Source organism: Neolamprologus multifasciatus, chromosome 8, assembly GCF_963576455.1.
Source record: "Neolamprologus multifasciatus chromosome 8, fNeoMul1.2, whole genome shotgun sequence".
Lineage (NCBI taxonomy): Eukaryota > Metazoa > Chordata > Actinopteri > Cichliformes > Cichlidae > Neolamprologus > Neolamprologus multifasciatus.
This window is the reverse complement of record NC_140446.1, coordinates 22,033,937-22,177,021: the sequence shown is the minus strand read 5'-3', so window position 1 is coordinate 22,177,021 and position 143,085 is coordinate 22,033,937. Positions and strand designations below refer to the sequence as shown.

At 40.1% G+C, this 143,085-nt stretch overlaps 5 protein-coding genes across 9 annotated transcripts; 3 read left to right on the top strand and 2 right to left on the bottom strand.

Annotated features, from left to right (window-relative positions):
• Positions 1-23,169: 23,169 nt before the first annotated feature.
• Positions 23,170-38,804, top strand: LOC146513111 (urotensin-2 receptor). Its single transcript, XM_085170087.1, has 2 exons — positions 23,170-24,847; positions 38,691-38,804. Exon 1 carries the CDS (start codon positions 23,739-23,741, stop codon positions 24,813-24,815), a length of 1,077 nt encoding a protein of 358 aa, XP_085026213.1. The 5' UTR covers positions 23,170-23,738; the 3' UTR covers positions 24,816-24,847; positions 38,691-38,804.
• ogfod3 (2-oxoglutarate and iron dependent oxygenase domain containing 3) lies at positions 37,727-73,764 on the bottom strand. Its single transcript, XM_085170088.1, has 9 exons — positions 73,575-73,764; positions 71,750-71,976; positions 69,923-69,998; positions 69,743-69,785; positions 67,696-67,760; positions 66,835-66,891; positions 63,464-63,617; positions 54,279-54,402; positions 37,727-38,877 (listed from the first exon to the last, which is right to left on the bottom strand). Exons 1-9 carry the CDS (start codon positions 73,640-73,642, stop codon positions 38,741-38,743), a joined length of 951 nt encoding a protein of 316 aa, XP_085026214.1. The 5' UTR covers positions 73,643-73,764; the 3' UTR covers positions 37,727-38,740.
• Positions 73,765-73,841: 77 nt separating this feature from the next.
• hexd (hexosaminidase d) lies at positions 73,842-78,693 on the top strand. Its single transcript, XM_085170082.1, has 11 exons — positions 73,842-74,139; positions 74,228-74,343; positions 74,537-74,624; positions 74,703-74,867; positions 74,946-75,129; positions 75,328-75,399; positions 75,768-75,966; positions 76,045-76,206; positions 76,300-76,407; positions 77,061-77,150; positions 78,202-78,693. The coding sequence occupies exons 1-11, from the start codon at positions 74,053-74,055 to the stop codon at positions 78,371-78,373; spliced, it is 1,443 nt and encodes a 480-aa protein (XP_085026208.1). The 5' UTR covers positions 73,842-74,052; the 3' UTR covers positions 78,374-78,693.
• On the bottom strand, positions 78,548-82,548 carry cybc1 (cytochrome b-245 chaperone 1). Of its 2 annotated transcripts, none has more exons than XM_085170091.1 (6): positions 82,372-82,548; positions 81,092-81,179; positions 80,928-80,969; positions 80,663-80,833; positions 80,415-80,559; positions 78,548-79,457 (listed from the first exon to the last, which is right to left on the bottom strand). In XM_085170091.1, exons 2-6 carry the CDS (start codon positions 81,177-81,179, stop codon positions 79,301-79,303), a joined length of 603 nt encoding a protein of 200 aa, XP_085026217.1. In that variant the 5' UTR covers positions 82,372-82,548; the 3' UTR covers positions 78,548-79,300. The 2 variants fall into 2 exon arrangements, with proteins under 2 accessions (XP_085026217.1, XP_085026218.1); XM_085170092.1 differs by lacking the exon at positions 82,372-82,548 and adding an exon at positions 82,124-82,351.
• A 292-nt stretch (positions 82,549-82,840) lies between these two features.
• narf (nuclear prelamin A recognition factor) lies at positions 82,841-93,521 on the top strand. Of its 4 annotated transcripts, none has more exons than XM_085170085.1 (12): positions 82,841-82,957; positions 83,851-83,925; positions 84,033-84,098; positions 84,380-84,508; positions 84,591-84,723; positions 85,011-85,145; positions 85,746-85,864; positions 88,702-88,834; positions 90,402-90,474; positions 90,674-90,811; positions 91,315-91,472; positions 91,565-93,521. In XM_085170085.1, the coding sequence occupies exons 2-12, from the start codon at positions 83,869-83,871 to the stop codon at positions 91,813-91,815; spliced, it is 1,392 nt and encodes a 463-aa protein (XP_085026211.1). In that variant the 5' UTR covers positions 82,841-82,957; positions 83,851-83,868; the 3' UTR covers positions 91,816-93,521. The 4 variants fall into 4 exon arrangements, with proteins under 4 accessions (XP_085026211.1, XP_085026210.1, XP_085026209.1 ...); XM_085170084.1 differs by having other exon boundaries at positions 82,871-83,087; XM_085170083.1 differs by having other exon boundaries at positions 82,871-83,170.
• The last annotated feature ends 49,564 nt before the right edge of the window (positions 93,522-143,085 follow it).

The window sequence follows — 143,085 nt, the reverse complement described above, 5'->3', positions numbered from 1 at the left end:
GCTTACGTGGTTGCAGTGCTACCGGGATTTAAAAACAGTTAGACAAAATGGAGCGTGCCCGCTCTGACCGGCTTTAAAGGGTTAATATCCAGAAGTTAGCTTTCTCACTTATAGCACAGGTAAATTTTGAGAAACGTTCTCTGCTGCAGTGCATGTAATTTACACTAATGCCATAATGTTCTCTCTTAGATGCATGTACAGCCAACCCAAGTTCACAGCCTGATATGCGTCTGTTGGTGGAGTCAGATGGGACTCAGTCATGAGGATATTGCACAGTTCATATACATCACATGTTTTTTTTTTCAGTCGAAAAACACACTCAGTTTTACACATTTCAACATGTTCTTCTTCAGTGGGGCAAAGGAAGTCTCTTGTCCCATAGAGCTCAGGTAATGTATACATTACATTAAGTCGACCACTGGGGATATTGATGTTTGTCGATGGCCTGATGGAGTATGGATTCCAAACCTGTGCAGTGTCATCCAGCTCATCCTGTTAAAAAGGATACAGAAATTTAAGAAATGCGATATATATAAAACACCCAGCTCGCCCCTGCAGGTGGTTTTATCCTTCAAGCTCAGGTCCTCTACCAGTGGTTTGGGAGCTTGAGGGTCCTGCGCAGTATCTTAGCTGTTCCCAGGACTGCGCTCTTCTGGACAGAGATCTCCGATGTTGTTCCCGGGATCTGCTGGAGCCACTCACCTAGCTTGGGAGTCACCGCACCTAGTGCTCCGATTACCACGGGGACCACCGTTACCTTCACCCTCCACATCCTCTCGAGCTCTTCTCTGAGCCCTTGGTATTTCTCCAGCTTCTCGTGTTCCTTCTTTCTGATATTGCTGTCATTCGGAACTGCTACATCGATCACTATGGCCGTTTTCCTCTGCTTGTCTACCACCACTATGTCCGGTTGGTTAGCCACCACCATTTTGTCCGTCTCTATCTGGAAGTCCCACAGGATCTTAGCTCAGTCATTCTCCACCACCCTTGGGGGAATCTCCCATTTTGACCTCGGAACTTCCAGGCCATATTCGGCACAGATGTTTCTGTATACTATGCCGGCCACTTGGTTATGGCGTTCCATGTATGCCTTGCCGGTGGTACATACCGTGCAGGGGCCTGTCCTTCCATGATGGTTCCTCGTCTCCCTCCTCTTTCTTGGGTTTCTGCTGCCTGAGGTATTCACTGAGCACTCGGTCAGTTGGGGCCATCTTCGTGATGTATTCCTTGATGTCTCATCCTGGACTGTGGTGCTGAAACTCACCAGTCCCCGGCCCCCTTCCTTCCGCTTAGGCTAAGGAGCTTTCTTGTCTTGATGTCAGTGGCTTCTATCTCCTCCTTTGGCCAGCCTATTACCCCAGCAGGGTACCTGATCACGGGGAGGGCGTACGTGTTGATGGCCCGGATCTTGTTCTTACCGTTCAGCTGACTCCTCAGGACTTGCCTGACCCTCTGCAGGTACTTGGTGGTTGCAGCTTTCCTAGCGGCCTCTTCATGGTTCCCATTCGCCTGCGGGATCCCAAGGTACTTGTAACTGTCCTCTATGTCGGCAATGTTGCCTTCTGGTAGTTCAATCCCCTCAGTTCTGACTACCTTCCCTCTCTTTGTTACCATCCGACTACACTTCTCCAGCCCGAACGACATTCCAATGTCATTGCTGTATAGCCTGGTAGTGTGGATCAGTGAATCGATGTCTCGTTCACTCTTGGCATACAGCTTGATGTCATCCATGTACAGGAGGTGGCTGACAACTGCTCCGTTCCGTAGTCGGTATCCGTAGTCGGTATCTGTAGCCAGTCTTGTCAATTATCTCACTGAGGGGGTTCAGGCCTATGCAGAACAGCAGTGGGACAGAGCATCTCCTTGGTAGATCCCACACTTGATGGTGACTTGTGCTATGGGCTTGAGGTTGGCCTCCAGTGTTGTCCGCCACATCCCCATTGAGTTCCTGATGAAGGCTCTCAGGGTCCTGTTGATCTTATATAGTTCTAGGCATTCCAGGATCCAGGTGTGGGGCATTGAGTCATATGCCTTCTTGTAATCAATATAGTAATAGTTAGTTATAGTAATAATAGTTACAGCGCTTTCAGAAAGACACCTACTGTGATAAAGTCTACTCTCCACTGCTGTGTAATCAATTATTGTAAATTTAAATGTTATCAGGAAATGATCAGACAGGAGAAGGTTTTCAGGAAACACTGTTAAATGTTCAGTTTCTATGCCATATGTTAAAACAAGATCTAGAGTGTGATTAAAGTGGTGGGTGGGTTCTTTTACATTTTGAGAGAAGACAATTGAGTCTAATAACAGATTAAATGCCATGTTGAGGCTGTCGTTTTTAGCAATGGCTGCACTGCTAAACTCTTTTGGAGTTGTTTTTAATAATCCTGAAGAAACTCGTAAAGGTACTGGTTTCCTTCCTGCTACACCTGTTCATTATCAATTAACCATCAAGCTGCACTACTCAAGGTGGGGTTCTCCTTCCCAAGCTCCTCCATTTTCCTCTGTCAGTCACTGCAGTAGAAATGCTCGGGGTCTGTCTAGCTTACCAGTTGTGCTTCTGAGCTCCTAATTTTGTATTTCCCTGTACTGTATCATGCACCACACAGCTTAGCTCCTCTCTGCCTCAGCTCATTGCTCACCTGACTCCGCAGCCTTACCTCATCTCTTGGATCACCTCTTCACATTCCAAGTCTTGCTAATAAACTTTTAAACTGATCCCCGTGTTATACTCTGCGTTAGAATTTGCCAGTTCTTGTTTCAAACACAATGCTTTCTAAATCCATAAATCCAGGCCTGTCTGCCGAGTCTCTGACCTTTCAGTTCAACCAGACTGATTACAGTATCTCTGCATCGTTATAGCCAAATCCTTCAAACGAGGTAAAAATTCCAATGTGTTCTGCACACTGCTTTCTTTTCTCTGAGAAATAAAATGAAAACCTTTTCTGGAATATTTGCAGGGTTTTGAAATGATGATGCACCCTGAATGTGTTTCAGCCTTTTGAGTTGTGCTGGCGAAAACAACTCTAAGGATCCAGACCTTTGATCTAAGTAGAATATTTCTACATTTTATTTCAGGAACCGTTGGATGGACATAAAATTTGATTCAGATGTTTGTGATCTACAGAAGAATTATGACATAAAAAAGAAGGGCATTAAACATGACTGAAAACACAAGGTTTTTATTACATAATGGGACACCAAGACAGATTTATAAGTATGCATACTAACAGAGTAGTAATGTTTATGCAGCTGTAGTTTTATGTTCTGGGTTGTCATCTTGCTAAAAGACAAATCATGTATCAAGTGGCAGTAGCAGATAGCAGCGAGGGACATTTATGCTCCCCTTGTACATTCATGAGCCTTTCAGATCGTTCTGCAGATGAATATCCCCAGAGCACCACCTGTCTTCCTGCTGGAGATGATGTACAACAACGAGTTACCTTTGGTTATAACTTTACTTTGTTTAAAAGAGCTCCCTGGGCCTTCTGGCACTTGTCTAGATGTCTCTTGGATTATTTGTTTACATTTAAAATAGAATTGGGGTGACAGTTTTCTGCTTTTGGATTGACAGTTGTGGATCATGCTTAGTTGCTGGGAAAAAAGGATTTCTTTGTGTGTGTTTAGGAGGCTTTAAAAGAGCATAATGTTAATAAAAATTACAATTTAAAGGATCCAGAGAGCATGTTTAAGATTCCTGGAGACAACTGATATGTTCTGGTATGTATTACATGGTCTAGAGGTGTTCTGAGGCAGATAGATAGATAGATAGATAGATAGATAGATAGATATACATACATACATACATACATACATACATACTATATGCTCCTGGCTGACACAGTGATTAGCAGCAAGGAAGTTTGGGGTTTGAATCGGTATACTCTGCATGTTCTCACTGTGCCTGACTCTGCACTCTCAGGATACTCCAGCTTCCTCCTACAGGCCAAAGACGGGCTTGTTAATTGGTCCCAAAACGGCCTTAAATGGGGAGTGTGTATTTTAGTGGCTGTCTGTCTCTCTAGGTTAGCCCTGCAAAAGACTGGCAACTGTGTGGTTCAGGCTCCAGCAACCCTGAACAGGATAAGCAGTTGAGCCAGATATCTGGTGGCTACACTGGAAGCCCTGAAACACTGACCACTGCCATCAGAGGCTAATGCCAGTATTGTAGTTTGTAGTGAATTTCATCATCAGAGGGTGAATGTAGATATAGATATAGTTATATATCTAATTTTCCGTGACCACAGTGTATTACAAAACCCATCCCCAAAAAGTTTGGACGCTGTGTAAAATGTAAATAAAAGTGAAATGTAACATTTTTCTTAATCCAATCATTTATTTGCAATAGAAAAAAACATATCAGATGTTTAGACTGAGAAAATGTAGCTTTAAAGAAAAGTATTTGCTCATTTTGAATTTTATGAAAAGAACATGACTCAAAAAGGCGGGGGCAGGGCCGTGTTTACCGCTGTGTGGCATCACATTTGCTTTTAAACTGTAATCAGCTGTGAAGTAAAAAGACCAGCTGTTGGACATTTGGGAGAAGAGTGGTGTCCTGTTGTGGTCTGATATGGGATTGTAGCTGGTCGGCAGTGTTGGGTCTTTTTTATTGTATTTCTTGTTTCGTGATCCACCCAAATGTTTTCAGTTAGTGAAAAGCCTGGACTTTAGTTCTGTTTAGCACACAGACTCTTCTACGAGGGTCCCGTGCTGTGGTAATAACTGCAATATGCCAAAATGTTCTCGCTCCCAAACAGAGATGGGCAGTAACGCTTTACAAGTAACGCATTACTGTAATGCGATTACTTTTTTCAAGTAACAAGTAAAGTAAGGGATTACTATTGCAAAAAAGGGTAATTAGATTACTGTTACTTTCTCGTAAGCATGCTGCGTTACTGCGTTACTAAAGCTGTGATTTTTTTTTGCTAGAGTGCCTCATGACAGTGACGTAAGCGAGTGCAACGTTCGTGGCAACAGCTGTGTGCAGATCGACAATGGATAATATATCGAGTGCGGGAGAGAGTATGAGCGTGCAGCATTTAAAGCGTGGAAGTACTGACCTTACTTTGAATTTGATTCTGTAAAAAGTGACAAAAACATTAGTGTCCACTGCTCACTGCGTGGGAAGAAAACTTCTTTTTACAGCGAAAGAAACCCCTAAACTTCCGAGCAAGCACTGACAGTACGCTGCCACGGAATGGGTAATTCACAGAGAAACTCCCGGATTCTTCCACTGACCGCTGTGGCTCACCTGCACCAGGGTAAACCTCCACCTGCCCCACTCCTGCTATACAGGTGAAAATAGAGCAACAGGACAGCTGAGTCTTTGATTTTATTTATTTTCTGCTGTGTTTTACTTGCATTTATTTGAAAGAGTGAGTGTAAACACAAAAGCCTATGGGGTGGCAGAGCAGGTCAGCCACTAATCAGAAGGTCGGTGGTTCGATCCCAGGCTGCCTCCTGGCTGCATGCCAAATATCCTTGGGCAAGATACTAACCCCATGTTTGCCTACTGGTGGTGGTCAGAGGGCCTGGTGGCGCCAGTGTCCGGCAGCCTCGCCTCTGTCAGTGCGCCCCAGGGCAGCTGTGGCTACAATGTAGCTTACCATTGTGAATGTGTGAATGACTAAATGTAGTGTGAAGCGCTTTGGGGTCCTTAGGGACTGAGTAAAGCGCTATACAAGCCATTTTACCAAAAACCTATTTTATTTTCTGTGCTGGAATGTGCAGAAAATAGGTTTAAATGTTAAACAAATTTGAGAAATTTGAGAATGTTGCATATAATGTTTGCTTGATGCATAAAGTTAAAATATTAAAACTAATAAAACAAATTTTAAAAAGAGACTTTTTTTTTTTACATTTATATGATAGATTATGCAGAAAAAGTAGAATTGGGCTGAAAGAGCTATCGCTTTATTACCTATTCAGGTAGTTTTTTTTTTTTTAAAGTAACTAAGTAACTAATTACTTGAAAATATGTAATCAGTAAAGTAACGGGATTACTTTTTGGGGGAAGTAATCAGTAATCAGTTACTGATTACTTTTTTCAAGTAACTTGACCAACACTGCTCCGTAAGCGTAACATTTTACGGTAGGTGACAAATCATTGGTATATTACGCTTCCAGGCACCCAACATGTATATTACAAGAAAACATGAGAACCGTTTGGAATGAATCTACACACTAACTAACGTCATTAAAGTGCTGGTTAAGGTTAGAAATAAGGTTAGGGATAAGGCTGGAATATATGGCTGGAACGTCTATTACCGCAGGACCGTCGTTCTACTAGATTTCATCTACAACCCGGGGCGTAGCATAGGAACGTGAAAGGTTGCCTTTTGCATTCCCATGAAATGCCTCAGGATGTGGCAAATTGTTGGTATATTAGGCCTCAGGAGTGAGAACGGTCTGAGTTTGCAGTTTAGAATTGTCTTGCTGAAATATGCAAGAGTTTCCCTGAAAAGGTCATTGTCTGGTTGGGGGCATTTCTTTCTCCAAAACCTGTATAGACATTTCAGCATTGAAGGTGACTTTCCAGATGTGCAAGTTCCAATTCCATAAGCGCTGGTGATGATTTCTGGAAATCTGTTTCTGCGAAAGTGTTTCTGAGCCCATGCAGTGATTATTTATTTATTACCATGTTTGGTTTGAGGGCCCGAGGATCACGGGCACCAGTAACGATTGCACACAGAGATTTCTCCAGATCATTTGATCTGCTGATTATATTATGTAGTGAAAATGATGAGACATTCAAAGTGGTTACAATTTTACACCGAGGAACAATATTGTGAAACTGCTCCACACTTTCAGAGACAGTCTTTTGACGATTGATGAAACTCTCCCCATCTTTGCGTGTGAGAAGCCCGTAAGAAGAGATCCTGTTACTGACCCGTTCTCAGTTAACCACATTAAAACGTTCCTCCAGCTCTTTCTTTTTAGTACCACTTACTTTTCCACCCTTTTGCTGTCTCTATCCCAATTTTTTTGAGATTTGCTACAAATAAAAACTGAGCTAATGTTGTTCTGATTGTTCTTAAATCTGAGTTTATTGGATTTGCAAATCATTGCATTATTTTTTCCATTTACATTTTACACATCATCCCAACTTATTTTGAATTGGAGTTGTATATGTCCAAATATAGTATAATAAGAACAACTAGTCGTCCACGGTGTGCACTGGTGTCCATGTGTGTGTTTGCCGTTGAGGCCAGAACTTAATTTGTGCCATCTGCTGCAAGTTTCAGGGTTGATAACATCACAGGAATAACAGCAATAATTCTTCTTTACATGCTCGCTTTGACAGCTCGTAATGAAAAAATGGCACTATTCAGATATTTAAAAGTAAATGCTGGTAAGTTTATCTGCTGGCAAATTGTATAAAAAGTTTTTAGCTTTAAATATTAATTAATTCTGAATAACATGGAGGAGATAAATATGTTAATTTTCTACAGGTTACTTTAGGTTTCCTGTAGCATTTTATAGTAGAGATGGTGCACGTGGTCTAATATTAAAAGTCCATTCTCCAATGCCTGAAGACATAGTAACATTTTTATGATATACAGAATGAGGTCCATGAAGCCTCAGGGAGGCAAACAGTGATGGTACTTCACACAGCCAAGAAAACACATTTATTCTCTTCTGTTGAGTTTGCATTAATTCAGCACAGCAGCATTTTTTGGAGTTTCTGAAAAAATAGGCTGAAGTTAGTTATAGAGAACAAGTTTTCCCTTTACACTGACCAGCAGGACTTTAGATTCAGGGAATATCATCTGGCTTTTAATAATCTGATAAAACGAACTGATGAACCAAATCTGACCGTTTGTCATTCACACAGTTGGACCAGTGATCATATCATCCCACTCTAACCCAGTAAAGATTCTGATTCTGCTCCTGAGTGGAAAGCTTCTGGTGCCATAAAGGGAGTTCTGTCACGGTCTGGCTGGCAGACCGTGGGGGGTGTAGGGAAGGAGGACCCAGACGCGGTGCTCTATGTACAAACAGTGCGTTTATTTACAGTGATGGACAGACATGACAATAAATCCTGTGCTCTCCCGACTCCCGTGACGTGTCCTCTTCCCAGTGCTAGTGCTCCTGTCTCCGCTTCTCCGTGATGAGCACCCCTGTGCTCGCTGTCCTCTCGTCTCCCCGTAACTCCTGGGGACATAAGAGAGAGGAAGCCGTCAGACACACAATAATGCAGCAGACACAAACTAGGAACTGGTTGAGAGACTGACGTGAAGCCACGCAATGATCCAGCGTCGGAGAGAGCTCCACCACACTCTCATGTAGCTCCTCCGACAGGCCTGATCAGCTGCAGGTGTGTCAAGGTCTTCAGGTGTGGCCAATCACCCGCCAGGGCCACACCCACACACCTACATGCACATATGTCTACAAGCAGGGAGAACGAGGGACAGCAATACAAAATACATACATTATAATATTAGTCCATAACTGCTCAGGGTCCCTGGGTCGCTCAGACCCAGGACCCTGACAAGTTCGACCTGTCCTGAAGCCTTAAAGTAACAACTATCATTTTATTAGCAGTATACTAGCATTTTATAGACAAAATAGGCTTTCTTTAGTATAAGAAAAGACAGAGAAATCCCCAAAATCAGATGACCCCTATGAGCAAGCACCTAGCAATAGTGGGAAGGAAAAATGCTCTTTTAACAGGAAGATGCCTCCAGCAGAACCAGGCTCAGGGAGGGTCAGCCATGAGCTGTGGGGGTGGGTGACAGGAAAAAAGGCACTGTGGAAGAGAGCCAGTGCTTAATAATGACTTATAATTAAATGCAGAGTGGTGTATGAATACATAGAGAATGAAAAGAGGTGAGTGATGAAACATCATCAGTTCCATCCACTCAGTATTCACTTAAGGCAAATCACTGAACAGCAGCCACTTTCTACTGTGGATTTTAATATGCAGTGGAATGGATGTCCTAAAAAACGACACTCGAGTTGGCTGTTTAGTTTCTCTAGTAAGTACAATGTTTAAAATTTGCATATCGTTTACTATGACGATAAATGATGGATCCATCTTCCTAAACAAGCCACAGTAGTCCACGAGCCAGTGGATGAGATTACCAATGCCACATCTGTCATTTGTATGAGTGGAGTCTATGGTTGAAACCTTTCTTGGATACACAATAAACAGTGAAATTCAGGGTGAAATTAGAAGTCCATTTGTATTCATATGCACATGGTTATCAGGAAGTACCTGCTCTACAAAAGCAAAAAGTACATCAATGAAGTAAGGGATCCTTATGTCAGCAGCTGCACATCGATTTGAGCCTTTGTTAATCAGATTAAGTCCCACAGCGGGAAAAAGAAGCATTGAATTTGTGTTCTAAGAGGGTGGTCTATCAAGAAGCTGACAAGGGAGAACGAAGGCAAAGAGTTAGAGGGGAAACTAAAACTGGAATGAACCACTCAAAAGGCCATCGTGATAGACAGGAGCAAGATTGAGTGCATAGAAAGCAATAGATAAAGGTGCAAGATTATGATAATGAAGTTCAGCGAACACGTTTCTTTCTGCGAGCCGACATCAGGAATTTAAAATGTAACAGAACAAAGGCTGTGAGTTCTAGAAGACTTTTTTAATGCTAGGATAAGAGCAGAGGGGGCTTTACGAAATACCAGCATATTGGGAAATGTACTTGCTTGCTTTTTTGCCGCAGGTAAGATAAAAATGATTGAAGGGGGTTCAACTCTGTGTACGAAATATTGACCTAGGTCTAACAGGTGATTAGCTTTCGCTGAGCATGAAAACTGAAGGAAATAGATTAGATCTACATCAGATACTGACAACTTTTTCAAATCCAGTATTATCTCACAAACACACACAACATTTCTTTTTGCAATTATTGCCTGACACATCAGGCTAAGTCAAAATTATATCCAATGGGCTTACATTCTGACGCATTGGCAAAGTGTCATTTTTCAAAATGTAGGTTTAATGTTGTACAGCATTATATTTTAACTCGCCCAAGTCTAACCGTCTGTTTTTTCAGTGCATGAAGAAGTTGTTAGTGTGTAAATTTCGTGTAAATTTCAAGTAAAAGCAGAATTAAGCTTCTATTATGGATTTTTTTTTATTCCTTCAACACTAATACTACCATTGGTAATGGCACCAGGCACCAACACAGAAGAACTAAAAGCATTTTCTATGTACAGCATATGGGTGCTTATAGGCTTAATGAATAAACAAAATAATTATCTTTATTTACATGTTAGTTTTGCAGGTTCTCTAAGTATTGCAAACACAATTAAATGCATCATGTTCTCAAAGTAACAGTCCTATGTCAAATGACTCATGCAGTAATTTTACGGATCAAAATGTCCTGGAAAGGTTTTGTATTTATTGACACTAATTGTGCAAGTTAGTGCCAGATATATACACGAGCTTCCTGCAGTACTCCATCGGTTTTGTACTTTTTGTTATTAAGCAATTTCCTTCTATTTCAAGTCACAAAAACAAGCCAATTGTACTCTGACATAGTGATAACATCTATGAATGCCCAGATGATTACAGAGAATGGTCAGAGAATATAAAAACATCCACTGAGAGGCAATTCTTTGTGCAAAAATCCTCTGTTAAGGCCCAAGGACAGATGAGAGGAGATGTTAACATTTACTCAAGTAACCATTAGTTACAACCAAGCATTTCTGAAACTAGCACACATCAAACCTTGAAGCAGATGCAGAATACCCCACCATGGGCCACTCATATCAGCTAATAACAGGAAGCTGTGGCTACAATTCACAAAGACTCACAAAAAAAACAAGAGAAGATTGGAAAAACATGATCTCATTCGTTGTATCAACAGCTCAAGCTGATGGTGGTGTGATGGTGTGGGGAATATTTTCTTCACTTTGGGCTCTTAGAGATAATTCAACATAATTAATCAAAGTGACATATTCTGTTTTATGTGACACAAAGAAAGTCACAAAAGTCCCACCTGCTTGTTGTTGATAGGTAAAATGATGCAAAATAATGCAAAATAATGCACCAACCATCATTGGGACATGCATTGATGAACAATACTAGAAAAGGTAAAGTGGAACAGATGGCTTTAATCAACAGCTAATTACACACTGTGCTGAATAAAAACTTAATTCTCCTTTACAATAATTCCCTACATGTTTATAGTCTGGTAGATAAACTCATTAATTTTCAATTCAATTTTATTTATATAGCGCCAAATCACAGCAAAAGGCGCCTCAAGGCGCTTCATAGATACAGAGAAAAACCCAACAATCATATGACCCCCTATGAGCAAGCACTTTGGCGACAGTGGGAAGGAAAAACTCCCTTTTAACAGGAAGAAACCTCCGGCAGAACCAGGCTCAGGGAGGGGCGGGGCCATCTGCTGCGACCGGTTGGGGTGAGAGAAGGAAAATAGGATAAAAGACATGCTGTGGAAGAGAGACAGAGGTTAATAACAGATATGATTCAATGCAGAGAGGTCTGTTAACACATAGTGAGTGAGAAAGGTGACTGGAAAGGAAAAACTCAATGCATCATGGGAATCCCCCGGCAGCCTACGTCTATTGCAGCATAACTAAGGGAGGATTCAGAGTCACCTGGTCCAGCCCTAACTATATGCTTTAGCAAAAAGGAAAGTTTTAAGCCTAATCTTAAAAGTAGAGATAGTGTCTGTCTCCTGAATCCAAACTGGAAGCTGGTTCCACAGAAGAGGGGCCTGAAAACTGAAGGCTCTGCCTCCCATTCTACTTTTAAATACTCTGGGAACAACAAGTAGGCCTGCAGAGCGGGAGCGAAGTGCTCTAATAGGGTGATATGGTACTACAAGGTCATTAAGATAAGATGGGGCCTGATTATTTAAGACCTTGTATGTGAGGAGCAGGATTTTGAATTCAATTCTGGATTTAACAGGAAGCCAATGAAGGGAAGCCAAAGCAGGAGAAATCTGCTCTCTCTTTCTAGTCCCTGTCAGGACTCTTGCTGCAGCATTTTGGATTAACTGAAGGCTTTTCAGTGAGTTTTTTGGACATCCTGATAATAATGAATTGCAGTAGTCCAGCCTGGAAGTAATAAATGCATGAACTAGTTTTTCAGCATCACTCTGAGACAGGATATTTCTAACTTTAGAGATGTTGCACAAATGGAAGAAAGCAGTCTTACATATTTGTTTAATATGTGCGTTGAAGGACATGTCCTGGTCAAAAATGACTCCAAGGTTCCTCACAGCGTTACTGGAGGTCAAGGTAATGCCATCCAGAGTAAGAATCTGCTTAGATACCATATTTCTAAGATTTTCAGGGCCGAGTAAAATGACTCAGTTTTATCTGAATTAAGAAGCAGAAAGTTAATTAATATAAAAAACAATTAAGATCAGCGTCTGATGGAACAGTTGCATTAGAATCTGCAATCAAATGTGGCCTCTTATGAGTAAAGCTTTCATTGGGGTTAGCTGTTTTCAGACTAATCTCGTGTAAAATTAATACGTTATGTGTTTTCCCTTCCTTTAAATCACTTATTAGCTGCACTACAAAATGTAACCCTATGGGGCATTCAAAAAGTTATTTGTGCATTTACTAACTTGCAAGTCAATTTGAAATCAGGTCGAGAAGCCAAATTACTAATAATCCTGGAGATGAGAGCACTGATTTGTGTCTGAGTGCAATCAGCAAAAATAAACCTCCGCCACCTCTTCCATACATCATGTCACATACACACCACATTTCCTTTATCTGTCCCCATAAGCTGTTTACACACATCCCCGAAGATCACTATGGAAACTAAGCATGCACATTCAGTGTGAACTGAAGATGAACAGGCAAAGACGACACGTGCAGTTTCTCTGAAATAACGTAATTCTGAGGTTATGTAACACAAGAATCCTGGCACAAAGTTAAGTCTGAGAGTTTGTATTATCCACAAATACACAGTAAAAATCCCCTTCTCAGGACAAGGACGATGCACAGCGCAAGATTTAGAGCAACAAAATGAGCAACTCTGACCTTCCCAGATTTGTACACTTGTGTGTTCCAGTAATTTGGATTTCAAGGACCTCGTAAATAACATATCAAACACCTCATCTCATTTCCATCTGTGGCAGGTGCTGGTAAACATAAACAGTTGATGTTGTTTCTCTTTCTAGCCAAAGCGTAATGTCATTTAATGTTCGCCCACAGTTTCTGCAGCATCTGCCAGTCAGCTGGTGATGCTAGCGTGTTCTTCCTGCACAGTGAACCTCTTTTTTTCATGTTTATTCCCCCTCCCTTCATGTATAACTTGCAGAATGTTTTGCTTATGTGGGATTTTTTTTAGCTTATAATGTCTGAAAATAGACCCTGGCCTTTGCTGTGCAAACCAATCTGTGTACCAACTGTAAACAGAAAGTCTTATTTTTCTCCCGCTTCTCATTCACAAAGATAGAGATGACATTTCTACTTCTTTCTCACCACAAAAATTAAAAAGTAAAAATCCAATTTCTTCCTATTTGCCTGATGCTCTCTATCCGTTTTTCTTTCCTCTGTATGTTCCCTTAAACAGGATGCCTCATTCCATTGAAACTGAACTTAAAATGCATTCAGTTGTCTGTTTATAAAGTCTCTAAATGGGGAAAAAAATAAATATATATGATCTCTGTGCTCTACTATACGGACATAAAAGGCCTGTTTTTGAAAAGTTACTAAATCTACGTTTTTTTCTGACTCTTCCTGCTTTTTCTAGGTCTAAAAGTTGTTTTTATCAACACAATCCTCAGCAGTGGGATGAAATATTCTGAAATAGGTATGCCAAGTAAAAAGGAAAGTTAACTAAGCTATAAAAATCATATTCACAATAATAATAATCTTTATTCATGTGGCAAAAACAGCTTTATTTGTAACTTTTTAAAACACACAGTTACAAAGTACTTCAAAGTTTGAATAAAACCACTATTAAACTTAAGTAGACATGTTATAGCATGCAGACGTGCAGTCAAACATACAATCTTACAAATATTCCAATGTACAATGTTAAATGTGAACTATAACTAAAACAATGGAAGAAAGATTAAAGAATTGATCATCTATAAAAATGTGTTTTCAGAAGTCGTTTACAACAAACCACAGATCAGCCGACATGATGAGCTGCAGAAGGCTGTTCCAAAGTTTGGGTGCTTCAAACTCAAACACATGGCTGCATTTATAGTCAGAGACTGCAACAGTTGGCTGAGGCTGAGTGGTTGTGGCAAGGACCCCACGCACACACACAGTTGACAGTTTGTTCAGGTATCTTTTATTGTCTGTGGGCACCAGATACTGTTGCTTCAGTGCTCTGCACGGTGGAAGCAGTCACTGCAAGGCTGCTGCCACACACACGTCCTCCTGCTTTGCCACCGCTCCTCTGCAGCAGGCCAGACACCACACCTCCACCACAGTGGTGTTATAATGTCTTAGTAGCTCTGATATGGTAAATGGACTGGTTCTTATATCGCGCTTTTCTCTCTCTCCTGGAGTTCTATACAACACTCCGCATTCACCCATACACACCCATTCACACAAGCACTCTATGCTTTGTCAGTGCTTTTTAACTAACATACACTCATACACATTCCTACTCCGATAGATGCATCAGAGAGAAAGACTGGAGGAGAGTTACACTGGGGGAGTCAGGAATCGAACTTTCCCATCAGCAGATGACCTGCTCTACCTGCTCTACCTCCTGAGCTACAGCCACCCCCTGTATGCAGGAGCCTGGCCACATAGAGCTCCATATGTTATTAAAAAGTTTTCAAATGAATTCTGAATTTCGCTGGAAGCCAATGAAGGCCAGCACGAACAGAGGTGATGTACGAGCTCTTTCGTTGTTGTAAGTAGCCTAGCTACAGAAAGGCTAAGGGCCAAGAGTTGCATGTGAAAGGTGAGTTACAATAGTCACAATGGGAGAAAATTTAAGTTTGTACTAAAAGTTCCAAATTATTAGATAACAGTAGAGGTTTGATTGCTTCAGTATTTCTTAGATGAAAGAAACCAGATTGGATGAGCTTTGAAAGATGAGAATCAAATTTTAGATGCTGTCAAATAATACCAAGGTTCTTTACAGACTTGATACTGCTCATTAGGCAGGAAACATTGTTGACGTTGATGGGCTTAACAGAAAAATACAGCTGTGTATTGTCAGCAAAGCAATGAAAATGCCTTTCACGCTGTGACACAGATGGACCAGAGGTAACATATATAATGAAAATAGAATTGGTCCAAGGATTGAGCCCTGGGGGATTCCACTTATAAGGGGTGGAGATGCGGACATACAGTTGTCAATATAAATTCAGAAGTGTCTTTCAGTGCTGTTAAAGAATTAAGTCTAATAGTACTAAAGTGGGAAATTCACCCTTATCTGAGCACATAAGAATATCATTAGTAAATTTCCATAATGCTGTTCTAGTGTCTGTAATCAGATTGGAATTTATCAAACATATTGTTTTCCTAAAGCAGCTAAAAGAGTGATGTGTGACAGCTCTAAGTACTTTTGAAATCAATGGCAGTTTGGAAAGGAGCCTATAATTATCTAAAACAGCAGGCTCTAAGGAGGGTTGTTGTTTTTTTCAATTAGAGGGAAGAAGATGCCTATTTTAAAGTACCTTCAAAAACAAAGGTAACAAAGTGCTTTGACAGAACAGAAAACTCTGAGAGTAAATTCAAGCCAAATGTGACAAATAATTAAGCTAAAGTTGGCATAGAGTTAAAGCAGCCGTAAGATTAAAAAAACTGAGAGGTGCAGAAAACGATGACTAATAAATGCCAAAGAAACAGTAAAAGCAAGGGAACTTGGAAAATTAAATAAGGCAATAATTAGACAGTTTTAAAAAAAACTTCACATGTTATGGATTCACATAAAAGCAAGTCTATAAAAATGTGTGCTAAAAATTGATTTAAAGGAGATGAGTGATTCTCCAAGCCTTACATTATTAGGCAGATAATTCCAAAGTCAAGAAACCCTGAGAGCAAAAGCATGTTTAAGTCTCACCTACTTAAGGAAAAATCTGTCAACTGGCTTATATTGGCCAGTATTTGTACTTGTGTAGGATGAGACAAGACCCAGATGAGGTTTGGAGATTTTCTTATGACTATATATGAAAAAGCTTTACTGCTAACATTTGCATTTTTAAATGTATCGATCAAATCATGCTGAAACATTTTGAACTGCGTTCGATTATTTTTGCCCCTATTTATACTTGAAAATTAACCCTAACTTAAGTAGACATGTTACTTCTCTGAGCATTGTTCCAACTAAATTAAAACCTCTATAACCTCTCACATACATAGTTGCATAGTAGGAAATGCCTATCACCCAGGGGAGGAGTCGCAAACTCCAGTTTGATCCAGTTTTCATTATTTTTGCGAACAGCAATTTTTTTTCAGTCACCATTTTCTGGCACTCGTTACAGAGCTCTAAGTGGTTGTGGATGATTGTGTGACGTGTGTGTGATGATGTATGATTCTGAGGCTGAACAGGCTAGTTTAGACCAGTTGTTTGGCTACACTGGGATATTGTCAGAAGCTGCTCCACACATCATTTCTTTCCACATGCATACAGGTCCTGCCAAAAATGTAATGCAAACCTATGTGACAGTAGACTGTGCTAATGTTTCAAGAGGATGAAGAAAACGACTGCTACTGCCATGTGGTTTCTGTTATTTTTTCCTCTTCCTTTGTATTTGTGCCTCATTTCTATCTGTCTTCATCTGTGTGAGTGTTTTTCTTGGTCTCTATGTCAGGTTACTTTTTGTTTTATTTTGAAGATAGGTAGCTTTGGGTGTTTTTACCTCCTTTGTTCTTTTCTCCTGTCTCTTTATTGTCTGGGTGTCTATTCACTCAGTCTTTGACAGGTCATAAATGATAACTCCCTAAAGTACCTGAGTACCTTAATTTCTCATGGAATCAACATACATGATCTTCCTTCCAGTTTTAAAACAAGGAGCATTCTGTTTTTTCAGACACCTTTCTTATACTTAAATGATACATAAATACATAAATATTACTTTGTTTAAAGCTGCATCGGTGAAGCCTTGTCTGTTAGCATTTACAAATGACTCAGATTGAATTAGCAGAAACTCATTCGGAGTCATATTTTTTGGTCTTCACCAAACCATCAATGCTAAAATACACTCTGGACATGTTATAAGGTGCACCTGTTCAACAACAACAAATCTCTAATCAGCCAATCATCTGGCAGCAACTGAATTTAGACATGTAGACTTGATCAAGACCACCTGATGCAATGGTCAGCCTGCCTCGAGCTGATAGGACTCCAACAGTAACTCTGCCATTCATTAAAACCAAGAGCATCACTGGTCAGAATTTGGCATAAACAACATGAACGCACAGATCCATCCAGCCTCGTATCAACAGTCCTGGTTGTCGGTGGTGCAACAGTGATGTGTGGGGACATTTTCTTGGCACACTCTGAGCCCTTTAGTATACCATCGTATAAATGCTTCAGCCTATTACTAAAGTCCATCGATTTACCCACGGTGTACCCATCTTGGTTCCAGCAGGAAAAGCATCATGTCACAAGGCTCAGATCATTTCAAGCTGTTTTCCTGAAAACAACGATGAGTTCATTGTGCTTAAATAGCCTCCGCAGTCACCAGATCTCAATCTTTGTGGAACAGTAAATACACGTGAAAGATGTGCACCTGAGAAATCACAGGAACTGCACAATGCTATCTGGTCAAAATCTCTGTATTTTTCCAGCACCTTGCGAAGAATTAGGGCAGGTTCTGGAAGCAAACGTGGGTCCAACTTGAGACTAACATGATGTACATAATAAAGTGTCCAGTAAGTGTACTGCTTCTTTGGCTCTCGGAGGAGGCGGACGCACTTTTTCTCCTCTCCCTTATCTTCCCTGCTTATGTCCTTGTCTAGTCTTGTGTTTGTTTGTTTTTGTATTTTCCCTGGAACATTCTCTCACAGTCTGTTCTCTAAAACCTAAAAGAGGAATTATGGATTGGATCAACTGGTCCCTAAATGCAATTGACACCCCTTTCTCAACGAGAAGTTTGGGCTTGGGTGAGCCTGAGTGCTGAAGATATCTACCTATTCGGAACCATGGTAACAGGGTTCTGGCTGATCGGAGCTGGCTTGGCCCTGACTTATCGAAGAATTAAGAAAGCGGAACCGGCTGTTCAAACCCCCACAAGGCTGCCCGCTGGGATTGGAACGATGGGAGAGGCGTGAGTTTCTCAAAATGGGCTCATTGAGTCAGCACGGATAAGATCTTGGAGAGGCTACGGCTGCTGTGAATACTCAGAATAAGATCTCTGACTGCAGACTGGATACATCTCGGAAGGGCTAGCCCGGAATAACATCTCTGGACGCAAAATTGGATGACATCTTGGGGAGGCACACTGCCGTGAGTTCTCAGAAATCGGCTCCTTGAGCACAAGAAATGACAACATCACAGAACGCAAGTATGGCGAAGCTCGCGGCTCTCCAACGGGAGAGACCAGTGTTGGACTTTAGAACTGCTTTGAAATTCATATGAGCTGTTCGCACTAAAGTAAAAAAATAACATCACTTATGCGGAGACCCTCTCGGCGCCAGCTACAAGGCCGGAGATGAACAAAAATTCCCTGATAACAACTGTGTTTAGTCTGTTCCTTCCCATTCCATGCAAGGCCACCTGGGTTGGCTGGAAGACTGTTTACTTAGCCTGGCAGGGCGAAGGACACTGTCTCAGCTGAACTATGGACACGCACACACATACATATACTGATACTGATAAGCACTCACCGACGCATCACCCTCCCTACCCCGGATCCAACGCCACCTCCAACGCTTACCTCCCCTCTGATGTGGACATCGGGTCAGCTGGAGGCGCAGTCGAAGATTGCAGCGGTCCCAGATCAGATGTACACACTGGAACACTTTCCCATGTTGCTTGTCTGTGTTTATTGTGCTATGGTGTGTTGATATCTGTGCATTCCTGTATTATCCTTCTGTGTTACACATTTCGATGTTTTTTTACTCGCTACCTAGCCTGACCTGTCTCCCCAATGTGATGTTTGTGTATTGTATGTACGGTCGGCAAGGTCTGTCATCTCGGTTGTGTGCAAAAGACCTGCAACTGACAAATAAAGGCTATCTCATCTCATCATCATCATGCTTGTTCCCCTGTTTTAATGGTGGCCTTGAGAAGAGTATGTTTCTGAATCTATTTCAGTTTTTTTCTTTTTCAGTTTGATGACCCTGAGTCAAAACAGTAAGGTCCATTCACCAAAATGCTGACTGATATATGCTATTTTAAATGAACGACAGTGTTTCTGTGGTGTTTCTGCTGTAACCAGGGCGAAGAATTAAAAAATGGCTGTGACTGAGTTAACTGCCACCACCTCTTTGCCATTTCAGCTGCACTTGGAGCCCCGCGTTACCCAGCTAATGACTGTAATATCTCTGGCTCAGGGCTGCTCTTTTTTGGCTTTGAGGATGGATGGTACAGTATCAGAGTTGGCCACAGAGCTCTATCACTTGTGGATGAATGAGTGTGAGGACACCTACGCTGTCTGGGGAAGATTATTGGCTCATGATTGCTGGCTCAGGACACACTCATCGATCTGGAAAGACAAGGGCTGCAAGAGAGAAAAGCCCAATAGCAAAGTGACGACAATAAAAGGACAGCTTCATGAATAATAACGAGCATTGTACCGAGGGATGCTATTTAACATGTTACTTACAAGGCTCTACTGAATGCAGTGATGCTTAAAATCCCACACAAATTCATCTCTGCAATAAACAGTTCATCTGTGGGTGCTCCATGAAAATAAAAGACGAGTGGGAATTGCGAGAAGAGAAAGGCTTCAAAAAGCAGTTAATCCACAAATGTTTTTTTGTTTGTTTGTTTTTTCACCGGTGTGTAGTGCGGTTTAATACATTTAGTTTTGGAGACATCCTCTGTAGTGAGTCTGTTTTTCTTGTCTTGAATACAATGGGACTAGATGAAACGCGTCTTCTGGTGCTTAAAAATACAATTGAAAAAATAAACAGCGATACCTCTTTCAAGAAATCCTGACCCAGTTGCAAAGCAAGTTTTACAAAACTAAAAAATACAAAACTTGTTTCAGGTAGGAACTTTGTTTGCACAGGGGCCTGATTTATTACAGATTTTTTTGTTCTTTTATTGATTAAATATTAATTATGTAGGTGGTTATTTGCCTAAAATTATTAGAACTCCACTGACTTATCTCATTTGTAAAATCTCTGTCATGATGATCTCACGCTGCTTCAGTAATGTTGAGGTCCAGGCTCCGGGGAGGCTAATCTATGAGTGTTTTTTTTTTTTCTATCCTAATATGCGTTTCATATGTCGTGTTTAGAGTCTTAACAAACATAAAACATTCATCTGACAATAGTCAAGTGCAAAAGCTGAATGAAAATGAATTAAAATCAGCCACTGACCAACGGAAACCTTTGAAAGACCTTTACAAATCCTAAAGAACTATTCTCAAGATCACTTTAGAAATTAAGAAAGTCTGTGTACTTGGAAGGAAAAATGTGAAGTAGTGAGAGTGGTTTGAGACTTTTGCACAGTGATGTATAATACTTGATGTTCATTTTATTGATACATTGATCCATTCAGGGTAAAACTACGGTGGCCCTGAAAGGCCAAAAAGACTGCAACTTAAGAAAACACCAGCAATACGAAAAACGCTGGAAAAGCAAACAAAACACAAAAGAAATATGAAAAACAACAACGGAAATAGGAAAAAACAAGGGAAGTGTTTCTGGGGAGACAATAACCCAATGATCAGTTGCAGGAACCTAAAACATGGTAGGTGTGTTTTTATCATAATTCATATAATACTAATGATGGATTTTTAGGCTAATAGTTAGGCTAACACACTTACCTCTCATCTTTTCTTTCCTGACAAAACCAATACATCCTCCACTTCTTTTAAGTGTCTCCCAGCGCAATTCTTAGCATATTTTGGTTCCTGCAACTGGTCCGTCGGGTTATTGTCTCCCCAGAAACACTTCCCTTGTGCTTTTGGAAATCTGTTTTTTCTGTTTTCTTATTTCTGTTTTGTCCTATTTCCTTTGTCGTTTTTCCCATTTCCGTTGTGCTTTGTGTGCTTTTGCAACGTTTTTCTTAAGTTGCAGTCCGTTTAGCCTCTCAAGGCCACCGTATAAAACAGACAATAAAACAGAGCACGCTTTAGGATGTGGGTACCAGAGATGGGTAATCCGATAACTCTTTTCAAGTAACGAGTAAAGTTAGGGATTACTATTGCAAAAAGTAATTAGATTACTGTTACTTTCTCATAAGCACGCTGCATTACTAAACTTTGATTTTGTTTGTGAGAGTGTCTCATGACAATGATGTATGAGCGTGCGACGTCCGTGGCAGTAACAGACGTGTGTAGATCAAAAATAGATAATATGGAGTGCGGGAGAGAGTACGACCATGCAGTGTTTAAAGCTTGTGTAACCCATATCAACTACTCCCTGTCACATGACCCACGTCAGCTGATTTGAGGTCACTCTCCTGATTGGCTCCTTCCACGTCGCGGCAACTCTGAAAACCGGCTGTGGAGGGATACTTTCGGGGTTCGACTCCTGCTGTGGCTGTAAGCTTATGGCGTTTAGAACGGCGTTGGAAAACAAGGCGTTTTCTCCCCTCAATTCATCTATATTTCACTTACACTTGGAAGTACTGACATTACTTTGAGTTGGATTCCATACACTCTACATGGGAAGAAAACTTCTTTCTACAGCGAAAAATTTAACTTCAAATTTGGCAAGCACCTAGCAATCCACCATGGGACTGTGAAACTCACAGAGAAACCCCGAATCCCCCCACTGACATGACTGCTGTAGCACCTGGCAAACCTCCACCGGCCCCACTCCTGCTAAACATGTGAAAATAGTTTTAAGAGCGACAGGACTTAGTGCCGCTGAATCTTTGATTTTATTTATTTTTTGTTGTGTTTTACTTCCAGCTATTTGAAAGAGTGTAAACACAAAAAAATATTTTATTTTATATGCTGGAATACACAGAAAATACGTTTAAATGTTAAACAAATTTCTTCAAGTCAAAGACTGTTGCATATAATTTAAGTTTCACTTGATGCAATGTGCATAAAGTTAAAACATTAAAATTCATAAAACAATTTTTAAAAAGAGACATTTGATTCAATTTTATATGAGGGATTATGCAGAAAAATTGAATTGGTCTTTATTACGTATTCAGGTTGTGTGTCATGTTTTTTAAAAAGTACTCTAAGTAATAAATTAACTAATTACTTTTGAAAACAGGTAATTAGTAAAGTAACAGGATTACTTTCTTGGAGAAGTAATTAGTAATTAGTAACCAGTGTTTGTCAAGTTTCTTGAAAATAGAAATTGGTTACTAATTACTGATTACTTCTAAAGTAATCCCATTACTTTACTCATTATTTGAAAAAAGTAATCAGATTACAGTAACGTGTTAAACGGTACTGCCCATCTCTGTTAGTAACTAATTACTATTTTCAAGTAACTTGACCAACACTGGTGGCTACCTTTTCACACGTTGCTAACATATGAGCATTCAGTGTTTGTCACTTTGTAAATTCTAGCAACAAAAAAACAACATAACAAGATGACAACAGCCCAAAATGCCAGAGACCACAAACCAATGCGTCCATGTTTGTTTCGCCTATTTCACCTTGTCAGATCTGCCCAAAATATAAGCTGCTTTGTTGTCCTTCTGGTCACTAATTGGGGCTGTGATGAACAGAATAAACCAAATAAATAAGACCTGAAAATAGCAGCTGGGATAATAAACTCATCAGGAAAGTGTTTAATTAGGACAGAGTTCATGAGAGCTGGTTTTCCACACATTTCTTTACAACAAGATTTCATCTTTTGCAGACAAAGACACCCCCCCCCCCCACACACACACACACACACACACACACACACACACACACACACAATACTGGCACATCATCTTTGTTCACAGCCTGTGGGAAAAAATAAAAATAACTTCCAACATAAGAGAGAAAAATAGATGACTGTGATTGTAGATAAGAGCAATAAAACCTATTTATTTAATCTTGAGATGATAATAAGTTTTATTTATTATAACAATTGGAGATGTATTTATTTTTTCCGTGACCTATAATAAACTATTTGCATAACTCTACACAAACACCGAGCTGCACAAAGGAAATGCTGGCACAAAACAAGCGCGTCAGGGGCTCCGACTGCGCCGCGGTCAGTGAAAGAGAAAGTTCGCTTTCTGCTCTCGTGAGTCTCAAGAAAATGGCACACTGAAATTAACTGCAGGGGATTTATTCTTTTTATTTCTTTTTTGGGGGGTGGGTGGTTGTTTCCTCTAGCAAGTATCTATGCGTGACATTACCTGTGTCCTAGCTTTTCATATGACATTTTAGCAGGCTCGGTCCTGCTTTTGGCATCAGGTGCGCGCTCAGTGCTGACTAAACTTTTAATAATACATTCCCGTCTCACATCGTTGCGCCGAGAAATCCACCCGCTCTTCAAGAAAGAAAAAAGAAGCCGACGCTTTCCTCTTCGTCCATCTGAGCATTGTTTACCGGTGAGACAGCTGACTGTCAGATGTATCTGGAAGTAACGTTGGTGACGTCAGGAGCAAAGAGCAGCAGGCGGAGAGCGGAGAGGGAGGAGGGAGGGGGGAGGGAGCGAGACACAACCTGTGCCAGTGCGCATCTTTTCCAAAACTTGTCCGGAGCTGTCAAAGAGCAGGGAACGGATCCGAACGCGCCATGAGTAACAAGTCTTTAAACCTGAACACCAGCCCGCCTCGGGCTGGCGGCACCGCCGACCACGAACTCGTCATCACTTCCACTTTCGGGACTCTCCTCTCCGTTGTGTACATCATCGGGGTCTCGGGGAACGTGTACACGCTGGTGGTGATGTGCCACTCGATCCGGTTCGCCACCTCCATGTACATCTCCATCATCAACCTGGCTCTCGCGGACCTGCTCTACCTTTCCACCATCCCTTTCGTGGTGTCCACCTACTTCCTGAAGGACTGGTACTTCGGAGACGTGGGCTGCCGCATCCTGCTCAGCTTGGACCTTCTCACCATGCACGCCAGCATCTTCACCCTGACCGTAATGTGCACGGAGCGCTATCTGGCCGTCACCAAGCCGCTGGACACGGTCAGGCGCTCTAAGAGTTACCGCAAAGCTCTGGCGTGGGGCGTGTGGCTGCTGTCGCTGGTGCTCACCGTGCCCATGATGGTAATGGTCGCTCAGACAACTAAAAGCACGCCGGACGGGGGTGTGAAGAGGATGTGCGCGCCCACATGGGCTCCACTGGCTTATAAAGTTTACGTAACGGTCCTGTTTGGCACCAGCATCATGGCCCCGGGGCTCATCATCGGGTACCTGTACGTCAAGTTAGCCCGCACTTATTTAGAGTCCCAGCGCAACTCTGTGATCAGCAAAGGCGGCAAAAGGTCACCGAAGCAGAAAGTGCTGATCATGATTTTCACCATCGTGCTGGTGTTCTGGGCGTGCTTCCTGCCTTTCTGGATCTGGCAGCTGCTGCCTCTGTACCACACCAAGCCGCTGAGCCTGGCCTCGCAGACGCACACGTGCATCAACTACCTGGTCGCGAGCCTCACATACAGCAACAGCTGCATCAACCCTTTCCTCTATACGCTGCTCACCAAGAACTACAGGGAGTACCTGAAGAACAGGCACAGGAGCTTCTACAAGTACACGTCGTCGTTTAAGAAGCGGCCGCCCAGCCTCTACTCGTGGGGCAAGTCGGCGTCCTCCAGCAATCAGTTCGAGTTCAACTCCGAGACGCTGGTCATGGGGTCACTGAAGTGAGGAGAAAACGTCTGGAGCCGGAGCAGCGACAGGTAGGCGGTGATGTCTCCGTTACGCACGGGCTGGAGTCAGAGCAGCTCCGCATAAAGCAGGAAGCAGCCAAAGTTTGTTTTCTGTCATTTTAAAGTTCTTTAGTCACACGTATGTTGTTTGTTATTTTATTCTGTCCATGATGGACAGCCCACGGAGCCACTCTCTCTCCCCCTCTGCTGCGCTCCTGCAGCTCAGCCTCAGTGGAAGAACTCTTCCTGCGGTGTTGTGTTGCAGTACAAGGCCGCGGCGGTAATTAGAGAAGCTGAAGCACCTCTTAAACGCAGAAGTGACTTTAAGAAGCACATTTGAATGTTTAATTTAAGGGTGTTTTAATCTGACATTACATTATTTGTATTCGAGCAGTTAAATAAAGGGGGCAGTCAGAATTTATGCTATTGCTGGATTAACCTCCTACTGACACGCCTACACTACAAACCAGGGACGTGCCCGAGTTTACAGGTCTGTGCGTTGGGATTATTTTAGGATCATTTGATTTGGTAATCTGAACCTCTGTAAACCACAAAATAAAACAGCCCCTACCAAGGACCCATTTTACAAACGGAATAAGTCAGCGGAGTTCTGATGCCTTAAAGTAACCTCATAGTCCCGAAATACATTCACATGTAGTCAAATTCCCACACAGTAAATTAAAAAAACAAAATAACAAATAACAACAAAAATAATCTGATTAGGGCATAGATTTTTTTGTCCCACCTTCTGCAAAGGTTATGTTTGACTGAGGAAAGCATGTAGTGCACCTGTAGGTAGATGGAATTCCAAAGCCCTCTTTCGCTCCATATTACTGATACATACACATGTCTCAATAATATGCACCACTGTAGCAGAATATTAACTTTTAGAAGGACCAGAGGTTTACAAGCTCTATAGTTTATGCTGAGCACATGTAAAGTTGGTTGTCATATTTCTTCAAGCTTTTATTGTTTGAAGTAACTGATCTAGATGTTACTGTGTTATTCCTTCATAGAGGTACTGGACTGCTTTAAGTATATACTCTCACCACTACTACATCTGACATCCAATATTATATTTGCATATACACAGAGAGAATGGAAAAACAGATTTTTGTTGTTGTTGTTTATTTCTTTTGTTTTTAGTTTATAGCATTGCATCTCACAAACTGGTCAAGGACTTAAACTCGTTGCTGCTCAGCTATGATGCTGCTCTGCTGCATGCGCTGCAGATAGTGAAAAAAGGATCATAAACAGCTGAGTTAAAGCCATCCTTAATTACCCTCCATTTAAGGATAATAAATGTTTCACATTTGCAGTTATCTGATCTTACAACCCGGCTGAAAAGCCGCAACATAAAAAAGGAGACGAATACCAGAGTATGGGTGAGAAGAGGTTTTATCTTAAAATGGAAAACCAGGTTGGCTAAAATGGCTGATGTCACCAAGGCAAAGACAAGTGAGCTCTCCAGGAAGCTTGCCTCAGGTATGCTTTTATCCACACCTGACTAGGTGTGGCCAATTAGCACCAGCTGAAAACATTGAGGAGATTAGGGGCTGCAGAGGGACGTAACACCTCCTCCCTCAAAAGGGTTCCTCTAGGACCCCTACATTTATTAAAAGCCCCTCTGAAGCCTTCATCCCTCAAAAATAAGCTTGAGCACTTTATTACCCGCTCTCCTTAGTACTAAATACTCACATTTCGTTAGTTGGCATCTTTAAGCATGGATGCCCCTACATGAGGATCTGAAGTTGCCACACTGAACACACACCAAAAAGTAACATGTGACCAACACAAAGGTGCACAGTCACAAACCCAAAATGATTACCTGATCTGCTACAACACAAAACCAAAAGTAGCAACAAATAATCACAACTAAGTGATCTGTTGTCTCCACCACACAAACAGTCACATACAAGTGGCCCTATACCACAACAAGGTCTAGGCGCTTTGGTCTAGGGGTAAAAAATAAATAAAAAACAAATTTATAGACATACAATATGTCAGGTCACTATGAGCTGATCTGATCCTTAGCAGGTCTTAAAACCAGGTAAATACAACCTCAGATGAAAAACGAAACATGAATTATTACACTGCATCATATTTTTTTAACCCAAAATGCAGAAACAGTGTGTGGAAAAACAAAGTACACCCTCACTGCTGTCATAGGAATAAAGAGGGTCAGTACTGCAGCAGGCAGGTGCTGCTAATTAAATACACTTGACTTACTGGTCATCAGCAAATGTGAGTGCCTCTATAAAAGCAGAATTTGGGGCAGTTTGGTGATCTGGAACATTGAGGTGTGTTAACACAATATCAAGCAGAAAACAAAACACACCAGCAACAATCTTAAAGAAGCAACTGTTGCCCATCTATCTGTGGAAAGTCGAAAACACTCAAGACAGCTGCAAATCTTCAGAGTGGTGGTCCCAGGAAATCCAAAGAACAAAGAGCTACATCTCCAACTCTAAAAGCCTCAGTTAGCATGTTAAATGTTAAAGTTAAAGACAGCACAATATTAAAAAAAAAAAGACTCAATAATTACGGCTTATGTGGAAGGATTGTCAGGATAAAGTCTCTTCTTTCTAAAAAGAACATTGCAGCACAGTCCAGGTTTACAAAGTTGTATCTGAACAAACAGCAAGACTTCTAGAACAACGTCCTTTGGACAGATGAGACCAGAGTGGTGACGTTTGACCATGATTTCCAGAACCATGTTTGATGAAAACCAAATACGGCATATCAGCACAAACATCTCACCAAGCATGTTGGTGGAGGGGTGATGAGCCTACATCTAAACAGGTGAATTGACCTCGATGCGTTGTGTGACAGCCATAATAAGAGCTGGTCAAATTCTCTGAAAACAAAGAAAGGTGCTTTAGTAGTTCCTTTCTTACCTCCTTTAGTAGAAGACACTGGAACATCCCTTATGAGAGGAAAGGAGATAACTTCTTCTTCAAAGTAAGACAGCATCCGACTGTCACTAAAACAACAGATCAACATAACTGATAAGCGACATGTTTCACATTGTAAAATGCTGCTTTTTTCCAGTTTTAACCCACAGGTGAACGAGGAGTATTGCACTACTCTACTAAAACCTGCTTGATTTGAATTTGTTCCCTTGTGTGAAGCACTTTGTAAAGCGGATTTTTAAAAAGTGTTCTACAAATGAATATAATTACCCACATTAAAACAATCAAGCTGAAGTGGACCTAATTTGTGTTAATTGTGTCCTCATTCTGAGTTGCTGTATTATCAGCTTTTAGAACTCATTAATTGATTTTACTTCAGAGATGCTAAAAACCTTAAAGGAAAAGTGAAAATAAGGGGATCATCTCTTTAGTGGGGAAAAAAAAACATCTGATTGGATAGCAGCACGAGTATCTGTTAAAACAGCTATTTAATTTGAGTGTTACTATCATTACTTGTACACAATTATGCAAGCCTACATGAAGAAACACTCTAAGAACACAAATGGAGTGTGTATCTAATGCTAGTTTAAACCATAGACTGTATAAAAAGATGGCCACAATGACATCACTCAATTGAGCTAAGCATTTTCATCATCCTTTTTGACTCTAAGGCTACGTCCACACGTACACGGGTATTTTTGAAAACGGAGATTTTCCGTTTTCGTTTTAAATCATAATCCCGTCCACACGTAAATGCAGAAATGAAGGAAAACGCTGCTAGGAACACGCCAAAGCAACAGGTGGGATATATTCCTAACCGTGCAGAAATGTCGGCCAATCAGAAGTCTAGAAGCCTCGGTGGGAAAAAGTAAACAAAGATGGGGCATAGAAGCAGAACCAAGTCGTATGTGTGGAGGGACAGTAACTGTGTGTGTAAATGTAAGCATTTAAACACTGAAGAGAGTACAATTAACAGTAACAGTATTGTAGAAATTCATTTCACCGAAACAATAGCGTGGCGCACAGTGTGACGTCAAAAAATGTGCACACCTTTGACGCTGCGTTTTCTCCGTTTTTCTCGTCCACACGTAAATGCACAAACGGAGTTTTTAAAAATATCCACCCTGGCCGGAGTTTTTAAAAATCTCACTTTTCAGTGACCAAAAACGCTGTTTACGTGTGGACGAAAGGCGCAAACGCATAGAAAAATCTGCGTTTTCAAAAATACCCAGGTACGTGTGGACATAGCCTAAGAGTGCTCTAATTTACTAACGCACTGCCCCAGCATAAACTGGGTTTTGGTGTAAATTTTAAAAGTACTGTTGGTATTTACAAAGAGTGACAATCATCCATAGAGCTAATCATGCCCTCACACGCTACTTTGTCCCGTTTTAGTAAATCTGGCCCAAAGTAGAACTGAAAATTAGAAGATTGTTGCATGATCATGTTGTAAGAGGACTTAAAACTACAGATAATATAAGCTAATAGGCAAAGAGTTTACTGAAGTCACTCATCAACACAGTTGGGGGTAGGTTTGAGTGATATATGAGTCTGGAGCTATTTGTCAATATATTAGTCTCAGAGAGTAACTTTAAAAAATTTTTAAAGAAAATTTAAAAGAACAGATGGAAGAAACACCCTTCAGTGATTATGTAATAAGTGTTGATGTTGTATAGTTTGTTCACCAGGGCCAGCACACCCGTTTAAAATGCCTCAAACATGATAATCAGTTAATGTGAGCAGAATTATTCAGAGTGTAAATAAGCAAGGTACAATTTGTTGTTCCAATAAAACCAGTTTATGTTTAAGATACATAGTCATATTTTCCTAGAAGGGAGTCATGAATAACTATACGTAACAAATGTTAGGAAGATGTGTTTGTTTTGTGTCTGAAAGAAACAAAATCTAAAACTAAATATCAACATCAAAAATCTTATATTTTCTGACTTCTTCTTATCCCAATCAGAAATGCACCTCCTGCTGGTCATTAGAAAGAATGCAGGTTCAGTGAATTTCAAATGCCAGGAACCTTGGTTCATCTTTTATATACAGTTTACTAATTTTAACTGCAGAGCCATCACATTATTAAGCAAACAAGTCTGAGCTGAACCCTCTGAGCACTATAATTATCTTTTCCTAAGTCCTTATAAATTCTCCCTTACGTCTTACTTTAAGACGTTCCCCATCACCATCAAGGAAAAGTGATTAGCAACAGAGATAATTTTCTGAATATTTAATTGGAATCCTGAATTTTGGCAGGAAATGAAAAAAGAAGAGAAAAGGAAACACACACATTGAATTTGCATGCATCCACCCGCAGAGACAAACACACTTCTGCTGCTGTGGTAAAACCTGAGCCAAAACTCCTACTCCTCAGCGTGCTCGCATCCAGACTTTGTGCGCTCTGTTTACTAGGCTGAACTGGGGCCCACTTACCTGAATGGACAGACAGGACTTCCTTTCATGCTGTAGTGTTTGTGAGGTAATAACACAGTTAATAGCATAGCACCTGCACCCATTAAAAATTACTGCAAACGTTTAGAGGTTGGAAGGCCTCGGTGGCAAGCATGCTAACAACAGATGCATAAAGTGCCTGTGTTTTATGAAGAGTTCACAGTCTTTAATTAAGGCAGCTCTTCACTCTAATCTGGCATGTTGTTTCCAGCTCATGCAGCCTTCAGCTGTAAAGCCACTGTCTTCTTAGATTCATAAGAAGCATGGAAAAAAAGACTGTTACAGACCAAGAGTGGTGGAAATATTACGCACGTCTAGGCAGTAAAAGTAAAATGTCATTAGTGACAGATTTTCTGTCATTCTAAAACATATCTGAATATCTAGAAGTGTGACATTTTGAAAATCATGTCCCAGGTGGGACTGGGCACTTTGGTACACTGACCTTTTTGTGTTTGCACGTCGAATTGTCCAAACTCATGCATAAATTCATTACAGCTACATCGTGCCACATCACAGTTATGGAAATCCACCACCCTTTCTTTCTTTTTCTTTCTCCACATATTGACTGACAAAACTTTGCGGAAGTTTGAAAATTCTGGATAAGACCAGGTCTGTGTGGGATTTAGCTGCTTAAATCTGCATACATTCGAGCTGAGAAGTTCAGCCTGGATTTGTAGATTTCTTCTAAGCGTTAGCTTGAGAGCCACTTTTGGGTTTCCTGCAATGTAATACGTTAATCCCAAAAGAGAAATTAGAACAATGGACGTTAAAGGTCTTGAAGAAATTTGTGCCATTTGATTCTGTTTAGTTTCAGCAGAGGTGCAAGCACACTTTTTTGGTGTGTAATCATTTTTTTTAATCTTTTTTTTTTTTTTTTTTTTGCCTGTCCCATTTGGTTCTTTAGCCGTCAGAATTGTTGTCTGAAGACCAACAAGGATACCCAATGGATTTATTTTGCCAAATGGATCATCATGGCATTGCTGTATTGGTCCATTTGATCAACCTTTGTTTTTATTATTTATTTTATTTTATTTTCAGTTGTTACAGACGGGACAGACATGAGTGAAGGATAGGAAAGGGAGAAAGAAAGAGGAAGGAAAAGAAAAACAGAAGGGGAGAGGGACAGTGAGAAAGGGGGAAAAAATATCTCCTGGATCACCTGTTGAGAGAAAAAGAATAGAAAACAAGCAAAAAAAAACCAAAGCAACATACTACACCATCGCATTAATCTAGCTAAGTGTAAACAGCAGTAAATACTAAATATTGAATGTTGTTGTGCAGCACGCAGGACAGACAGCGCACAATGTGCTTTGAAGTAGCAGCCAAGAAAGGTGTGATTTAAGTCTATGAACAGTGAACACCTGTGTGGATCGGCGCGCTTGTATTCAAATGGTTTCCCCATGTAATGGTCTGCTAGAGGATGTAGAGAGCCATAGCCCTGTCCCCCAGGGCATGAAGCAGGCATGGAGGAGATCCAGGCCCCAGACATCCAGAGGCCCCAGAGTCCAAGAGCCCAAGGAGGACCACCGGAGGGGCATCCGTGCCACCCTCATGGGAAGGGCTGAGGATCCCCAGACGAGGGGTCACCCAGTAGCCACCGAGCAGAAGCTAGGGGGGGCTGCACCGGCGTGCCCGCCGGCTCTGCCGGCAGCCAGCTGTGCCAGAGTGAACCGACCCGCAGGCCCAGAGGCCCGAGGGCCCCCCGCGCCCCGGAAGAGGCCTGACCGAGCAACAGGCGCCAGGCCCCGCCAAGTAGCCACCGGGAGTGAGCTGGTACATACCTGAGCGCCCAGCCCAAGACCAAGAACCACCAATGCACCGACCCCTGAGGGCATCAGTCACGGGCAGGGAGTGTGGTGAGGGGAGATAGGCCTCCACACTTGGAGGGCCTGGGAGTTCCCAGAGAGGTGGAGTCTAAGACCCGACATGACATATAGACACAGACAAACAGGCACACACAGACATGCATTCCCACCCTCATGCACACATATACAAACACTCAGCACTCACCCAACGTAGGAATAAACGTAAATGGACATGTACACACAATCACACTCCCCAAACATACTCTATACCCCGGGTCCAGGTACCCTCGCCCCCAGAGTGGGAAACAGCACCCAGACCCAAGAGATATTACCCTTCCCTCCGGGGTGGAGGCAAGCAGACCGTCCCAGGCTCCGCAGCAGCAGGGAGGCCAATCGGACAGCCAACATCTCCTCCCAGCCCCAGGGGTGTGTGAAGACCCCATACCTCCCTCCTCCTGCTCAATCGTAGTGTTGCTGCGTGTTGCTCTAAAGTGCATTTAAAACAAGGGAGAGCATGGTGCTGCTGCCAGCAGGTGTTAGCACGGCCCCTCCCGAGAACCCTCAATGTCTACATGGATTTAAAATTGAGAGGTGGGCACCGGCACCAGAGGTAGGTTTGAATACACAGACCGTCTACTGGACACCGTTAACGTGCCCACCCTCAAGGCCCTATATATATGTGTGTGTTATGAGAGTGTAAGTAATGTGGATGTCTAAGTTGTGAGATAAAATTGAGGCACAGGTGGCCAGAAGGGGACAGAGGGAGGGGGGAGGGGGGGAATGTCTCCCCTGCACCCTGGTGACACACCCGCACCCCAAGGCCCTACCTGTGTGGGTGGGTGTGGTGGAGCGGGAAGAGGGAGGTAGCTGGGGATGGGGAGGAAAAGAAGGGAGGGGAGGATGCCCCTCCCTAGGGCCAGCTCCCCCGCTGACCCCAGTAGGCACCCCCGTCCTCTGGTACCCACCAAGGCAAGGGAGCCCAGGCCCATCCAGACCGGGGCCTACGGCAGCAGCACCGCCAAGCCCCACAGGACCCGGGGCAGCCCACCCTACCCCACCGCAGAGGAAACTGTACCCACCCCAACATTCAATCATCTCCCAGACTACACAAGACAACAGACACCCAGGTTAAGTTTATTCTCCACCTCTCCTATGTCTCTCCCCCACCTGCAGAGTGGACTCCTGCAAGGATGGAACAACCTCCCTGCCAGTTGAAGGGCCCCCCAGTTAGGCCGATGCACAAGAGGCCCCCTGCGCCAGGGCTGAGCCCCCGTGCACCCACCCGCCTGCGACACACAGACGAGGACCGAAGCCCCCAAGGCCCGGCCAGAGCCCCAGCACGGAGGCGAAGCACCCCCGAACCCCAAACCCCCACGCCTGCCCCGGATCGGATCCACTCAGGGGCAGCCAGGCCACCAGGCCAGTAACCTACGTCCGCCAGCACAGACCCTCCTCCAGCCCGCAGCCACAAAGAGAACAACCTCTAAGAGCGACCAGAGCCACTAACCAGGTTATGAACACAACCCCGGGTTATTTTTTCATCTTACATCTTAGCAGACAAGCATCAGCAGTAAGGTATCCAAAATTCCTATAAATAAAGCCGTAATTCAGTGTCTAACCTCCATGTAAAGCTCAGCAGGTTTTTGAGCTTGTGGATGAAAGAAAAAAGGGAGAAAATCCCTCCTAAAGCACACAGTGCTAGATTCTTTCTTTACTGTAACGTGGTACAGATAATACTGCTGTCTGTGTCTGCAGAATATTACATTACATTAAACATTACATTAACTTCCAGCGGTTTACAGCTCTGTGTGAACTGTTTATATTGGCGGCTGTTTCCCTGCATTTCATTAAAGTGGAATTTAGACAGCTCACTAGAGTCTGCGTCCTGTTTAAGCCTTGCAGAGACTATCTAATGGCGCCAGTTGGCACAAGCCAATGATAACACCTGTAATAATCAGTCACATCTAGACTATTAATTACACAACCCATATCATGATAAAACACTGCTGAGGGCAATATGTTCTACAGAGAGTCTGTTCTTTGTTTAAATTACCTTAAATAGGCCTCAACTGATCCTGCATCAATGCCTACAGCTGGCAAAGCCTTAAAAATAATACTTGGCACAGTCTGCACCATACATTTATTTGCAGTCCAAATCAATTACACCCACTCCTGCAGAAATTTATCCTGACATGCATGATAATAGTTATTGGTAAGTAGAAGTATTTACTGTGTTATTGTGGGGCAAGGACAGACGGGTCATTTACAATCAACTATTGGCTCAATTCCATTCCCACACAGTATCAGCAACTAAAATAAATCACACTTAGAAGCAGTGTCCTTGATATTTAAAGAGATCAGAAGGCAGTGTTTGTTTTTCCAGTCTGTTCAAACCAACAAGAAAGAAATAAGGAAATGAAAAAACTGTGTGTGTCTGCTTTAATATAGGCTAGTACAGACCTTCCCAAAGTGTGGGGCCCGCCCCCTAGTTGGGGCGCAGAGCCATTGCGGGGGGGGGCATGGTATGAAAAGTGAAAAAAAACCCTCAAAAAAAACCCAAGGCTTGGACACTGCTAGCACGGGGCTCCCACACATACGCAAAGCGGGAGATGAAGCATCGCTGAATATGTTTCCAAACCAACTTCATTCTAAGCCAAAGACTAGAAAATATGGTGAAGCATATCTTCCCTTTGGTTTCACCTGCACAAGTGCCGAGGTTTTCCCTTCATCTGGAACACGTGCTGGGCTCTTCAAATCACGGACAAACAGTATCCCACATTCTTGATTTTTAGTTCAAACACTTGTTGTAATAAATAACTACTCCTGACATTTTGGAGATGTTAGCTCTTTATACAGTAAAGTTACAGCAGGATACAAATAATATCAGGCTGATCCTGCCACGATTTGTTCCCCCTGTCTAAATCACAGACAAACAGTATCTCACAGTTGTTTATGTTTTTTAACCCATTTTGCACAGAGAGGCATTTGTTGAAAAATGTATTGATAGCAATGTTGAATATTATTACACAGGAAAAAAACAACTACATGTAAAATAATCACACTGTGACTCCTCTGCCTTTGTAAATGGAGGGACAGTAACTACGTGTGCATATGTAAGCGTGTAAAACCTGCAGATAGCCAGATTAACAGTATTTTGTCTCTATCTGCCATTCTGCAATTCATCTCATGTAAACAATAACGTGGTGCACAGCGTGACGTGAAAAAAGGCACATACCTTTGACGTTGTGTGACGAACTCAGTATTCCTCGTCCACACTTAAATGCAAAAAAGGAGTTTTAAAAAATTGCCGTTTTCGGTGATCTGAAACGCCGTTTAAGTGTGAACGAAACAGTTGTGTTTTCAAAAATACCCGTGTAGGTGCGGACGCAGCGTAAAAGAGTTAGTAGTTTATTTTCTTACTACCTGTAATTTATTGCAGATTACTCGTATTTGCTTAATTGTTTACTAAATGTTTGAGGTGTGAAATAAACCGCAATGGAGCAAAATATGGGCAAAATATGGGTGTGCGTGGTTGGAGGATGTGTTTGTGCGTGTGTGTGTGCGCGTGTGCACGCGGCAGAAAGGGGGGGGGGCGAACATTTTTCTTGTAAAACAAAGGGTGCCCCGGCAAAAAAAGTTTGGGAACCACTGGGCTAGTACAACCTTAACGTAATCAGCTAGCAAGTGATCACAGTATGTCACTTTAGAGGGAAAAAAGCTGACATCAATTCAGTTCAGTTTTATTCATAATCAATCATGAATAATCAATTCATAATTGTCTGATCAAATTTACATTCCAACCACAGCAAAGCCTCCCAACCTGCAGTACAAGAACAACGCAATTTCTTATCTGTTTTTTTGTTTTGTTTTTAAATAAAGCTTTGGCATCTTTCAGCATCATTAGCCAGAAAAGTACGAGTTGGAAGATTCTTTTGCAAAACTTTGTCTTAGAAGTTTGTAAAGGGTGCTGAATTAGTTTGCTAGCTAAAGCTGATTACACGGAAGCAGCTACAATATATATATTTGACCATTTCATTTAATGGTCAAATATATATATATATTTGAATATATATATTCTGTTAAAAATATTTATTAACAGTTCCATGTGGAAATGTCACCACAACAGTAATAGATGAAGAGTACAGTGACTGGAACCATTATTTATAAGGTTAGAGGTGATTAATGGCTTCTTTATTAGTATATTCATACGTGGACATCTTTATCAGATCAGTTATAAACTAGGTGCTGCCATTTACAGCTGTGTGATCTTGTCACATCAGAGCATAAATATATATAAATATGCAATGTATATATATGTGCTATTGCACAGTGACCCAACACCATGCTCATTTCAAATAAACTCCCACACAGCCCTGCGCAGCATAGAAAGACTTACCTCTGTTCTTTATATCACCAGGGAATGTGCTAACAGCCGTGCAGCAAGGTGAGAAAAGTGTGAGAAAAAATGTTTCAGTCACAGCTTTTGAATATGTGAGCTCACTAATGATACATTATAAATGTATACTTACATTTTTGAGAACCAGTGTGCAACTGGCATGTCTTTCTGTAGCACGAAAGTTGCAATTCTTAGCAACAAACTAACAGGGAAGCATCACCTCACTTCAGTTTTTCATGACCTTTACGAGCATTCTTCATTTACCCTTCATCTATTCATTTATTCTGCTTTATCGTGCAGGTATTTTTAATTTAAAATAAAAATCTGTGATAGTCCAATGTGCAACGTACACACCAACAACACCCAGACAAAATTAGTTTGGGGTTTTTCAGAATTTATCTACACAGCTTGATATTTTCAGTAGGAGTTGGAACAGAAACAAAAAGAGCTAAAAAAGAGCAAATATTGGACATGCATCAGACTGTTGCACACAAAGAGAAGTGCACAGAAGCAGCAGTTTACTAGCATATTTATGTTAATGAGTCAACTATATACAAGTGAACCTAGTGCCAAAAAATGAATGGATCTGTTAGTGCAGGCAATTTATAAAACTTTTACTTTCAAATGCCAAAAAGTGCAGAATTGCACAGCTGATTTTAAATATACGCTAAAAGATTGTCCTAGTGTGTTGACATTAACAGAAGTAAACATCTGTTTGCATTTACTAAGTGTAAAAAACCTGCTGTTATTTTAAATGACATGAAGAGCCGTTTTTTTTGTTTTGCTTTTTTTTTAATGGAAAAATGGCACCACGTAATAATATTTTGACTTTCTCTTTCTTTCTTTCTTTGATGACTGGCTGACATTTTGTTTCTGATTCTACCTTTAAAAGAAAAAAAAAGAAAAAGCCCCACACACCACTGTTAAATGTTGACAAAGAGAGTAGCATTAACATTTAAAATCACATCAGAGCATAAAAACTGAAATGGGTGTTGCCATATAAAATAAACACAAAATTATGGATCCTAAAATCAAAAAACTCCAGAATTGATAAAGAAAAAATGAGAATGGAAACGGTGGGTGGTTCGGTGCAGCTGTGTGAAAAATAAGAAAGGCGAGGATGATGATTTCCCAACCACATGATAGTCTCAGATCAATCGAGAGATTCCTCAAGTGGCTGGCTCACAAAGGAAGGGCGGATAAGACTCTAGTAGCAATCAGCAGGAGCAGAGACGGGTATAACACTGGTTAATTGAATTTAAAAAGTAGTAATACATAAAGGTTTAATATTCCAGGCTTTTAAAATAGAAAAGTACAGATGTATGACTAACAAAACCAGGCAAACTTTTGATGTCATTTTATTTCAAAACATCCTCAAGACTGCACAGAAGCATAAGGCAAGAAAAACCAAACGAACAGGACAGAGAGACGGTTCTTCTTAGAAGAAAATACCTCAACGGGTCATAGGACGGGGTATGAGTGGTACTTGGTGATGAAACGTTGATTATTCAGTTAGCAGTTCATAAGTTTCAGATCTCTTCTTCAGGGAATCAGCAGCTCTCTTAAAATAATAAACATCCATCCCATCCATCATTCGCTTCCGCTTATCCTTTTCAGGGTCGCGGGGGGCGCTGGAGCCTATCCCAGCTGTCATAGGGCGAGAGGCGGGGTACACCCTGGACAGGTCGCCAGTCTGTTGCAGGGCCAACACACAGAGACAGACAACCATTCGCACTCACATTCACACCTAGTGGCAATTTGGATTTTCCAATTAACCTATCCCCACAAGCTGCATGTCTTTGGACGGTGGGAGGAAGCCGGAGTACCCGGAGAGAACCCATGCAAACACGGGGAGAACATGCAAACTCCGCACAGAAAGACCCCGGCCTGATGTTGGAATTGAACTCAGGACCTTCTTGCTGTGCGGCAACAGTGCTAACCACCGTGCTGCCTAAAAAAATAATAAACAGAAAGGCAGAAAACAATCTTGCTTTGGCAGAAAGCCTGCAGGGGAACTGAAAAACCCTTAAAACCAGCGATTAAGATGGTGCAGGAAAAAAAGACATTTCTGTAGAAAACAGGATAAAAACACAAGAGTGTGTAACAAACAGGAAAGCACAGAGGGAGACCACATGTGGCTCTTTTTTCCCTGTTGCACCATCAGCAAGTCAATACTTGAAAAATAAACGGAGAAAATTGAAGATATTGACCGAGCAGCTACAAAATACCAATGTAAAAATCCATGTAAAAGCTCTTTTTCCTTCCCCTTGTTCTTAATTCCTGCCTATTCTGCCTCTTTGTTGCAGGGCCTATCGGAACCAGTGGGCAGTGCCGTCATCCATCATCCGTGGTTGCCTCATGGCAGGGCAGGGTCAGAGATGGCGTGTGCAGGGTCGCAGGTGAAGGACACAGTGATGGCGTAGCGTGTCCCCCACATTACCTTCTCCACGCGGTGGAGGTTCTCAGAGCCAGAAGAGAAGAAAGAAACTCTCCCTAAGGGTGGGGACAAAAGGAACAAGAGGAACTCTTTAGGAGAGAGGAAATGTAAAAGCTGTTCAATATTTACCGATTCAGATCCAACACACACACAGCTGGTGTTACCATGTGTTGAACAAGGCTTTTAAAGTCAGAGAAAACCTCTATTAATCTCAAGGTCGCTTGTTACATCAGAGGTATTGGCAAGGCAGAGATATGGCACTTGACGAATGGAAATCTTGAAGCGAAATCTATTGGAGAATGCTGTAAACCCAACTATAGACGCTGTCAACCATTACAAGATGCGATCACAAAGTTCTGGGATTACACTTCTACAAATCAAAAACAGCATTAGATTTAAATTTAGACGATCTGTCCTTCAAGGGCATCTTCTCGTATATCTCTGGACTAATTTAAGCGCCTCTGTGCGCACGCTGGATCCTCCGCTGTGTCAAAATAACAATCAACTTGAATTAAATCATAGGTGTCAAACTCTGGCCCGCAGGCCAAATTTGGCCCGCAGCCTAATTATATTTGGCCCACGAAGCCATACCAAATTACTATTAGAGCTGGCCTACTGGTATTATACAGCTAATATATATATTGTTTAGTATTAAGCTTTGTTTGTTCCATATTCAGTTTTTCAGCAAAACGTGTTTTGAGTCCATAAGAAAGGATTCATTCTTATATCTGGAGGAATAAATGTATTTCAATAAATATTAATGTTAGCCCGCGACTTTGTTCCAGTTTTGAATTTTGGCCCACTGTGTATTTGAGTTTGACACCCTTGAATTAAATTGTATGAAAGTGGGGGAAGCTGCAGGAAGATAAATCTGGCAGTGAGGCAGGTGGTGAGAAACGATTATGCTGTCGTGGCCACAAACCTGTAGCATTTTTCATGAGCCGTGGGGGCTCACAGACACACGGCAGTGCAGCTCAATATTCTCTCACAGATACTTCATAGCTTTAAATGAGAACTCTGTGCTGACAGCTCAAGCCCCGCCCACAACCCCCCAGCAGGTATGCTCCTGTTTACAAAACTTAGGTGCTGTGCTGGAAACTGGACATTTCAACAAGAGAAAGAGAGGGGAAAAGAACATGTAGTCCCTGTATCATAATTCAATACAACAATGATCCTCTTCAAGAAAGTGTTTTCAGTTTGACACAAGCTGAGGTTTGCTTTCTGTGCACACTTGAGTCCCTGAACTTGGATCATGGTGAAATCACAGAACGCACAATGTCGTTTCCAGGGATTTATATCAGCAGCACTGGAAGCTGTTCAAAGGCGTATGAGAAGATGACTTTAAAGTCTAATATTAACAAAAAATGTTAAATTTTGTAATTATGATCACATCTCAACAGTCAACCTAGGAAACATATAAACGAGTTGACTGGTTTAAACTGTCATAGTAAAGATGATGATGGTACGTCTGCTTGTTTTTAATGGCTGATCATTCACATGATTAGCATATTAACATTCATTACAGAGCAATGCCAGGGTAAGAGAAGTGATTGTATCAGAAATCTGGGTAGAGGTGTAGATGAAACCTGGAGCATGTGTACTAGAAATAAACGTGTGGGGAAAAAAGATTTTTAAAACCTCTTTCTGGTGAAAAGTCAGCAAACTTTTTAAATGATTCTTATGAGATTTAACTGGCTGCAAACATTCAGTTTTTATGAATTACTGATCATGTATATAAAGTTATGGCCTCCCTAACCTTCCTTCAGATACGTATCTGGTCTTAACCCAAAATAAATGCCTAAAGGGAGTATCAAGTGGCAAGACGTCAAGAAAGGACGCAGCTAGCGAAGCTTGGTATACACACCAGAGGCAGCATAAGCAGTTAGTCTGGTTAAACACTTCTCATTAGTTTAAAAAGTTGTTGTCAAACTGTGGGGGTGGGGACAGAAAAACGTCAGTTGGGTCTTGGGTGACCAGGCTAAAAACCCGGAGTCAAACTGTATTGAATTAATATGATAAAAAATTAAATTGCTGATACTTTTGTGCATACTGAAATTTTCTTTTATATTGCTGATTTATAAAAAATGATTAAAATATGAAGCATGTGAACTATTATTGACTTCTAAAGTGGGACATAGTGGAAGTAGTTTGCAAACGATTGGTTTAACCTGTTCACTGAGAACACAGTCGTCCTTGGCAGAGGCCGACCAGAGATTTTTAACACTGATATTTGGTGATTTTAAAATCTGGCATTCTGAAATAAAGGCTGATCGTTTTAATAAATTCCGATATTGATATTTCAGCAAAATGTTAATATCAGCCAATAATATCAACTCGCTGGTAAAATGGTAAGGGTCTCGAGACAACTCTAACACCATACCAACACCATAGAAGCAGAGGTTTAATTGACTTAATGATAGCTTACTAAACGGCTATGCTGTTCATAGAGAAACTGCTATAACATCCAATTTGAAAGCGTTGGTATGCACTTTTTAAAAATTATTGTTATTATTTTAACCTTTCGACAGATTATACCTTGCTTCCAGGTTTAGACTAATATAGTTTATAAGCCTTAAAACGGTTCAAACACTCCCCCTAAAACTCTCACTACAATCACAAAAGCTGGATGTTTATTTCGAGCCAAACTAGTTATTATGCAAAGCAAGGTAAACCATGTGCTCCCTCTGTCTGGTTGTAATATTTTCCTTTCATTTGCAAAAAGAAAGTAAATAAGGTGAAGCTATTATTTAAAAAAAAAAAGTATTTGCAATGATGGTGGAGTCAAAAACCATTGATAAGGGAAGCAAACACAAAGACAAGCAGTTGGAAGCAATTTACTTATTCTAGGGTTTCACTTTATTGGACTGAAATGCATTTCCTTTGACTGAAACGTTTTTTTTTTCATAAATAAACAAACAGTCTGAGTCTGGTGAGGTTTCCTCGGGATAGATTTTCTTCACTTATCAGAAGCTCTGCGTCACCAGGTCATCTCGTGAACTACTACCAGTTACTAACCGGTGTTGTTTTACCTGTGCTCTGTGTTAGATAAGACATTTCCATTCAGTTTGGAAAGTTTAAGCAGCAAGCCCACAGTTGTAGATTTTTATTCAGAATTCTTTCAGACTCTTGGTTTGCTAATAAACTTACAGTGTCTCAAACCTTTTGAAGAGAATATCTCATTATCTTATGCCATAAATAAACAGCTGGAATCACTGAGCCCCCATTCTGTTGCTATAATTTCCCTTACAGGTGCTTTATACATTTGTGTGTCTTTGTGTGTCTGTGTAAGAGAGTTTGAATCTCCCTGGATAGCATTAGCTGACGACATCAGAGGTGCTCGCTGTATAACAACAGAATTTATGCTGCAAACTCTGAGAATAAGGGAAAAAGGAGAAGGAATTAAACAAAAAAGCGCAAGCGTGAACACAATAAAGACTCTAGTGTAGATAGGATAATAATAGTAATTCAAAATGCAGTTTTGAAATGTGATAATTAGGGGAAAAAAGCATTTTGAGAAAAAAATAATTACCCCCTACACCTAATAACTGGTAGTGCCATCCTTGGCAGCATGAACTGAAATTGAGCACTTAAGATATCTGGGAATGAGTTTTTCACCTCACTGTGGAAGAGGTGAAAAACTCAAGCCCACTCTTCTTTGTTTGAATTCAGCCACCCTGGAGGTGGTTGTTTGAGCATGTACGGCTTGATGAAGGTCATGTCGAAGAATCTCAATCAGATTGGAGACCGGACTGTGACTGGGCCACTTCAAAACCAACAGTTTGTCACTTAGAGCCGTTCAGAGATGGCCTTGCTGCTGTGTCTCAGATCATTGTCCCGCTGCATAACCCAATTTTGCTTCAGATGAAGGGTACAAGCTGATAGCTGGACATTATCTTTTAGGGTTTTCTGGTAGAAGTCAGGTTCAGTCAGTTACAGCAAGTCATCCAGGTCCTGAAGAAGCAAAGCAGCCACATAACTTCCACCACCATGTTTGACTGTTGCTATGATCTTTTTAGTTAGTTTTACACCAGATGGAACGGGACTCAAACCTTCCAATGATGTTTTGTGGCAAATGTGCGACTTTGTTTTCCGTTTGGTCAACAGTGGGTTTCTCCTTGGATCTCTCACATGGAGGCCATTTTCGCCCAGCCTCTTTCTTACTGTTGAATCACGAACTTTGACAAGTTAGCCGTGGAGTTCTTCAGATGTCGTTGTGTGAATAATGGCTCTTTGTGGTTCAGTGGAGTCCCAAAGCCTTAGAAATGGTTTTGTAACTCTTTCCACAGTGATACATATTACTGACTTTGTTTCTTTTTGTTTTCTTTTTCTTTTAGCCTGCTTCACTTCATGCTTTTTTCTACAATAAAATTATCATTTAAAAACTAAATTTTGTATTTACTCTAGGGCAGGAGTGGGCAACTCCAGGCCTCAAAGGCCGGTGTCCTGCAGGTTTTAGATATCACTCTTGGTCAACACACATGAATCAAATGATTAGTTCATTACCAGGCCTCTGCAGAACTTCAAGACATGTTGAGGAGGTAATTTAGCCATTTAAATCAGCTGTATTGGATCAAGGACACATCTAAAACCTGCAGGGACACCGGTCCTTAAGGCCTGGAGTTGCCCACTCCTGCTCTAGCCTATAAAATACTGATGACCAACGAGTAATGCATTTTTTAAAATTATGTAACATCAAACATCCACTTCTATAATTACCTAATAACTACCTTACAATATCAGCCACATCATCTTGTCTGCTAGAGTCTAAATAGTACTTTCTTCATTAAAAGCACAAATAGAAAGGTCTTCATAATAAATGCAACATGTTTATTAACAGAAAAAAGGCAAAACTGCTACTTCTTAAAAACAGAAAAACTATATGTTGTAATTATTGCTTTACCTGCAGTCTTTCCCAATAGTATTTTAGCACTTTGTGGTGTCATGAAAAGGAGTAAAGCATCAGTACATTTCTGTTATTTAAGGATTTGGGTTTCCACAATAGAAATTTTCCCATGAAACAGAAAACTTTAGAGAAACAATTCCACTACCTGAGCTTATTCTTGAAGCACCTGGGTCAACAATCAGTTCTATGGAGGAAATTTATCCTCCAAAGCTAACGCTTAAGTGATAGTACTTCCTAAAGATTGAGAGTATTCTGGGTTTAGCTTGAATATGCTACCATTTACAGGATACGCAGCACTGCTAAACCTCTGACGTGACACTTAACATTGTCGTCATTAAATGTATAGGGGAAGTTTTGCCTCATGCTACTCATGTGTCATGCCATTAACCCATGAATATTTGCCCATAATCACCAACGGGATGAGCAAGAGTACAGGTCTAACAGTAAAGCTGAACCATAGAGCTTCAACTGCCATCAAATGGCTTTAATAAGCTTGTCCTCTATTTCCGATTGTGATTGTCAGAAGCATCAGGAGAGAAGCTGATAGATTTTTGTGACACAGCATGACAGGAGCTAAATGTTTTAACTTGCGTATCTACAGATTTGCCTCTCTTTAAATACCCTGTTGTAAAATTTATTTTGATCTCAGCTTCCTTTATTATTTCCTTTGTTAGTTTATCACTGGTTCTTGAATATAATATCCATCCATCCATCCATCCATTTTCTTCCACTTATCCGGGGCTGGGTCGCGGGGGCAGCAGCCCAAGCAGAGAAGCCCAGACCTCCCTCTCCCCAGCCACCTCCTCCAGCTTAGCCGGGTGAACACCAAGGCATTCCCAGGCCAGCCAAGAGATTTAATCTCTCCAGCGTGTCCTGGGTCTGCCCCGGGGCCTCCTCCCTGTCGGACATGCCCGGAAAACCTCGCCCAGGAGGCATCCCTGTCAGATGCACCTATAATAATAATAATAATGGATTGGATTTATATAGCGCTTTTCAAGGCACCCAAAGCGCTTTACAATGCCACTATTCATTCACTCTCACATTCATACACTGGTGGAGGCAAGCTACAGATGTAGCCACAGCTGCCCTGGGGCAGACTGACTCCTTTCGATGTGGAGGAGCAGCGGCTCTACTCTGAGCCCCTCCCGAATGGCCGAACTTCTCACCCTATCTCTAGGGAGAGGCCAGCCACTCTTCGGAGGAAGCCCATTTCCGCCGCTTGTATTCGTGATCTCGTCTTTTGGTCACTACCCACAGCTTATAACCATAGGTGAGGGTAGGGACAGAGATAGACCGGTAAATTGAGAGCTTCACTTTTACACTCAGCTCTCTCTTCACCACAACAGACCGGCACAGCGTCCGCATCACTGCAGCCGCTGCACCAATCCGTCTGTCGAGCTCCCGCTCCCTTCTCCCATCACTTGGGAACAAGACCCCAAGATACTTAAACTCCTCCACTTGGGGCAGGGTCTCGTCCCTGACCCGGAGTGGGCACTCCACCCTTTTCCAGCTGAGGACCATGGCCTCAGATATGGAGGTGCTGATTCTCATTCCCACCGCTTCACACTCGGCTGCGAACCGTTCCAAGGCAAGCTGGAGGCCTTCACCTGATGAAGCCAACAGGACCACATCATCTGCAAAAAGCAGAGATGAGATCCTGAGACCACCAAAGTGAAAGCCTTCCGCCACTTGGCTGCGCCTAGAAATTCTGTCCATAAAAATTATGAACAGAATCGGTGACAAAGGGCAGCCCTGGCGGAGCCCATCACCCACCGGGAACAAGTCCGACTTATTGCCGGCAATGCGAACCAAGCTCTTGCAACCGTATAAGGACTGAATGGCCCGTAGCAATGGGCCAGACACCCCCATTGCTGAATATAATATGTACTTAATAATGTATAGCATTGATATTTTGTAGTACACTGTATGATTTTTTTTAATTCTTTAATTTTATATAATAGAAAAGTCCAATGTATATAATTTTAAAGTCAAGTGAAAAAAATAGTTTTTTTTTATTATTTCATGGAATTTTCTTTTTTCACAGAAAGGAAGAAAAGTGGTTTGGGAACAAGTTTGTCATGTGTGTCAGTGTGTCAGTGTTTGACTGACAGCAGGCTGCGGTCCGGTAGCAGAGCGAGAGAAACTGTGATTAATTTTTGATGGATGGAGTGAGAAAGTAAGGACCACACGCCTCCAACTAGACCTCAGTGAGAGCTGCAGCTTTGTTTACATGGAGTTTAATGCGCTGCGACCAAGCAGCAAACTAGGCATCTAGCCTTCAAACTAATGTTAGCGCACTTTTCCCTGGTGATGTGTGCTTTTTGAAGCAGGAATGTGTGAAACAAGACATGCTCATCTTTTTAGGACAAGAAAGAAAAAGACTTAAGCAGTAAAGCTGAAGTGAGTTATTTTCAATATGTAGATGAAGCAGTGCATGGGCTCTGTGTTTGGCAGATAGCCGACATAATGTAGTAGTGGTAAGTTCAAGGTTTGGCACCTACCATTGGTTAGTTAAATTTTAAAAAAGCAGACCTTTAAATTCCAAGCTTTTATGTATCAGAACACTTGAAATAATCAGATCCACTGAAGTGCTTTTGGTTGATTTTAAACAGGCAGTATAAGCGCTACTACTTGTGCAAAAAATGTACACTTTACTTCTAAAAGACACGGGGCTGGGTATCCTCCCTGATTTCGAGAATTGATTTGATTCGATCCACGATTTAAATTCGATTCGAATCGGGGAAATTTTGTCAAAAATATTATAATTCTGATCATTTATCAGTACTGACACTTGTGAGAGATGTGTGAGAGCTTCTTATCGTGGTGGAAGTAAAACAGCAAAAGTAAAAGAGAATTCATGACGATGTTTATGTGAAGTGAAATGTGAAGCTTAGATTTGATCTTCTTTTGCTGCTGGTTCAGTCAATTTTGGTTGGAGAGTGATTAAACCTGCAGCTTCAGAATCGAGTGCAAAAAAAGACGTAAACACAAAGCGCTGATCGGCCGCATCAGAATCAGTGAGCTGTCGGCTTTCAGCCCCGGTGGTGTGAGAAAGCCGACAGCTCACTGATTCTGATGCGTCGAGCCCGCGCTTTGTGTTCATTTCTTTTTGCGGAATCCGTTTACCTGCTCTTGTTTGCTGTTTTAGTTGTTTGGTGGTTGGTGAAATAGTTTTGTGAGGTTTAACCTGAGATTTTGGGTTTCTGGCAAAATACATTTATATTTAAAAATCGATTCAGGATTTTAATGAATCGATATCGCTTTATTCAAACTAAAACCGATTTTAATCGATAAATCGATTATTGAAACCCACCCCTAAAAATACAGTTAAAATTTCCACATAAGATTTAGTTCTACTAATAGTTTGTAAAATGTTTTTTTTTAGGTGATTCTTACTTTGACTGTGTTTAGGAAATTCTCCGTTATCTGTGGGTATCCGATCATTAGGATCAAAAGTTTGATGCCATATAAGGGCATGCAAAGTCAAAACTTTTCCCTGAATACACGTTTATTTTTTAACATCACAGTGAAATCTGCCATTTGGAGTCTCATAAAGTGATTATGTGCACCATGATGATTTTTTTTTCTTTTGTTGTGTATTATTCAAATGAACGAATTTGCCTTGAGAATCAAACACGGTTAAACATTCAGAGAAACAACGACCACGTACAAAAATGTCTTCTAGATAAATGTAAACGCCATCAACAGGAAGTGAACAAAAAAAAAGTATGTCATAACACTTGAGACAGTAGGAGAAAAAACCTGCAGAAACACTGTCGTCTCTCTTGGACCTGCTAATAAGAGACTTTTTTAAAAAAAGAAGAAGATCCAATTAATACCATCACAGAGGTACTACGATGCGTAATAGTGATCAGCACGAAATGCTTCAAGTAACGCCACCAGACTGTTTTTGTTTTTAATAATAAAAAACAGCCACATGCTGCTGATTAGCACTTAATGAGCTCTTGAACTTCACAGACCCAACTGGGATGAGTGCACAATTCTAACAAGATGCTAAACGACGCGTGACTCATCCAGTGCCAATAACAAAATCGCCTGCTGGAGCGAAACGGCTCTTTAGACTGCTGGCACAGTCACAAGGTGCGCGGCACATTGACACAATGTCCAGTCAATTTATTACTCCCACAGCCTTATAAGTAATCAGCTGGGGAAGAATTAAAGAGGGTGTTTGGTGTAACCAGAGATGAAAGGGATAAAAGTAAGATAAAGATAGATCACGTTAAGCTTGAGCAGACAGGACAGAAAAATGTGCTCCCAGATGCAATTACCTGGATTACATTGTGACTGACTTCAATTTAAAACCCTTGAGAAGGCTGAAAGGAGTGTAGTCGCTTTCCATTTGTCACCATGCGTCAGTCTAAAGAGCAGCTTAAGCGGATCAGTTTCACTCTTTTCTTTTAACGATAATTGGATACACCTTAAGATGGCGAGTGCTGGAAAATGTATATCTGCTAAACATCACCTTATTAGCATTATGACTCTGAGAGTGTTAGCACCGTGAGCTTCAGAGAAGAACAGAGCTGCAAAATGTTCTTGTTTTATTCACTGTAAAATTATTCTGGACATTTTCAGTAGCATTTGGGCGTCTCACCGCTGGCTGTCTGTCGGTGTGTGTTAGCTGTGTGATAGACTGACAACCTGTCCAGGCTTCACTTCAGCTCCCATCCAGTGACAGCCAGGATAGGCTTCAACGCACCGCAAAGCTAAATGGGAAGAAAATGCATGAAACTCTGTCGAGCTCTCGATACATTTATACAGGCTTACACTCGACACTAAAGTCATAAATGATTTTACAAGAATCAAGTACAGATGTCATCCAAAGCTGTTTCCCGTCATTTGTAGAACAAGAAGGAGAAAATCCTCTTCAGGCGAGCTCTGACTAGACAAGTGGGGGGCATGCAGCAGGACGCATGACGCACAAACAATTACTGTGAATTCTCTGGTCAGTTAGTTGTGCTATTCTCACATCTCTGCAGTCTTAAACCACACAGACTTTGGATTCCAGAGCTGGGAGGCTAAAAGCTAACTTGCTTTCTCACATCCACCTGTAGAAAACTTTAAGGCAGTGCTGCAGGCATGAAAGCATCTTAACACAAAATCTGTTTGTCATTGAAAAGAAATGAGCATTAGACAGGAGTCTAACAAACAGCTACAGAAATGAGAAGTGTGGGATCCAGCCACCGTTACGTTGATGTTAATCTGTTAAGCTGTGATGAAACATGAGGAACCACATTTTATACAAAATTCAAGGACTCCTTTACCTCTTAATTCTATAAATAATTCTCACTTTAACCAAGTGGCAGCCTCCAGAGACGAAAAATCAACCGAGTGCAGACATGCTAAAAGTCTACAGTTTCTTCAGTTCAGTTCAATTCAATTCAGTAATAGTTATATATCGCCAATTCACAACAACAGTCGCTTTATATTGTAAGATAAAAACCTTACAATAATACAACAATCAAAGACTCGCTATGAACAAGCACCAAGTGCTTGTTCATAACAAAGGGAGGATTTAGTGTCGCCCTAACTATAAGCTTTATCGACAGGGAAAGTTTGAAGCCTAATCTTAAACGTACAGAGGGTGTCTGTCTCCCGAATCCAAACTGGCAGCACAGAAGAGGTGCCTGAAAGCTGAAGGCTCTGCCTCCCATTCGACTTTTAAATATCCTCGGAACCACAAGTAAGCCAACAGTATGAGAGCGAACTTCTCTACTGGGATGACACGGTACTGTGAGGTCATTAAAATAAGATGAGGCCTGTATATTAAAGACCTTGAATGTTAGAAGGATTTTAAATTAAGTTCCAGTGGCCACTTGAGGCTGTATACAAAAGGAAGTTGATCCCTAAGTGCCCAGCTATGAAATATATGTTTAGACCCTGGCAAAAAAATGGTTTTGGTGTCCTTTCCCTTTATGGCAGTTGTGTAGTAGGTACATTTAAGTATCCAGTCGGCGTCTGCTAGGCCCCTCCTCACTCTGTGCTTCCTGTGCCTTTAATTAAACTACCTGCAGAATCCTACAACTTCCTGTAACACTGCAAGCTGATCTTCCACATACGGTCATTTCTGACTAACATTGAAGGCATCGTATCGATCGTATGATTTCGCCCACACACACTAGCAGCATCTTTAAAACAACACACCTTCTCGGAGTGAGAGATTAATGCGCATATTTTCACTCCATACACTGTGTGTCTGTACACAGCGGGCAAGGTCAGACCGGCCGTTTTAAGGTGTCTGCCCAGCTGAGGTTATCTAATTCCCCCGTGGTTATCCAAGCAGTCAGGTTAACTGCTGCTGGCTCCTCTAACTGGTAGACGTGTATTTTTCGCTCTGTCCTTTTATTACCGTTTGTATCTGCCATTCCCAGCCAAACACCATCTCTCTCACGCTATCACACACTGTTTTGACTCTTTATCTGTCTCCCAGCCATTTTCTGTGTCTGACCTATCTTCTCGCCCTATCGGGGGCACTTTTCACATTCCACAAATCTATCCATCATCTCATCTAATCCTCCACTTTTTCCTCTGAAGTCTGAACACCACCTCTGTCCCCCTACTGCTCGTTGTCATTACATTCTTGACTGTTGCGCTCTCTGACAAAGTCCTGATTGTCTTCCTGGTGTTATAATTACACCTTGTTCATTGCAGTCGCCTCGAAGAGACATGATTATCTCGGCAAACTAATCATCCATCCAGATATGAGGATCAGACTCTTATCAAGTCAAAACATGTCAGTGAGCTACCTGGGATCCATCCCAAACAGTTTCTTGATGAGGTGATGGTGGATTTTAGTGGAGAAAATAAAATGATGGGATGTTGATGAATTATGAATGAGCCTGTATCATGTCTACTACTCGACGCACACACATAGCAGGTTAGGATTTACCAGCTTTACAGATTCAAGCATTTAAAAATCTATCAAGGGGACAGACTGTACTTTTCCTAGTTCACTGTTCCATGACCCTCTTCCCCACCTTCCTCTTCCTCCTGCAATGTTCACTGGGTTTAAAAATCCTGCTCATGTCGCCCTCTTTGCTGTCTGGAGGTTATTCTCACCTCGCCGATACAAGACGGCTGAGCTATTCACCAAAACCCGTCACAGGAGACTAGAAGGCAGACACGCTGCAGTCATTCTTTATTATCATACGTCCTTCAGTCGATGTCCAAGACAGTGTCAGCAGCCCAGGATCCTTCACTGCAGCTCACCGAGTATGACGCATGAGCGAGAGTGGTAGCAGAGATTAAATGGAGGTGAGAAAAAGGCCCAAAAAAAGCATTTAAGGTAAGAGAAGTAGTAAAATATCATTTTTCTGAATTGCTTTTGATTAAAAGTGGCAGAAGACTTGGTGTAAATGGCACAAGATGATGGACAGTGGGGGAGATAAAGGGAGAGAGCGAAAAGCGGTGAAGAAAGAAGTTCAAGAAGGGACAAGGTGAGCGGAGGCAGTCTGGGATGGTTTGCTGTCAGAAGTAATCGAGAGGAAGTTTTACTTTGAGGAAGAAGGAAAACGCCTCAGGCGATGTTTCCCATACAGAATCGTTCAGGAGTGACGCTGTACGCGGGGGAATATGAGCCGAGAAGGAAGCTGCCCCGAGTTTTTGCACACTTTTTGCACAAAAGCTAGGTCACACAAATATTACAAACCATGACCCTTTGGAGCGTCACCTCTTTTCTTCCCCTACAGTGAGGTCTCCACCATCAGCAGACTATACGACACACAAAGCTTTTGAGTTCAAAATTTTCCTCAGTGACGACTAGGGCTGCCACGATTACGTCGACTATTAAAATCGTCGACGACTAATTTAATAGTTGACGCATCGTTTGAAGCTTTGTAAGATCACAAAAGACGCAGGAATAAGTAGGATTTAAGAGTGTAATAACGGACTGAAACAGAAGATGGCAGCACTGCATGTACAAGGATGCCAGCTGCCGTTAAACCCCGAAGAAGAAGAAGCTGTGTCCCAGAATTCATAGCGCAGCCCAGCTTTACAACAATGGCGGCAGCTAGTTAGTTTTAATATTACTCTTATTATTCTTTCTGGGTCACAAAATAAACGTTTAACATATTTTCAGACGAGAATGTAGCTGTGTAAACCTCAAATATCTGCTCAGTTTATCAAGACACCACATATTTTCAAAAGCGCTCCGACGTTTTCGGAGACGTCTGTTACCCACTAGCTCGATAGCTAGCCGGGGGCTAGGCTCACTAGAGCCGTGAGAACACCGGACTCCGGCAAATCGTTTTCGCTACTCAGGTTAAACATGATATATAAGTCACTTAGATAACTTAAAAATGTTATTGTTTGGCTTTTTTTAGTATTTTATTTGTTCCTGAGTAAATCGGTTTGGCTGAGATTAAAGTTATAGTTTTTACACAGCTGAATAAACATCAAGCAGACAACTGATTATCAGAAGTGTGAGATGATCCAGAATATACTCCGGTGTCCTGTTATATTTTAGATAACAATGAGTTTATTAAACTCTCCCTAACTTATTAAACTTCACCGAAACTTTATTTTTAGTTAGCACATACCTTAAACACTTCAAGCTGTAAGCTAATGATAGTTATATAAGAGCAGATGCATGCTGGTGCAATAAGCTGTATGTTTTACGTCCAGTGGATGCATGATCTGATTAGTCGACTAATCGCAAAAATAATCAGTGACTAGTCGACTATCAAAATAATTGTTTGTGGCAGCCCTAGTAACAACCTTTTTACACTGAAGGGGAGCTATTATAGTTTTCTTTATTTTCTGTGATATATCTACTGTTACAGTGATGAATGCTCAACCTACAAAGTTTAAAACATGAAGTCACCATATGAGCTCCCCAGTGAGAGTGGATATCCCTAATATTTTGACTTGCTGTTTTTTATTACCAAAAACCAGTTTCCAAAAATCAAACAGCAGCAAAGTGTTCTCATATTTATTCCTCTTCTTAGTTCAGTTTAAGAAAACAAACTGCTGCTGTCATCTGTTCAGTTTTTCCTATTTACACACGTTTTAGTCCTGATGGAGCGCTTAGTTACGCTTCGTTACGCTTCGTTACACTTCGTTACGAATCATGTGGAAAGATTTGTGGATAATAAATGATTGACGTGGTCCTATTATTCTTCCTAAAGCTTCATATTTTTATCCCTGGACTCCACATAACTTAATCATAATCATTTTATTAATATGATAGATGGCCCCTCAGTTGATCCATCCCCTGAAATGAGCCAGCTCCTTTCAGCTCCTCTGCCTTTAAGCCAAACTTTTTCTGATAAAGAAACCAAAGAAGGATCATTTAACAGGGCTCCATGTCTGCTGGCTGTGCAACAGTGCATATATTACAGAAGACAGGACATATTTGCTATTTGTTTTAATATATGTGCCCCCTGTAAACTGTGCTACATCTTAAAGCTGTCAGTGTGGCAGGTGGATGTTGTTCACTCTGCCTGGAAGCATCCACAAAAAATAAGGAAAAGTAAAAAAGGTGCACATTACCAACGACTCAGTTATTATCTATTTAATAATAATTCCTTATTGATATTTGATAATTAGTTCTGTCTTACATCTTTACTCTCTACTTAAAAGCAAGTATCTTAAGTGCGTCTGTATATTGGAGAGCCTCTATTAAGTATTGACAGACAGAGTAATGACAGAGCAAAGTAGAGTAAAATGTGAAGTAACCAGTATTTCACCCCAGAAAGCGCAGACATTACATTTAGACTTAATGGACAACAGAAATAATTAAATAAATGTGATTTTTTTAAAAAAAAAAAAGCCATGTTAGATCTATAACTAGAAAAAGAATCCAATCACTCTTTAAAAAGCATGGCGTGCCATATGTTAAACAGGAAGAACAATTTATTGCTCACTTTCAATATCATCCAATTCAGTATATAAATAAAACAGGTTTACATGCTGTGTCACATTCCTTTAGAGTGACCAGCTTGGAAACTTTTCCGATTTTCTGCATGCTCCCCCTGAGGACGGATTCAACTCCTCCGCTTTAAATTGTCTAAAAAGCAGTTGCCCCTCTCGGCTTTTCTGCTTCAGTCTTCAAGGTGTTCATTTGCTTATAGTGTTGCCCATTTTTTTTCCTTAATGCGAAGTGTAGACACAGACAGATCATACTGACAGATCACGTTACTTCTAAAAAAAGACCACGTGTAGTTACTTTTTAGGTCCTAAAAGCTCAATAAAAAACCAAATCCCCTGCATGCGCTCTGTGCTACAGTCTGTGCTGCTGATTACCCACTTACAGAGGATTACGCCCACTTTGCTGCACATATTAGTGTGCTAAAACCACCTCCAGGCTCCCTAATGCAGCTCAGCAATTATAATTTTTAACTCTGCTGTGATAATGAAATAATTTATCTGTCTCACATCATTTACTTTAACTTTTAGGCGTATGAGAACAAAAGCAGCTATCAGGTGTTAACGTCGACAGCCTGCGTTTACACCATCCTGTCTTTAAGCAGGTCAAGCATTAAAAAAAGGCTTAAAGCTAAAGAAGAACGTGTGTTAGGTAGATTCAGCTTCTAATACCTGCCCGTGGTTCCACAGTCCGGTTGCCATTCTGGTCCATGAAGACAAATCTACCTCCAGTGAAGTCAGAGCCGTAGTCAGACAGGTACAGGAGGGAGGTGTAGTCGAAAGAGCCATAGGTCACCTGGCAGACAGTGAGAGAGGAGGAAAGCACGAGTTGAGAGCTGAACCCTGCGCTGGTAGTCCAATCAAGGTTGTGTTGATGGATGATGGTGTTGGGCATCAGCGATCACACTGTTAGCTCATTTTTCCACTGATGCATCACAATTATATTAGCATTATAATATATATATTATATATAATATATATAATCGAATCTGCCCCGCTATCATTTCATCTCATCTCCATATTCAACCAACACTTACAACACACACGTGTCACAAGTTCATTCCCAAACTTCTGCACGCTTTAAAATTGAATGTGTTCACGTGGAGCAGCAGCACCGCTCCATCATCATGACTGACGGCTAAAAAGACACAAGCAGAATATTTCGGACTGCTGGCTTGATTTTTGAATTAGAGCTAGTGCAGTGTTCACTATGGCGACTCCTAAAGGGAGCAGCTAGAAAGAAAAAGAAGAAAGGAGGAGTGACGCTGCGCATATTAAAACATTTTTTCTCCTTTGTTTGTCCTTGAGAAACAGCGCTGTAGACCTATCAGTCAATCTAAGATTAATAAATTATATTCTGATTCTGATCCTCGCCCCCAACAGAGGACTACAAACTGACCAGCAGCCTGTGTGGAAAAATTAATTTATCAATATGACAAAAAACAACAAAAAAAGGATCAGTTATGTCAGTTTGGTTTCATTTTAATGGCGACGGTAAGGAGGTACAAACTAGTGTTTTTGGAGCTTGCCTCGAGTGCATTACAGTTTTTATATGCACATTAGAAGGTTTTCAAACACAATTGTTCCTAAATGGTGTGGCTCCTGATTCTGTAACACACAGACATTATTACTGCCAGTGCAGAATTGGCCTCTGCACTGGTAGTAATAATGGGCGATCGTGGCTCAAGAGTTGGGTGTTCGTCTTCTAATCGCAAGGTTGCCGGTTCGAGCCCCGGCTCAGACAGTCTCGGTTGTTGTGTCCTTGGGCAAGACACTTCACCTACCGCCTACTGTCAGAGGTCCAATGGCGCGATATGGCAGCCTCGCCTCTGTCAGTCTGCCCCAGGGCAGCTGTGGCTACAACTGTAGCTTGCCTTCACCAGTGTGTGAGAGTGAACGAATAGTGGAATTGTAAAGTGCTTTGAGGGGTCCTGAAAAGCGCTATATGAATACAATCCATTATTATTATAATACATTGTCACAAATGTGTTCCCACAATACCTTCACAATACAACAAAAAGAACAGACAGCATGCCTTTGGCTTTTTCTGTGTTGTACCTCCGTGACAAAACGTTTGAAAAGCACTAACCTAAGGCTCCGGTCTGCCTATGGAGCGTCACTCCGTGGATTCCCAAAGTTATTGTATGGATTCTTATTCAACACTGATTTTAAAAGCTCCAAAAAGCATTAACAGCTGTGGAACCGTTCACACATGCATCCAATGCATATCACTTCATGAATCATATCCCTGAAGGTTTTATCCATCACACTGTAAAAGAAGCAGCAGCAGCAGCTCTCTTTCTGTACATTTTGGCTCCGCATGAGGTCCCCAGGCTCTGAGGCACAACTTGGATCTACTCACTACAGTTTCACACAAAGCATCAGGTAAAATATCCCACCTGCTTGTTCTTTACAGGCAGGCGGATTGGTTATTTTCTGCATAAACTCATTGTGAAGTTCCTTTGTGTATACACCACACAGCTTCTCCCACAGCAGGATGGCAGCCACCTGTTTGTGCCCACTGTGTCAGCGGCTCATATGGAAAAAGAAGAGCTTTGTTTTTACGTCTCTCAAAGATTACCTGCTGCCAGGTCCTCCCTCCCACTCCCCCCATCGTATCTGTAATCACTCAAATACAAGTCAAAATAATGCCGCTTTGAGCAGCAGCAAGCTTTATTCATGGGAAGTGAACTGTTGCCTGTTTCTGCAGAACAACTAATAACAGTGTTAACGTGAAAGCGTCTGATCTCAAAACCTTAATATATCCTCTGAAAGTAAGCTGAGAGGGAACAAGAAACGGCTGCCTCTCTTATTTCACAGCAAGAGTGCTCTCACTTCAAAGAGAGAACAAAAGTTAGCTGCTAAGAGTTTTATGAATCCCTGAAACGATGTCAAACCGGCATCGTTCACAAAGCGCTCGTAAGTGTTTCCAATCGAGTTCTACAATAGGAAACTTTAACAATTCATGAACATTTGCCTCTTTGTGTGCGTGTGCCCGAACGTCTGTGTTCTCCAGTTAGAGAAGAGTGTGAAATGGAAATATAGTGTAACCATGGGGACTGAGAAGCTGCCTGAAGTTAGAATCATGTTATGTAAGATGTTATTTTTGGCTAACGTGGAAAACCATGAATCAACATATGAACATTACCTGATACTGCTGAAGTGAAGCAGAGTAATGTTACAGAGGTTTTATTAGAGACACAGCCAAGCGTTTTGCAATTTGGCAGAATTTTAAAAGTTTAAATTTCTTCTGTATTGAACAGCAGAAATGAGACTTTCTTGTCGGAGGTCATTTTTGAAAGAAAAAAAACAAGGTGAGAACTGTTGTTGCGATTATTCAAAAACTTTAAGAAACAAAATGACCATCAATCTTCCTTGATGGGGTGAGGATGATCATGAGAAAGGAGGTAAATTAGCTCAAAACTACACGATAACGATCTGAAGGCAGGTGGTCCATAACTGGTAACACACCTGCAGGGTCTCCTGCTCAAGAAGGCACAAGTTTGCTGACTTCTAAATAATTTACAGGAGCTATGGTGAAAGTGCTGCAGTTAGAATTCATGCACTAATGCACCAAAATCGAGCTGTTTGGCAACAACTTGACCCGCCACGTTTGGAGAAAGAGAAATGTTCCATGATCCAAAGGAGTCTAAGGAGCTTGGAAAGAAAAGCATCTGAACTTCTTTAAGTTGCTTGAAGACGTTTCACCTCTCATCCAAGAAGCTTCTTCGGTTCTTAGGTCAAATGGTGGAGAGTCCCAGATTTAAACCCTGTGGAAGTGCCCCCCCAAGAGAGACAAAAGGACCCCCTAATGATCCTCTACCTAATCACACGAGCCAAGGTGTGAAAACGGGTGTAGGTCACAATCAGCCAACGTTTCGGGTGAGCTCATTGTGAAACCTAGCCCCAGCCTATTATGTGATTTCCTGAGGTCACATGACTCAGGATGTGAGTGGGCGTTAAGGTGTCTGGGAAGGGATCTCAACACTGGATTATAGATGGCAGACAGTTGGTGTCGTAAACCACCGCCTCTGTTCAAAGATGGTCGTTCACAGTGGACATAGATGACTTCTTTCACTCCTCCTTCAAACCATCTGTCCTCTCTGTCCAAAATGTGAACATTGGCATCCTCAAAAGAGTGACCTTTGTCCTTTAGATGCAGATGGACAGCCGAGTCTTGTCCCATGGAGGTGGCTCTTCTACGTTGTGCCATGCATTTATGAAGTGGCTGTTTGGTCTCTCCAATGTAGACGTCTGGGCATTCCTCGCTATGCTGTACAGCGTACACTACATTGTTAAGTTTGTGTTTAGGATTTTTGTCTTGGTTGTCGTTGGTTGGCCTGAAGTACACCGGGATGTCACGCCTGAGTTTTTTTGCGATACACTGGCTACATAGGGGATGACAATGTTGTTACATTCGTCTTTCTGATCCTCCCTAGTTGGGATCCAAAGTACGCCATCTCCACAGTCAAGCACAGAGGTGGAAACGTTATGCTTTAAGCCTGTTTTTCCTACTAAGGGTACAGAATGACTGCATTACATGTACCAAACAATCTTAACAGATACACTTCATAACTAAGAACACTGGTGGGTCATGGATGAGTCAAACACACAACAATGTCCTTTCAACTGATGTGGGGCTGATCAGAACTGCACCATTTTATATGTTTGTCACAACACACATTCATCTGACCCATTGTCAGTGTCAAATAATGAGTGTATGCAAGACGCCATCTTCGTGTGATACAGTGTGACACAGCCTTTGTAAAAAATGGACCAGGTGCTATTTGAGGCTGTGAAAAGATCTGAGTGTTTGGTGAAAATACGTTTGTTTGGTGGAGTTGCAAACATTGTCTGAAGTGAGTGCAATTATCCTTGGTGGGTGCATGAGAGCGGTTGTATTTCAGGGTAAATCCAGGGTGATTACCGTGTTAGTAAGTTGATGTGCAGCTTTACTCCAGCAAAAGGCAAGGAAGGGTCAGGAATGAACAAGCTACTTGACACTCGTGTCTTCACCTTCAATCCCATTTCATTACAACTCCAGATATGAAATAAAACACACTCTCTGTGCTGTCACACCCCAACTGCTGCTATGACACCGTATCAGTGCTATGATCGATGGGGAGAAAAATCGACCACCGACAAGACAGCCAAGGGCCATTTACATTTAAATGAGAGTTGGGTTGGCCAATTAGCCCCAAAATAGCAGCAGAGACAGATGGAGGGGAAAAAGTGGCTCTTTCTGATTAAGTTTTACCAGCTGTCAAAGGCCAGCAGGAGACAATAAGGTGGCAAATATTAATATGGCCACAGGCCTCACATTAGGTGTTAAGTATACACCAAGGATGAAGCGAAAGCAAACAAGAATAATGGTAAATGGCCTGTATTTATATAGCGCTTTACTAGTCCCTAAGGACCCCAAAGCGCTTTACATATCCATATCCATTCACACACTGGTGATGGTAAGCTACATTGTAGCCACAGCCACCCTGGGGCGCACTGACAGAGGCGAGGCCCTCTGACCACCAACGGGTGGTCAGAGGGCCACCCGTTGGTGGTCAGAGTGGTCACCCGTTACCAAGTAGGCAACGGGTGAAGTGTCTTGCCCAAGGACACAACGACCGAGACTGTCCAAGCCGGGGCTCGAACCAGCAACCTTCCGATTACAAGGCGAACTCCCAACTGTTGAGCCACGATCGCCTTAGAAAGATAGCACGATCGTCACAAGCAAAGTGAACACATAACAGAAACATGTCGTTTCTGCCTCGTGTAGCAGGAGAACCACAGAATAATATTCAGACTGACGTGCAGTTTAAACACTATTGCAAAAGCAGCATTCAGGGACATCTCTTAAATTTTAAAGTGTTTTTCTTTCACCAGCTCTTCAGTAACACGTTAAAAAAAATACAATAATAAATTCTTACAATAAGAAAACTCATTTCAGAATTTACTTACTAACACATTTTTCACTCTTGATAACATAATTTGTAAGCCATGAAAAGTTTGTTGGTCTTTTCCTATCAAAACACATCTAACTCAAATTGCCTCAAGGTCTTCTTTCAAACGCAGAGCAGAAAATGTCTCATGACAATGACCAAAGTCTAAAATGAAAGAGCGAGATTAAAGCAGCGAGCTTTAAAGCTGCACCTCATGAATAGAAATTATGACTGAATGATGTAGGATGTGAAGAGTTTACATAACAGAGACATGGGCTACAGGAAATTAACAACCTGCCTTGCAGGGCAATGTCACCTATTTGAAGCCATGATCTATGCAAAACCATGTCTAAATGTGAAACAGCAGCTGTTTTAGAACTGCTGAACTGATGGTATAAGGGATGATCAAAAAATATTAATATATTAATTAATTCATTAATTATAGAAATTTTATTTATTTATTTATTTATTTATTAATTATTAAATCATCTCAATTTCACTGTTCTTCAGGTTACCTTTATTTGGCAATAGCTTTATTGCGATATCTGATGTGTTTGGTTTCTTTTTTGCACCTGTTCATTTGAAGGACCAAAGTGTTTGGTGTGATGGGCAATATCATACCGTTCATGGTAATACCGGTATAATGTTGGGCAACAATAAGAAAATGAAATATCGCGATAGAATATGGGTAAAGCGTGCATGCGCAGTGCCTTTGTTTTCATACGCACATGGCGGAAAAAGCATGGCGGCGACGGAGAATGAGAAGGGTGAAAGCGGATCGTTGAATGAAACGGATGAACCAGAATTGGTTTGTAAAAATGCTGCAACTTCAGTGGTGTGGAACTGGTTTAGCTTTCGTCCGTCAGATACACAACAAAGCATTTTTTGGTAGAGTATGCTAGCGGGCCGTCATTAATACCGTTTTGTTTGGGAAAATACGGCACACTTAAAATCAATCCTTTGATTTTTCTGAAAATCGACCTGGGTTTGGGGGTACGTGCTTTGGAATTTGTACGTGCTTTGTCTCTAGGGGCCACTGTATATATTTATATATAAACATATATAAATAAAACCACTTTTGTTAACGTTAGTAATTCCTTTTGTGCATAATTTTATATTGTTGTTAATAATTAATTAATTAAAGCAACAAAACAACCTGAAGAGCCGGTTGGGAGCCGAAAGAGCCGGTTCTCTAAAAAGAGCCGGAATTCCCATCACTATCACATATGTGGCAGATACAGACCGGAGTGGGCTTGGCACTACATGTTTGCAACCTCGCTTAAAGGTAGAAGGAAAAGTCTTCCAGTACTGACAACTTTCTCTTCTTTGAAAGTGACCTAGTAGCAAACAAACTGAGCTTAACAGAAATTCAGATCTTTGTTCATTTCCTGGGGGTCAAAGTGGACTGTGATCTGAAGTTTGATAATCAAATTAAGGCAGTGGTAAAATCTAGCTTCTTTCACCTCAGGCAGCTGGCAAAAATAAAGCCAATTCTTTCGCGGCAGCACTTTGAGACAGTGATCCACGCCTTTGTTAGCACTCGGCTGGATTACTGTAATGTACTTTATATTGGGGTCAGCGCATCATATATTAGTCATCTACAGAGGGTGCAAAATGCCGCAGCTCGTCTTTTAACTGGCACTCGAAAGTTTGAGCACATTTCCCCTGTTTTAGCTTCACGTCACTGGTTGCCCATTTCTTTTAGGATTCATTTTAAAATTCTTTTATTTACTTTTAAAGCTCTCCATGGCCTAGCTCCATCTTATCTCTCTGAGCTGCTACAGCCTTATACACCCACCCGCTCTCTCAGGTCAGCTGATCAGCTGCTCCTGAAGATACCCAGGACTGTGCGTAAACTTAGAGGAGATCGTGCTTTTGCTGTAGCAGCTCCAAAACTGTGGAACGAGCTTCCTTTTGAGATTAGACAGGCCAGTTCTTTATCTGTTTTTAAGTCACTCTTGAAAACCCACCTCTTTACCCTGGCCTTTGACACCACGTGAGATGTTGGTTTTTTATTTTTTTATTTTAGTTGTTTTTAGGTGATTCGATGCTGTTTTATCTTGTTTTTGTTTTAATATAGGGCTGTTTTAATTTTATGTTTTATGTGTTTTAGTTATTTATTTTGCTGTTTTCTGTTATTCTATTGTTTTAACTTATTTTCTGTACAGCACTTTGTTCCTGTGCTGGGTATTTTAAAGTGCTTTATAAATAAAATTGGATTGGATTTCAGAAAAGTCTACAATACATTTTAAGTGAGAACAAGATGTGGGTGGAGAGGCCTTGAGATCATTGCTTTGTTGTTGCTTTGATGTTGCAAAAAGGTTCCCACCCAGTTCAACAAGCCTGGAGATAATGAGATACACCCTTTTACTAACCTGAATGGAATCACTGGAGACACAAAATCCATGGGGCCACTGTTTTCTAATCTCACTTGATCTTCAGCCTCTATGGGGGTCTCTCTGCCAGATAATTGACTTTAGCCTTCAAAAAGAAACCATTTGCTTTTTTGCACTTAGCTGCTATCTCGATAATTCAGCAATTTGGCACTGAAATTGTCCTGTTAATATTCGCTCTGAGTTTTGCGTCTATAAACAGTCTTGATCATTCAGGCCCTGAGGCTGTCATTGCAGCCATTAGCATCTTATTACAAACCAAAGCTGAGGCGAGTGAGTTTTTTCAATTTTACATCAATACCAACTAAAACAAATGTACAAGTGCAGCATTTTTCAGTGAATCCTGGAGAAATGCACCACTGTGTCAAGGCGTCCACCCGCCCCCTACCTCCACCCTCTTCTCACACTGTATGTATAGATGAGATCAGCTCCCCTGTGGAAACTCATTTCAGCGGCTTGTATGTGAAATCAAATTCTTTCTGTCACCACCTAAACCTCAAGGACACGGTGAGTGTTGGAAGGTAGACTGACTGGTACACCAGAGGACTTTGTTTACAGTTCAGCCAAACCTCTGAAGATATCACCGAACACAATTCCCAGCAGAACCATTTAACAGCAGATGATTACATTTTGGCCCTGGTTTGTATAACATATAAACATGTTTAAATGACGAGTGGGGTAAAATGAGCAGATTTAGCTGAGTTTAACAATGCTGCGTTTACTAATCTGAACAAACCAACATTTCCAGATACACTGATCATTATCCAAACTAGTTTGAGAGGATCTTAGCTTTTTGATATGGTGAAGCAACAATCAGTGCGCTGTAGCCATAAAGGGATGGACACTGTCAGCAACGATTTTCAGCTAAGCCGTGGTTTTAAAATGATGCTCAGATGGTATTAAAGGCCCAGACTGTGCCAAGAAAATATCAACCACACCACTACACCACCACCAGTCTGAACCACTGATTTTAAAAATTATTTTTAATCCCTGGAGATGATTGATTGGGAAAAAAATCCACAGTTCATAAATAGTTTCTGAAATACCCAAACAAGTTCACAATCATGCCGCGTTCCAAGTCACTCACGTCACCGTTCGTCCTCATCCCGATGCTCAATTTGAACTTTAGCATGTTGCTGTCACCATGACTACATGCCTGAATATATTAGGCTACTGCCTTGTGATTGACTTATTAGATATCTGCATTAATAAGCAGCTGAACAGATGCACCTAATGAGGTTTCCAGTGAGTGTATACCACAATATAAAATTCATTAATTGCCTCTATTGCACAGACTACTGATACGGACAGAGATAACTCACTAACATTAGTAAAAATTCATTTTTATTTCCTTATTCTGTTAATTTAATGATGAATTAATTAGCCTACCTTATGAAACCTACCTTGTGGAGGGCTTTAAACTTAATGAGGTAACGTCGCTGACAACAACACATAATGTCAGACTGGTTCTTTTAGTTTTTCTTGCTTGTTCTGAAAAACAGACGAGGATCCGGTTTTTGTGCTTTACCTTATCAATGTGCGGGTGCCAGTACTCGTCGTGTTGGGTCTTGGCTGCCGTGCTGTTGATCCTGGAGAAGAAGGTGGGCTTGGTGAGGTACATCAAAGCTGGGTCCAAACCAAACGTCTGAGCGATAACTTCCTGGATTCGCCCACGCACATCTCTACCGGGGAAAAACAGACAGAATATGACAAGTTGAAAGCTCTGACTTTATTTCTTCAAACAGAATGATTTATGACACTGTCAGGCAGCGCTGCTCGAGCTTTTAAAAAAATATCCCAAATAAAGCTCTGCAGGGCTCAACAAGCACTGATATTTACACAAACGCTTGAGCACTAGCACTATCCAAATCATAATAAGAGCACAGAAGAATTTATTGATTCCATGTACAGCATGGGTTTATTTCCACAATGATAACAAGACCGACCAGAATAACATCTCATTGTGCAACTCTATTAGATAATATATTTACAAATATAATAGAAGGAAATATAAAAAGTGGGCTGTTAATCAATGATATAAGTGACCATTTACCAGTCTTTGCATCTTATAATTGCCATTATAAAGTGAACAACGATGGACACAAGATTATTTACAAAAGAATAAGAACAGAGAAGACATTAAATTGTCTTAGAAATGAACTTTTAAAGCAAGATTGGAATATTGTATATGAACAAACAGAAGTTAATAAAGCTTACGAAGGATTTAACACATTACTTGATAAAAACTGCCCAGTAATTGAAATCAATAGGAAACACAACTATGCAGGAAGACCATGGATGACTAAAGGACTACAAAATGCCAGCAAAAAAAAGAATACCCTATATCGAGAATTCATAAAAAAGAGAACAATAGAAACTGAAAGGAAGTATAAAACTTACAAAAATAAATTAACTAATATAATGAGATCCTGTAAAAGAGAGTATTACATTAAAAGGTTAGAACACAATAAAGATAACACAAGAGATATATGGAATGTATTAAACAGTATAATCAAAAATGAATCAAGGAATAATGATTACCCTGGGTACTTTAGAAAAGGGACAAGAAGTATTAATAACATGGAAGAGATAGTAAATGGCTTTAATGAATTCTTCGTAAACATAGGGCCAAAACTGGCAGAAGAAATAAAGGTCGATGGAATAGAAAGGGACACTGGTGAAAATAATTGAAAGGAATAGTAGCTCAATGTTTTTAAGAGCAGTGGAAGAGAAAGAGATTTATGACATAGTTAGAGGACTTAAGAACAAAACCAGTACAGACTGGAATGATATTGATATGGTAACAGTAAAGACAATTATTGATGGTATTGTAAAACCATTAAAATATATATTCAAGTTGTCGTTTCAAAAAGGAGTTTTTCCACAAAAAATGAAAGTTGCTAAAGTTATCCCCATTTACAAAACCGGTGAAAGGCATCATTTTACAAACTACAGACCAGTGTCAATACTCTCCCAGTTCTCTAAGATACTGGAAAAACTTTTCATAAAAAGATTTGACAGTTTTGTGGAAAAATATGAATTACTGACAGATAGTCAGTATGGGTTCAGAAGCAACAGATCAACAGCTTTGGCACTGATAGATTTAATGGAAAAGATAACGGAATGTATGGATAATAAGAGGTATGCGCTCTGCGTTTTCTTAGATCTAAAGAAGGCGTTTGATACTGTTAATCATGAAATTCTATTAAAAAAACTGGAAAAGTACGGGTTTAGGGGAGTGGTTTTGGAATGGTTAAAAAGCTATGTAGGGAATAGGCAACAATATGTATAAATAAATGAATATAAATCTAATTTGATGGATATAGCTTGTGGAGTACCTCAAGGTTCAGTACTGGGTCCAAAAATGTTTATTATGTACTTAAATTATATCTGCAGAGTATCTGAGATTTTAAAGTTTGTAATATTTGCAGATGACACCAATATACTGTGTTCAGGTGTGGAATTGCCACAGGTTTTGGAGATGATCACACAGGAATTAACGATATTAAAGAAGTGGTTTGATATAAATAAATTATCATTGAATCTAGATAAAACCAAATTTATGTTGTTTGGAAACCAAAAGAAAAACATCAAAGTAGAAATATGTGTTGACAATGTATATTTAGAAAGAGTAAATGAAATAAAATTTCTTGGGGTGATCATTGACCACAAGCTCTGTTGGAAGCCACATATTACTTATGTTCGGGGGAAACTGGCACGGGGCATCGCCGTCCTGGAGAAAGCAAAGCATATGTTGGATCAGAAAGCACTACACATTTTATACTGTGCTTTACTACTGCCATATATGAGCTACTGTGTAGAGGTCTGGGGAAACACATACAAAAGTAACACACAAACAATAACTATAATACAGAAAAGGGCCATTAGATTAATAAATAATGTGGGGTACAGGGACCATACAAATGCACTCTTTGTCAAAATGCAAGCTATTAAATTCCAAGACTTGGTGAAGCTTAAAACAGCGCAAATAATGTATAAAGTAAGAAATAAATTGCTTCCAAAAGAAATCTGTAAATTGTTCATCGAAAGAGAAGGTGGGTATAACTTAAGAGGGAAATGGAATTTAAAAATACAAAGTGCTAGAACAACTTTAAGAACTACGTCTATCTCAATTGCAGGAGTTAAATTATGGAACAGTCTAACAGAAGAAATAAAAGAAAGTAAAAACATAAAACAGTTTAAAGTAAAATATAAAAACCTAATTTTAAATAAGTATAAGAATGAAGAAAATGGGGTTAACCCAGGACGGTAATGTTGCTGGTAATGGTGTTGTGGTTCTTTTTTGGGGGGTTTTGTTTTGGTTTGTTTGTGTATCTGCAAATATACACATTCTGTATTTTTCATATGAAAGAAACTATACTGTGGGGGGCTTGCTAATTTCTTGATTTTGATTTATGTTTTGTTTTGTTTTGCTTTACTTTTGCTTCATATGTTGTTTGTTTAATTTAAGACTAAAAGAAAATTAAATGAAGTAAAACTTGAGGGGGTAGGGACAAATAATTAAATACTTCTGCCTACTCCTTTTCAAACAAATAATGAAATGATTGTGAAGGCACATGTTTGAAATCTTTGAAATAAAAATGAACTGAACTGAACTAAAACTGCTATTAGCAAAAGGTTTGTGACAATGTTCAGTCCTTTTAGTTCTATGTTACTTTTTAATAATAGAAAGGTTGTATGTGCACATGGGGAACAACGAAAGCGAAATATGTGGACATCTAAATGACGTAATAGTTGTGTATTATCGATGCGAATAAAACAGGACATGTATTAATAACTAACATTGCGTATGTCACCATTTTAAAAATTCAGGTGTCTCTTTTTGGTTTAAACTCTAAAAATATACAGAAAGATTTTTAATAACGGTTCCTTCGTCACCTGTAAAGCTGGAAATCCTCTTGTGTGAATACATCCTTGAGCCGTTCCCCAAAATACCTGCAGTCACATCCCCACCGCACAACCACAGGCAGGTCCAGACACAGCCGATCAGAGACACAAACACAGAGAGGAGGACAGGGGGGGAAGCAGAGGAGATGGGATCTGTTAGGAGAAATTAATATTTCACAGCACAGTGCACTATTATCCAGACAGGTATTCCCACCCAACCGTCCAAACGCAACAGATTCTGAACAACGTTTCACATGAGGAAGTCCCCAGCTGAGGGGAGGCTAACAGGGTGGGAAGTGAGCTGGGAAGTGAGCTGGGAGTACCACCGTCACCGTTTCCTGATTAAAGTCAGCCAGATGGTCCCTGAGGATCTCGTGTCAGCCACCTGCGCTATGTGACTAGAGCGCGACGGAAGGAAACTGAGGCAGAAAACTGATTGTACCAGCGGTGATGAATGAGATTTGTGCGGGTCGCTGAACCTGGAGTGTTCAGCTCACAGAGTCCGTCATCATGAAGATTGATTGTCAACTCGATAGTACGACTAGATCTCTGCACATGATGTTGTAGGCGGTTCCTGCTGGGGAACAAACTGGAAAAACCTTGTAGACATAAGCACCGAGTGTCTAGGGCTGTAAAATGAAGCCAATGCAGAAGTGCCAAAATCTGCAGTCCCAAAACGGAGTCAGTCCCCATAAATTAGCATGTTAAAATGTTTTCAGCCTGGTATGTAACACAGTTTGGCCTCTATGGATAGTTTCCCCATTCATAAAAACGAACAGTCTATGTTTGTTACACAGTTTCTGTGTCGATCTATAGAAGAACAAATAAAAAAAAACTGATGTACTTTCCCACCTGTATATGTTAACAAACTGTTTTCCCATCGACAAGGCTCCAGAGTGCAGGTCCAGTATGGAGGCCTGCAGGGTACAAACAAAAAAAACTGGAATGTGTGAAAATAACAACAAAAAACAAGTCAGCTGAACAAATAATTCCAAAGTGTTGATGTGCACTGGTACAAGCATGACACAGTGACCGTTTCAAGGGTCAACACTGATCCCTCAGTGGCCTTTTTGTGGCGTTCTCCCTCTGCCCTTTACTTGTTATTGCTTATCAACTCCTCGGGGACACTGATCTAAAATAAGTCATTTTCAAAGAAGTGTCTCTGTGGCTTCCCCTCGGTTCATGTGAGAGTCTTAACACTCCATAAACAGCTCCTTTATTGGCTGTGGACCAGGCCTGGGGGGAGCGCAAAGCATTACTGGAGAGTGCCCGGAACATCCAGGCAGTCCCAGTTTCATCTTCCACAGCAAAAGAGCCAAAGCTCTAGTTATTGATCAAGCCTGCCCTCAAGTGCTGAGAGGGCCCATTACAGCAGTGGTGGTTTCTACGTTCATACTGGAGTATTATTTCATTCACATCCAACAAAAACACAGACAGCACATACACATTCCTGTTGTTGAACAGACTTACTAAAACTGCTGATAAAACTTTATCAGACACTAATTCCTAATACATGTGCCACATACCAATTAGTTTTCTAAAAACTACAGTGCCCGGGTGTTTAAGAAAACTGTTTAGACTTTCTCAAAAGAAGCCATTACATACCGATTCATTTACATATCACACAGCCCATGACAGATTCAATTATTTTTTTATTTAAAGAAAAACAAAGAAAACAGCTGGATTTCCTTCTGTTCCCCTGTCAGCTTTTTCTTTTTTTTTAAAGACGGATGGGTTATTCAAAAGCTCTGCTCACACTCCCAGATGGATGTAGACAAATGCATACATTAATCATCCGAACAGTGTGGGATCATTTTGACGTAGAATACAAAGTTGAAGGGAGATGGCTCATAGTCACCCTCGGTGTTCATTTACCTTGTTGTATTAAAGCTTGCCCTCTGCAGATTGCTGCTTTGCAACAAAACCCACAATAAAGCAGTCAAACAAATACTGACTTTTAAGCTTTAAAGAATTGTTTTTGCCTCATAAACTGCATTTCCATCTATATTTGCACATTTCAATAAATCCCTGAGCCCAGGTCTCATTTTCCTGGCAAAAGAAAGAAAAATGTGTTTGTTAAAACAAATGTTTACATTTTTCTTGTTTCCGTTATTGTTCTCTATATTGTCCTCTGCTGTCCACTCTTCTTGTCATTGTTTGTTCTAATATGATGTCATCACTGTTTTTGTCCTTTTTGTCTGTAAATAGTGTATCTGTATGTTTTTACTAACTTGTGTGTAACACCAACCTGCCAGAGGGTCTGCAGATGGAAATTAAGGGTATAGGCTATAATCATTTGCATTTGTTAAAATGTTCATTAATATGCATTGTCCCTCTTTCTAAATAAGATAAGATAAGATAAGATAAGATAAGATAAAATTAAACTGTGTGGTCTGAGATTGGGTTGCATATAAGCATCCACATACCTGTATAACATTTTTGTCACTTTGATCCAGGTGTGACAGTCTTACTAGACTGTCACTACTAATAAAAAAATGATTCTGTCATGTTCCTCTAATACTTCTGTATCTATAAAGAGACTGAAATGTCTATAAAATGAAACTTTACCACGATAGGATGAATTTCACAACACTGCACATGAATGCACTCTCATTACAAGTTATAGGACACATAATAATGCAACATACAATCAACACTCAAGCTGAGTAAACAAGGTGGGAGTGGATGTTTTGGAGTGACGTCCATATTTCTCATGTTAGTTTTAATTTCAAAGGCTGTTTGTTAATGTATTTCATGCTTTATTAGTATTAAAAACACAAACCACCCATTTAATCCTGTATAAATGCACTTGTTGAAAGCTTGCTGTCTCAGAGATAGCCGGGTTATCCCTGCTTCACTGTCATGTTATTCCAACAGCATTATTTGGGGATATACTCACTCCTCCCTCTGACCCAGCCAGAGCCAGTCCCCTCTCAGCCAACCTGTGTGCCAGAGACAAAAGCACAGAGAATAATTCAGCTGCACCGCAAAACACAGAAGATGATGAAGGGGAAAAGCACAAAGGTAGCAGGGAAGGGAGGAAACTGAGACACAGCGCTCTCAGAATGACATTGTTTACCTCCTGAGTGTCTGAGCCTCCTCCCTCGTCACCACGCCGTCTGTGACAGCACGGCCACACTTCTGAGGGGTGCATCCTGAGGCGAGGACGGCCAGGAGAGGTTTTCAAAAACAACAGGAGCATAAAAATAATTGTCAGCAGACAGGGAAAGTGGGTAATAATAAAAGCAGTACTGCCAAAACATGTCAAGTTTCTTGCTTAAAGCTTCTCACTACATTATCTTTAGGCACTGGAGAGGCACAGTTTGAGCTGTGGGCAGCCCTCATGTTTAAGAGAGAACAAATACAGATGCGAGCCTCGATCAATTATCCATGACTTCTGGGAATGCAGATTATTAACAGTTCCTCAAAAGTGGCACATGATATGCTCAACTTCTGTTCTACAACACACCAGTACAGTACCACTTTAGTACACAACTGGACAGGACAGCAGGCTCTATATCTCCCAGTTTGAGTGTATATCATTAAGACAGTATTATATATCACAAAGAAACCTGAACCTGGACTATGACTGCTAAACCTTTAGTGATGGAACAGAGCACTGCCTAATGAGGTTAGAGGGACTTTTGTCATTTTATTTAATATTGTTTGTTTAAAAAAATGCAAATGTATAGAAAGTCTTTGAACTTATACTCTTGGAATAACAGACAAAATTATTTGTCGTCAAGATATTTGATTTGCTGAAATGCTTAGCAGCTAGATTGACTATTTTGCTAGAATAGATTATTCATTATCAGGCTCCTCCTCCTCATCCCTACGAAGAATAATATATATTTTTTTTAAAAACAGTACTGAAACTAATAATAAAACCTAAACTAACACTTAACACCATAAAAAATACTAGCAACTGCCAGTACTACCCCTCAAAACTTGACCTCTGACCTTGAGGTCGCTGAGATTCGAACTCGTCTGAGATTTTGGTATCGATTTGAAGCTCTTCCGTCACCTCATTCTCCAGCTATCCCCTTCACAAACTTAGGTGTCCTCTGCCTGCCCAAGCAGCAGGGTTACAACAATAAATACTGAAGAGAAACTAGAAAATCCACTCTAGAAGCTAAACTGAATTAAAAAGAAAGTCAAAATAAAAACTAGAATAGGTCAGATTTCCACTGACATCATACAAAGGAAAATGTAAAAGAAAACAAAAAAAAACTTTCTAAAACTGAGCATTTCGAGTTTTCGCTTACAGGGATTACTTACACACATGTTGACAAAAGTTTTTAACTTCATCATATAACAGTAGATATATGCCAGAAAATAAAGAAAAAGCATAATAGATTGTTTTTTAATAGAGTGATCAGTGCTATAAGTAATAAAAGAAATCACTTATTGCCACATTACTCACAATCCAAGCAGCAGCAGATTTCCAAAAAGTCTGTCACTCATTCCAAAACAGGGCGATGTTGACTCTTAGCTGTATTCTTTTTACCGTGATAAAGGCCTGAGCACAGATGCAGCGATACAAACCACAAACACACCGATGGCCGCAATTAGCATATTTGGGTACAAGTACATAAATTTGGGGCTTCACCTTACGCACTGTAGCTTTGTAGAGCCTTGTAGAGAGATGTGCAAGAGATACTGTACTATGCTGCCATCTAGTGGATGAAACTTATGCTGTTTTAAAATCAAACCATTTGAGAAATTTAAAAAAAGCAATTGTGAAAAACTAATAATAACAGTTCCAGTTTGATTTTAAAGCCAAAAATGTGCTGCTGGATTAAAATGTTATTCATTAACTAGACAGAGCCTCAACCCTGCCATGTTTACACAGCACAGGAGTGTCAGCTGATTAGCTGACATTATGCAGTAAGAACAGGAGCCTTACCTGGGTAGCGTTTGTAGTTGTCATAGTCTTCAGAGCACTGGACGCTGTAGACTCTGGGCTGAGGTGCGACCAGCTCCCCTTGGCTGACCAGAGTTTCTGTGACGTCACTGTCCAAAGAGGTCATGTACAGCCACGTTGCCGCCCCACATGCAGACAAAGCGACCAGCAGCAAGGCCACAAGCAAACGGGACCCCCGCCATGACGATCCCTGCCTCAGCGCATTACCTCTGACCAAGACAGAGAAAAGCTCCAGATAATCAGCTGAAGTTGAATTCTGAGAGAACTTCCATAACATGTTTAGTTGAACTAAAGCCATTTCTCTCTCAGGTAACAGTTAGAGGGATGTACTGAGTAATTATTTGACATTTGTGTGTATAATAGGAAAATCCAAGATTGTATTGTTTCATACTTGTTTCCATTTCTAATGCACAGAAACTACATAGCAAATTCAAAACAAATGACATTCTTCATTAAATGTCATGGCTAAAGAAATATTAGCTTGCAATAACAGTGAAATACATAATTATGTGGCTATAAATGAAAAACCGCCTTAAATTGATGAACAAATAGTTGAAATAGTGAAATCTATCAGTGGAAACTAAATAACACTAATAACATCAAAATTCTGGGATATTGATCTGGTCAGTTAATTAGTTACAACTGGTTCATTAGAGGAACCACAGGTTTTACAGGTAGAGGCCACTGACATTTTCCCCATCTTATCTTTTCTGGCTGTTTTTTTTTTTCTTTTTTTACTAGTTTTGCATTCCACACAGCTTCAAGAGCATGAAGGAAACTGCATGGAGACAGGTAGGAACTCTAGACAGAGCCATAGAAAGTCCTTAACCCACAGATGAGAGCAGGTTCCCCCAGAGCCCATGTGACATGCGTGAAAGACTTCGGTGGAAAACATTACGCTGCCTGTAACATTTTTCAGAATGACCGGTTTGGGGGTGGGTCAGTGACAGTCTGAGGAGGCAAATCCATGGAGGGATTTAGGTCTATTGGTCTAAATCCAGTAGAACACCTCTGGGACGTTATCTTCGGTTCAATCCTTGCTGCCAGTTCACACCTCAGATTGTGCAGGAGCTCAGTGATGCCCTGGTCCAGATGTGGAACGAGATCTCCCAGGTTACAATTCATCATGTCATTAGGACCATGCATACAAGCGCATGGGGGCCACACAAACTACTGAGTACTATTTTGTGTTCCTGCAATGAAATTTTGTCAAAGTGAACTAGCCTGCTGCGTTTTTTCCCCACTTAGATTTTTTGGGGTTTCTTTGATCTCTGTAGGTTGATCATTTTCATTTCTATCAAACAGCTGGCATCCTTTCACTCCTAACACATTACCCAGTCCATATCAGTGTTATGACATGATTTTTTTCCCCCAGTGAGTTCTGATGTGTTTTCAAAGTGTTCCTCAATTTATTTTTAAGCAGTATATATGCAGTGTACATATACATATAATACATGCTTAATAACGAAGTTTTTAGTTGGGGCTGGATCATTGTTGAACCGGGCATTAATACTCAGTCAATATATGTCACTACATATATATGTGAAATGCAAATATTATGTGCATATTATTGATTCACTTATGAGAAAACTGTGTACAGGAAAGCACAACTTCAAAGTATTTGGTTCACCTGAACACTCTATACCTGTGTTATTTTAACATTAGCTTAGCATTTAGCCAGCTGACGTTTCATCGCGGTCAAACACGGTGACAGCACCTGACTGGCACACACTCCCCTTTCACACCGTACAGCTGTGCACAGGTGAGCACATTAGCACGTTTTTTTTGTTTGTTTTTTTAAGCTCACCTTTTAATTTTCTTCTCTATCTCGGCTGCATTCGCACCCTTCGCGTTTCTTTGCCGTACTGGAGCCATTCCACCTTAAAACATCTACTACGTAGCATTTAGAAACGCATACAGTCACACACGGCCGCAGTCTCTTGCCTTCTTCCACTAAACCATACCGCTCACCCCGCCAACAGCTTGTACAAGCTCCCGAAACTCTCTACTTCCTGCTTGCCCCGTATAATCCAATCCTATTGGCTCCGGGGAAGGGAAAGCCTTTTTTCTATTGGACCACGTTCGGGTCTCTTTGAGTTGCACTTACAGAGCATAGCTGCGAAAACATAGCTAGGCTACAGTGTAGGTAGCTCGGCTGTTATCATCATTTTGATAGTAAACAGTAAGAGAACGGGCTTACGCCACAATATTAAGAACACCAATAAAGGACATTTCATCTGTGATTAAAGTGTACAAGTGAGTGGGGCTCTGTGTATGCATGCAGAATGAGCTGTCCACCTTGGCCTAAAGGGAAGAAAGTGGTGCACCTGGACTTAAAAGGTGCTCCTCCACGAGTTGAATACCTGCACAGGGTAAGCTTCCACTCGGGTCTTGCTGCAACATGAACAGTATTTACAGCTCTGTCACTTTTTAGTTCCCCATGTGTGCTAACATCCTCAGCTGATCGAGCTCTTCTCTGAGCTGGGAGTGGATGGCCTGCTGGTGGAGTATGAGGATGTGTTTCCTTATGATGGGAAGCTGAAGCTGCTCCAGGCAACAGCACAACCTGCTTACAGGTGCAGTTTGGGGATCTAGTGCTTCTTAAATAGTTTTTACTGTGTGTGGATTTTTAATCTCTTTTCACAATAAAAGATCCTCTAATGTAATCATAACCCTCCCTGTGTTTGATAGAGATATTATAAGTGCAGACTTGCTGTAGAAATGCTTTGGTTTATCAGACTGTCTGATTTTTGCGTGCTGTACTTTCAGCCGAGATGAGGTGCTGTCTATGCAGGAATTCGCCAGATCCAAGGGGATGGAGGTGATCCCACTCGTGCAGACATTTGGTCACATGGAGGTGAGGTGTGTCGCATGTGGCTCAATTTTAAGATGGGAGTTCTGTGTCGCCCCTGCACTCATCTCATCTCTGTCATAGTTTGTGTTAAAGCACCGATCCATGTGGCACCTAAGAGAGGTGGCACACTGCGTGGGAACCCTGAACCCCCACAGAGAGGAGGGGGTGAAGGTGGTGATGGAGATGCTGAGGCAGGTAGTGGAGTTGCATCCGGGGCTCAGCACGCTCCACATTGGAGCAGATGAGGTGAGGGGTTGGTCTTCAGGGGGGAACTAGTTGTTTTTGTATAACTGAATCTCTTACATTCGTCTTCGCGTCCTCAAGGTGTACATGCTGGGTGAGGGCGAGGAGTCCAAGTTGTGGCTGGCTTCACCTGAGCGTACAGTGGAGCAACTGTTCTTAAGTCATGTGACCAAGGTGGCCAGGGCTGTCAAGGAGGCGTGGCCTCATATGACCATCATAATGTGGGATGATATGATGAGAGGCATGAGCCTGGACACACTGAAAGGTGAGGTGATATTCAGGGTAGTTTGAAGTTCTTGTACATGTACGGGTCTAAATACTGTCTAAAACCACTTTGCAATAAAGTTAGTACAAAAAAACATTTCAGACTCTTGTGCTAAAACTGTACAGTATAAATGATTTGTATTTATTTATGATAAAAATATTCTTAATTACTGTTTGTTTTTTTTTATCGATATGGAAGCCAGTGGTTTAGTGGGACTCGTCCAGCCTATGTTGTGGGACTACACCCCAAACCTGGATGTGTCCCAAACTGGTAGGTAAAGTACACAGATGTACATTATCAAACAGTGCACTGCAAAACTATTGACTTCAGACTAATAATTCACCTTCTGTAGGTTTTCTTTTTGCTAGTACAAAATGTTTTCAAATGCAGAAGCTTTAAGAACTTGATATCAATGAGGGGTAAAAATTAACAGAGTCAATACAACCAAAAATATGTGACCTAATGATGATTCAACATGTTATCTTAAATTGACTGAGCTTGTTTTGCTAATTTAAGTTGAAATTCTGAATGGCCATTTTTACATTTTAAAGACTTGGGAAAAATTCAACCTATATGTGCGCTTTATTCATTAAGTTACATTTGTAAGTAGAATAAACACTGAATATTCTGTTTTTCAGTGTCTCTGCTGGAGAAGTACTGTAGTGCCGGTATGGCAGATCTTTGGGCAGTCAGCTCCTTTAAAGGCTCCACCAGTGTTTACACCTGTGTGACCAGCACACAGAGACACCTGGATAATCACCTGCAGTGGCTGAAGGTGGCTGCTTCTTTGTCTCCTGCTGTAAATATAAAGGGTATTGCCATCACAGGCTGGCAAAGGTAAGAAGCAGAGGACGTTCTCCACGGAGTAAAAGGAAAATAAGATGTTTATGTGGGCCATTATTTACCCTTTATCAGGTATGACCATCTGTCAGTGCTGTGTGAGCTGATCCCAGTGGCTATTCCATCACTAGCAGTCTGTCTCCAGACTCTCCTTCACGGACAGTTCAGTGCTGAGGCCCAGAGCAAAGTAACCGGGAAGCTGGGGATTTCATCAGTGGAGGTGGAGACCATGGAGATGTGAGATTTAACACCGTTGTAATAAACAACACCATCACTGTATCTATGTATGCATCTCCAAGCTAACAGGATTTTATTCCCCTCGGCCCTCAGGACATGTGTAGCTGACACAGTGTTCCCAGGAAGGAGGCTGGCTGAGTTAATCGTGGAGCTCAATGCACTCCTCAATTCAGAAGATATACGATTTTTTGAAAATAGCATGTAAGTTATGGGAAATGATCATAACATTTCATTTTAAATGGAATTGAATGCCAATTCAGCCTCACGTCTGTAGGCTAGCATCTACGATTTGTGCACAGTGTACCACTTTATTAAGGATATTTGTGTGCTGCGAACATGAATTAAAATTTAGTCAGTCATGTCATTATTGAACAACAGTTAGTTTCAGTGAGATGTGGGAATGGATTAAGTCTTTAGACAGATTTTAAAACATTCTAAAAATGTTATTAAAAAATATTTATATGTGTTGCTACTTTGGCAATTACTACGAGAAAGCCAGATATGTTATATTTTTGGTATAGCGCACGGGCTACCTGTTAGCAGTGATGTAAGCTATGCTGCTAAGTTTCTAAAATGAAGTCTAAATATGAAGCCATCGTAAAACAAATTTCATTTTTACATTTTAGGTTTTGGACAATTAGCTTTAAAGGTTATACTACAATTTTTTCATTCTTCGTTTGATTTTTTTTTTTTACTTTAGTTAGAGCCCGCTTTTAGCTAACAAGCTAACATTAGCGCTATGTATAACTTAGAAACGTGAAGCTAACAGGTGCCAAATATATTTTTATTAGAGATTTGTTGAGAGTTATTTTTTTCCAGTGTAGAGATTTAACTGTATGCTTGTGTTTCTGCAGGTTTGTGAGAGGATGGTTCAGCCCATACCAGCGGCAGAGGAAAACTGTTACCCCGCTAATCACCATGCAGATTCACAACCAAGCATCCCTGTGAGCACACCTTCCTTATGTTTTACCAAAATGTGGAAAATTAAAAATACACAGAATATGCAGTCATAGTAAAAAGAAAGTACAGCATGTACATGATATATTTAAAAATCCTTAAAATTAGGCAACTAGAACCTCAATTAAACTATATGATATATGTGTCATGATATTTAACAAAAGCTAAGCCAAAATGAAGAAGCGGTGTGACCCTGTTTGGCCAACAAGCACTTTGTAATCCTACATGTATGCTGAGGTCAGAGCCAAGAGCGATTTTTCGTAGACTCTGCGCAGCTAATGGGATCGCTCCATAGTGACCAATGAGAAGAATTCAGGTTTAGGGCACTTCACAACAGCTTCACTTATCAGACCCAGAAGTTTGGAGCATCTTTTATGCTGTCAATAAACCATAGAGAGATCATTTCTGACATGATTTCATGTGACAGTGGTAGCAACACACCTTTCTAGGTAACTAGTTACCAGAGCCAGTCTACAGAGAATGTCTTTATGTCCTTAAATTCTCAAAGGGATGCTCAGAAGATATGAAGTGATGCAATTCTAATGTCCTTATGATGCTCTTTTACCCATAAAATCTAACAGGGCTGGCTTAATGGCACCAGTTTCCTGATAATAAATGCAACAGATGTTGGGAAAAACATGTACAAAAAGGAGTTTGCTGTTGTGCCAGATAGGCTTGAAGTCCTTAATGCAAGAACGAATATGTTTTACAGCAGTTACAGCTCTGTGAGAAAAACCTAGAGATGAAACTACATCTGCTTTACTGATATCTTCTTCAGAAACCACAAAGAAAACAGACAGAAAATTTGTTTTACCTCTACAAGTTACTTGTTTTTGGGCTATAGTTAAAAAGGGCCCCTGTAAGTAAGTGCTGCCATGAAACTCATATTTTGTGGTTCCATTTATATGTGCTAAGCATGTGCAGAATAGAACAGTTACTTAAATTGTTTTAGGACTTAGCTCAGCCTGTGAGCTAGCATCGTGATAAGTCTTAACCTTAGTCTGTATGGCTTTAAACTCTCTTCCGGTCACGTTGCAGGTATTTGGCTACATTACAGCAGAAGGTGGAGGCAGTGAGAGAGGAGATGGCCAGTCTCTACCCAGATTCAACAGTCCAGGAGTGGATAGAGGAACACGTCAGCCCTGTAACAGCTCCTCTTCAGAGGATAACAGAGGATCTTGCAGCCTGTTTGAAGGAGATGGTGCCATAGAATCACTTTTCCATCTTTGACATTTCTGATTAATTCACATAAAGCCTTCCTAATTTCTGCCACACACTGGCACTAAAGTTCAAAGGAGTGATTTTATATAGGGTTCTATGTGAGAGTAAACTGCTATATGTAAATGGAGCTACATGTAACAATGACAATAAAATCAAACCCTAGTTTAAAAAAAAACAAAGTGTTTATTCCCTTAAAGCAGCACACATTTGAACTTGGAATGAGACAAAGTTTGACAAAAGCACAAAAGTCTTTTCCTGAGATTCAGTCTTTGGTTCACTTTAAAAAAAACAACAACAACAGGTAAAGGTTACAAGATAGACAAGCATGACGTCAAAGCATTTGACAAATAATTCACTCTTGACTAAGCTCAGAAGATCCTTCATGCTCAATTACAGTTTGCACATGCATTCATCTGGATTGTCTACTGGGTTCAAATAAACACACAAAAAGACAATTATGAGCGGGGTGGTCCAGAAAACTGTGGGAAAAGCACTTTCCTGAGGCTCACATACACAAACACTCAAATTCAGTAGGAAGGCACGGGAAATCTGTAATCTGGAGTGTGCTCTCAAACAGTAATTAGCTCAAAGGTGATGAAATAATACTCGCTTAAAGAAGACTCCACTTAGAATGTAACAAAAGGGAAATAAAAAAGTCTGTTCCAAGATTTTCTAAATTGTGAACATTTGCAGGACAACATATAACTGAATGGTTGTATTACCAGTAAAAATACAAACAAGGAAGACTGTAAGTAAGGGGTTATTTTCCCTGCTGTTCCACGTGCATGCACATGCTTAGAGTTTGCTATATATTAAGGGCCTTGCACAAACCTCACCCTCTGTAATGCCTCTGCATTGCTGCAATGGCCCTAACTAAATCTCCCTTACATTAGAGTAACACTACACTTCAGGCAGATCACAGCTTGTCTGCTTCATCTGAGTCGGTGCTATTGTCTAGAGAATCTTCATCCTCTGCGTCCCCGTACTCAGCCTCATACTCCTGCTGCCGACATTTCTGCAGTTCCTCCAGTGCCAGGAAGCGCTTGAGCAGAGCAGCCACTGCCTCCACATCACTGAGGAGTAACCGGAGAGCAGGAAACAGATCCAAATAAATCCAAATATTAATACAGTGTATTCATAAATAAATGTTCATCTCAAATCGTAGTAATCAAAGTGTTGTGGTACTTTTTGTGCAGGGTATTATTAGCCATCATGTCTCAATAGCTAATTAGCATGCAACAATAATTCCTGTTAGCAATCTTAAAGTGAACACCAGAAAGAGAACAGTGTGTCTTTTCTGTCCTGTCTCCCACACCTCACCACCAACCGGCAGATGGCCGAGCCTGGTTCTGCTGCAGGTTTCTTTCTGTTAAAAGGGAGTTTTTCCTTCCCACTGTTGTCAAGTGCCTGCTCATAGGGGGTCATCTGATTGTTGGGGTTTTCTCAGTGTCATTATAGGGTCTTTACTTTAAAATATAAAGCGCCTTGAGGCGACCATTGTTGTGATTTGGCGCTGTAGAGATATAATTGATTTGAACTGATTTAAACGGTGAAGACAGGCGACTCATTTAATGTTTATATAACACTTGACACACACATCTACTTGATGGTTTCTTAGCTAAAATAATTAAAATCTAATAGAACTGTTTTGGAGTCAATTCTGTGTTCTTCTGTGTTCTTTGGTTTTTGTTTGAACTGTGTAAGAGAGCTATTGATTTATTTATTGATGAGGGCAGGCTGAATAACAAACATCTATCTGTAGAAGTCAGCACAGTTTAACAGCAGCATAAATTCTAGCCTCTAGATTGGCCGCAAAATAAATCAATGCAGGAAGGATCTCTGTGTTGTTGTGTTTTAGCTGCGAGCCCCCTAATAAACTGCTAGCTAATCATGTATTAACTGCAAGTTTTAATTTTATGGGCTTAATATACTGAAAATCTGAACATCAAACCTCTGTTTTATCTTTCATCTAGCAACAACTTCATACTAAATCAGATCCTGTGCTGAACTGTCAACTGCCGGTGACCTACCTGCGTCCCCCGAGCGTGGCACTCTGAGTGAGGGGGTAGGAGAAGCCTGCAGCCAGCTTCAGCATCAGCAGATAACCTTTTCCCAAATAACGCACCCTTTCCTCCTGTACGCAGATATCGCACAGCTGGTCCAGATCCAGCACAACTGGGAGATGGAGAGAAAAAACACAATGGTAAGATCCATTATTGTGGCCTCTTAGCTCACTAATGGAGCTGTAGTGACCAACCCGCTCTGTGGTTTTACTCACCTTTTTCTTGGCCCTTCCTCCACAGAGTCAGGACTAAAGTGTATAAACTAAAGGTCTTAAGCTCAATCAGGTTCTTGGTTTTATCAAACACAGCCTCCTCCCATTCCTCCATGTTCTGCATGGCCACAAACAGACAGCCGGCCACGTAGAAGAGCTTCCACGGGATGCTGTCTGCGGGATCGACGCAACACAAGGAAAGAAAAGAAAGCTGTACTCAAGTGTTGGATGTTAAGATGACATATCATATAAATTTTAGCTTGCATACCTGAGCTGTAATATGCAGCTGTTAAGCCAACAGATGCTATACCTGCAGGGAAAATAAGAGGTTATGGTTTTGGAGCAGTTCAAGGGAATATTCCATCACTGAAGTGTGAGAGCGCGTGTCATATTTGAGTATGGGAACAACATTTGCACAAAAAACAAACTTACCAACAAGAAGAGACCACGAACGGATCCCCGGGGATCTCTTTAGGTGGAGCAGGGTGGAGCTCTGGTCTTCTACTGTCATGTATCCCATCTAAACAAAGACAAGAAGCCAGCAGTTTAGAAACACTAAAAGCCAAATTTCCTGTAATAACACTCAATTAAAAGGGCCAGTTCACCCAAATCACATGACAAGTATTTATTTATAATATGGTAAAAATAAAGTATTTGTTATCAATCTTAAAAAGAAATATATTAAAAATACATAAGTTTGCACTTTGCTATGAGTAGAATAAAGTAATATCTACCTCTGAGATTGATTAGATCAGTTAAGATTACTAACAGTAATGTTTTTTTCTATAGCTGGAATTTAACTTTGCAAGGTCAAGCTGATAATTTCACAAGCGTAAAAAGGATTCCTACATGAAAAAGGAAAAGTGCAAAAACTTGCAAAACCTGCTTTACTCCATAATTTCACAGACCTTTCCTTTAAAGGAAGTGACTGTTTTAGGTGAACTCAATGTTTTAAAGAGCCACTGTAAAACATTCACGTCTGTGTTCATTTTCAAATCGCCATTATAATAAATCTGATAGGGCCAGAGCTCAGTGAAATGTAAACAACTCGTGAATCACCCTATGTATTTTCTGCACTTTTTTTAGTTTCAGCTTTTATATTTTGTATCTTTAAATTAAAATTAATCAAATCAAACCCCCAAAAGGAGCTATACCAGACCCGTGCTCTGCTTCAATACAATGCCCAGACAGCAAAGTAACAGCTGTTCAATAGGGACCAAGTCTTCACTTTTTTACCCCAGAGCCTCCCTTGCAAATCAGACAAGCTACGATTTGGATTACCTCAAAATAAACCAAGATGGTTTCTCAAAAATAATCCAGACATGTTGCTGTAAGCAGTGGATCTTTTGTTTGTTTGTTTGTTTGTTTGTTTTCTAACTGAAGAAATACCAAAGCTGAAATGTGTTTCATGGTCACACATTGATGTTTTAACATGTTTCAGTCCTCTGAGTGGCATGGACCTACCTGCTGCTGTACAGGGGTGATGGCAAAATAAAACTCAAACTGTTCTCGTGACTTGATCTACATATTTGTTCCATATATGTTTCTGATCAGACATACGGGGTTCTTTTTAACTGGATCTGAAAACACGAGACAAGAAAGATGCCCCTACTGCTGCTGCTGCTGACCACGATCACTCAGCGTGACGTATACCAACAATCTCTGCAGAAGAGGTAAAGTAATACCAGTAATATGAAATCTGTATTGCTTACCTTAAAATCGCCTTTTTTCTTATAAATTTTTGCCTTGTAGATTTAGGAAAGAAGAATGTGTGCAAGGAAACGCAACCGCTGAAATTATAAGGAAGTTCTATTCATATTATTGCAACAAAACAGTCCCGAAGGGGAAACACTTCCTTCCAGGAACAGGGCGAGTTTTACTTCATCACGCCTTCAAAATAAAAGCTTAAGAAAGAAAAAAGTAAGTAAGAAAGAAAGGAAGGGGTTTTTTTTACTTTGAATTTTACATTTAAACATTACATTTGCCTGCATACGCCTAGCATAAGCAAGCAAGTAGTATATATGATTGTGTACTTAAATGTTTCAAACATAGTACTAATTTGAAAAGGCGTTCATAACTCGATAATAACCACACAGGTTTTCTTTTCAGAAATACCTAAACTGAGTTTTTATCAAAGCTGTTTCTATCACAATTGAATTTAGTGTGAAGTGAGGTAAGAAGACGTCTTTCTACACACGAGCTTCCTCGTACCCAGGTTGCGCATGCGCTCAGAGGTCGCCGGGGTACACAATGGAGTCGGACGACTGGCTTGGACACTAGAGGAGTCTCTTTGCTTTTGTAAGCGGCAGTTAGAGTATTATGAAATAACCGCAGAGGTTCGAGCCTGGCGGCCAACAGTGGCGGTGACGCCGTCCACAGACGAGTTGACCGGAAAACGAAGGGTGCTGAGTAACTGTCGAGTTCACCTGTATGTAGTCTTCTTTAGCACTGGCTGCTCTTCTACATTTTTCCAATGTCTTTGTCCGAAAGAGCAGTGAAATAAACCGCCCGGTGAGTTACCTTAAAATTCGACCTTGCAGCGTTAACACTGCGTCTGCCGCGCCGTTAAACCAGCATACACGCTTCGGTCCCACACAGGAATTAATGTAGAAACCCCAAAAAAAGGCCTGGACCGAAATAGCCTGTTTTCAAGTGGTATATTTAAGGGCAGCAAAACTAAAATACCAGGTAGCTTGTTAACGTGAGGCATGCTTAAGGATTTGGCTACTCTTATTTAAAGATATAAATATATTCACCCCAAACTAGATTTTTTTTAAAAGTGTTTTTGTATTATATGAAAGTAAGACTGTTTCTATACAACAAGCTAACTCTCTAGAGGTTTTAATAGCACGGTAGCTTCCAGCCCATACTTCTCGCGCTTCCCCTCACGCGCACGCAATCTGATGTAATGGACTTCGTGGCGGTTTCTGTTGGCTCTGTTTATATAATTAACCTGGGCAATTTGGGATGTAATGACAGAAGACTAGTTTGTGCTTGCACTCAGTTTCCCACCATTATAAAGCTGTTTTGTTTATGATAAAACGCCCGCCTGTGATAGGACGCTGGAAGCAGTCAGTGGAGGGTGGAGTTAATTAAACAGCAAAGAGTAGTCGCCTCTGCCTTCATTACAGGAAACCTTAGGCTGTGTGGAGCTGGGATGTTAATCTCTGTGTGTCTCTCTTAATTTAAAGATATAACTGCTGAGGAAAATGTCAGAGGTCAACATAGCCAAGCGCAAGGAGAAGTGCGAGAACTGCACCAAACAGGTATGATGATGGCTCTGTAGCACTACGCTGTCTCATAAATGGGTTGGTTGACTGCCTCTTTCTTGCTCTCAGTTCTGAGCTGAGTTTATCAATCTTTCTACACACAGTGCAATAAGAAGCAAAGCGAAGATGGGGCCAACTCAAACCAGGAAAGCGAAGAAGTCAATGGGCAGGTAGTATCTGCTTACCCAGTGCACTCTAGTCATTAATTGCTCTACATGAATCAGTCCTCATCATGTTCCCATGTTAAGCAGTTTTCATGCATGTCCATTTCATGTTTGGAGTTCACAGGGAGGATAAAGTCTAAAAAGTTGCAGTTCTTTATTTCAGCATGATTCAGATTAAGATGCTTTTAGCAGATAGTAGGCTTAAGGCAGGTAATAACTAGTACAGGAAGATGAAACGTAGCCCACTTCAAAGGTTATTGGGGTGAAAAAAAATCAAATTTTTTCAGGTGAATGAAGGCTCCCAACTTTTGTTGAGCGCATGCCTGTCCTGTGACGGCTGTCTGTCAGACGAGGACACCTTGAAGATCTCTCAGCAGGGTCTGGAGGAAGTGGAGCGAGTTCTGGCGCTGAATAAGGTACACTTCCTCTGAAACCAGGGAGTGTTTCTGCGCTGTCTTCTTGCGCTTGCTAAACAACACCTTCCTCTGTCCCTGTCAGAAGTGTGATGTGTCGAAGCACAAGGTGCTCGTGGCGTCGGTGTGTCCGCAGTCTCTGCCTTTCTTTGCTGTCAGGTTCGGTGTGGACATCACTGAAGCGGCCCACAAGCTCTGCGGCTTCCTCAAGCACATCGGTGATTTGAGTTTTTTTCTTTTATGAAATACGAAGTAGACTTTACCATAAGTTTCCTACTCTCTCCATTTTGTTTCTTTCTGTTGTTAGCTTGTTTTGTTATTTTAAAAAAAGCTACTTCTTTTTTTTTTTTGGCCCTACTTCCCACTTTTCTGCTAAACAGACTTAAGTTTACCTTTCTGCAAGCAGGTGTGCACGGATTACCCGTACGTCCTGGTATTTATCATACATGTTCAACATTTCCCTGTTGTGTGCATTCTGCTTCGTCACTCTGGGTTTTCCCTGCAGGAGTGCAATATGTGTTTGACACCACTCTGGCAGCTGGCTTCAGCATCCTAGAGAGTCAAAAGGAGTTTATTCAGCGATATCGCAGGAGGCACCATGACTCCCACGCCCTGCCCATGTTCACCTCCTCCTGTCCAGGTAAACCGTCCTCTCTTCTTTCCCTTCCTCATACTCCCCCCACTCTTTACTGCTGCTTCTTCTTCTCCTCTTTTTTCCAAACCCCCACCCCGTCGTACTGGTTTTCCTGTCAGTGTGTTTATCATCTGTGCTGGTGTTTGCCTCAGTTTTAAGATTTCTTTGTTCTTCAAGTCCCCGGGCTCTTTCTTGAGTGAATTTTTGTGCGTGTGCTGAACCTGGGGTTTTAGAGGTGCAGATAGCAGAGAGCTGCTGGGGAAAGATAGGAAGGTCTTCCTGCACCACTCCCTTTATCAGAGATAGGACGCTAGAACTTTTTTGGTCTTTAATTGCGGCTATACACGTGCATGCAGACACCCAGGCATTCATCCTGTGGGGTCTAACACTGGCCATGGAGGAGGGCTTTGCTCGCCTCCAGGTGAGGAACGACCAGTAATTAAATACTTGTTACATTCGGTATAGCAAGCTGGCTTATCATCATGAAAGAAATGTATTGGACTATGTGGATTTTTTCCTCTTATCTCTTGGTGTGTGTTTCTAAAATAAACAACTTCAATTCATGCACAGTAGGCTAAGGGTTATTTTAACATTGTGTGTTTACAGGGTGGATCCGCTATTCAGAGCGTGTTCTGGGCAGCCTGGTCACTCCTCATATCTGCACAGCCAGGTCTCCCCAACAGATCATGGGGTGTCTGGTCAAAGACTACTTCTCTAAACAGCAGGTAAGCATTGATCCGCTGTGACAACTCACAGTCAAAGGTCTCAGGGTAATTGGAGGTCTTTCTACCACTTGTTTAAGTGTTTGTTGACAAATAAGGAAGGGTAAACAGGGCTCGCAAAATCGCTAGCCCGACGTCCCGGGGCTAGCGATCTTTCCAGTCGGGCTACCAAAATCTATCTCTGCCCTGCCCCTCGGGCTATCATAGGAAGGAAAAATATATGTCAATGCTTTTGCATTCTTTCGGCAATGTAGCTGTGTAATTATGTCCTTGGCATCGGTGAGCCAGAATTTGCGCTTGTTTTTTGCTTTCACTTTGCAATCGCGCGAACTGTGCATAGAGCGACAGTACTGATTGGTGAGTGATGATCATTTTCGCACCAATTCCTCTGACATCGTCTTATCAATCGTTAGCTTACTATGCAAATATGACAAGTGAAATCTCCCGCAGCAAGCTTAAACATGTGAGAGGTTGACAGCCAAAGAAAAGCTTACCACAAAATGGAAAAGTTATGACAAATCAGACTATAAGGCAAAAAGAAAGTGCAGCTTTATGGGTTCATGGACAAAAGAATTTCTGTGGCTGCAATATGACGAGCTAAATAACCAGGGCTGCACATAAGTGGTCCGCAGGTGCGCATTCGCTGTCAAAATAAAAAGAGCACACAAGATAAGAAGTTGCAACGCGTGTTTGCGTACATAAGATTTTCTGGAGGACGGACATTTGTTTAGAACTCTTAAAGATGTCGAAGAAGCTCCTTTAAGCAATTACTTTGGTGTTCCTCCACCTCCAAAGAGGTGGAGAAATGTCAGAAGGAGTCCGAACCACAAAAGAAGCGAGTATTCTCGGAAAAGTGGTTGCAGGAGGTGAGCTGGCTTCAAACAAATGATGAACGCACTGAGATGTGGTGCAGAATGTGCCGTGAAAATCCCACTCTAGCGGACAAAAACAGCCTTTTATATGGATGCAAATGCGCGTTGCAACTTCTTATCTGGTGCGCGTCTTTTATTTTGACAGCGAATGCGCACACGCGGACCACTTATGTGCACCGTGTAAATAACATAATGTTCTGCCGGATGTGTTGTTGGTTTTCCTTCGATTTCTGAGTCGACAAGCGCCTTTGTTACTGGGACCAGTAATTTTAAGAAAGGCCCTCATCAGAACCCATGAGAAATGCAAGAAATGCATTATTGCTCAGTCTGCAGTATCTTTCCCAGAAGAAACACCAATTGCAAATAAAATACTAAAAAGAAACCTGAAAAATCTGTTTAGACCAGCGTACTATGTTGCAAAGAGTGAACTACCACTGGCAAAATTTAGCAGTCTTTGCAAACTTCAAAAAGCAAATGGCCTAGATCTTGGTTCCACTTGCCTCTTACCCGTGACTTCAGTGGAAATTTCAAATTCAGGATCTGACACAGACTGATTCATGTTCTACACAGTTCTTACAAGTTCATAGAAATGTCTGTTCAATTAGAACCAAGTATTTGAGTTGATGATTGTAATTTTTATACAATGTTGTAATTTGTTTTTCAACAATTTTTTGATTAATGCTTTGTTTCCTTTACAATATTATACTTTAATGTATAATACCGTAACGGAAACAAAACAGGAAACAAAACATCAATCAAAAAATTGCTCTCTTTTTTATTCGGGCTACTTAAATTTATTTTGGGCTACCAAAAACTGAAGAGTCCCTGCCCGAAGGGCTACCAGGGATTTTGAAATTTTGCGAGCCCTGGTAAATAAATGAAAACTGATCTGTTGTATAGGCGTAAGAGTTAAATATAATAGAGGTAAGAGGTGATCAGCCTGATGGGGACTGATGGCTAACACTGATTGGCTAAAAGGTCTTCATGCTGCTCTAAATCTTTTTTCTATTAGAAAAGTCTCTAATAGGTTAAGACCGGGAACTTTGCTCACCCAACATGTGGTTCTAGGACTTGTTGTAGTTCAGGAAGTGCTTTACCAAAACAAGTTTCACCACTTCTGAGGCCCTGTGTTAAATTACCTCTAATTTAAGCTGTCACAAAATGCAGAAACGGAATGCATCAAATGAACTAATGTTAATGAACCGCTCCTAAAATCTTAACAGCAGCTCAGCCAAAATATCCTGCAACAGAAATGAAGCCCGACAAATGTGTAACACCTCGCATTAAAGCTCTTTTATTAAACTGTTATTGAGGAAAAAGCAGAAGGTTAAAAAGAACATGCTTAGTTATTCATGATTGCTAGCTGGGATGTTTTGTTGGCATATTCAGTAGTGCCAGTAGCACTTGTAAATGCAACCAGATATAACTCCATTTATACATACAAAGATCATCCTTTTAAATGACTTGCGACCCACTAAGATAAGCCATAACAATGCAGGCAGATGACCCTGGCACTTGTCTCCATTGCTACATTTTCTTGTTATTTTGCTGTGGTCAACATGTTCCTGGGCTTCAACCTTTGGGCAGTGGGTGTGTGGCATCCAACCAATAGGTGCAGTGAGAACACATACAGAGTGGATCTATGCCATTACGATTTTTTTTTTATTTATTCTTTTTAATGATAACTGTCATTTTAAATTATACTAAAAAGAATAAATTTACCAAACGTGTAAAAATCACTGTGAGCCAAAAGGCTGTTCTAAATGTTCAGTATTTGATCACCTAATGTGGTTACGTCGTCCCAAACCACACGTTCCATCTGAGTCAGAGTGTTTGTACTGTGCAAATTTTTCGAGGGAGATAATGATGTCTCAAACCTGAACAATCCAAGGCTAATGTCAGACTCAGTTCTGTATTTTATGAGAGAGAATCTCTCTTATTATGTCTTTGTTGTGTTTTCTGTACTAGCAGAAGTTGAGTCCAGAGAAACTCTACCATGTGGTGGTGGCTCCCTGCTTTGATAAAAAGCTAGAAGCTGTCAGAGAAGAGTTCTACAACAGTATGCTGGAGACCAGGGATGTAGACTGCGTACTTACCTCAGGTAAGATTTTTAAAAAGACCATATTTGCAACCATATTAGAGTTTGTTAGACCCCTCTCTCTGGTTTCAGCAGAACACATTTACTGTCTAGAGGTGAATCTGAAACCCGAGGATTGTTTGTGCAGTGGAAAGGCTGAATTACTTGATATCCTTAAAAGGTTTCCTCCAAGAGTCTCGTCAAGTTGCTTTAAACAGCTACAATGTTCTGCAGAAAGGTCATAATGGATACTCAAGTATAATCACTGTAATTATGCCAGCAGGATGCTGATCTGGTTTCTTTTGTTTTCTTGAGATTCAGCCATTTGTCTCTAGATCTATTTAAGATTAAGAGCAGCTGACCCCAGTATGACAGAGCATGTCAGAGTGAGCAACTGTGGGAGAGCTGCAGCTGTGGCTAAAAAAGAAATCTGCACTCGCACTCATTTGATGCACCTGCATGTACCAACCAACCAACCATGTTTCCTCTTCTTCACTTTCTTTGTTTCAACCAGAGTATCACTGCATGTATCATTGTAAAATGTGCACTTACTGGCCACTTTATTAGGTATACCTTGCTACTACTTTGTTGAACCCCACTTACCTTCAGAAAAGCCTTAGTGGCATAGATGGACAGATTCAACAAAGTGCTGGAGGCATTCCTCCAACGTTTAGGTTCATACTAGTATGAGTGTTACACAGCTGCTGCACATCTATGATGTACCACATCATCAGGTGCTCTGCTGGATTAAGATCTGATGACTGTTGAGGTCATTTGAGTACAGTGAACTCATTGTTATGTTCAAGAAACCAGTTTGACATCAGTGCAACTGTGTGCATTATCCTGCTGGAAACAGCCACCAGAAGATGGGTACACTGTGGTCATAAAGGCATGGATATGATGAGCAACTGTACGGTGGTTTTTAAACAGTGCTCAGCTGCAGTCCAAAGTGTGCCAAGAAAATATCACCAGTAACCCCACAACAGCAATAGTTCATACTAGGCAGCATGTTGTTTATGCCAAACCAGCTGAATGTCACAGCAGAAAATGACATATTCGAGTTACTGTTGCCTTGTTGTCAGCGCATAATATTCCGTTCATTTTCCTCTCACATGAACAAGCCATTGTGTTTTCCTTTTTACAAATACAAATTTTATTTGTCACATACACAGTTCAACATATAGTGAACATGCAGTGAAATGCTTGTGTCCTGAACTGCGAACAGGCTACAGACATAGCCGTGCCGTGACAGGACCCTTACTGGATACCGGGTGGGAATTGAACTTGCGACCACCACTCCAGAAGTGTGTAGTCTTACCACTACACTATCCAGCTTTTAAAACCTAGAGATGGTTGGGTGGGAAAACTTTAATCTGCAGTTTCTGAAATACTCAGATCAACAAAAATGCTGTTAAATTACTTAAAGAACCTTTCTCCCACATTGAGATGCTCACTTTGAACTTCAGCAGGTCGTCTTGACCATCTGTACATAAGCCTTTAAACAGGTGTAGCTAATAAAGTGGCCAGTGAGTGTTGTAGTTGATAATGAAAGAGAGCACTGTCAAAGTAAGAGTCCTGTTTCATGTTCCAGGGCAGATTTATTACATGATGGAGCAGAGGAAGGTGTCGGTGGAGGAGCTGGACTCAGTTCCACTGGACCAAGTGTGAGTAGCTGGGATCATTGTTTTTAATAATGTAAACGATGACGTCAGTGCTATGTAGTTGGAGTGTTAATAAATTGTAAATTATTTTGAATGAGTTAATTTGCTGTTTACGTGTAAGATTCTACTTTCATGTGTAATGTTTACGTGACTGGATACAACCTCTGAGCCTGTGTCAATGCAGCTTTGACTGTGACTGTAGGCTGGGAGACGGTGGAGACGTGGCGCTGATGAGACATGACGGCAGAGGCTCTGAAGGTTTCCTGGAACACGTGTTCAAACACGCTGCTAAAGAACTCTTTGGTGTGGATGTCCAGGAGATCACATATAAGACCCTCAGGTGAGAGACGGCCCAGTCGGCATAGTTGTGTTCTAATACCTCACGGTTGTGTCATTCTGGAGATGGTGTTAGGGTTTTAATCCATTTGTCCATCTGTTAATGTGAAATTATGACATTACTGTGGTTGTTTGTACATTTGGCGCATCAACAGATGCGTCGAAGGTGTTTTTTTTCCTTCTTCATTGTCAACTTTATGCACATCTGCTGCTTTTAATTTCCTTTCAATTCAATTATTAACAATGAGCAATACAAAATTTGTTGTCACACCAACTTCACTGTGAGCTAACTTTGAACTAAGACTGACCCTGTGATCCTACACTCCCCACATTGCTGTGTCAGCCTGTACTTAAGAGCTGCTAGTTTGTCTGTGTAAAGGTGAAAAACCAGTTTAATCAGCTTAGCAGTGTGATGTGGGTTTTTAAAACACGGCAGTGGATGGGATCAGTTAAAGATCCCTTTTCTTGGATTATCTGTGTATCATCCCTTTGCTGGTGACTTTACAGGAATCGGGACTTCCAGGAAGTGACACTAGAGCGGGATGGTGAAACACTTCTGCAGTTTGCTGCTGTCTATGGTTTCAGGAACATCCAGACTCTGGTTCACCGTATGAGAAAGGGACGAGTGCCTTATCAGCTGGTGGAGGTGCTGTCCTGCCCCGGAGGTAACGCCCATCACGGCCCATGAGCTCAGACATGCTGCTGCCAGCTCTTTAAGATTTATGACCCTTAACATTCCTCCTATGTTTCCCTTCAGGGTGCTTGAGCGGCCGCGGCCAGGCTGAGAGTGAGGGAGGTGCAGGCCGGCTGGACAAAGCCTTGGTCAACCAGATGGAGGAGATCTACAGCAGCCTTCCAGTCCGGCTCCCAGAATTCAACCCTACCCTGCACACCCTCTATCAGGACTGGCTGGAGGGTCAGGACTCGTCACAGGCTAGAAAGTTGCTGCACACAGAGTACAGAGATCAGAGTCACGGCCACGCACAGCCCCCACACATGCAGTGGTGAGAAGAAAGGGAACGTCTTCCTTTAAAGACATGAATGGACAGCTATTCGATTGTGCTTCTGCCTGGACCATCACATATTCTAAAAAACTGTGGATGACGCAGAATGACGGACCAGTGACTGACGTCTCAATAGATCATTCTTCCATTTAACCACAGGGGGGTGGTTAAATCTATTGTGCCGAGCCTGATGATATGTGAGGGGCAGAAAAACAAACACTTAGAAATGATACAGAGTGAATCAGTGAATGCAGTGAGGTGTTCTTAAACTGGCAAAAAACAAGATCAGCTGCTGTGCCAGCTGTTCTAATAAGTGACATCTGTAGCAAGTCTGAACCATCAGTCTGTCGAGTCACAGAGCAATAACCCCTTGAGAAAACAGAAGCTTTTATCACAACTGGAACTCATGAACCGAACCTGTGGATGCTGAATGTATATTTGATGAGTTTGAATCTTAGCTGTCCAGTATGAATCATGCAGTTTTCCATGCTAAAGTCATCTCCACTGTTCCTAGCTGAAAGACTGCGTGTTCTCTAACACAATGATAACTATGCAACAGTGTCTTATTGAATCAGTCACAGTAAGTCTGCTGCATTATTCAGATTATCCGTCCCAGAGGAAGGACAGTCCTTCTATTTAAGGCTGCAAGAGGGTTTCATTTGTGTCACTGCTCCAGTTTCACAAACTAGTATTTTTATTAAGTTATGCATATTGTTTTACAAGATCAAACATTCATGTCCTATGTGAAGCACAAAAAGAAAAATGCTTCTCACAAATAAGTGACTCGTCTCATTCTGGTGCTGATGGTTTTTTGTTTTGGTCTTGGGACCTGGTCATAACATAAAGAGACGTCACTCCGGAAACTTTTTTTTTTTGGTCCTTTGAGAACCAAAAGATGCTGATCTCTCCAAACCAGGCTGATCACCAAATAATCTAGATAGAAAAACAGTACTACAGGTCACAGGAGAAATGTGTATAGTCTTAGTGGAAGCATAGAAGTACTAGAGAACAAGTAGGGACCAAAATTTGAGCCTTAGGAGCTCCACAGACGAGAGGGAGCTCTAAAGAGGAGGCATCACTGATGATTGATGGCTGAAAATATTTAGATTTTCTGTGTTGTCATTAAGCGAACAAATGGATTAATCTTTGAATTTCTTCAAAATAAATATTAAAACTGGCAATTTAAAGAAAAAGGTTATGACACTGTTGAAATAACATGCATATTCACACTTATTATTGCTTATTATTTAGATCCAGGTTGTCTCTGAGTCAATGGGAAATGGCTCATCTGACGTTTTCTCACCAACACCTGCCAAGTTGTTCAGTCTGTAGTCGCATCAAATTAAAGCAGAATATGAGATTTATTGTTTTCTTGGAGGGAGAAAAACACATTTGGTGGACATGTTTTTGATTTATACAAGGAAACAAATCCGTTTTCACTCAGTCAAAAAGTCAATATTGCAAGCTTCAAGGAAAGAAAGATATTAACATAGTTAATTATCACAACAAAAAGCCAAACGTGCCTTTGATTTTAAATCCCTTGTTTTCAGTCAGCATCAGTAGCATAACTCAGATGAATACCATTTCTTAGAATCATCTAAAAAACACTTGTGGGGTGTTTTTAATCTTCAAAAAGTTTGTAAGAGTTTCACATCAGCACCATGTTTCTCCGGCAGCGCTGGTGTGTGGTTTAAAAAACAAAAAACAAAACAGTATTTATAATCAGTGGTGTTACTCTGAGTCGTCCCCAGATGCTCTTAAAGCAACAAGCTCTCTAACAGGTGCGTGCTGCTGCTTCTTCATATTTTAACAAATGATAGACATGCGGGTAACTGAGACCTGCTGATCCAAATTTACAAAAGCAAAACGTTGAGTCTAAAAAGTGAAATTGGTTATTACGTCAAGCGTTTTTCCTTTCAGCCAGCCTATTTAAATCCTATTTGAATTACTTTGATCTGACTGTTTAGACCAGCGGTCCCCAACCCCCGGGCCTCGGACCGGTACCGGGCCGCGAGAGTTGAGGCTCAGGTGTGAAATGTATAGTTTTCAGGGTTTTTATCAGTTTTCAGTGTTATTTTGTCATCGTTTACTCTGTTTTCCTTGGTCATTTCACGTGTGTTATGAATAAATTTTCTTTTTTTCGGTACCGGTACTAGTTTTATTTTGTTGTATTTATCCGCGACACCTTAAAGGCCGGTCCATGAAAATATTGTCGGGCATAAACCGATCCGTGGCGCAAAAAAGGTTGGGGACTGCTGGTTTAGACCATTATTGACTCCTGTTGGATTTTAATATGGACTTAAGTTATTCCATAACTTTCTCAGGATTTGATCACTTTTCCATTTTATTTTTCTTTTTTTTGGCTTGCTGTGTCAGCCACAGAAGACCATAACTCCCAGTGACTGAAAATTATAAAACCAGTGAGTGTGTTTGTGTATTTATGGGACATCTTAATCTATTAGTTTGTTGTGCATGTATCACAGTCCACATCCTTAAAGGGCAATACTGAACAAGAAAGGTTGTTACATCTAAACCGCCCATAGCGTTTTTCATTAGCTGCTGTTCTGAGCATGTTAACACAGCAGTTATCACACACTGTACAATTTACCAGTTCAACATTACAGATGTGATCACTTTGAGTACATGCCTCATCGACTCAAACACCTATTTATATTGAGTCATTCTACTTTAATGTGTGTGTAAATGTAAGTGAATGGACACATGACAACAGTTCATGATCTACATGAAGTATTCTCACAAAGTTAACACTGTCTTTAGCGCAGTAAGGACTTGGAGATGAAGATAAGCAGAGACACAGAAATAGCATCTGTAATCTGTCTTGTGGGTTTTTCATTTAGTTTCTGTTAAGCAATAAACTCAGAGATCTGCTGATATGTATCTGTACCTCCCTATTTTAAACTACTCACCATATCAACACTCACCACTTGAGAGATTTGTCACCCTTATAACTGCTTGTATTACCTCAGAAAACTGTTATGATTGGTAAGAGTAACAGTACAATACAGCGTTCTGTATAATATTGCCGTGACATCACACGATATCACAAGTATTTGTCACCAATTGTGACAACTACAGTTGAGATGTAGAAACAATACACACAGCAGCTTTAAACTCAGAAAACACATAAAGATGAAATAGTTCAATGAAATCCAGAGAAATCCTCAAGCATTCAGGTCTGGTTGGTCAACTCCATGACCTTAATGTGCTTCTTCTTAAGGCGCTCCTTTGTTGCCTTGGTGGTATGTTTTAGGTCATTGTCATGCTGGAGGTCGTCCCCTACCCTTGGCAGAAAAACAGCCCCATCGCATAATGTTTCCACCTCCATGCTTAACTGTGGTGATGGTGTTCTTTGGGTCATACTCCTCGATTTAGGTTTTATCTGAGCAGCACTTTCTCTACAGTCTCGTCCTTGATGTCCTTTGACAGCTCTTTGTTGAAATGCAGGTTTTAATAACAGCTTCTTCTCAAAACTTGATGTGACTATAATTTATGAACAAAACAGTAGGAGGGGACGATGGGGTGAGTTGTGCCAGATTTTACTTAAAACCATGACTGTAATGCTTCCAAATAAAATATGTAAATATATTTCAGGATGTTGTGCGTCCCTGGGAACAATCACACATATAGTATTTAAGAAATATAGCTTTCTGAAAAAAGTGGTCTTGTGGCACAACTTGTCCCTGGTGCAGGGTAAGTTGTGCCTTTGGAGAGAATACCTTGGGTGCCATTGATTATGAAAGTAAAACAGTAGACTTTGATCTCAAAAATTGTAATGCTATATAACAGCTAGACAAATTTAACACAAAATTAATTATCTAAGGTTTATTTAAACTTATTTTAAAACCTCAAAGGCCAATTTTACATAAGCCAATTCTGCCACATGAGCACATCAAAAGTCAGCTTTCTTAAACGAGGCCTAACAACACTTGAACTTGTTGATGCTTCCCACTGCTCTCTTCTGGCAGTATCACCAAGTTTGTGTGGTGTGGGTGGCTGTTTTTTATGCACATCTACTCTAGGGATGACATTTCAGTGAAGATGGGCTTTAAATTCACACACCTATTACTTCTTCACCTTAAAAACTTTGCACCAGTGTCAGCACCATCAACCAATCCAACGTAGGTGTAGGATTTGGTTTTGATGCGAACTTCACAATGACAATCACAACTACTTTCAGATTTACATCTTCAAAATTAAAAAATGTCCGGTCTCATGACCAATTTCTTCTATGGTTCCCTAGAAACAAGGGGCGGCACAACTTACCCGCTGGCACAAATCACTGCACTTTCCCCTGCTGAAATTAAACGCTAGGTTTCAATAAACCAACCAGTATGTTTCTTCATTTTTTTAAAGATGCTCTCAGAATGATCCTCATATCTTTTCTTCTTTCCTCTAGTTTCCAAACACAGTGAAGCTTCCAGCATGTTCCATCTGTGGGTATGTCTGAGTCTGTTCTATGCACTACAAAGCAGTGTCTCATCAGGTCAAGGTATGTCTATACTGCTTGTAATAATTACTGTTAAACTGGCCACTGCAAAAACATTAGGGAGAGTAACAAATTGAATAATATCATATGTTGATGTTTTGTCTTTCAGCTGTGTCACTGATAGGGATGGGTATTGATAAGATTTTCACGATTCCGATTCCATTTTCGATTCTGTTTAACGATTCGATTCTTTATCAATTCTCTTATCGATTCTTTTTAAAAAAGGAGAACACTAAGGTCTAATAGCTCAGAACTTTGTTTTATATCTTCTCTTTGAACAAGATAGAAATTTAGGAGTAACATGGCCTTACAAACCCAACAGTGAGATCTTAAGAGATCCACAGCCTACGGCTCTTCAATGGGGTGTCACAGGGTCACCAGGAAAAAAATTGTAAATGTAAAATAATAAAATAAATATTCTTCTGTAGCAATAACAAAGTATAACATCAATTATTCTGTAGCAATTACACAAGAATATCCAGTAATGTCCCTGCCTACAATTAAACACATTCACTTACCGAAAATCATCTGCTGTGGCAAATGGGTCCAAACCTTTGACCACAAACTTAGTCACTGCTCGGTGACATTCGTCTGTCCTGGCCTGAAAGGAGACGCTAACGGTAGACTGCAGCGAGAACTGCCAGCATCTGAGCCAGACTCTGTCTGTCTCTCTCATCATGGTCATCTAAATGCACAGTAATGGCAGGTTTTGTAATAAGGCAGATTGCGCTAACATAATATGCACTATTAGTTGATTATTTACCTGCCGCATTAACGGGAGAGGACGTGCAAACGTTACCGCTGCTGCTGGGTTAAGATTCACGAGTCCGGAGCGGAATTAAAAACACGACATTCATTTAAGGTCATCGTGTGTTTTGTGAGCAAATGCTTTTGTATATTTGTAGTGTTTCCTCCCTTAAATGAAATATCTACTTTGCAAGTATTGCAAGTTGCCCTGTTGTCATCTGTTCTCGTAAAGCAAAACCAAACTTTTGAGCGTTTGAGCCGCTTAGGCGCCGTGTTTCCTGCCAGGTAAATGACGCTCCGCAACGTGGTGACGTCATTCGGGGCGACTGGAATCGATAAGGGAATCGTTTGCAAAAATGGCAAACAATTCCAAGGAATTGAAACACTGGGAACCGGTTCTCAACAAGAACCCGTTTTCGATACCCATCCCTAGTCACTGAACTGCAACAAGACAAGAAACTGTTTGTCTCACTTTTTGCATCAGCTATTGTTGTCGCCATTTTGGTTTTCGTGTATATAACTTACAGATGCTGAGAAACACCACGACCCAGACAGAGGAAAGACTAAGATCGTTTAACATTGTGAATGTTGTGTTAGTCAGTGTACAGGTGGATGTGTGAGCATATGTGCTGTGCGTCACACTGCTTTCTTCTGAATTATCACACAAACATTTTTTAAATTTATTTTTAAAACTTCTTGGTGTCTTTATAAAGATCAAGCCATGTAAATATGACGATGTAAGTAAATTTTACTGCCGACCTTTTCGCTCCATTTTCTCTGGCTTTTCGTGGAATCTGAATAAAGTTTTCTTGCATCTGGATTAAAACCTGAAAGTCTCTCGTATTTTTATGTTTCACATCTAGAATTTGTATTACCCACAGTGCAACCTGACTAGTGTGTAAAGATATATGTCCATGTCACTATGTCACTGTAAAGCCTTAGCAATCTTTGCCATGGTTATATAAACATCACAGGCATTCATCAAACAGGAGAGGATTATGGGAACTTCTAATTTCCCATCTCCAACTGGGCATCATCATGCTTCCTAACCCTTCACTGGTTTACGGAGAGTATCATTAAAGGGGGATGGACACAGGGGGTCCCTGCATTGATGGTCCCCCACCTGGAGATGGTTTGCTGCCATGCAAACCATCTCCAGGCGAGGAAGTGGGCCTATGGCCCACTTCCTCGCGGTGGAGCCAAACCTGGCCCCGCTGACCGCTCCTTGGGTTCCCTTCTGAGGAGAGCCATGGGCCCTGGCAGGGACGCTAGGGTGTTGGACCACCTGTTGGGCTGCACAGGTCCATGGCTTCCCAGGCCTGTCTGTCTAACTTGACAGCCATTTGTTGCTGCATTTGCGGCACCTGGCCCGCCAGTTGCAGGCATGTTCCATGGAACCGGACGGTGCTGATGGGATGCTGGCTGCCTCCGTCAGCATGGAGGAGCATGCCATAGCTACGGATAGCTCCTAAGCCTCAATCTGGATGTCGCACCACCACCTCTGGCTGTCCTAGTCCCAGCTCCAGCCAGACGACCAGGCGTACCTGATGAGGCTGCCGGTCGACCCTGCAGCCCTGTTGGCCTGAAGGCAGCCTGGCTCCTGCAGTGAGCTGGAGACAATCGATGTATTGCTCAGGAGATGTCACGGGGCCTGCTGCTAGGCTCTGTGGACAGACCTTCGGTAACCTTTAAATTTAAAGACTTTAACTAAAGTAAAAATGTCTCTATTGAAATTTTAAAAAGCAAAATCCTGAGTCTAAAACGTTTAAATACTTTTTTCTTGCTATACACTCAGGGCAAAACACCAGATTATGTCTCAGATTGTGGCATGGGTACCAAGTACTATTTATAAACGAATACTGCGGCAAACAGCACTGGAGATTTCAAACACCAGAACAGTTTCAATACGAGGCCAGCCACAACAAACCTGATACTTACAGCTTAAAAATCTTGATGATCTTGAAAAATTAATGAAAGTAAGAAAGGGACAACACAGTGACAAACATGACACACTTGGATGTGAACCACTGAATCACACCATGGGAGATTCTCCAGGATACTTTCTTTTGGCCCACTCAAAAGAAAGGACACGTTCACACTGATTGAACCCATAAAATTTCTGGTTGGAGAAAGTGCGTTTATTTGCACTTAAAAAGTATCAAACAGTGCCAACGATCCACAGCGTGTGCGTTCCCAATCCCCGGTGCCGTGATTCGGTGCCGTGTTAGTTCTCTTTTGAGCCAGAGAACCAACTGAAGTCCTGGTGTAAAGAACGCATGCCAACTGCCGCTCCACTGCTCTCTTAAGTAGGACTTCGTGACTATGCAGATCAGCAACAGGTGAGTGACGATCCTCAGCTAAGTCTGGCTCAAAGGCGGGAGACTCTCCAGGCCTGATGTGGCATAAAATCTCTCACACCACATCTCACACAAACACGCACACACACACGAGAGGCAAAGAGCCAATAACAGGCATACAAAGCAATCCAGAAAGACAAAAAAATGTATAATATTTGTTACCCAAAAAACAACACATGAGCCCTGGGTCTACTGAAAGGTATCTGCTGTGTTTCAGTGGTACATTGTGTTAACTACTGTCATGTGAAATCCTGAACTTGTCAGTCAGGACATAAGCATAGACCAAAATCATTGTGCAGATTCAAAACAGCAGAATTTGCAACATTCATGTAAGATCATCCCATTTTCACTTTGTAATCTGATTAAACCAAGTTTGAGCTTTTCTATAACAACAGTGGCAACCCAGATGTTCAACACCTTCAATTGTTTTTTCACTTTTCAGTATGGAATAATTTTCATTTCCTATAATAATATTTCATCAAACCAGTTCTTAGAAAAACTTTTTTTTTTCTTTCGTTCACTTTCAGACTGATTGAACCCATAAAGTTGAATTTCCAGACCCCAACTAACCAAATTTAGTGTTTTTTAAGCTGCAGAGTAGTTTTCAGCTCTGCTTGTCAGTAAGATGATTCCAATCATATATTAACCATCTGACCTGATACATTTGCATTAAGTACCACCATGTGACTTGTAAATACAGGAGTCATTGTTACTGAAAAGTGGGCCCCTGTATTACTGTGTAGAGATTTTCTAAAACAACATAACTGATTTATGTAAAAAACAACATCTGTGCAAACATTACTGTTAAACCTCATGTAATATTACATGGAAACCAACGGAAATTTGTCTTTTAAACAAGGACTTTTCAAACTGTTGAGCAGTAGTGTGTATTGTATGCATGTATCTGTCTGTATCTGATCAGGATTTTCTCCTCACTTCCAATCCAAGGCTACATTTTTAAACTGTGTCCTTCTTTAAAAAGTGACTTCAAGGCTGATGGGAAACTCTCCCTAACAAGTCCATTTTATTGCGTGCTCATTTATTCTCTCCTATAAGTGGCTCATAGGTACTAGTTCACTTTCTGCATGCTTCCTAATCTGTCACGCTTATCAGTGGCTCATGGTTGCTTAAAGCCTATGTCTGTACTGGACCACAGAGGCAGCGCATCATTCAATCCTGTCAGCTGCCTATCTTGGTAGCATTTCAAGGATGACAGACTCCACTTTCTCTGCCGCAAGACAGCTCATAACGTTTTAACAGTCTCTCCCTGTCCTCATGCTCCTATATCATCTGCTATAATCAAGAGCCATACACTATCATTGCATCTACACTACAGCTCAAAAGTTTGAAGTGCATCAGAAACAACTGATTTTATGAAACCACTGAAATTCATGTTCATATTTTTGTTAAATTAATCAGAAATGTCAAGAAATATGAATGTTTAAAAGTGACATTGATCACAGTTGATGAATGAGGTTCAGTGGAATATCTACATAGGTATACAGAGGCCCAGTTTCAGCAATAATACCTGCTGTGTTTCAGTGGTACATTGTGTTAACTACTGTCAGTTTCTCATGTGAAATCCTGAACTTGTCAGTCAAGACATAAGCATAGACCAAAATCATTGTGCAGATTCAAAACACAGCAGAATGTGCAACATTCATGTCAGATCATCCCATTTTCACTTTGTAACCTGATTAAACCAAGTTTGAGCTTTTCTATAACAACAGTGGCACACCCAGATGTTCAACACCTTCAGTTGTTCTTAAATTGTTCTTTTTTCAGTTTTCATTTCCTATAATAATATTTCATCAAACCAAATCTTAAAAACAAAGTTTTTTTCTTTCGTTCACTTTCAGACTGATTGAACCCATAAAGTTGAATTTCCAGACCCCAACTAACCAAATTTAGTGTTTTTTAAGCTGCAGAGTCGTTTTCAGCTCTGCTTGTCAGTAAGATGATTCGAATCATATATTAACCATCTGACCTGATACATTTGCATTAAGTACCACCATGTGACCTTTAAATACAGGAGTCATTGTTACTGAAAAGTGGGCCCCTGTATTACTGTGTAGAGATTTTCTAAAACAACATAACTGATTTATGTAAAAAACAACATCTGTGCAAACATTACTGTTAAACCTCATGTAATATTACATGGAAACCAACAGAAATTTGTCTTTGAAACAAGGACTTTTCAAACTGTTGAGCAGTAGTGTGTATTGTATGCATGTATCTGTCTGTATCTGATCAGGATTTTCTCCTCACTTCCAATCCAAGGCTACATTTTTAAACTGTGTCCTTCTTTAAAAAGTGACTTCAAGGCTGATGGGAAACTCTCCCTAACAAGTCCATTTTATTGCGTGCTCATTTATTCTCTCCTATAAGTGGCTCATAGGTACTAGTTCACTTTCTGCATGCTTCCTAATCTGTCACACTTATCAGTGGCTCATGGTTGCTTAAAGCCTATGTCTGTACTGGACCACAGAGGCAGCGCATCATTCAATCCTGTCAGCTGCCTATCTTGGTAGCATTTCAAGGATGACAGACTCCACTTTCTCTGCTGCAAGACAGCTCATAACGTTTTAACAGTCTCTCCCTGTCCTCATGCTCCTATATCATCTGCTATAATCAAGAGCCATACACTATCATTGCATCTACACTACAGCTCAAAAGTTTGAAGTGCATCAGAAACAACTGATTTTATGAAACCACTGAAATTCATGTTCATATTTTTGTTAAATTAATCAGAAATGTCAAGAAATATGAATGTTTAAAAGTGACATTGATCACAGTTGATGAATGAGGTTCAGTGGAATATCTACATAGGTATACAGAGGCCCAGTTTCAGCAATAATACCTGCTGTGTTTCAGTGGTACATTGTGTTAACTACTGTCAGTTTCTCATGTGAAATCCTGAACTTGTCAGTCAAGACATAAGCATAGACCAAAATCATTGTGCAGATTCAAAACACAGCAGAATGTGCAACATTCATGTCAGATCATCCCATTTTCACTTTGTAACCTGATTAAACCAAGTTTGAGCTTTTCTATAACAACAGTGGCACACCCAGATGTTCAACACCTTCAATTGTTCTTTTTTCACTTTTCATTTCCTATAATAATATTTCATCAAACCAACTTTAAAAACATTTTTTCTTTCGTTCACTTTCAGACTGATTGAACCCATAAAGTTGAATTTCCAGACCCCAACTAACCAAATTTACTGTTTTTTAAGCTGCAGAGTAGTTTTCAGCTCTGCTTGTCAGTAAGATGATTCGAATCATATATTAACCATCTGACCTGATACATTTGCATTAAGTACCACCATGTGACCTGTAAATACAGGAGTCATTGTTACTGAAAAGTGGGCCCCTGTATTACTGTGTAGAGATTTTCTAAAACAACATAACTAATTTATGTAAAAAACAACATCTGTGCAAACATTACTGTTAAACCTCATGTAATATTACATGGAAACCAACGGAAATTTGTCTTTTAAACAAGGACTTTTCAAACTGTTGAGCAGTAGTGTGTATTGTATGCATGTATCTGTCTGTATCTGATCAGGATTTTCTCCTCACTTCCAATCCAAGGCTACATTTTTAAACTGTGTCCTTCTTTAAAAAGTGACTTCAAGTGTTTCAAGGCTGATGGGAAACTCTCCCTAACAAGTCCACTTTATTGCGTGCTCATTTATTCTCTCCTATAAGTGGCTCATAGGTACTAGTTCACTTTCTGCATGCTTCCTAATCTGTCACGCTTATCAGTGGCTCATGGTTGCTTAAAGCCTATGTCTGTACTGGACCACAGAGGCAGAGCATCATTCATTCCTGTCAGCTGCCTATCTTGGTAGCATTTCAAGGATGACAGACTCCACTTTCTCTGCAGCAAGACAGCTCATAACGTTTTAACAGTCTCTCCCTGTCCTCATGCTCCTATATCATCTGCTATAATCAAGAGCCATACACTATCATTGCATCTACACTACAGCTCAAAAGTTTGAAGTTCATCAGAAACGTCGGATTTTCTAAAAACACTGAAATTCACGTTCATATTTTTGTCAAATTAATCAAAAATGTCAAGAAATATGAATGTTTAAAAGTGACATTGATCACAGTTGATGAATGAGGTTCAGTGGAATATCTACATTGGTATACAGAGGCCCAGTTTCAGCAATAATACCTGCTGTGTTTCAGTGGTACATTGTGTTAACTACTGTTAGTTTCTCATGTGAAATCCTGAACTTGTCAGTCAAGACATAAGCATAGACCAAAATCATTGTGCAGATTCAAAACAGCAGAATGTGCAACATTCATGTCAGATCATCCCATTTTCACTTTGTAACCTGATTAAACCAAGTTTGAGCTTTTCTATAACAACAGTGGCACACCCAGATGTTCAACACCTTCAGTTGTTCTTAAATTGTTCTTTTTTCAGTTTTCATTTCCTATAATAATATTTCATCAAACCAAATCTTAAAAACAAAGTTTTTTTCTTTCGTTCACTTTCAGACTGATTGAACCCATAAAGTTGAATTTCCAGACCCCAACTAACCAAATTTAGTGTTTTTTAAGCTGCAGAGTCGTTTTCAGCTCTGCTTGTCAGTAAGATGATTCGAATCATATATTAACCATCTGACCTGATACATTTGCATTAAGTACCACCATGTGACCTTTAAATACAGGAGTCATTGTTACTGAAAAGTGGGCCCCTGTATTACTGTGTAGAGATTTTCTAAAACAACATAACTGATTTATGTAAAAAACAACATCTGTGCAAACATTACTGTTAAACCTCATGTAATATTACATGGAAACCAACAGAAATTTGTCTTTGAAACAAGGACTTTTCAAACTGTTGAGCAGTAGTGTGTATTGTATGCATGTATCTGTCTGTATCTGATCAGGATTTTCTCCTCACTTCCAATCCAAGGCTACATTTTTAAACTGTGTCCTTCTTTAAAAAGTGACTTCAAGTGTTTCAAGGCTGATGGGAAACTCTCCCTAACAAGTCCACTTTATTGCGTGCTCATTTATTCTCTCCTATCAGTGGCTCATAGGTACTAGTCCACTTTCTGCATGCTTCCTAATCTGTCACGCTTATCAGTGGCTCATGGTTGCTTAAAGCCTATGTCTGTACTGGACCACAGAGGCAGAGCATCATTCAATCCTGTCAGCTGCCTATCTTGGTAGCATTTCAAGGATGACAGACTCCACTTTCTCTGCCGCAAGACAGCTCATAACGTTTTAACAGTCTCTCCCTGTCCTCATGCTCCTATATCATCTGCTATAATCAAGAGCCATACACTATCATTGCATCTACACTACAGCTCAAAAGTTTGAAGTGCATTAGAAACATCAGATTTTCTAAAAACACTGAAATTCATGTTCATATTTTTGTTAAATTAATCAGAAATGTCAAGAAATATGAATGTTTAAAAGTGACATTGATCACAGTTGATGAATGAGGTTCAGTGGAATATCTACATAGGTATACAGAGGCCCAGTTTCAGCAATAATACCTGCTGTGTTTCAGTGGTACATTGTGTTAACTACTGTCAGTTTCTCATGTGAAATCCTGAACTTGTCAGTCAAGACATAAGCATAGACCAAAATCATTGTGCAGATTCAAAACACAGCAGAATTTGCAACATTCATGTCAGATCATCCCATTTTCACTTTGTAACCTGATTAAACCAAGTTTGAGCTTTTCTATAACAACAGTGGCACACCCAGATGTTCAACACCTTCAATTGTTTTTTTCACTTTTCATTTCCTATAATAATATTTCATCAAACCAAATCTTAAAAACATTTTTTTTTTCATTCGTTCACTTTCAGACTGATTGAACCCATAAAGTTGAATTTCCAGACCCCAACTAACCAAATTTAGTGTTTTTTTAGCTGCAGAGTAGTTTTCAGCTCTGCTTGTCAGTAAGATGATTCGAATCATATATTAACCATCTGACCTGATACATTTGCATTAAGTTCCACCATGTGACCTGTAAATACAGGAGTCATTGTTACTGAAAAGTGGGCCCCTGTATTACTGTGTAGAGATTTCTAAAACAACATAACTGATTTATGTAAAAAACAACATCTGTGCAAACATTACTGTTAAACCTCATGTAATATTACATGGAAACCAACGGAAATTTGTCTTTTAAACAAGGACTTTTCAAACTGTTGAGCAGTAGTGTGTATTGTATGCATGTATCTGTCTGTATCTGATCAGGATTTTCTCCTCACTTCCAATCCAAGGCTACGTTTTTAAGTTGTGTCCTTCTTTAAAAATTGACTTCAAGTGTTTCAAGGCTGATGGGAAACTCTCCCTAACAAGTCCACTTTATTGCGTGCTCATTTATTCTCTCCTATCAGTGGCTCATAGGTACTAGTCCACTTTCTGCATGCTTCCTAATCTGTCACGCTTATCAGTGGCTCATGGTTGCTTAAAGCCTATGTCTGTACTGGACCACAGAGGCAGAGCATCATTCAATCCTGCCAGCTGCCTATCTTGGTAGCATTTCAAGGATGACAGACTCCACTTTCTCTGCAGCAAGACAGCTCATAACGTTTTAACAGTCTCTCCCTGTCGTCATGCTCCTATATCATCTGCTATAATCAAGAGCCATACACTATCATTGCATCTACACTACAGCTCAAAAGTTTGAAGTGCATCAGAAACGTTGGATTTTATGAAACCACTGAAATTCATGTTCATATTTTTGTTAAATTAATCAGAAATGTCAAGAAATATGAATGTTTAAAAGTGACATTGATCACAGTTGATGAATGAGGTTCATTGGAATATCTACATAGGTATACAGAGGCCCAGTTTCAGCAATAATACCTGCTGTGTTTCAGTGGTACATTGTGTTAACTACTGTCAGTTTCTCATCCTGAACTTGTCAGTCAAGACATAAGCATAGACCAAAATCATTGTGCAGATTCAAAACAGCAGAATTTGCAACATTCATGTCAGATCATCCCATTTTCACTTTGTAACCTGATTAAACCAAGTTTTGAGCTTTTCTATAACAACAGTGGCACACCCAGATGTTCAACACCTTCAATTGTTTTTTCACTTTTCATTTCCTATAATAATATTTCATCAAACCAAATCTTAAAAACAAAGTTTTTTTCTTTCGTTCACTTTCAGACTGATTGAACCCATAAAGTTGAATTTCCAGACCCCAACTAACAAAATTTAGTGTTTTTTAAGCTGCAGAGTAGTTTTCAGCTCTGCTTGTCAGTAAGATGATTCCAATCATATATTAACCATCTGACCTGATACATTTGCATTAAGTACCACCATGTGACCTGTAAATACAGGAGTCATTGTTACTGAAAAGTGGGCCCCTGTATTACTGTGTAGAGATTTTCTAAAACAACAGAACTGATTTATGTAAAAAACAACATCTGTGCAAACATTACTGTCAAACCTCATGTAATATTACATGTAAACTAACGGAAATTTGTCTTTGAAACAAGGACTTTTCAAACTGTTGAGCAGTAGTGTGTATTGTATGCATGTATCTGTCTGTATCTGATCAGGATTTTCTCCTCACTTCCAATCCAAGGCTACATTTTTAAACTGTGTCCTTCTTTAAAAAGTGACTTCAAGGCTGATGGGAAACTCTCCCTAACAAGTCCACTTTATTGCGTGCTCATTTATTCTCTCCTATCAGTGGCTCATAGGTACTAGTTCACTTTCTGCATGCTTCCTAATCTGTCACACTTATCAGTGGCTCATGGTTGCTTAAAGCCTATGTCTGTACTGGACCACAGAGGCAGAGCATCATTCAATCCTGTCAGCTGCCTATCTTGGTAGCATTTCAAGGATGACAGACTCCACTTTCTCTGCAGCAAGACAGCTCATAACGTTTTAACAGTCTCTCCCTGTCCTCATGCTCCTATATCATCTGCTATAATCAAGAGCCATACACTATCATTGCATCTACACTACAGCTCAAAAGTTTGAAGTTCATCAGAAACATCTGATTTTATAAAAACACTGGAATTCACGTTCATATTTTTGTCAAATTATTCAGAAATGTCAAGAAATATGAATGTTTAAAAGTGACATTGATCACAGTTGATGAATGAGGTTCAGTGGAATATCTACATAGGTATACAGAGGCCCAGTTTCAGCAATAATACCTGCTGTGTTTCAGTGGTACATTGTGTTAACTACTGTCAGTTTCTCATCCTGAACTTGTCAGTCAAGACATAAGCATAGACCAAAATCATTGTGCAGATTCAAAACAGCAGAATTTGCAACGTTCATGTCAGATCATCCCATTTTCACTTTGTAACCTGATTAAAGCAAGTTTTGAGCTTTTCTATAACAACAGTGGCACACCCAGATGTTCAACACCTTCAATTGTTCTTTTTTCACTTTTCATTTCCTATAATAATATTTCATCAAACCAAATCTTAAAAACATTTTTTTTCTTTCGTTCACTTTCAGACTGATTGAACCCATAAAGTTGAATTTCCAGACCCCAACTAACCAAATTTAGTGTTTTTTAAGCTGCAGAGTAGTTTTCAGCTCTGCTTGTCAGTAAGATGATTCCAATCATATATTAACCATCTGACCTGATACATTTGCATTAAGTACCACCATGTGACCTGTAAATACAGGAGTCATTGTTACTGAAAAGTGGGCCCCTGTATTACTGTGTAGAGATTTTCTAAAACAGCATAACTGATTTATGTAAAAAACAACATCTGTGCAAACATTACTGTTAAACCTCATGTAATATTACATGTAAACCAATGGAAATTTGTCTTTGAAACAAGGACTTTTCAAACTGTTGAGCAGTAGTGTGTATTGTATGCATGTATCTGTTTGTATCTGATCAGGATTTTCTCCTCACTTCCAATCCAAGGCTACATTTTTAAACTGTGACCTTCTTCAAAAAGTGACTTCAAGTGTTTCAAGGCTGATGGGAAACTCTCCCTAACAAGTCCACTTTATTGCGTGCTCATTTATTCTCTCCTATAAGTGGCTCATAGGTACTAGTTCACTTTCTGCATAATTCCTAATCTGTCACACTTATCAGTGGCTCATGGTTGCTTAAAGCCTATGTCTGTACTGGACCACAGAGGCAGAGCATCATTCAATCCTGTCAGCTGCCTATCTTGGTAGCATTTCAAGGATGACAGACTCCACTTTCTCTGCAGCAAGACAGCTCATAACGTTTTAACAGTCTCTCCCTGTCCTCATGCTCCTATATCATCTGCTATAATCAAGAGCCATACACTATCATTGCATCTACACTACAGCTCAAAAGTTTGAAGTTCATCAGAAACATCTGATTTTATAAAAACACTGAAATTCATGTTCATGTTTTTGTTAAATTAATCAGAAATGTCAAGAAATATGAATGTTTAAAAGTGACATTGATCACAGTTGATGAATGAGGTTCAGTGGAATATCTACATAGGTATACAGAGGCCCAGTTTCAGCAATAATACCTGCTGTGTTTCAGTGGTGCATTGTGTTAACTACTGTTAGTTTTTCATGTGAAATCCTGAACTTGTCAGTCAAGACATAAGCATAGACCAAAATCATTGTGCAGATTCAAAACACAGCAGAATGTGCAACATTCATGTCAGATCATCCCATTTTCACTTTGTAACCTGATTAAACCAAGTTTGAGCTTTTCTATAACAACAGTGGCACACCCAGATGTTCAACACCTTCAGTTGTTCTTAAATTGTTCTTTTTTCAGTTTTCATTTCCTATAATAATATTTCATCAAACCAAATCTTAAAAACAAAGTTTTTTTCTTTCGTTCACTTTCAGACTGATTGAACCCATAAAGTTGAATTTCCAGACCCCAACTAACCAAATTTACTGTTTTTTAAGCTGCAGAGTAGTTTTCAGCTCTGCTTGTCAGTAAGATGATTCGAATCATATATTAACCATCTGACCTGATACATTTGCATTAAGTACCACCATGTGACCTGTAAATACAGGAGTCATTGTTACTGAAAAGTGGGCCCCTGTATTACTGTGTAGAGATTTTCTAAAACAACATAACTGATTTATGTAAAAAACAACATCTGTGCAAACATTACTGTTAAACCTCATGTAATATTACATGGAAACCAACAGAAATTTGTCTTTTAAACAAGGACTTTTCAAACTGTTGAGCAGTAGTGTGTATTGTATGCATGTATCTGTCTGTATCTGATCAGGATTTTCTCCTCACTTCCAATCCAAGTTGACATTTTTAAACTGTGTCCTTCATTAAAAATTGACTTCAAGTGTTTCAAGGCTGATGGGAAACTCTCCCTAACAAGTCCACTTTAATGCGAGCTCATTTATTCTCTCCCATACGTGGCTCATAGGTACTAGTTCACTTTCTGCATGCTTCCTAATCTGTCACGCTTATCAGTGGCTCATGGTTGCTTAAAGCCTATGTCTGTACTGGACCACAGAGGCAGAGCATCATTCAATCCTGTCAGCTGCCTATCTTGGTAGCATTTCAAGGATGACAGACTCCACTTTCTCTGCAGCAAGACAGCTCATAACGTTTTAACAGTCTCTCCCTGTCCTCATGCTCCTATATCATCTGCTATAATCAAGAGCCATACACTATCATTGCATCTACACTACAGCTCAAAAGTTTGAAGTGCATCAGAAACATCTGATTATATGAAAACACTGAAATTCATGTTCATATTTTTGTTAAATTAATCAGAAATGTCAAGAAATATGAATGTTTAAAAGTGACATTGATCACAGTTGATGAATGAGGTTCAGTGGAATATCTACATAGGTATACAGAGGCCCAGTTTCAGCAATAATACCTGCTGTGTTTCAGTGGTACATTGTGTTACCTACTGTCAGTTTCTCATCCTGAACTTGTCAGTCAAGACATAAGCATAGACCAAAATCATTGTGCAGATTCAAAACACAGCAGAATTTGCAAAATTCATGTCAGATCATCCCATTTTCACTTTGTAACCTGATTAAACCAAGTTTGAGCTTTTCTATAACAACAGTAGCACACCCAGATGTTCAACACCTTCAATTGTTTTTTTCACTTTTCATTTCCTATAATAATATTTCATCAAACCAAATCTTAAAAACAAAGTTTTTTTCTTTCGTTCACTTTCAGACTGATTGAACCCATAAAGTTGAATTTCCAGACCCCAACTAACCAAATTTAGTGTTTTTTTAGCTGCAGAGTAGTTTTCAGCTCTGCTTGTCAGTAAGATGATTCGAATCATATATTAACCATCTGACCTGATACATTTGCATTAAGTACCACCATGTGACCTGTAAATACAGGAGTCATTGTTACTGAAAAGTGGGCCCCTGTATTACTGTGTAGAGATTTTCTAAAACAACAGAACTGATTTATGTAAAAAACAACATCTGTGCAAACATTACTGTTAAACCTCATGTAATATTACATGGAAACCAACGGAAATTTGTCTTTTAAACAATGACTTTTCAAACTGTTGAGCAGTAGTGTGTATTGTATGCATGTATCTGTCTGTATCTGATCAGGATTTTCTCCTCACTTCCAATCCAAGGCTACGTTTTTAAGTTGTGTCCTTCTTTAAAAATTGACTTCAAGTGTTTCAAGGCTGATGGGAAACTCTCCCTAACAAGTCCACTTTATTGCGTGCTCATTTATTCTCTCCTATCAGTGGCTCATAGGTACTAGTCCACTTTCTGCATGCTTCCTAATCTGTCACGCTTATCAGTGGCTCATGGTTGCTTAAAGCCTATGTCTGTACTGGACCACAGAGGCAGAGCATCATTCAATCCTGCCAGCTGCCTATCTTGGTAGCATTTCAAGGATGACAGACTCCACTTTCTCTGCAGCAAGACAGCTCATAACGTTTTAACAGTCTCTCCCTGTCCTCATGCTCCTATATCATCTGCTATAATCAAGAGCCATACACTATCATTGCATCTACACTACAGCTCAAAAGTTTGAAGTTCATCAGAAAAATCTGATTTTCTAAAAACACTGAAATTCATGTTCATATTTTTGTTAAATTAATCAGAAATGTCAAGAAATATGAATGTTTAAAAGTGACATTGATCACAGTTGATGAATGAGGTTCAGTGGAATATCTACATAGGTATACAGAGGCCCAGTTTCAGCAATAATACCTGCTGTGTTTCAGTGGTACATTGTGTTAACTACTGTCAGTTTCTCATCCTGAACTTGTCAGTCAAGACATAAGCATAGACCAAAATCATTGTGCAGATTCAAAACAGCAGAATTTGCAACGTTCATGTCAGATCATCCCATTTTCACTTTGTAACCTGATTAAAGCAAGTTTTGAGCTTTTCTATAACAACAGTGGCACACCCAGATGTTCAACACCTTCAATTGTTCTTTTTTCACTTTTCATTTCCTATAATAATATTTCATCAAACCAAATCTTAAAAACATTTTTTTTCTTTCGTTCACTTTCAGACTGATTGAACCCATAAAGTTGAATTTCCAGACCCCAACTAACCAAATTTAGTGTTTTTTAAGCTGCAGAGTCGTTTTCAGCTCTGCTTGTCAGTAAGATGATTCCAATCATATATTAACCATCTGACCTGATACATTTGCATTAAGTACCACCATGTGACCTGTAAATACAGGAGTCATTGTTACTGAAAAGTGGGCCCCTGTATTACTGTGTAGAGATTTTCTAAAACAACAGAACTGATTTATGTAAAAAACAACATCTGTGCAAAAATTACTGTTAAACCTCATGTAATATTACATGTAAACCAATGGAAATTTGTCTTTTAAATAAGGACTTTTCAAACTGTTGAGCAGTAGTGTTTATTGTATGCATGTATCTGTCTGTATCTGATCAGGATTTTCTCCTCACTTCCAATCCAAGGCTACATTTTTAAACTGTGTCCTTCTTTAAAAAGTGACTTCAAGTGTTTCAAGGCTGATGGGAAACTCTCCCTAACAAGTCCACTTTATTGCGTGCTCATTTATTCTCTCCTATACGTGGCTCATAGGTACTAGTTCACTTTCTGCATGCTTCCTAATCTGTCACGCTTATCAGTGGCTCATGGTTGCTTAAAGCCTATGTCTGTACTGGACCACAGAGGCAGAGCATCATTCAATCCTGTCAGCTGCCTATCTTGGTAGCATTTCAAGGATGACAGACTCCACTTTCTCTGCAGCAAGACAGCTCATAACGTTTTAACAGTCTCTCCCTGTCCTCATGCTCCTATATCATCTGCTATAATCAAGAGCCATACACTATCATTGCATCTACACTACAGCTCAAAAGTTTGAAGTGCATTAGAAACATCTGATTTTATGAAAACAGTGAAATTCACGTTCATATTTTTGTTAAATTAATCAGAAATGTCAAGAAATATGAATGTTTAAAAGTGACATTGATCACAGTTGATGAATGAGGTTCAGTGGAATATCTACATAGGTATACAGAGGCCCAGTTTCAGCAATAATACCTGCTGTGTTTCAGTGGTACATTGTGTTACCTACTGTCAGTTTCTCATGTGAAATCCTGAACTTGTCAGTCAAGACATAAGCATAGACCAAAATCATTGTGCAGATTCAAAACACAGCAGAATTTGCAACATTCATGTCAGATCATCCCATTTTCACTTTGTAACCTGATTAAACCAAGTTTGAGCTTTTCTATAACAACAGTGGCACACCCAGATGTTCAACACCTTCAATTGTTTTTTTCACTTTTCATTTCCTATAATAATATTTCATCAAACCAAATCTTAAAAACATTTTTTTTTTCATTCGTTCACTTTCAGACTGATTGAACCCATAAAGTTGAATTTCCAGACCCCAACTAACCAAATTTAGTGTTTTTTTAGCTGCAGAGTAGTTTTCAGCTCTGCTTGTCAGTAAGATGATTCCAATCATATATTAACCATCTGACCTGATACATTTGCATTAAGTACCACCATGTGACCTGTAAATACAGGAGTCATTGTTACTGAAAAGTGGGCCCCTGTATTACTGTGTAGAGATTTTCTAAAACAACATAACTGATTTATGTAAAAAACAACATCTGTGCAAACATTACTGTTAAACCTCATGTAATATTACATGGAAACCAATGGAAATTTGTCTTTTAAACAAGGACTTTTCAAACTGTTGAGCAGTAGTGTGTATTGTATGCATGTATCTGTCTGTATCTGATCAGGATTTTCTCCTCACTTCCAATCCAAGGCTATGTTTTTAAGTTGTGTCCTTCTTTAAAAATTGACTTCAAGTGTTTCAAGGCTGATGGGAAACTCTCCCTAACAAGTCCACTTTATTGCGTGCTCATTTATTCTCTCCTATCAGTGGCTCATAGGTACTAGTCCACTTTCTGCATGCTTCCTAATCTGTCACGCTTATCAGTGGCTCATGGTTGCTTAAAGCCTATGTCTGTACTGGACCACAGAGGCAGAGCATCATTCAGTCCTGCCAGCTGCCTATCTTGGTAGCATTTCAAGGATGACAGACTCCACTTTCTCTGCAGCAAGACAGCTCATAACGTTTTAACAGTCTCTCCCTGTCCTCATGCTCCTATATCATCTGCTATAATCAAGAGCCATACACTATCATTGCATCTACACTACAGCTCAAAAGTTTGAAGTGCATTAGAAAAATCTGATTTTACAAAAACACTGAAATTCATGTTCATATTTTTGTTAAATTAATCAGAAATTTCAAGAAATATGAATGTTTAAAAGTGACATTGATCACAGTTGATGAATGAGGTTCAGTGGAATATCTACATAGGTATACAGAGGCCCAGTTTCAGCAATAATACCTGCTGTGTTTCAGTGGTACATTGTGTTAACTACTGTCAGTTTCTCATCCTGAACTTGTCAGTCAAGACATAAGCATAGACCAAAATCATTGTGCAGATTCAAAACACAGCAGAATGTGCAACATTCATGTCAGATCATCCCATTTTCACTTTGTAACCTGATTAAACCAAGTTTGAGCTTTTCTATAACAACAGTGGCACACCCAGATGTTCAACACCTTCAATTGTTTTTTTCACTTTTCATTTCCTATAATAATATTTCATCAAACCAAATCTTAAAAACATTTTTTCTTTCGTTCACTTTCAGACTGATTGAACCCATAAAGTTGAATTTCCAGACCCCAACTAACCAAATTTAGTGTTTTTTAAGCTGCAGAGTAGTTTTCAGCTCTGCTTGTCAGTAAGATGATTCCAATCATATATTAACCATCTGACCTGATACATTTGCATTAAGTACCACCATGTGACCTGTAAATACAGGAGTCATTGTTACTGAAAAATGGGCCCCTGTATTACTGTGTAGAGATTTTCTAAAACAACATAACTGATTTATGTAAAAAACAACATCTGTGCAAACATTACTGTTAAACCTCATGTAATATTACATGGAAACCAACGGAAATTTGTCTTTTAAACAAGGACTTTTCAAACTGTTGAGCAGTAGTGTGTATTGTATGCATGTATCTGTTTGTATATGATCAGGATTTTCTCCTCACTTCCAATCCAAGGCTACATTTTTAAACTGTGACCTTCTTTAAAAAGTGACTTCAAGGCTGATGGGAAACTCTCCCTAACAAGTCCACTTTATTGCCTGCTCATTTATTCTCTCCTATCAGTGGCTCATAGGTACTAGTTCACTTTCTGCATGCTTCCTAATCTGTCACACTTATCAGTGGCTCATGGTTGCTTAAAGCCTATGTCTGTACTGGACCACAGAGGCAGAGCATCATTCAATCCTGTCAGCTGCCTATCTTGGTAGCATTTCAAGGATGACAGACTCCACTTTCTCTGCAGCAAGACAGCTCATAACGTTTTAACAGTCTCTCCCTGTCCTCATGCTCCTATATCATCTGCTATAATCAAGAGCCATACACTATCATTGCATCTACACTACAGCTCAAAAGTTTGAAGTTCATCAGAAACATCTGATTTTCTAAAAACACTGAAATTCATGTTCATACTTTTGTTAAATTAATCATAAATGTCAAGAAATATGAATGTTTAAAAGTGACATTGATCACAGTTGATGAATGAGGTTCAGTGGAATATCTACATAGGTATACAGAGGCCCAGTTTCAGCAATAATACCTGCTGTGTTTCAGTGGTACATTGTGTTAACTACTGTCAGTTTCTCATGTGAAATCCTTAATTTGTCAGTCAAGACATAAGCATAGACCAAAATCATTGTGCAGATTCAAAACACAGCAGAATTTGCAACATTCATGTCAGATCATCCCATTTTCACTTTGTAACCTGATTAAACCAAGTTTGAGCTTTTCTATAACAACAGTGGCACACCCAGATGTTCAACACCTTCAATTGTTTTTTCACTTTTCATTTCCGATAATAATATTTCATCAAACCAAATCTTAAAAACAAAGTTTTTTTCTTTCGTTCACTTTCAGACTGATTGAACCCATAAAGTTGAATTTCCAGACCCCAACTAACCAAATTTAGTGTTTTTTAAGCTGCAGAGTAGTTTTCAGCTCTGCTTGTCAGTAAGATGATTCCAATCATATATTAACCATCTGACCTGATACATTTGCATTAAGTACCACCATGTGACCTGTAAATACAGGAGTCATTGTTACTGAAAAGTGGGCCCCTGTATTACTGTGTAGAGATTTTCTAAAACAACATAACTGATTTATGTAAAAAACAACATCTGTGCAAACATTACTGTTAAACCTCATGTAATATTACATGGAAACCAACGGAAATTTGTCTTTTAAATAAGGACTTTTCAAACTGTTGAGCAGTAGTGTGTATTGTATGCATGTATCTGTCTGTATCTGATCAGGATTTTCTCCTCACTTCCAATCCAAGGCTACATTTTTAAACTGTGTCCTTCTTTAAAAAGTGACTTCAAGGCTGATGGGAAACTCTCCCTAACAAGTCCACTTTATTGCGTGCTCATTTATTCTCTCCTATAAGTGGCTCATAGGTACTAGTTCACTTTCTGCATGCTTCCTAATCTGTCACACTTATCAGTGGCTCATGGTTGCTTAAAGCCTATGTCTGTACTGGACCACAGAGGCAGAGCATCATTCAATCCTGCCAGCTGCCTATCTTGGTAGCATTTCAAGGATGACAGACTCCACTTTCTCTGCAGCAAGACAGCTCATAACATTTTAACAGTCTCTCCCTGTCCTCATGCTCCTATATCATCTGCTATAATCAAGAGCCATACACTATCATTGCATCTACACTACAGCTCAAAAGTTTGAAGTGCATCAGAAACGTCGGATTTTCTAAAAACAGTGAAATTCACATTCATATTTTTGTTAAATTAATCAAAAATGTCAAGAAATATGAATGTTTAAAAGTGACATTGATCACAGTTGATGAATGCGGTTCAGTGGAATATCTACATAGGTATACAGAGGCCCAGTTTCAGCAATAATACCTGCTGTGTTTCAGTGGTACATTGTGTTAACTACTTTCAGTTTCTCATGTGAAATCCCGAACTTGTCAGTCAAGACATAAGCATAGACCAAAATCATTGTGCAGATTCAAAACACAGCAGAATTTGCAACATTCATGTCAGATCATCCCATTTTCACTTTGTTACCTGATTAAACCAAGTTTGAGCTTTTCTATAACAACAGTGGCACACCCAGATGTTCAACACCTTCAATTGTTTTTTCACTTTTCATTTCCTATAATAATATTTCATCAAACCAAATCTTAAAAACAAAGTTTTTTTCTTTCGTTCACTTTCAGACTGATTGAACCCATAAAGTTGAATTTCCAGACCCCAACTAACCAAATTTAGTGTTTTTTAAGCTGCAGAGTCGTTTTCAGCTCTGCTTGTCAGTAAGATGATTCCAATCATATATTAACCATCTGACCTGATACATTTGCATTAAGTACCACCATGTGACCTGTAAATACAGGAGTCATTGTTACTGAAAAGTGGGCCCCTGTATTACTGTGTAGAGATTTTCTAAAACAACAGAACTGATTTATGTAAAAAACAACATCTGTGCAAACATTACTGTTAAACCTCATGTAATATTACATGGAAACCAACGGAAATTTGTCTTTTAAACAAGGACTTTTCAAACTGTTGAGCAGTAGTGTGTATTGTATGCATGTATCTGTCTGTATCTGATCAGGATTTTCTCCTCACTTCCAATCCAAGGCTATGTTTTTAAACTGTGTCCTTCTTTAAAAAGTGACTTCAAGTGTTTCAAGGCTGATGGGAAACTCTCCCTAACAAGTCCACTTTATTGCGTGCTCATTTATTCTCTCCTATAAGTGGCTCATAGGTACTAGTTCACTTTCTGCATGCTTCCTAATCTGTCACACTTATCAGTGGCTCATGGTTGCTTAAAGCCTAAGTCTGTACTGGACCACAGAGGCAGAGCATCATTCAATCCTGCCAGCTGCCTATCTTGGTAGCATTTCAAGGATGACAGACTCCACTTTCTCTGCAGCAAGACAGCTCATAACATTTTAACAGTCTCTCCCTGTCCTCATGCTCCTATATCATCTGCTATAATCAAGAGCCATACACTATCATTGCATCTACACTACAGCTCAAAAGTTTGAAGTGCATCAGAAACGTCGGATTTTCTAAAAACAGTGAAATTCACATTCATATTTTTGTTAAATTAATCAAAAATGTCAAGAAATATGAATGTTTAAAAGTGACATTGATCACAGTTGATGAATGCGGTTCAGTGGAATATCTACATAGGTATACAGAGGCCCAGTTTCAGCAATAATACCTGCTGTGTTTCAGTGGTACATTGTGTTACCTACTGTCAGTTTCTCATGTGAAATCCTGAACTTGTCAGTCAAGACATAAGCATAGACCAAAATCATTGTGCAGATTCAAAACACAGCAGAATTTGCAACATTCATGTCAGATCATCCCATTTTCACTTTGTAACCTGATTAAACCAAGTTTGAGCTTTTCTATAACAACAGTGGCACACCCAGATGTTCAACATCTTCAATTGTTTTTTTCACTTTTCATTTCCTATAATAATATTTCATGAAACCAAATCTTAAAAACAATTTTTTTTCTTTCGTTCACTTTCAGACTGATTGAACCCATAAAGTTGAATTTCCAGACCCCAACTAACCAAATTTAGTGTTTTTTAAGCTGCAGAGTAGTTTTCAGCTCTGCTTGTCAGTAAGATGATTCCAATCATATATTAACCATCTGACCTGATACATTTGCATTAAGTACCACCATGTGACCTGTAAATACAGGAGTCATTGTTACTGAAAAGTGGGCCCCTGTATTACTGTGTAGAGATTTTCTAAAACAACATAACTGATTTATGTAAAAAACAACATCTGTGCAAACATTACTGTTAAACCTCATGTAATATTACATGGAAACCAACGGAAATTTGTCTTTTAAACAAGGACTTTTCAAACTGTTGAGCAGTAGTGTGTATTGTATGCATGTATCTGTCTGTATCTGATCAGGATTTTCTCCTCACTTCCAATCCAAGGCTACATTTTTAAACTGTGTCCTTCTTTAAAAAGTGACTTCAAGGCTGATGGGAAACTCTCCCTAACAAGTCCACTTTATTGCGTGCTCATTTATTCTCTCCTATAAGTGGCTCATAGGTACTAGTTCACTTTCTGCATGCTTCCTAATCTGTCACACTTATCAGTGGCTCATGGTTGCTTAAAGCCTATGTCTGTACTGGACCACAGAGGCAGAGCATCATTCAATCCTGCCAGCTGCCTATCTTGGTAGCATTTCAAGGATGACAGACTCCACTTTCTCTGCAGCAAGACAGCTCATAACATTTTAACAGTCTCTCCCTGTCCTCATGCTCCTATATCATCTGCTATAATCAAGAGCCATACACTATCATTGCATCTACACTACAGCTCAAAAGTTTGAAGTGCATCAGAAACGTCGGATTTTCTAAAAACAGTGAAATTCACATTCATATTTTTGTTAAATTAATCAAAAATGTCAAGAAATATGAATGTTTAAAAGTGACATTGATCACAGTTGATGAATGCGGTTCAGTGGAATATCTACATAGGTATACAGAGGCCCAGTTTCAGCAATAATACCTGCTGTGTTTCAGTGGTACATTGTGTTAACTACTTTCAGTTTCTCATGTGAAATCCCGAACTTGTCAGTCAAGACATAAGCATAGACCAAAATCATTGTGCAGATTCAAAACACAGCAGAATTTGCAACATTCATGTCAGATCATCCCATTTTCACTTTGTTACCTGATTAAACCAAGTTTGAGCTTTTCTATAACAACAGTGGCACACCCAGATGTTCAACACCTTCAATTGTTTTTTCACTTTTCATTTCCTATAATAATATTTCATCAAACCAAATCTTAAAAACAAAGTTTTTTTCTTTCGTTCACTTTCAGACTGATTGAACCCATAAAGTTGAATTTCCAGACCCCAACTAACCAAATTTAGTGTTTTTTAAGCTGCAGAGTCGTTTTCAGCTCTGCTTGTCAGTAAGATGATTCCAATCATATATTAACCATCTGACCTGATACATTTGCATTAAGTACCACCATGTGACCTGTAAATACAGGAGTCATTGTTACTGAAAATTGGGCCCCTGTATTACTGTGTAGAGATTTTCTAAAACAACAGAACTGATTTATGTAAAAAACAACATATGTGCAAAAATTACTGTTAAACCTCATGTAATATTACATGGAAACCAGCGGAAATTTGTCTTTTAAACAAGGACTTTTCAAACTGTTGAGCAGTAGTGTGTATTGTATGCATGTATCTGTCTGTATCTGATCAGGATTTTCTCCTCACTTCCAATCCAAGGCTACATTTTTAAACTGTGTCCTTCTTTAAAAAGTGACTTCAAGTGTTTCAAGGCTGATGGGAAACTCTCCCTAACAAGTCCACTTTATTGCGTGCTCATTTATTCTCTCCTATAAGTGGCTCATAGGTACTAGTTCACTTTCTGCATGCTTCCTAATCTGTCACACTTATCAGTGGCTCATGGTTGCTTAAAGCCTATGTCTGTACTGGACCACAGAGGCAGAGCATCATTCAATCCTGTCAGCTGCCTATCTTGGTAGCATTTCAAGGATGACAGACTCCACTTTCTCTGCAGCAAGACAGCTCATAACGTTTTAACAGTCTCTCCCTGTCCTCATGCTCCTATATCATCTGCTATAATCAAGAGCCATACACTATCATTGCATCTACACTACAGCTCAAAAGTTTGAAGTGCATCAGAAACATCTGATTATACAAAAACACTGAAATTCATGTTCATATTTTTGTTAAATTAATCAGAAATGTCAAGAAATATGAATGTTTAAAAGTGACATTGATCACAGTTGATGAACGAGGTTCAGTGGAATATCTACATAGGTATACAGAGGCCCAGTTTCAGCAATAATACCTGCTGTGTTTCAGTGGTACATTGTGTTAACTACTGTCAGTTTCTCATGTGAAATCCTGAACTTGTCAGTCAAGACATAAGCATAGACCAAAATCATTGTGCAGATTCAAAACACAGCAAATTTTCAACGTTCATGTCAGATCATCCCATTTTCACTTTGTAACCTGATTAAACCAAGTTTGAGCTTTTCTATAACAACAGTGGCACACCCAGATGTTCAACACCTTCAATTGTTCTTAAATTGTTCTTTTTTCAATTTTTATTTCCTAAAATAATATTTCATCAAACCAAATCTTAAAAACAGTTTTTTTTCTTTCGGTCACTTTCAGACTGATTGAACCCATAAAGTTGAATTTCCAGACCCCAACTAACCAAATTTAGTGTTTTTTAAGCTGCAGAGTCGTTTTCAGCTCTGCTTGTCAGTAAGATGATTCCAATCATATATTAACCATCTGACCTGATACATTTGCATTAAGTACCACCATGTGACCTGTAAATACAGGAGTCATTGTTACTGAAAAGTGGGCCCCTGTATTACTGTGTAGAGATTTTCTAAAACAACATAACTGATTAATGTTAAAAACAACATCTGTGCAAACATTACTGTTAAACCTCATGTAATATTACATGGAAACCAATGGAAATTTGTCTTTTAAACAAGGACTTTTCAAACTGTTGAGCAGTAGTGTGTATTGTATGCATGTATCTGTCTGTATCTGATCAGGATTTTCTCCTCACTTCCAATCCAAGGCTACATTTTTAAACTGTGTCCTTCTTTAAAAAGTGACTTCAAGTGTTTCAAGGCTGATGGGAAACTCTCCCTAACAAGTCCACTTTATTGCGTGCTCATTTATTCTCTCCTATCAGTGGCTCATAGGTACTAGTTCACTTTCTGCATGCTTCCTAATCTGTCACGCTTATCAGTGGCTCATGGTTGCTTAAAGCCTATGTCTGTACTGGACCACAGAGGCAGAGCATCATTCAATCCTGTCAGCTGCCTATCTTGGTAGCATTTCAAGGATGACAGACTCCACTTTCTCTGCAGCAAGACAGCTCATAACGTTTTAACAGTCTCTCCCTGTCCTCATGCTCCTATATGATCTGCTATAATCAAGAGCCATACACTATCATTGCATCTACACTACAGCTCAAAAGTTTGAAGTGCATCAGAAACGTCGGATTTTCTAAAAACAGTGAAATTCACATTCATATTTTTGTTAAATTAATCAAAAATGTCAAGAAATATGAATGTTTAAAAGTGACATTGATCACAGTTGATGAATGAGGTTCAGTGGAATATCTACATAGGTATACAGAGGCCCAGTTTCAGCAATAATACCTGCTGTGTTTCAGTGGTACATTGTGTTAACTACTGTCAGTTTCTCATGTGAAATCCCGACTAGTCATACAAGAACCTTCTTCACAAAAACATCAACACTCTCCAAAAGTGTTTTGCTTCTAAAGAAACCAAACCTTTCCCCACAATATTGCACTGATCATCCCATTTTTTCCTTCCAAGGTTACACTTTTAAGTCAATAATCAAAGTCAGGTGTTCAAAATTTTTAGGTCTTTCTTGTTTCCCACATTGAATACTTTTCATATCCCACAATAAGTTTTCTACAACAAGCTTTTCATTTTCCTTTTTTCGTGCCTTTTCAGACCACTTGAACACATAAATCTGAAGCTTTCGACCCTGACCTTATCAAATGTAATATTTCTTTAGATCAGTGCAATATTTTTCTCCATTCTTAATGTAACTGCAGCTAACCAGGATCAAGATACTTTCAATTTGAAATATCTATTAATTTTCAGTGCTCTTAGTGTGTTATGTTACTCACAGTTTTGCCGTCCGTCTCTTTGACTTCATGATTAGCTCTGGTCTCTCTTTTTTGCTGTTTTTCTCTCTCCTTATCTGGTACGTTAATGTGTCCTGTCTTCAGATGTAATCCTGACTCCTGCCTCCCTGTTTCCACCTTGACTTGTATTGAAAAAATTTCCAAAGTTCAGAGTAATCCAGAAAAGTTTTTCATCTTTAAAAGCTCTTGTCTTACAGCTGTCAGTCTTGTTGTTGTTCTTTAAGTTTGCTTAGTTCAGTTTCTGTTTTTGTATTTTTTGATTTCACATTACCATGACAACATGACACAAATCATTATGGTAAATTAAATCAGGGGGTTCTGTCCACCTGAAGTGCATTAGAAACATCTGATTTTATGAAAAAAACACAAATACTTTTTTCTATTTTTTAAATTAATCAGAAATGTCAAGAAATATGAATGTTTAAAAGTGACATTGATCACAGTTGATGAATGAGGTTCAGTGGAATATCTACACAGGTATACAGAGGCCCAGTTTCAGCAATAATACCTGCTGTGTTTCAGTGGTACATTGTGTTAACTACTGTCAGTTTCTCATGTGAAATCCGGAACTTGTCAGTCAAGACATAAGCATAGACCAAAATCATTGTGCAGATTCAAAACACAGCAGAATTTGCAACATTCATGTCAGATCATCCCATTTTCACTTTGTAACCTGATTAAACCAAGTTTGAGCTTTTCTATAACAACAGTGGCACACCCAGATGTTCAACATCTTCAATTGTTTTTTTCACTTTTCATTTCCTATAATAATATTTCATGAAACCAAATCTTAAAAACAATTTTTTTTCTTTCGTTCACTTTCAGACTGATTGAACCCATAAAGTTGAATTTCCAGACCCCAACTAACCAAATTTAGTGTTTTTTAAGCTGCAGAGTCGTTTTCAGCTCTGCTTGTCAGTAAGATGATTCCAATCATATATTAACCATCTGACCTGATACATTTGCATTAAGTACCACCATGTGACCTGTAAATACAGGAGTCATTGTTACTGAAAAGTGGGCCCCTGTATTACTGTGTAGAGATTTTCTAAAACAACATAACTGATTTATGTAAAAAACAACATCTGTGCAAACATTACTGTTAAACCTCATGTAATATTACATGGAAACCAATGGAAATTTGTCTTTTAAACAAGGACTTTTCAAACTGTTGAGCAGTAGTGTGTATTGTATGCATGTATCTGTCTGTATCTGATCAGGATTTTCTCCTCACTTCCAATCCAAGGCTACATTTTTAAACTGTGTCCTTCTTTAAAAAGTGACTTCAAGGCTGATGGGAAACTCTCCCTAACAAGTCCATTTTATTGCGTGCTCATTTATTCTCTCCTATAAGTGGCTCATAGGTACTAGTTCACTTTCTGCATGCTTCCTAATCTGTCACACTTATCAGTGGCTCATGGTTGCTTAAAGCCTATGTCTGTACTGGACCACAGAGGCAGAGCATCATTCAATCCTGCCAGCTGCCTATCTTGGTAGCATTTCAAGGATGACAGACTCCACTTTCTCTGCAGCAAGACAGCTCATAACATTTTAACAGTCTCTCCCTGTCCTCATGCTCCTATATCATCTGCTATAATCAAGAGCCATACACTATCATTGCATCTACACTACAGCTCAAAAGTTTGAAGTGCATCAGAAACGTCGGATTTTCTAAAAACAGTGAAATTCACATTCATATTTTTGTTAAATTAATCAAAAATGTCAAGAAATATGAATGTTTAAAAGTGACATTGATCACAGTTGATGAATGCGGTTCAGTGGAATATCTACATAGGTATACAGAGGCCCAGTTTCAGCAATAATACCTGCTGTGTTTCAGTGGTACATTGTGTTAACTACTTTCAGTTTCTCATGTGAAATCCCGAACTTGTCAGTCAAGACATAAGCATAGACCAAAATCATTGTGCAGATTCAAAACACAGCAGAATTTGCAACATTCATGTCAGATCATCCCATTTTCACTTTGTTACCTGATTAAACCAAGTTTGAGCTTTTCTATAACAACAGTGGCACACCCAGATGTTCAACACCTTCAATTGTTTTTTCACTTTTCATTTCCTATAATAATATTTCATCAAACCAAATCTTAAAAACAAAGTTTTTTTCTTTCGTTCACTTTCAGACTGATTGAACCCATAAAGTTGAATTTCCAGACCCCAACTAACCAAATTTAGTGTTTTTTAAGCTGCAGAGTCGTTTTCAGCTCTGCTTGTCAGTAAGATGATTCCAATCATATATTAACCATCTGACCTGATACATTTGCATTAAGTACCACCATGTGACCTGTAAATACAGGAGTCATTGTTACTGAAAATTGGGCCCCTGTATTACTGTGTAGAGATTTTCTAAAACAACAGAACTGATTTATGTAAAAAACAACATCTGTGCAAAAATTACTGTTAAACCTCATGTAATATTACATGGAAACCAGCGGAAATTTGTCTTTTAAACAAGGACTTTTCAAACTGTTGAGCAGTAGTGTGTATTGTATGCATGTATCTGTCTGTATCTGATCAGGATTTTCTCCTCACTTCCAATCCAAGGCTACATTTTTAAACTGTGTCCTTCTTTAAAAAGTGACTTCAAGTGTTTCAAGGCTGATGGGAAACTCTCCCTAACAAGTCCACTTTATTGCGTGCTCATTTATTCTCTCCTATAAGTGGCTCATAGGTACTAGTTCACTTTCTGCATGCTTCCTAATCTGTCACACTTATCAGTGGCTCATGGTTGCTTAAAGCCTATGTCTGTACTGGACCACAGAGGCAGAGCATCATTCAATCCTGTCAGCTGCCTATCTTGGTAGCATTTCAAGGATGACAGACTCCACTTTCTCTGCAGCAAGACAGCTCATAACGTTTTAACAGTCTCTCCCTGTCCTCATGCTCCTATATCATCTGCTATAATCAAGAGCCATACACTATCATTGCATCTACACTACAGCTCAAAAGTTTGAAGTGCATCAGAAACATCTGATTATACAAAAACACTGAAATTCATGTTCATATTTTTGTTAAATTAATCAGAAATGTCAAGAAATATGAATGTTTAAAAGTGACATTGATCACAGTTGATGAACGAGGTTCAGTGGAATATCTACATAGGTATACAGAGGCCCAGTTTCAGCAATAATACCTGCTGTGTTTCAGTGGTACATTGTGTTAACTACTGTCAGTTTCTCATGTGAAATCCTGAACTTGTCAGTCAAGACATAAGCATAGACCAAAATCATTGTGCAGATTCAAAACACAGCAAATTTTCAACGTTCATGTCAGATCATCCCATTTTCACTTTGTAACCTGATTAAACCAAGTTTGAGCTTTTCTATAACAACAGTGGCACACCCAGATGTTCAACACCTTCAATTGTTCTTAAATTGTTCTTTTTTCAATTTTTATTTCCTAAAATAATATTTCATCAAACCAAATCTTAAAAACAGTTTTTTTTTCTTTCGGTCACTTTCAGACTGATTGAACCCATAAAGTTGAATTTCCAGACCCCAACTAACCAAATTTAGTGTTTTTTAAGCTGCAGAGTCGTTTTCAGCTCTGCTTGTCAGTAAGATGATTCCAATCATATATTAACCATCTGACCTGATACATTTGCATTAAGTACCACCATGTGACCTGTAAATACAGGAGTCATTGTTACTGAAAAGTGGGCCCCTGTATTACTGTGTAGAGATTTTCTAAAACAACATAACTGATTAATGTTAAAAACAACATCTGTGCAAACATTACTGTTAAACCTCATGTAATATTACATGAAAACCAACGGAAATTTGTCTTTTAAACAAGGACTTTTCAAACTGTTGAGCAGTAGTGTGTATTGTATGCATGTATCTGTCTGTATCTGATCAGGATTTTCTCCTCACTTCCAATCCAAGGCTACATTTTTAAACTGTGTCCTTCTTTAAAAAGTGACTTCAAGTGTTTCAAGGCTGATGGGAAACTCTCCCTAACAAGTCCACTTTATTGCGTGCTCATTTATTCTCTCCTATCAGTGGCTCATAGGTACTAGTTCACTTTCTGCATGCTTCCTAATCTGTCACGCTTATCAGTGGCTCATGGTTGCTTAAAGCCTATGTCTGTACTGGACCACAGAGGCAGAGCATCATTCAATCCTGTCAGCTGCCTATCTTGGTAGCATTTCAAGGATGACAGACTCCACTTTCTCTGCAGCAAGACAGCTCATAACGTTTTAACAGTCTCTCCCTGTCCTCATGCTCCTATATGATCTGCTATAATCAAGAGCCATACACTATCATTGCATCTACACTACAGCTCAAAAGTTTGAAGTGCATCAGAAACGTCGGATTTTCTAAAAACAGTGAAATTCACATTCATATTTTTGTTAAATTAATCAAAAATGTCAAGAAATATGAATGTTTAAAAGTGACATTGATCACAGTTGATGAATGAGGTTCAGTGGAATATCTACATAGGTATACAGAGGCCCAGTTTCAGCAATAATACCTGCTGTGTTTCAGTGGTACATTGTGTTAACTACTGTCAGTTTCTCATGTGAAATCCCGACTAGTCATACAAGAACCTTCTTCACAAAAACATCAACACTCTCCAAAAGTGTTTTGCTTCTAAAGAAACCAAACCTTTCCCCACAATATTGCACTGATCATCCCATTTTTTCCTTCCAAGGTTACACTTTTAAGTCAATAATCAAAGTCAGGTGTTCAAAATTTTTAGGTCTTTCTTGTTTCCCACATTGAATACTTTTCATATCCCACAATAAGTTTTCTACAACAAGCTTTTCATTTTCCTTTTTTCGTGCCTTTTCAGACCACTTGAACACATAAATCTGAAGCTTTCGACCCTGACCTTATCAAATGTAATATTTCTTTAGATCAGTGCAATATTTTTCTCCATTCTTAATGTAACTGCAGCTAACCAGGATCAAGATACTTTCAATTTGAAATATCTATTAATTTTCAGTGCTCTTAGTGTGTTATGTTACTCACAGTTTTGCCGTCCGTCTCTTTGACTTCATGATTAGCTCTGGTCTCTCTTTTTTGCTGTTTTTCTCTCTCCTTATCTGGTACGTTAATGTGTCCTGTCTTCAGATGTAATCCTGACTCCTGCCTCCCTGTTTCCACCTTGACTTGTATTGAAAAAATTTCCAAAGTTCAGAGTAATCCAGAAAAGTTTTTCATCTTTAAAAGCTCTTGTCTTACAGCTGTCAGTCTTGTTGTTGTTCTTTAAGTTTGCTTAGTTCAGTTTCTGTTTTTGTATTTTTTGATTTCACATTACCATGACAACATGACACAAATCATTATGGTAAATTAAATCAGGGGGTTCTGTCCACCTGAAGTGCATTAGAAACATCTGATTTTATGAAAAAAACACAAATACTTTTTTCTATTTTTAAATTAATCAGAAATGTCAAGAAATATGAATGTTTAAAAGTGACATTGATCACAGTTGATGAACGAGGTTCAGTGGAATATCTACATAGGTATACAGAGGCCCAGTTTCAGCAATAATACCTGCTGTGTTTCAGTGGTACATTGTGTTAACTACTGTCAGTTTCTCATGTGAAATCCTGAACTTGTCAGTCAAGACATAAGCATAGACCAAAATCATTGTGCAGATTCAAAACACAGCAGAATTTGCAACATTCATGTCAGATCATCCCATTTTCACTTTGTAACCTGATTAAACCAAGTTTGAGCTTTTCTATAACAACAGTGGCACACCCAGATGTTCAACATCTTCAATTGTTTTTTTCACTTTTCATTTCCTATAATAATATTTCATGAAACCAAATCTTAAAAACAATTTTTTTTCTTTCGTTCACTTTCAGACTGATTGAACCCATAAAGTTGAATTTCCAGACCCCAACTAACCAAATTTAGTGTTTTTTAAGCTGCAGAGTAGTTTTCAGCTCTGCTTGTCAGTAAGATGATTCCAATCATATATTAACCATCTGACCTGATACATTTGCATTAAGTACCACCATGTGACCTGTAAATACAGGAGTCATTGTTACTGAAAAGTGGGCCCCTGTATTACTGTGTAGAGATTTTCTAAAACAACATAACTGATTTATGTAAAAAAACATCTGTGCAAACATTACTGTTAAACCTCATGTAATATTACATGGAAACCAACGGAAATTTGTCTTTGAAACAAGGACTTTTCAAACTGTTGAGCAGTAGTGTGTATTGTATGCATGTATCTGTCTGTATCTGATCAGGATTTTCTCCTCACTTCCAATCCAAGGCTACATTTTTAAACTGTGTCCTTCTTTAAAAAGTGACTTCAAGGCTGATGGGAAACTCTCCCTAACAAGTCCACTTTATTGCGTGCTCATTTATTCTCTCCTATAAGTGGCTCATAGGTACTAGTTCACTTTCTGCATGCTTCCTAATCTGTCACAGCTTATCAGTGGCTCATGGTTGCTTAAAGCCTATGTCTGTACTGGACCACAGAGGCAGAGCATCATTCAATCCTGTCAGCTGCCTATCTTGGTAGCATTTCAAGGATGACAGACTCCACTTTCTCTGCAGCAAGACAGCTCATAACGTTTTAACAGTCTCTCCCTGTCCTCATGCTCCTATATCATCTGCTATAATCAAGAGCCATACACTATCATTGCATCTACACTACAGCTCAAAAGTTTGAAGTGCATCAGAAACATCTGATTATATGAAAACACTGAAATTCATGTTCATATTTTTGTTAAATTAATCAGAAATGTCAAGAAATATGAATGTTTAAAAGTGACATTGATCACAGTTGATGAACGAGGTTCAGTGGAATATCTACATAGGTATACAGAGGCCCAGTTTCAGCAATAATACCTGCTGTGTTTCAGTGGTACATTGTGTTAACTACTGTCAGTTTCTCATGTGAAATCCTGAACTTGTCAGTCAAGACATAAGCATAGACCAAAATCATTGTGCAGATTCAAAACACAGCAGAATTTGCAACATTCATGTCAGATCATCCCATTTTCACTTTGTTACCTGATTAAACCAAGTTTGAGCTTTTCTATAACAACAGTGGCACACCCAGATGTTCAACACCTTCAATTGTTTTTTCACTTTTCATTTCCTATAATAATATTTCATCAAACCAAATCTTAAAAACAAGTTTTTTTCTTTCGTTCACTTTCAGACTGATTGAACCCATAAAGTTGAATTTCCAGACCCCAACTAACCAAATTTAGTGTTTTTTAAGCTGCAGAGTAGTTTTCAGCTCTGCTTGTCAGTAAGATGATTCCAATCATATATTAACCATCTGACCTGATACATTTGCATTAAGTACCACCATGTGACCTGTAAATACAGGAGTCATTGTTACTGAAAAGTGGGCCCCTGTATTACTGTGTAGAGATTTTCTAAAACAACAGAACTGATTTATGTAAAAAACAACATCTGTGCAAACATTACTGTTAAACCTCATGTAATATTACATGGAAACCAGCGGAAATTTGTCTTTTAAACAAGGACTTTTCAAACTGTTGAGCAGTAGTGTGTATTGTATGCATGTATCTGTCTGTATCTGATCAGGATTTTCTCCTCACTTCCAATCCAAGGCTACATTTTTAAACTGTGTCCTTCTTTAAAAAGTGACTTCAAGTGTTTCAAGGCTGATGGGAAACTCTCCCTAACAAGTCCACTTTATTGCGTGCTCATTTATTCTCTCCTATAAGTGGCTCATAGGTACTAGTTCACTTTCTGCATGCTTCCTAATCTGTCACACTTATCAGTGGCTCATGGTTGCTTAAAGCCTATGTCTGTACTGGACCACAGAGGCAGAGCATCATTCAATCCTGTCAGCTGCCTATCTTGGTAGCATTTCAAGGATGACAGACTCCACTTTCTCTGCAGCAAGACAGCTCATAACGTTTTAACAGTCTCTCCCTGTCCTCATGCTCCTATATCATCTGCTATAATCAAGAGCCATACACTATCATTGCATCTACACTACAGCTCAAAAGTTTGAAGTGCATCAGAAACATCTGATTATATAAAAACACTGAAATTCATGTTCATACTTTTTGTTAAATTAATCAGAAATGTCAAGAAATATGAATGTTTAAAAGTGACATTGATCACAGTTGATGAATGAGGTTCAGTGGAATATCTACATAGGTATACAGAGGCCCAGTTTCAGCAATAATACCTGCTGTGTTTCAGTGGTACATTGTGTTAACTACTGTCAGTTTCTCATGTGAAATCCCAAGTACTCATACAGAAACGTATTCACAAAAACATCAACACTCTCCAAAAGTGTTTTGCTTCTAAAGAAACCAAACCTTTCCCACAATATTGCACTGATCATCCCATTTTTTCCTTCCAAGGTTACACTTTTAAGTCAATAATCAAAAGTCAGGTGTTCAAAATTTTTCAGGTCTTTCTTGTTTCCCACATTGAATACTTTTCATATCCCACAATAAGTTTTCTACAACAAGCTTTCATTTTCCTTTTTTGTGTCTTTTCAGACCACTTGAACACATAAATCTGAAGCTTTCGACCCTGACCTTATCAAATGTAATATTTCTTTAGATCAGTGCAATATTTTTCTCCATTCTTAATGTAACTGCAGCTAACCAGGATCAATATACTTTCAAATTTGAACTATCTATTAATTTTCAGTGCTCTTAGTGTGTTATGTTACTCACAGTTTTGCCGTCCCTCTCGTTGACTTCATGATTAGCTCTGGTCTCTCTTTTTTGCTGTTTTTCTCTCTCCTTATCTGGTACGTTAATGTGTCCTGTCTTCAGATGTAATCCTGACTCCTGCCTCCCTGTTTCCAACCTTGACTTGTATTGGTAAAATTTCCAAAGTTCAGAGTAATCCAGAAAAGTTTTTCATCTTTAAAAGCTCTTGTCTTACAGCTGTCAGTCTTGTTGTTGTTCTTTAAGTTTGCTTAGTTCAGTTTCTGTTTTTGTATTTTTTGATTTCACATTACCATGACAACATGACACAAATCATTATGGTAAATTAAATCAGGGGGTTCTGTCCTCCTGAAGTGCATTAGAAACGTCTGTTTTTATAAAAACAGTGAAATACTTTTTTGTATTTTGTTAAATTAATCAGAAATGTCAAGAAATATGAATGTTTAAAACTGACATTGATCACAGTTGATGAACAAGGTTCAGTGGAATATCTACACAGGTATACAGAGGCCCAGTTTCAGCAATAATACCTGCTGTGTTTCAGTGGTACATTGTGTTAACTACTGTCAGTTTCTCATGTTAAATCCCAACTACTCATACAAGAAACGTATTCACAAAAACATCAACACTCTCTAAAAATTGTGTGCTTCTCAAGAAACCAAACATTTCCCCACAATATTGTACTGATCATCCCATTTTTTTCCGTCCAAGGTTCCACTTTTCTATCAATATACAAAGTCAGGTGTTCAAAATCTTTAGGTTTTTCTTGTTTCCCACATGGAATAGTTTTTGTTTCTACAACAAGATTTTCATTTTCTCTTTTTTCTACTTTTTCAGACCAGTTGAACACATAAATCTGAAGCTTTAGACCCTGACCTTACCTAAACTGTTGAGCAGTAGTGTGTATTGTACGCATCAGGATTTTCTCATCACTACCAATCCAAGGCTACATTTTTAAACTGTGCCCTTCTTTAAAAATTGACTTCAAGTGTTTCAAGGCTGATGGGAAACAAGTCCACTTTACTGCGTGCTCATTTATTCTCTCCCATAAGTTGCTCATAGGTTCTAATCCACTTTCTGCATGCTTCCAAAAGCCCCCAGAGAATTAACGTTTCTCTTGTCATAAGTGTTTTTGTGTCGAGTCCTAGTTATAGGTTCTTGTTTAAATCATAGACCTAAGATATCTAACTTCATAGTTCACACTTCTAATTTCTCGTTTCCTTTTGGATTCTTAGTTCATAGTTCATGGTCTTGACTTTTTGCATTATTGTGTTTAGTTGTAAATAAAGCTTTGCAAACCATGCAGTCCTGTGCTTCCATGTGAGTTCTGCTCTGAGTCAACTGTGTTGTGCGGCCTCGGCCGTGACAGTAGCAATTGGCCAGTATAGAGACTCAGCAGAACTCACACAGATAGCAATCGCAGGGTACCAATTTAGGAGCACACGAACAGTCCATTCAATATTTGCTAAGTTGGGTCCTCTAGTCAGCAAGTGACAATGCAAGCCACTGCCCAACCCTTGCCTTCTATAACAAGTCCGATGCTGACGCCGGTTTTCCGTGACGCGGTCTCCTTGGAGCCAGAGCCTTATTTTGGCAACCCCGGGAGCTGTAGCGACTCACCAGACACCTTTGTTAATGATTCCACTCGGATTTCGTATTTGGTGGGGAAGCTGCATGATCAGGTATTACGGTGGGTGCACTTGTATTTGTTACGTAATTCTCTGTCTACCTATGATGTATTTCTGTGTGAATTTAAGAAGACTATCTCTCACCCAGTTTCTGAGGGAAGTACAGCACAGAGGTTACTGAATCTGTGCCAGGAGCAAAGAAGTGTGGCTGATTATCTGATTGACTTCCATACTGCCGCCGCTGAGGCAGAGTGGTCGGCTCAAGCGTTGCAGGGGATTTTCCTACAGCCAAATAGAAAACTGCTTTTAATATTTCCCTTGGACACTTTGAATACCTGGTAATGCCGTTGGAATAACCAATGCCCCAGCAATCTTTCAGGCCCTAGTTAATGACGTCCTGCAGGACTTTCTAGATCATTTTGTTTATGTATATCTAAACAATATCCTCATTTTTTCCAACATAGTAGAGGAACACACAACTCATGTCCATGCAGTGCTGCAGTGCATTCTTGAGAATAAATTGTTTGTGAAGGCTGAAAAATGTAAGTTCCATGCACATGCCGTCTCTTTCTTGGGTTTTATATTGTCTGGAGGGCAGGTGAAGACAGATCCCACTAAGATAAGAGCAGTTATGGAATGGACAGTTCCATAGATGTTAAAGAATGACCACTCGGTAGCTTTCCTTAAAACGTTGCTTTATTGAACGAGCACCAAGCATCCATCAGTTATAGCACTCTACAACAGGTACGACAGCTGGGTATATACTGCCACCAGGCAGCCCTGCTGCAAAGGCACATCAGATGGTGTAAAGCCACAATACAACACTACTCAGCGTAGGCACAAACATAATCTATTATATGACATCTTTCCCCTTTTCCTGTTATTTCCAATAACAAAACCGTATTTAACAGCAACAAGATAATGACAACATGTGACTATCTAATAGACACTGGGAGGTTCTTTTAAGGATTTGGGTATAATTATCTCGCTGTACGCCTGAAGGTCAGTGTCCTCAAAACAGGACTTATTAAACAGGTTAAACCGTTATGGTAATTACATCAACCAGGTAACAGTGGCATTGGTTGTGTCTCAAACCATAAAGTGAAAGAACAGTAAAAATACATTCTGACAACACCCCAATCCTTCCAGTCCTCCCATTAACCCCAGTCCAAATGGTAGACACCCCAGTGTCTACAGATCGAGTCTCATGACTGGCTTGCATACCCGGCTGTACCTGGTGCGTACCTGAACAGTGCGTCTGTATGGACAGGTGTAAGTGTTGGGGCAAAAGCCCACTGGGATGGCAGCCCCTCCGTATCCTCGGTGGGTGGTGGAAGGGGTTTTGGTGTAGGCTGTGGAGATGGTCTGAGTCGGAGATGGCGGTGATTCCGTCACAGCACCACACCTTGAGGTGTGATGACGAGATAGGACCTTGATGTGATGCTCTCCTTGGAGACAACGGCAGGTGTCGCCCAAACCTTCTCCCTGAGGGCCTTTGCTAGGTTTGGGATCTCTGATGAGGTGGTGAGTGGCAAAGGATCCCTTCAGTTTCTGAATAAACTAAGCACTGGTAGACACAGTATTTCCAAGAAACATGAGTAGTAATCCCATATGACAAGGTAGTTATGCCGGTTATGTTCACAGAGGTCAAGAGCTATTCTTTTCAATGGACGATCCAGCAAAGGAGTGGAGATAAGCAGCTCCCTTGTCTGTGTTGGCCTCTTACCAGACAGGCATGGCACTGGAGCACTACATCCTTTATCTCGGTGGAGAGTCTCGGCCACCAAACAGATGAATTAACCCTTTCCCTGCACTTGGTGAGGCCTTGGTGCCCGTCGTGTAGTTTGTCTAGAATGGCTGTTCTCTGTGACTTTGGAATAAAAATTCTGCCTCGTATGACCAGGCCTTCAGCCTCCTATAGCTTATTCTTCACCTTCATGTATGCTTTGATGTTCGGCGGCAGACTACCTCCATATACGCCCATTGCCTTCGTATGTAATTAATGACAGTCTGTAGTTCACCATCCGGTGCAGTGGCCGCTTTATTGCTTTCCATTCGGCTTGGAGACACTGGAATGCCCTGTATCACAGTGGCTATGTAGCAGTCCACCTTGCTGTAAGTGCTAGTCTCGTCCTCTATCCGAGTCTGTGGGCTCCGCAACAACGTATCGGTAGAGACAAGTGTCAAGAGATTTATTCTAAAGACACTTCTTCAGCTAAGAATCTAAAGGTAGAAACACACAGACTCTGCAGTTTTTACTTGCAAGGGCGATCACAGAACGCTCACACCAGAGTGGGGGCCCTGTGATGTGCGCTCTGTCTCCTGCACCTGCCTTTATTTATATACAAAAGTAATACAACAGTGAATACGTCTATTCATTAACAGAGGAATGTTAGTATGTAGGGAGTGAAGATAAAAGTGGTTCAGGTGTATGTGTGTGTGTGTGTGTTATTCTGAAGGATGTTGCACCTCTTCTTGAAGATAAGAGCATCCAGCTCCCCTCTTCCTGGCAGGAGTGAAATGATAACAGCTTGCTCAGCTATTATCACTGTGAGAAAGAATTTATAAAGCAAGTCTTGATTTCAACAACAGTCTAAGTCATAAAAGGGTCATCATGCAGTATTCTATAATATGCAAACTTATATCACTAAAAGATTATACTGACTACTAAGTACAATTTTCTATTGACAACAAGCTTTTTGCCAGGTGACATAGAAGGCCTCCGGTTTATACCTCATGAGCTGCACTTGGAGGTGTTGACACCTCAATGGAACATTGTCCTAAGCCCGTAGCTACTGGCGTTGGTGGATACCGCTGTGGGTTTGTTGACGTCATAAAAGGCAAGAACAGGTGCTATTGTAAGCGCTCGCTTAATTTTCTCAAAAGCTGCCCGCTGCGGGTGGCCCCAGGTCCAAATGTTCTTGCTTTTGACTACTCATACAATGGTTGGCATATTGTGGCAAGAGCAGGAATATATCTGCTGAGGTAACTGGCCATGCCCAGGACTTGTATAAGTGCTTGCACGTTTTCTGGCGCTGGCAGCTGAAGAATAGCTTTCACTTTCTCAGGGTCTGGCCTGACCCCACAGTAGTTGATCAGGTGCCCCGTGGGAGAGGTCCTTGGATGTTTTCCTCTTTACATGCATCAAATTCACAGTACTCTGAGAGGTCAAACAGGACTCTGATAAAACTCTCTGCCTTCTCGCCTGGCCACTGGACACGTTGGTGAAAACATGCTTTCTTGTGTACAATATTCCTCTGCAGGGAAAAAATACTCGTCAAACTTCCTCATTACGATGGTGAAGTCGTCATGATTTTCATCAGCGGCAAAGGTGAGTGACTTACAAATGTTCTCTCCTTCGTTGTCCATCTTCGGCGCAAGATGCCATAGCTCAGGCACTTCAGTCTGAACCAGATACAAGGACGGCTCTGACTAATCGGCAGTTCGTCCCAGCAGCATGGTTCAAGGTAATACATTGGATTCACATGTCCCGGTTTGCGTGCCGGTTTGCGTGCCAAACCGGGACATGTTTGGCACGCAAATCGGGACATGTGGCAGAACTGATTCCCTGACTAAGAGGTATTTTTGGTGGGAGACACTGGATAAGGATGTGAGAGACTATGTAGCAGCCTGCGCCATTTATGCTAGGAATAAGCCCTGGGATCAATGTCCCGCCAGTCTGCTGCAACCCCTACTCACCCACATTCTCCCTGGTCACACATTGCCTTAGATCACAGGACTTTCAGCCTCTTTGGGGAGAACTGTCATACTCACAGTCACAGACCAATTCTCTAAGGCCGCACATTTGATCTTTTTAGAAAAACTACCAACTGCTTCTGAGACTGCTAAGCTTTTAGTTGAGAATGATTTTAGGCTGCACGGCATCCCTGTCGAGATTGTCTCCGAAAGGTGGCCCCAATTCACCTCGCAAGTATGGAAAGTGTTCTGTATTGCCCTATGAGCTAAGCTTTGCTTAAGCTCGGGTTACCATCTACAAACTAACAGGCAAACGGAACGGCTGAACCAAGAATTTGAAACTACTCTCCGCTGTGTTTCCGCTCACAATCTTACGACTTGATCCACTTACCTCTCTGACTTCTCCACCACAGGTATCTTGCCGTTCGAGGCTTCACTTAAGTACCAGCCGCCCATTTTTTGTGTCAGCAAGTTAGTGACTGCCTCTTTTATTCACTCCTCCCTCTTTACTGACCTCCATTTGTCAACTATCCCTTACACTCTCTCTCCCTAATTCACTCACTCATCATTACTGCTCACTCAGGCCCTTGTATCCCACTTCCGTTATTGTGTACCCCCTTCTTAACTCTCTTAGTTACCTATCCCTCACTCTTTTGCTCACCTAGTTGCACACAAACACACACACACTCTTACACCCACATTCACTAACTGACTTACTCATTCCCTCACCCATACACAAACTTACTAATTTCTTCACTCACTTATCACTCACTCATTCACTCCGTTGCTAACTCACTCCCTTGCTCACTGCCTCCCTCATTTAATCCTCCATCTTTATCGACCTCCCTTAGTCATTTATCCCTCACACACTCTCTCCCTCCTTCTCTCCCTCACTCATTTCATCACTCACTCAGTCCCCTGCATCCTACATCCCTCATCTATTCCACTCTTCCTAGATCCCTCCCTTAGTCAATTATCACTTCCTCACTCATTCACTCCCTCCCTCACTCACACACACACACACACACAGATTTTTATTCCTTCACTCACTAAATCCCTCACCCCCTTCCTACCTCACTCATTCACTCACTCGATGGCACACAAACACACACGCTCACATAACCCTTCCTTAGTCACTCCATCCATCACTCACTCACTAACTCACTTACTCATTCACTCAGTCACTCTCTTTCTCCTTCTTTCTCCCTCTCTCTACCTCACTCACTCATTCCATCACTCACTCACTCACTGATTCCCTGTCCACACCCTCCCTTACTCTCTTTTGCTTCCTAGCTCCGTCACTCATTACATCCCTCCTTGTCTCCCTGTCTCCATACTTCACTCACTCATTACATCACTCAATAGCTCACTCTTTTCCTCAGTCAGATGGAGTCAGGGTGTCTAAATCAGACCTCACCTGGACTGTTAACACCTCAACCCAGCACAAAGGACCATTAACAGCTACTGCTTCTTGAGCTGCCTCCAAAAGCCACCAGAGGAGCCTTTTCACTACCAGTCGACCAGCAGCTATTATATTTAAGTTTAAATTTAATAACTTTTATCTTGTTTCAAAATCAATGTTAATACAAAGACAATACTCTTTCATTATATGCTTTTTTTTTAAATTAAATAATATATATGCTGGTACAATTTGTTTGGAGGAACTGAAGGTTTCTCCCCTCCCCTTCTCTCTCAGACAGTTACAACAGCAGCTGTAATTGACTGACGGATAAAGCAGCAACATTATTTTGTGGAAAGATCAACCCTCACCTGACTGTCATATACAATTAGAGCAGAGTTGTTTAACATATTTATTGACTCTTAAAGGAACAGGAAGTAAATGAACAGAGAGCATTCTTCTGACCTGAGATGGGAGATGTGGATTAAAACAAAGACAAAAACAGTAGAAATCAGTCCTCAAAGCAGACCGTTGCCTTACAAATCTACTGCAGTGGAATATTTATTATTTCTTTAAACTGTCAGCGTTTTTTAAATGCTTTTTGATATTATTTCAGATCAAGTGTTGAAGTTAAATGGTATAAAACGTCTTGATGCATTCTCAATCATGCATCAAGTACATGCTGCAGCAAGAGTACTGACAGGGACTAGAAGGAGAGAGCATATTTCTCCTGTTTTGGCTTCCCTTCATTGGCTTCCTGTTAAATCCAGAATTGAATTCAAAATCCTGCTCCTCACATACAAGGTCTTAAATAATCAGGCCCCATCTTATCTTAATGACCTTGTAGTACCATATCACCCTATTAGAGCACTTCGCTCCCGCTCTGCAGGCCTACTTGTTGTTCCTAGAGTATTTAAAAGTAGAATGGGAGGGAGAGCCTTCAGTTTTCAGGCCCCTCTTCTGTGGAACCAGCTTCCAGTTTGGATTCGGGAGACAGACACTATCTCTACTTTTAAGATTAGGCTTAAAACCTTCCTTTTTGCTAAAGCATATAGTTAGGGCTGGACCAGGTGACCCTGAATCCTCCCTTAGTTATGCTGCAATAGATGTAGGCTGCCGGGGGATTCCCATGATGCATTGAGTTTTTCCTTTCCAGTCACCTTTCTCACTCACTATGTATTAACAGACCTCTCTGTATTGAATCGTATCTGTTATTAATCTCTGTCTCTCTTCCACAGCATGTCTTTTATCCTGTCTTCCTTCTCTCACCCCAACCGGTCGCAGCAGATGGCCGCCCCTCCCTGAGCCTGGTTCTGCCGGAGGTTTCTTCCTGTTAAAAGGGAGTTTTTCCTTCCCACTGTCGCCAAAGTGCTTGCTCATAGGGGGTCATATGATTGTTGGGCTTTTCTCTGTATCTATGAAGCGCCTTGAGGCGACATTTGTTGTGATTTGGCGCTATATAAATAAAATTGAATTGAATTGAATTGAATCATCCAGGAAAATAAATCTCCAAAAGTTGATTCTGTTCATCTGGACGTAGCGTTATCTGGGAGAAACGTTTCATCACTCATCCAAGTGACTTCTTCAGTCTCAGCTGACTGCATAATGATTGGTTTCAGTCATTATGCAAATGTACTGTTTATAAGATTGGGGGAAAATGCAGTCAGCTGAGACTGAAGAAGTCACTTGGATGAGTGACGAAACGTTTCTCCCAGAAAACGCTATGTCCAGATGAACAGAATCAACTTTTGGAGATTAAATAGTACAGCATCCGAAATAGAAGAGAGGTTTAATTCTGTCAGTCTTAAACTGTTTGTATTGTTGCATTTGATTTTAAGTGTCTGAAGAGGAAAATGAGAGACTGGATAGATATATTGTGCACATTAATTTAATCAGAAAACACTACACAGATATTACATTATTACAGTTTTTCTGAATTGCTAAAACACATTTCCTAAAATCTCATTTTTGTGTCAAAACATTAAACACAAACTGTAAAATTCAAGCTACACTCACATAACCATTAATTTGTCTTGCAAAACCAAACATTTGACCCAAAACTATTTTAACTTTACTCAAAATCAACCGTTACTGTCAAAAGCCACACAAAACCAGCCAATGTGCAACAACTTAGCAACGATTACACACTACAAAAATAAATACAAAACACTGTGAGATAGCTGGAAAATAACATTTATCTATTCATTCATTTATTCTTGCACTCACATTTTAACAAAACAAAAAGAACTGCAGTAAAAAAAAAAAAAAGTTATATATACATTAAAAAATTATATATTTTTACAACATATTCAGATAATTTATCCTGCCTCAGCATCACGCCTCTGTGCTGGGTCAGGCCACAGGACTTCATCCACATTACATGCTATGGTCTCCCCTGCAATGCAGCGAGGAAAGAATCGTTTAGGATGCAGAATCCAGCTCTGGCAAGATTCCACTCCTATCTCACCACAAGCTCCATTCAATGCTTGAAGTAGATTTTCCTGTGGTTAAGGGTTTCAGTTATATACTTTACATCTCCATGCTGAGAAAAACTCCTCAATAGGGTTCAAAAAGGGAGAGTACGGTGGAAGAAACAATTGATAAAATGCTGCACATTGTGAAACCACAATGTGCGTATGTCACCGTGTATTCTTGGACCACAGTGAAAGCTCACGTTGGCCCAAGTGATATGGGATGCTCTGCCTGCTCGCAATCTCTCTAATCAAGCAAAGCATCCCGTAGACCATCCAGGAATGTTACTAGAAGTTTTGTTGTATGGCCCAACAGTAACATGACTGTGGAGAACCCCATAGCTGTTCATGGCAGCACAGTTACATTTCCACCACGCTGGCCAGGCAGTTCAATAATGGTACGTTGACCTATGACAATGTGACCTTTTCTTCTCCTTTTTCCTACATTCAAAATGTATGTTGTCTTCTATAATCCACTGCTGCATTTCATGCAGTCAAATTGCATTATTCTGATGGACCATATCCACAAAAAGTGTCTCTTGGTGTTGTGAGCACATGCTTGTTCTTCCACCCTCATGTGGCCATCTTTCAATTCTAAACAAAATACCATTTAGTTATATGTATACTTGTATATATAGCACATGTGTAATCATACTATTTCATTTACAGAACTAAAATTAGTTTGTTGTGTACAGAGAATCTTTGAGCTTGACTCAATGGTTAGGCCTCATGAACACATCTTCGTGGATGAAGCTGTATTCAATCCAGCAAAAAGCAGAAGAAGGGGTTGCAACATGTGCTTTCAATTTTGAGTGGTAGTGTGTTAATGATGAAAACAGTGTGTTAGTTGTGTTTAACTTCTGTAGCCTGTGTGCACCATTCTGGGTACAAGTGCACCACACCGCTAAATGTGTTTTGTGTTTGAGAATGTGTTTAGAGTTTTGGTGAATGGGTGATTCAGAGTTGCAAATGGTGTCCTAACCAGATGAATTGTGTTCAAGATTTTGGCAACTTTGGGATTGATTTGAAGAGTTTTCATAGTTGACAGTTTTTAGTTTTTACATTGGGATTTAGTGTTTTAGCAATTCAGAAAACTGTAATGTAAACACCATGGGTTTAGAACTGAACTCAATCGGTTCAAGTTTTTACATTGACAAGAGTAAAAAATATATTGACAGACTTCAGATTATATGGGATCATTGTAGTTCCTGAATTAATTTAATGGGAAAAACAAAACAAAATCACTCTGTCTGTTTTTGTTACAAGTCACGTCCTTGTTGTTAACTAATACATAACATTTTACCAGATGGAGATAAAGAAATAAATAAGCCCTGACGGAGCACAACTTCCTCTGAACGACAAGTGCTGAACTAAAACTTTGATGCAACATACTGACCTCAGCCTGGTTTAATACAACACTGATGTCAGCCTGCTGAATGTAAAAATGTAATGTTTATGACTCAGGCCCTGTAGGCGAACCTGCACACAGACAGAAATGATAAAAGAAAAAATTCCCTGCCTTCACTGTGGTAACAATAAGCAACACAGATTGATGCAGTTTAAAAATGAACTATTAAACTCAATTTTCCACACATGAATACTATCATAGCTTTAGTTTTAATAGATCATCTTGCTGATGTCAGCATGACAATATCAGCAAAATTTATAGATCATTGGGCTGACGTCAGCAAGATGACATCAGCAGTTTATATAGGTCATTTATGCTGATGTCAGCACTGGTAATATGGAAATCTTTTGTAGTGTATTAATCTTTTTGTGTCATTGTGAAGTCATATAATGTCTTGAAAAATGTTTTAAAGAGCTAAAACAAAGTTCTTATGTTTCTTATGCTTCTCCGCATGTTTTCCAGTAGGGGGCGGTAATGTCCCTACAAACGGAGGCATCAGTAATCTTTAAATTGGACCCAGAAGAAGACGCATTTGACCTTTTATTATTACTATTATTAGGTAGCTAAGAGGACGGTGTTTCGGCGAAAAGACGCTCGTAGAAATTTCTCCTAACTATAAGTTATAGCTTTGATAAGTTGGGTTTTAGCTGAAGTAGTTTCTTATTTTGTTGAATTCTGCTGGATTTTTCATCTTCTGCGTCGTTGGGCTGGACAGTGTTAGGAAAGGCTGACTCTGAATCCTCTCCAGGGTGTTATGTCTTTCCAGAGTTGCTGGGGGATGGTCATGGAAAAGTTCTGGGATTCAGGGATTCCTTGTTTACATCCTCCCGGAGTACGTCTCGGGGGCGGGCTTGGCTCCGCCCTCATTCTTTAGCCCTGACGTCATTGTCGCTTGTGTTTTTTATGAATGAAAGAATCCAACCTCAGAGAGCAGCGGAGTAATTCCGGGAAAAGGCGGACTGACATTTTGTCGCCGGAGTTGCGTCGAGCCATCAGGTAAACCATTACTTTTTATAAAAATACTAAACATTAAAATGTTTAGCCGGTGTTCGTGGTAACAGCTGAGCACTAGAGGAATGGTATCTGCCGGGGGACGTGCCAACCAGAGTAACCAACCAAGGACAAATGAGCAGTCAGCAGCTGGCTTTAATCTCCTT

Excerpts from the sequence above, each read along its gene's own strand:
- hexd (XM_085170082.1), top strand. The coding sequence starts at position 74,053 with ATGAGCTGTCCACCTTGGCCTAAAGGGAAGAAAGTGGTGCACCTGGAC. Across the intron at positions 74,868-74,945 it reads TCCACATTGGAGCAGATGAG|GTGTACATGCTGGGTGAGGG; the intron begins GTGAGGGGTTGG and ends CGCGTCCTCAAG. Across the intron at positions 77,151-78,201 it reads ATTCACAACCAAGCATCCCT|GTATTTGGCTACATTACAGC; the intron begins GTGAGCACACCT and ends GTCACGTTGCAG.
- cybc1 (XM_085170091.1), bottom strand. The coding sequence starts at position 81,179 with ATGGGATACATGACAGTAGAAGACCAGAGCTCCACCCTGCTCCACCTA. Across the intron at positions 80,970-81,091 it reads TTCGTGGTCTCTTCTTGTTG|GTATAGCATCTGTTGGCTTA; the intron begins GTAAGTTTGTTT and ends TTTTCCCTGCAG. Across the intron at positions 80,834-80,927 it reads AGCTGCATATTACAGCTCAG|ACAGCATCCCGTGGAAGCTC; the intron begins GTATGCAAGCTA and ends TCGATCCCGCAG.
- narf (XM_085170085.1), top strand. The coding sequence starts at position 83,869 with ATGTCAGAGGTCAACATAGCCAAGCGCAAGGAGAAGTGCGAGAACTGC. Across the intron at positions 84,099-84,379 it reads GCGAAGAAGTCAATGGGCAG|GTGAATGAAGGCTCCCAACT; the intron begins GTAGTATCTGCT and ends AAATTTTTTCAG. Across the intron at positions 90,812-91,314 it reads ATCACATATAAGACCCTCAG|GAATCGGGACTTCCAGGAAG; the intron begins GTGAGAGACGGC and ends GTGACTTTACAG.
- LOC146513111 (XM_085170087.1), top strand. The coding sequence starts at position 23,739 with ATGAGTAACAAGTCTTTAAACCTGAACACCAGCCCGCCTCGGGCTGGC.
- ogfod3 (XM_085170088.1), bottom strand. The coding sequence starts at position 73,642 with ATGGCTCCAGTACGGCAAAGAAACGCGAAGGGTGCGAATGCAGCCGAG. Across the intron at positions 69,999-71,749 it reads CAACTACAAACGCTACCCAG|GATGCACCCCTCAGAAGTGT; the intron begins GTAAGGCTCCTG and ends TCCTCGCCTCAG. Across the intron at positions 38,878-54,278 it reads GACTGTGGAACCACGGGCAG|GGAGAGTTTCTTTCTTCTCT; the intron begins GTATTAGAAGCT and ends CCCCACCCTTAG.